This window comes from Gopherus evgoodei, chromosome 10 (assembly GCF_007399415.2).
Source record: "Gopherus evgoodei ecotype Sinaloan lineage chromosome 10, rGopEvg1_v1.p, whole genome shotgun sequence".
Taxonomy (NCBI): Eukaryota; Metazoa; Chordata; order Testudines; family Testudinidae; genus Gopherus; species Gopherus evgoodei.
In genome coordinates this window covers 17,268,196-17,412,374 of record NC_044331.1, presented here as the reverse complement: position 1 = coordinate 17,412,374, position 144,179 = coordinate 17,268,196, and the positions used below count along the sequence as shown (strand labels likewise).

Genomic DNA, 144,179 nt, shown 5'->3' with positions numbered 1-144,179 from the left:
TAGCAGAAAATGAGATCCCATGGTTAGAAGCTGAAGTTAGACTCATTCAGAATAGAACAAGGCATGCATTGTAACAGTGGGGGTAAATTAACCATTGAAACAGCTTATCTAGGGATGTGATGGATTCTCCATCAGTTGAAGTCTTTTGATTTGAAGGGGAAAGAAAACTGGGTATCTTTCTAGAAGATGTTATAACTCTTACAGAAGTTATGGGCATGATGCGGAAATTATTGGATGAGGATCTTTGGCCTGTGTTTTGCAGGAAGTCAGACTAGTTGATCATCATTGTCCCTTCTAACCTTAAAATCTATGAATTTAGAAATAAACATGTTTCATAAACTTGAAGTGGTTTGGTGATTTGCTGTGTCTGATCTATGTTTAAGAATGAATATATGTAGAAGAGAATTTAAAATGCCAAATCAAAACGTTTAAGTGGCCCAAAATTCTGTCATCACCTTTTTTGTAAAGCTGGGAGCTGAGGCTGGAAAAAACCTAACAGTTTCCCGTTCAGCAATTTATTCTAGTGTAACCAAATTTCCCCCACCCCCGCTCTTCTAGTTTATAAAAACCGAACCTACCTCTGTCTTTCTGGTGCCAGTGTTGACCAATTGTAGTCAGCCTTGTCACATACCCCAGAAGGGGAAATAGAAGCTGGTAATGTTGAAGGTGATGCTGGCATGTTTCTGTTTCTTGCAGTAAAGGTTTGGCTCGGGTGCACTGATCCATAGAAATAAAATCTGATAATACGCCTAGGCCTTATACCATGCAAATAGCACCACAGTGTGATTATTTCACCCCTAAATAATGGAAAAGCAATGCTGTTTTTTGTATTGTAGCCTCCTTCCTAAAAGACTCATTTCATGGTCTAAACAAGTACTCAAACTCATTGATTCATGAGATTAAACTGGCTGAGTGAGATGCTGATGACACATTTTATGAAATACCATTTTGATGTGGTTTAAGAGTTTTAAGTATTGGCAGAGTCCATATGTGGTAATTAAGAAGTCTATATCGTGTAACTTACTGAAATAGTAAAACCATCATGTACATCATCACAAACGAATGTGTCTATAATATGGTTACATACTTGATTGTTTTAATCCTAAAACAAATGACCTTTGAGAGGAATGGTTCACCTTCCTCTGCAGCATGTGGGTGCACATTGTTTGCCAGGATTATGCGGGTACATCTCATTTAATCTTTTCCCTGCCATTGCAGGAGCCTCAAGCACTTGTGCACATTGGTCCCTCCTATTCTCTTCCTGTGGCACAAAATAGCCTTAGTTTCTGGTGGGTTCTTGTGCTTGCTTTGGTCTAATTTGGTTATTGGGTTTCGTGTGTGAGTGCTGGGTGATATTTGTGGCCTATGATATATAGGAGGTCAGACTAGATAATCCTGTGATACCTCCTGATTTGAAACTCTGTCTCTATGTAAAGAGGGTGCTGAAAGTTTTCACCACAGTTTCAAAAGATCACTCTCTCATTTGTTATATATTTATTCCACAAATTGAAAAATGAGATTGGCTCGGTCTTTTTGAATATTTTTATAAAAATACTGTGAATTTATCTTCACATCCACTAATTACTAAAACAAATGTAAGTTGCTACCTGAGGCAAGAGTTACTGCTTAAACCTGAACATGCCAAATCTCCCTCAAATAGTATTAGCAAATAGGGAAAGGTTGTTTTAAAGAATTTCTTTTAAATCAAGGTTTCATCCAAAGTCTCTCTGTTCTTTGGAAATGGATTACAACAAACACGTAGCATATTATTGTTGCAATCATTTCAGCTACCACTGAACCGCAGCCATCCAACTAGATGGACCAATAGGTATGACCCACTATGGCCATTCTTATGTTCATCTCTGGGTGGAAAGTAGCAACTCTTATTATTCACAGTAATCAGAACCATTTTAGTATATGAAGTGAAGAATACTTTCTTGTATTGAAACTTTAGAGGGAAATATGACAGAATGTAATTACTTTAAGTGATATTTGACCAGGACACTGAGGTTAGCAACTCTACTCTTGAGGGGGAGAAAAAGTGCTATGAGATCTCTCACTTCAAGTGGCAAAGGACCTTAGTTGTACATCTAATTTCAGACAGCATCTCCAGCAGCAATAGTTCCTTACAATGTGCTCCTGCATTGGTTCAGTACCATCTCAAAGAGAAGAGTGCCACCTACTGAATCACCAGCACCACTTCCTGCAGCACCTAGGTTTTCTATAGCAGTGTCTCTTCCAAATACAGAGTAGTACTCGTATATACCAGAACTGCTTAGTGTATGAGATTTGAAGAGATCAAAACCCTAGGTGCATGGCTGCATGTATTGATGCAAAATAAGCTGAGGTTACTGCACCATGGCGCACAGATGTACATTAAAGGAGGTAGGAATCCTTTATTAGCTTGGGTGTTGGAACTTGTAATTCAAAAATGCTAATTATAATAGACTGCAATAAAAGTAAAATGAATAACTCCCCATGTAGCTTTAGTGTTATCTACCCTGGGTTTGAACCTTTCATTCCTATGCATGTTCAGATACATGGCCACTAATGGTTTCTTCATAGACACACTAATAATTAATGTAATATTTCACTTCTATTATCACAAAAATTAGAAATGTCTTTTAAAAAATTAAGGCAATAAAACTTTTCATGCTTCCAGGTAAACACTCTAGTGTATTTCAACAGAGTCTCTCCTGCAAAATATTTCAATTATCTGCCCATAAATATGGATGAAATTAAAAAAAAACACTTCATTTATATTTGTCCCATAAACTCTTCTATTCATTCCAGCATGACTAAAAATCATGACTTTCTTTATGAGATCCTCTTCTGACAACTTTATTTGACACAGTATGAAAAAAACCCTCCAGCCTTTGCCATGTGCTTGCCCACCGCAAAAGCAACATTGGACACCTTTAATTTTTCAACAAAGTTAGTTAAATCTCATACCATGAACACGCTGGTTGAACCTCCATTAGAACCTCTGAATATATGTTCAAAATATATAGGTTTTATTTTTTCATTGATCACCTGGCTGATACGATGAATGTATTAACTACATAGAATTAAACCAAGAATTTTGAGACTACTTGACCCTGTGCTGTATGAATAGCGTGTGGAAAAAGGATTATTGAAATCATGATTACAGTATGAACATACACATTTACCTACTGACTGAAAAATAAGTTAGCGTATTCTTTGTAGAGAACTACTTAGATTTTTACCACATCCTGACTAATGTCAGAAATGGGGAAGGACTTTGACACAGTCTCCCTGCCTGGCCTAACAACTTGGGTCTTTCTCTCATGCGGAGTAACTAAAAAATGTAAATAAATTGTGTTATCTCTGCAGTGAAGACATACCCTATAGTTCCTAGTGGTTTTAAAACCAGTGGGATTTTTTTAATAAGTTCCCCAGTGTAGACAAAGCTGTTCTCTTGTGCACATTACCGATAAGCAGGACTTTTCCAAACACACGCCTCTAGATTTAACACTGAGCCGGAAAGACTTGAATGAAAAATACCACGCATGTAGTCCAGGTGAGGTCGCCATTGGAGGCTTAATCATTGCATTTCCTCTGTCTTTGTTTAACTCTGTGCAACATTAGCACTGCAGTAACATAGTTTTAGGCAGTTGATAGTTTTAAACACCTTGAGGATACACTAAGGTACATCACCATTTTTATTTTTGAACTATATCAGAATCTGTGTGAGGAGAGAAATGATTATTATTTGCTCGGTTCTCCTCCTTGCTCTCTCCCCCCCACCCTGGTTCTACACTCTCTGACCCTTTAGGCACACGTTCCCCCTGACTTCACACTATGCTCCAGGAGAACCATCTGATTCCAATGAGGTGGTCACCTTTACACCACCTTTCTGCTTAAAATGCACCAACTTTTGGCTTCCCGTTATAGAGATCAAGGCCTCAATTCAGCGAGGTGCTTAAGCACATGAATAATCCCATTACTTCAGTGAGACTACTTACATGATTAAAGGTAGGCATGTGTTTAGAATTTTGCTGAGTTGAGGCCTAAAAGGAAGCTTTTCATTCATGACCAATATTTAGTTAAGAGGCTTGTCCCTAATACTGACTTCTAGTTGACATTTGCTGATGACTCTCTTTTTCCAAAAAGGTCCATGTTTGGAGCTGATCCTATGTGCAAAAGAAATGTAGTGACCCTAGGTGAGCTCTCTCATGCGTATTTTCATCCTTTTCTCACATTGTTTACTCTCAAGATTTATCTCTTCTGTTTATCATAAATAAATATGCAGGTTACTAGAAGTGCTTTTATATGTCAGGCTTGTTATTGTATTCAGGAACAAACTGATGCTTTATTCTATTTCGCAGCAAGTTGTCACTGAGTATAGACTGCACAGAGCATTGAGTTTCATGTGTTTTCTTTGTTTCTTTGCAGAAAAATGAAGTGACAGGTGCTTAGCCTCATTTTTCATGCTAGCTTTGCCATGCCATTTTCACCATTAATGAAGGCAGCTGCCAGAGCTTGAGGAAGTCAGGCGAAAAATTCAGCTGGCAGGTAGACTCAGTCACTTTAAGAAATGTAATCTTATGTTAGCAGATGGTAATTAAAAGGCAGAAGAAATAAAATTTTGTATCAGTTTTCTGCACTGTTACATCAATTAAATCTGCAACTGAAATGCAAGCAAAAATATAATTTATTTTCATGTGGCTACACAACATGATTGTGTTCAAATCTAATTATTTGTTTGCAAAAACTACGGCAAATTTTAACTGAAGCAAAATAATTCATGATTTCAAAAAAAAAGTATAGATATTAAATCTGCAGTCTTTAAGCCTTGCATGTCCTAGACCTACCTAATAGCATTTCCTCCTTATTCTTCATTTACTGGAAATCCAAAGTTTAGGTTCAGAAATCAGCTATTTATTTCCAATTTGCAGTACTATCAATTACAATCTTAGCAGTCTCAGCAATTCTTGGTCTAAGTGGAAAACTACATCAGGCCTCAGGGGGCCCTTCCTGTTAAAAGAAGAGATCCAGAAACTCCAGGGCTGAACCTGTTCACATCTGTCATAATTTGCTGGCAAGAGCAGTCATAACCTTGCAGGAAAATAACTTTTTGACTCAGACAAGAATCCTGAAAACTTAGTAATTCCTAACATGTATTTGTCTATATGAACGCAGCTAGACTCATGAAAAGCATGTGCAAATCTAGAATCTGCAAATCAGCTGAAGTGTGAAATAATTACATAATTAAAGCTCATTATGGTATTGATGAAACTGAAATGGTGCTGAAGTTATGTCACTCTTTCCATTGCAAGCCCTAATTTGCAGGGGTTTATAAATTAGTCATAAAAATTCACACAAGCTCAAAATTTACCATATGAAGCCTGTCTGGAATATTTTTTCTAAAAACCCTTTTGGTCATTTAAAATTTCTGCATGTTTAAAGAAAAAAAGGGACTGTGTGGCTTCAGATGCTTATTTTGTGTTTCTACAACTGGAAGCAGCTTTGTTTTTGGTGCTGACATCTTATGTCCTTTGAACGTGCCTTGTGCAAAGTCTGCTTTAAACCAAAAGAAAAATGACTGAGATAGTTTTCAGTTCCTGTGTTCTATGGACCAATTCCCGCCACAATCAAAGATAACAGAAGTTTAGTCTTTTGTTTTGAATGGGATCAGGATTTAGAAATAGTTTTTCAAACAACATTTTGAAAGTTGTGGGTTTTTTTAGCACAATAGATGGGCTGAAATGCAAGTGATTGAGTAAATAGATTTTAGTTTAACAAGTGATCAGAAGTGTTACACTCCAGTCCATCTGATAAATACCTCTACTAAAATAGATGTATAATAAATTGGATGATCGAGTTCACGTGATGAAGAATGTACATCAGCTTTGAACTAAAGATCACATTCAAACCGTATTTGCCTTCAGTATTGGAATGACTCCAACTGATTAGAATCTTTGAATTTGGGAAATTCTACTTGGAAATGCATTCATCCCTCATGTTGATTGATACACATTTTGTTGAAGAAAACTGAAAGGGACTGAAAAAATTAATTAAGTTAACAGTTAATAAGGAGAGAACATTACCCCCTTTTTTTGGGCAGAAGTCGATAATATTGGTGTGAATCAACAGCATGATCTTTGGTTGTGAGAGAGGAACTGCAACGATGGTCTCTGTTTATGAAAGGTTGCACGGAAGACAAGCATTTGATGGCATTGAATTTCTTTGGAGACAAGTTACCTCTAGTTTGCAAGTTCTAACATAGGATAGGTTAGCTGAGTGAAAGCATAGCCATCTTACAGATGTGATTTATGAGAAATGAGTTTGTGATTTCTTTTCAGCTGGTCTTGTTGGATTCTCCATCACTGACATCTTTTTAAGTTAAGATTGGATGTTTCCCTAAAAGATTTGCTCTAGGAATTATTTTGGAGAAGTTCTCTGGCCTATGTTATATAGAAAGTTGGACTAGATGATCACAGTGGTCCCTTCTGGCCTTAGAATCTACTGTTGAGTATGTGTCGTAGTCACAAAATAAACCTGCCATCACAGTTGCCATTAATCAGCACACTGTTGATGGTCTTAGCCCCGAGGCCAAGCAGGGAGTGGAGACCAAAATACTACTTAGCCCTTGGTGTGCTCCCTTCATGTCAAGGTTAGGGTTCATTAGTAGGGTAGTGTGAGGAAACATAAAGAGATGACCTTGGTTTCCAGAGGTATCAACCTTTCCCAATCACATTATTTGCTGAAATGTCTTGGCGACAGCTAGAAAGTGCTTTGTGCTCAAAACTGAATAGGTATGAAGTGTGGCACATCTCTTGTAACTTTTACCCTGTTCAAGCTTTGTAAGCAGTTCCAATGCTTACAAGTGAGGGCCTAATGGCACCAGCCATTGCTGGGTTTATTGCAGGAAAGTGCTTGTGAAAGGCATTTAGTTTTTTTCTGTCGTCCTTGTAGTCCTGACCTGCAATGCCCTCATTATTCCAGGCTTGGATCGTTCTCCAGATGAGACTACTATTCTTCCCAAACAGTGTGCTTCTGGAAAAAGGACAGATGTTCACTAGAGCTTAGGAGTGAGACCAGTTTGTTTTCCCCAGTGACCTAAGACAAGATTGAACCTAAGACTTTAACGGTGAAAAGCTAAGGCATAACCCATCCTCCCCAACTCTTAACTTTTAACTTCCTAGCTTTTGTCATTACCTTAATGAGATTTAAATGCTTTTGTATTTAATAGATTACAATGGGAATAAAGGAATAAATGAGCCAAAGAAAATGTGAAAAATATCTTCCCTAGCAGCTCTGTTACGTTGGGTTGCCCTTGATAATGTTACTATTTTCCCCTCTTTCAACAGCCATTTTAATTTGGCATCTAGAAAGATATTCTTGCACTGCTAACCCCTTCTCTTTCCTTAGACCCTAAACATCTTGTCTCTAATTTGCTCAGTCAACAATAGCCCCAGGCTTTAGATCTGGAAGCTACGTACTTGGCTTTCCCACACGTACAAGTGTGTAACAATCTACTAACTTGTGGAACAACAGGGGCTGTGTTGTAGTTTGTTGCTGTACACGAAGCCAGGGCTTGCTGCTTTTACACTCAAACCAGTGTCCTCCCGGAGTATGCATCAGCTTATATTCTGAAATGGGCAAAATTGTTCAGAGTAGGGTATTCCAAAAAATTAAAATAGGGTCCCATTTTAAGGATTTCATGCTGAGGAAGGAAACAGAAGAATGATTAGCTTGGTGTCTTCTTTCACCAAAAAGCCAGGGAAGAAGCAAGGGAAGTGAGAGATCTGGAAAATATGAAAAGATAAACAGATGCAGTTCATATTTTAAAGAATATGGCCAAGATTTTCAAAAGTGACTCAGCTTTTGAGTGTTCACACTGAGAATAAAATGGGCCTGATGTTTCAGAAAGTGCTGAGTTCCTGCCCTCTAAAAATCAGGCCTCTTTAAAATGTCTCCTGTAGTTCACCCAAATGCACTAGTCACTTTTGAAAATCTTGGTATCAGTATTTACAAATGGTGGGGACTCTCACTTGGGAATACTGCAAGAAAATCCTTTCTCCACCTGCAGCTTCGGAAAGACAGAAGTGTTAGCAACAGTGAAGGAATGCGGTAAGTAAATCAATTCAAAGGAGTTAAGAAACCAGATAAAGAGGAGGGTAAGGTAGAGAGTAGTTGGAATTCAATTTGACATTTTGTTTTACAACTCTTGCCCTCTGAGTTCAGGCAGGAATAGTAATTTCTCAGCACTGTGTCAGGTACATAAAGTGTGACACCCCTCTTTGCTAACTTGAACTGCCTGCTAGACATTTTTATCATTCATTCATTATTATTATTATTTTAACTAACTATGAGCCTGATCCTGCTCCCATTGAAGTGGAATGGCAAAAATCCCACTTCCTTCAATGGTGCAAGCTCAGGTCGGATGCTCCCAGTCGCTGTTTAAAGAAGTACAAGGGGCAGGCTGTGGCCATATTTATATTGTGCTGGTTGAGATTTATGCTCTGATTTATTAATGAAATGTGTGAGAAGGTAAAATCGTAGCTGCTTTTACGCTGAGAAAATGAGTTTGATGTGTTTTTGGAGTATTGATATTATTCATTACCAAATGTAGCCACTCCATCAGCATAATAGCTTTTCTTGGACAGTATTCTGATCCAGTGGATAAACTTAAATAATTTCTTTGCCACCACACTTAAAAAAAAACAACCCAAATCATCTAGATTCCTTGATTTCTAATTTGTTCAAGTTGATAGGAAACTGATAGGTTGGAGTTTCAGTGCCTCTGACATGCCATCACTCAGCAACATTCAAATGTAGAATATTGTAAAATCAAATCTGCAAGCCTGCACATAACTTTGAAGAAATGTGTCAACAGATGCTGTCAGCTCCTTGCCTCCTGACAGGCTGTGCAGACTTCAAAACATTCTGAGCTGTAGCTTGTCCATCAAATCAGAAAATGAATTGTGTGGGGCAATTGATAGTTATTTTTAAAAAGGCCAGAACTAGACAGTAATTGTAGCTAATGTTTAAGATCTGCTGTCAGTGCAGGGTGCAGAGGTGAGCAAGTGAAACTTGATACAAGGAATGAAAGCAGTAGCATTCTTGCAGTAGAGGGAAACCCTGCAGACAGTCACACTTTATTAATTTGAATTCAGATAGGGATGAAGTGCCCAGAATGGCTAACTGAAAACTGTTTCTGTTCCTCAGCGGGAGAGATAAGGTGGATGAGGTAATATCTTTTACTGGACCAACTTCTGTTGGTGAGGGAGACAAGCTTTTGAGCTTACACTGAGTTCTTCTTCAGATGCTTTGGAGCAGTTGTGCTGTACATCACTGATCTTGATGGTTCTTTCTGCTCTCATTGTAGCGTGTAATTTTCTAGCTTTTCATGAGGCACAGCACTGCAAAGCCACAGATTCTGTTTTATGAGAAAATCCTTTGCTCACAAGGTACTTTTAGTTGCCATTATCTTCGGTTCTTGTGAGCTGGCTTGGCTGGGTAGAGTCAGGTGTTTCTGGTTTGCACTGGAAGGGAAGATAATACATGGAGTTGCTGGATTCAATTGGTTTAATATTTAGCATGCCAGCTTAATAGATTGTTTGACTGAAATATCTTGTTACAGGAGAAAACATGGTTAAAAGTTAAAAGAAATTCTGTCTGTTTGTTCCACAGACTTACATATGGTATCTTGCACATTTCCATGTGCTTTTCTTATCTGGGGCCTTCATGAGTTCATAAATATTCTTCTGTTGGCAATGGCCTAACAACTATATATTTCTCATGTACGCAAACTGAAAGGCTGCTTCCATTAAGGTGACACAAAAATGGAAGTAAGAATTCATTTTTAAATTATTTATCATGAGTTAAAAGATAAGACGATGAAACTGTATGCTTCCAAGAATCCCAATACACATTTAAAATATGCTTTGATTGCTATCCTTTCTTCACAAGTTAAATCTGATTTTCCTGTATTTCATAATAGCCTATTCTTTTATTTTTCCTGGCAACAAAATTCCTTCTGCAATGTCCTTCAGTTAGTGGAAGGCAGAATGCTCTCCCTGAGAGAGAGAGAGAAATTAATTTGTTTCACTGGAATTTCATACTGTCGGATGACAGTCTTCTCTGGCACACATTAAGTTCACCACAGTCAACAGTATACATGAAATCATAATCAAAGACAGATGCCTTTCCCTGTTATAAATAATCATTGCTTCTTGCATAGGCCAGGAAAAATCCTTGTTTAGACTGGTCTGTCTTACTTTCTTGGACCTCACTATTTCCCTTGGCCTTCCCCTTTTTCATCTTTTCTCTGTCTCTAATTCTTGATATTTGCCTAAGGAAATAAAAGGAATGGGAGAAAGTATTTCTTGGCACTCTCCATATTCTCACTGGATTACCCTATAGCGTGAAATTAAATACACATGACATGTAAAAGGGGAATGGCCTTTTAATTTATAGAAGAAAAACACAGTTCAAAATAAATCTGTGCTTTCCTGTTTGTTTGCGTGTTTGATGGGAGCATGTCACATGCTCCTGCAAAACCAGGGTAAAAGTGCTTTGTTCAGAGAAGGATTAATTTTTTGGAACCAATGAAATATTTCATATAATATCAAACAGCGAATGATACTTTTAAATTGGTGATCAAATTTACTTGAACTCCAGCAAAACCAGTATATTACTGTTTAATAAAAATATTTTGTTTGCTTCTTGTACTAGCCATGATCCTCCAAGTTAAAAATACCTTTCAGATACAAATGAGCTTTGAGGGCATTTGACACCAAGCTGGAAGCTCTCATCTTCTTGCTGGACTGGTCTCTAAGTGGTTTGTAAATGAGAACGTTGAGTACTTACTAGAACATAAATGGCAGCACCCAGTTTAATTAAGGTGTCACAACAGTTTTAATGCTAGTCCAAGATTTCAACTTTATGTAATTTTGGCCTTTTGAGTTAAAATTCACCAGCTTTATTTTCTGTCTGAAAATAAATTTTATTTTGAAAGTTTGAGCAAAAGCAGCCCAGCTATTTTTGAGTATAGGAGTGAGGGTGGAAAGGAGAAATACACCAATCTCGTTTAAAAAGAAAAGAAAATAACAGCAAACTATTGTGAACTCATTACAATCAGCTTGATAACTAAAGCAGCAAGAAGTTTGGCCTGGAAATAGCCCTCGTTGTGCAGTTGTGTCTTAGAGTGATCAGTGAAAATTGGTTTTGAGTTGCACTTTGAAAACTGCGTGTTGCACATGTGCAGTACATTTTGCATGGAGTTTTCTGCTAAGCTTGTAACGTTCACAGCTAGGAAAGCTGCACTATGCATGGGTAGTTCAGTAACGCAGTGAAGACTGTACTGAAGGTGTGTGTAGTGAGCCAAAGGTTCTTTGGGGCAAAGTTAAGGTCGCATATTCATTTCTTTGACTTTCAAGTGCTTTATCCAGGCAAACGTAATGTTCTCTTAACACAGGGGTTTTGTACAGAATTTTATTCCTGGGATGAAGCCTGTTGCTTCACTTAAGTTCTACAGTGGGCTATGGAGAGAGTTCTCTGCATCAGTTGTGCACTGTGAAGGGTTTCTCTGTGCCAGCCTCACATAGGCTGGCCAGAGAGTGACAGTGGAAATGGTTAGGGGAAGAATTCACCATAACCTATTACTATATCTTGGGCAATAGCACAAAGCAGTTGTGTGGAGTCTGTGCTGCAGTTCTGCTCCGGGCTTCAGCTTGGGGGGTCCATCCTCATCCCCGTGACCCCACTTACATCTATATAATCTATAAATCTAGATTATTATTTTTTTGCTGTGTCTGAGCAGGTTATTCTGTGTGACTGTTTCACCTCTCCCTATTGCATTCTGGGCTCCCTACCCTTCATTCTCCAGTCTTTCGGTCAGTCCTTGAACTAATAATGATTGGTCTTTGGCTGCTACACAACCAACATTAGGAACCGTAATATTTCTAAACATCTAAACACTATCGCTGACAAGCCCATATCATGTTCTTTCCAGTTGTGGGAGGATTCTGGGCAATGGCCTGTCATTAAAACATAGGTGGTGTCCTATGGCTTTGCAGGGAGGCTTGTCAGGTAGGCCTAGTACACTGTTCAAAGACCATGCTGCAGAAATGTCTGCTTGCACAGTGCACTATGCTCTGACACTGGTAGGACTGAGCTTGGTACTGCAGAAGTAGTAGGTGTGATCATGCTCATGCCATCCATCCATGAGTGCAGCTTGCTGCTGAGAACAGTAATTTAATAATGGCCAGCAAGATGGGGCAGTACAGTAACTCCTCACTTAAAGTCATCCCGGTTAACATTGTTTCATTGTGCAATGCTCGCTTCTAATGTTGTTTACCAGCCACCTGCTTTGTTCACTGCTTGCAGGAAGAGCAGCCTGTTGCAGCTAGCTGGCGGGGGCTTGGAACCAGGGTGGACCAGCAGCCCCCCATCAGTTCCCCGCTCCCCTACGTTCCCTGTGCTGCAGCTGCCCAGCAGGCTAGCAATTGCAGCTATCCCTCCCACCACTGCCATGTGCTGCTTCTGCCCTCTGCCTTGGAGCTGCTCCCTGAGCCTCCTGCTTGCTGTGCAGGGTGGGGAAGGAGGAGGGCTAATGTCAGGGTGTCCCCCTCCCCCCTTCTCCTACACCCAGCTTACCCCTTCTCCATATAGAGCAGGGTCAGGACACAGACAGAGAGAGACAGAGAGACCCTGAGGCAGCAGCTGCTGTCTCAACTTCCTGATCCGCTTAAAAAGACAATGCACTTAAGAGTGGGTTGGCTTACTTAAAGGGGCAGTGTGCATCTCTCTCTCTCCCCCCCCATACACACAAGGTGTGTGTCCATCTCTGTCTGCTATACTGTCTCCCCATCCTCTCCATTCCTGCTGCCTTGTAGAGTGAGAGGCTACATTAACAACAAAGTGTTAACTCTTGAGGGCCCAGCCGAGTGCTAGTTCATCATTTAGCACAGGAGTTCTCAAACTGCGGGTTGGGACCCCTCATGGGGTCAGAAGGTTATTACATGAGGGGTCGCAAGCTGTCAGCCTCCATCCCAAACCCCGCTTTGCCTCCAGTATTTATAATGGTGTTAAATATATATAAAAAAAATAGTAATTTATATGGGGGGAGTCACACTCAGAGGCTTTCTATGTGAAAGGGGTCACCAGTACAAAAGTTTGAGAACCGCTAAATTGGCAGCAAGTCATTCCCTGGGAAATATCCCCCCCTCTTCCACCCTCTAACTTCATCACCTCAACCAAGCTTCACAATCATCATAGCTGTGAACAGTATTAAATTGTTTATTTAAAATGTATACTGTGTGTATATCTATATAATATATAGTGGTTTTTTTTTCTGGTGAAAAAAATTTCCCTGGAACCTAACCCCCCGATTTACATTAATTCTTATGGGGAACTTGGATTTGCTTAACATCATTTTGCTTAAAGTCGCATTTTTCAGGAACATAACTACAATGTTAAGTGAGGAGTTACTGTAGGTTTTTGTTTTTAAATCCCAGCAGGTTAGCTTTTAAAAAATTGTATGATAAACTCTAAATTCAGCTGCTGGTCCCTTTCTAAGAGCATTGGCATTCCCCTCCCACCCCCTCACCCGCTGCCACACACATCTATTAAAGGTGAGCGCTATACATGATAATTTGAGTGCTGACAAGTGCTACTTTTGGGGGGGAAAGGTGGAGAGGGTGGTGTATAAAATTAGCCATTGGGGGCCAGTTACCTGATTAATTACTGGCACTCTTCATTTTTTCCCCAGAGAGAAGGAAAGAAAGAAATTGCTAGAGGCAGATGTCCCTTAGTATTTAGAGTTTCCTCCTTTCTCAGGTCTTTCTCCTATGTAAAGGCACAAAAATATTCTGAGGCAAAGGAAGGCTTGATCAGTTCTGCCCTTAAAACATACACTCAAGCTTGTCAACAACACCTATTCATATTAATGAAACATTTCACTGACTCAGGTTCGTTCCTTCCTCCTTTGATTTAATGTCCAGTTCAGGCGGACAGTTCAGATACCTGATAAACACCCACTTCTGGCATAAGGATGGCTTATCAGAACCCATCTCCTGAGAGATCACTACAAATAGGTGAACTGTAACCAAACTGGCTCTCAAGATTTCAGTGAGTGGATGTCAGGGCAACATCTGCTTTGCCTATTATAATTTTTCATGGCTCTCTGCTGCTCCAGGAATCACTTAAGGATATAATAATAGAATTCTAATGAACTGACATCCCCTTGGCAAGATTTTTTCTTTCTACTGCAGACTGAAGCATCTGCAGGCATTAAGCTTACCTATATTTTTCTCACTATCTAAGATACAGATGATTAGCTGTGCAGAGCACATATAAGCAGAGTACAAATCACAGTATATGTACGCAGTCAGGCACTATCTTTTACAGCATGTTCAGCTTTGACACCATTCTCTGATCATATAAGTCCAGGGACTATAAGAATGAGGACCAAGCCAAACATGAAATTATTGCTGAATTTCCTGCTGTATCTGAAATACACTGGAGACTTTTCAAAGACTTTATATTATTAAAGGGCATATTTCCTGATAGCTGATATTCTGTGTTTTGGGTAAAGTCATGGCAGAGGTGTCAGCCTGAAAAATCGCCTGATGTAGATCTATACCCATTTAATCTTCCATCGGACAAGTGGGCCACATATCATTGATGAAATGAACATAGTTTGTGACTCGCCAGCTTTGCCTGATATAGCTTAATCCTATGTGTAGGCTTACAAAACCAGTATATGAAATAAGTTATCCGGAGGAGTTGTCCGTGTGGGTTGATTTCGGTGGAGCTTTTTATGTTTTTTGTTTTATAGCCTGCTGCTTGAATTTCCTAAATCCTGGTAACAATGGGAAACTGAAAGGCAAACTGGTGCACTGACAGTCTAGGTCCATTTGGCCCCTTGAACCAAGCTACTCTGGGGCTAGAAGAACCGCAAACACTTAGGTCTTGTCTGTATGCAAAAGTTGCACCACTTCAACTAAAATCAGGCTTTAAATCTATTTAATTAAGCCAGTGCACCATAGACATACTTAAACCCATTTACTTTTAGAGTTGCATCTTAAATCTGGTTGATATTGATTTAGTTGAAATCAGTCAGTTACCAAATTAATCTAAATTGATATAAACCAGTTGGATGCTGAAAGAAGCTCCACACACATTTTGAGCTTAAATCATCCCTTGGTTTACTGTTATTTTGGTAACTGAATGACAAAAGCTACATTAATATAAGACAGATGTAAACACATGCAAGGGTTTGCACTGGCTTAGCTTAATTGCTTTTAAAACCTGAATTTAGTTAAAGTTTTGTCTGCAGACAAGGCCTGAACCTTTTACTCCTCAAAGTGATCTGTCCCAATCAGGGCTAGTGTAGGGCACTGCACTGCTGCCAGTTCAGTCTGTTCTGTGTATAATGCAAAGCGCAGCCTCCAGAGCTGTCAATCCCAGCACTGTTCGTGAGGTCTCAGTGGTTGTGCATTCATCTTTGTGCATCTCTACTAAATTTGCCTTCATTTTAACTGATGCCTTCTAGTCACTTGCAACTAAATCCCTCTAATTCCTTCTTCCCATCAGCTAATGGAGGATACCTCTAAATTGCAACCTAAATGAGTTTGTCTTTTCCATCTTAGTACATATTACATCAGTAAGATGCCCAGCTTAATCTTACTGATCAATGGTGAGGTTGTTTGCATGAACACGTGTAAAGAAACCCATTCATAAGTTTGTGCACGATGATGTACTGTTTAGAATTTCAAAGGCCGTGCTGTCAATTGCAAACTCACTATTAAAATAACAATAAATAGAAAAGCCCATAGTGATAGCACTCTAGAAGAATCTCCAATAACTGGTATAGGCATTAGGTTAAATCATTTACAGGACTGAGCAAGGCCCTCATGGCTTGGTTTCTGGGAGGTACACATACTGACCCTAGCAAGGTCTGTCCGCAGGCCTTAGTACCAGGCCAGCCTCTACAAGTTCACCTGGAAATCAGCCTTCCCCAGCACATCTCATTTTACCTAAACCTCTCCTCCTGCTCCTTACCTTTTAGGCTTTGTAGGAGGATTCAACTCCCTGTTATGGCTGTATTGCCTTCTCTATGGCTCTCTTTAGGTACTGACTTTGTGTCTCAGCAGACTTTTAATGAGGCTTTCAGATAGGCTACTGCAACTGTCTTTAAGAGTCTTCAAGGAAGTAAGAGTCTAGAATTATTCTTGCTAATATGCGTTAGCAAGGAAACCCTATTTTCCTACTTACCTGTGATTATTGACACAATTTGCGCTTATTCTGCACTCCTACTGCCCATTTGGGGAAGGGAGGTAGATGTTACCAGATTAAGGTACTCTTGGCTCCCTGAAAGCCCTTTGTGATGATTGGGTGAGCCTTCCTCCTGGCCCTCCCAAGAGTTTACTGAGCCATCCCTGAAGAGCCCAAGTGGGTGGGTGTCATCTGTTCTTAGCAAGGAGTGGGAACAGGGATTCCAGCGTCCCAAAGATATCTATTGATAAGTGTCAGAGTTACCGAGCCTAAGGTTCGGTGGAGTATTTGCCAAGAGAAAGGACTGGTGAATGCAATTCAAACAGAATTCACCATTGTGTGTCTGAGCAGATCCTCACATTCACTAAAAGTCCTGATTCCAGGTGACTTTAGGTTCTATGTGAATGTTTTTCACCATCACAATATCTCTGTAGGTCAGCCACTACGATGAAAGACTATCATACATTTGAACAGGTCTGAATTTCCATTCAGGAGGGAAGGAATTTGTACACAAAGCCCATCCAGCAACACATTAGTGTGTGCCAAAGGTATATGAATGGATTCAGGGTGATCAATGACTTGGTGTTGCCTGGAGTGGCTGATTACTCCAGGTCCATTTATAAATCATTGTTTAAGCAATAGCCATTTTCAGGAAGGTTTGGATCTTAAAACAATTAGGTGAATGTTTCTAGAATAATGCACTGCCACGACAATTTTGCACTGCGCTCTTGAGACTATGATATTCAGTTCTTGCTGGAAGAAGCCTCAGTCTATGCAGGCACTAGAACTGATATTCTGAAAGACATTAAATGAGCAGTAGAAGAGGGTCAGGTTATTCCATTAATTATTCTGTCTCACAGACTAACAGCTAGTCCCTGTTCAGAATGATTCAGACATTTTATATGAGCCACATGGTTGGTATCTAGATATTCAGTTACAAGATTCTGAAATAAAGTTGTTAACCCCAGGTTTCAAACTCTATTGTGTGTTTGGTTTTACAGCATTCCACTCCCTCTTCCATTGCTCAGCTTCTTCCTTTCGGTTTAGTAACTGAGCAACTTTGGAAGGGGCCCTGTGCTTCTGTAACTTAAAAGTGCACGCACACAAAGATGGAGGCAGAATGATTCAACTAGTGGCACTCTTGCCTCTGAGCAATGGCTATCAGTCTCTCACAAGCACCTGGCTCACATCCTATAGCAATACCACAGTGCAGGGCTCTGACTGGCCTGTTAGGGTATGTCTGTACTGCATGCAGTTAGAATCCCGTGGCTGGTCTGTACCAGCTGAGTTGGACTTGCAGAACTTGGACTAAGGGGCTGTTTATGGATGTGCAGGCTCAGGCTGCAGCCTGAGCTCTAGGACCCACCCATGTCACAGGGTTCTAAAATCGGGGCTCCATCTCGACCCTGTGTGTCTACACCACAACTGAACAACTTTTTAGCTGAGCCCTGTGAGTCCAAGTCAGCTGGCACGGGCCAGCCACAGGTTTTTAATTGCAGTGTAGACATATCCTAAGTAGTGCTGTTCTTCGGAGGAGACCTTAGCTGAGGTCCCTTCCTCCCATTTTTGGTGGAGTGTGAAGCTACAGCAATATTTCTCAGAGTGGAGTATAATCCCATTGTTCTAGCTAACATCCCCCCTTTCATCAATAGAAGGTTTTAATGATCAAAGATCTTTGTGAGCCACCCCGAGTGCATAATAGCTGCCACCTTTGCCTGGTTGAACACTGTACTACTAAGCTAGGGCTAAATTCTGCCCTCAGTTGTAGCCTTACAAACTCAGTAATAAAGAAAAACTTTCACATTTTTTTAATTGGAAAACCATTGAAGTCAGTGGGGTTACATGGGTGTGCTGGGGGCAAAATTGCACCCCCAGTGTTTTACACGGTTTGTAAAGTAATGTGAAATGCAATGTAAAAGAACATCTTAAAAGAACAATCTAAACTGTCATCTTCTAAACTACCAGGCTTTGCTGCATCTCTTTCATTTTCAGGATTTGTTGTTGTGACATTTCAAGAGTTCTGTCTAACAAAGAGATGCTTGAGCCTATTACTTTTCAATGAGGCAAGGAGGTGAAAGTGGAAATTAGCCCCATACAATACTTTTCCATACTTCCCCTAAGAGACCAAATGATAGACTATAATGTAGCAGCATTAGCTGAGGGATGGACTGGCAGGCGCTGTTGCTTGACATGACGCGACAGCTGGCAGGCTGTTTGTGTGAAGAGACTGCTGTCTACCATACTGACCAATATTGTCTCATTGTTTACTTGTACAGTAACGCCTCACTTTAAGTCGTCCCAGTTAATGTTGTGTTGTTGTTACGTTGCTGATCAATTAGGGAACATGCTCATTTAAAGTTGTGCAATGCTCCACTCTTACGTTGTTTGGCTGCCTGCATTCTCCACAGCTGGCAGCCTCCCTACACCCCCCACTCCTCACAGAGCCTCCCGCCTACCGGCAAACCCCATGGATCAGCGCCTTCCCCCTCCTACCCCACCTTCTGCCCACAGAAATCAGCTGGTTTGCGGCATTTTGGGGGCAGGAGGGAGGAGCAAGGACTCAGCGCGCAGACTCCCCCTCCCTCCCCTGTCTCCTGAACGCCACAAGCCAGCTGATTGCCCTGGGCAGGAGGCGGAGGGGGGGGGAGGAGGATCCTGTGCGCCGAGTCCTAACTCCTTCCCTCTCCCTCCTGCCCCATAAACACCACAAGCCAGCTGATTGCCCGAGGAAGGGGGAAGGAGCAAGAACTTGGCACGCCTCCCCTCTCCCTCCCCTGCCTCATGCCAGCAGCAATCAGCTGGCTTGTGGTGTTTAGAAGGGGTGGGAAAGTGCGAGGATGCAGCATGGGAAGGGAGAGGAGGTGATGGGGAGAAGAGGCAGGCCAAGGATGGAGGATTGGGGGAAAAGGGGGAGTGGGTGGGCTGAGGGTTGAGCACTCCCCCACCACCCCTGGTGCTTGCAGAGTAGGGGAAGCTGCTGCCGCTGAGCAATGTGCTTCTCCTGCCTACAGCACCTTCAGCCTCCTTACCTGCTTTGTTGGCTCCAGTGCCAGTGGGCTGTGCCTGTGTAGGGTAAGGCAGGGACACCTCCCAACTATAGTGTAGTACTGTATGTTTGTAAACACACAGCACATGCACACTACTCCCCCTCCAGCATAGTATTAAATTGCTTCTTTAAAAATTGTTTTAAAAACTTATACCTGTATTAAATTGCTTGTTTAAAATTGTTTAAAATGTATATAATGCCTTTTGTCTGGCAAAAAAAAAAAATATCCCGCCCCTATTTACATTAATTCTTATGGGGAAATTGGATTTGCTTAACCTCATTTCACTTAAAGTCGCATTTTTCAGGAACATAACTACAGCGCTAAGTGAGGAGTTACTGTACTCACCTGTCTGTCTGTATCCATTCATCTGTTGTCTCTTGTCTTATACTTGGATGGTAAGCAACCTGGGGCAGGGACCATCTTTTTGTTCTGTGTTTGTACAGGGCCTAATACAGTGGGATCAGATCTATGACTAGGGCCCTTAGGCTTTGTGGTAATACAAATAAAAAATTATGATGTTCATTGATAACCATACTTATGCCTCCAGAAAAGCAGTATGGTTTGACACTGAATCAACCAGAACTTCTCTTATTGAAGAAAGAAAAAGGTTGAGGGAGACAGCCACCTAAAATCTAACAGTTTTCTAACTGGAGTTGAAAAATGTCAGTAGTTTGCTTAGGGATTTGTTCCTTTCCTTTTTGCAACTACCATTGAATAAGAAGTGTTCCTGTCTTGTCCCACTCAGTATTTTCTGTTGGATACGATTTGGCATTAATTTTTTAAGACTCAAGTTTGCTTCCTATGTTGTGTGCACAGTTGATGGTACCAACATGTTTTTTGTGTGCATAGCCTGGCTTTGCATATGCATGCGAGGCTTCTGGGCACTACTCCTGAATTGTGGGCACTGCTCCTGCTCCTAAATTAAATTAAAAATTCTGCAACAAAATATTAAGAATTCTGCACTGTGACAAAGTTCCTCCTTTACCTTGGTGGGTCCTGTGCTTATTGGCAGATTTGCTTACCTCAGTGATCTTTCCCTCTGGTGGAACCCACAGTCTGGGTCAACTCCTCCTGTGTCTGATTATGCTTGATTGTCTGATAATTCCTCAGTCCTCCAGTAGCATACCCCCTCAGTCTCAGCTCTTTGCGCCTCTTGCTCCCAGCTCCTCACACATGCTTCCTCTCCTCTGGCTCCTCCCCACCTGACTGGAGTGAGCTCCTTTTTAAACCCAGGTGCCCTGATTAGCCTGCCTTGATTGGCTGCAGGTGTTCTTAGTAATGTAGCTATCTCCACTGCATTCTAGAAAGATCTTAATTGGCCCCAGGTTCCGTGATTAACCTGGAGCAACTGCCATTTGGTTATCTTGGTCCTAGGGATTTGTTTAGCCTGGGGCTAACATATCTGTTCCTCAGTACTTTACTGTAGCCATCTGGCCTTGCCCCATCACAGCACACAATATTTTAAAATTCTGCAAAATTCTGCATATTTTGTCAAAATAACACAATACAATCATACCCATTTCAATTATTTTTGGTTGTTTATTTCAAAATACCTGTCAGCTAGTATGTCTATAACAATACAGACAACAAAAAAGATTCAGAAAATTTTTTTTTGACAAATAGATTCCTTACTAGGCATATTGATACAGAACTCTGAGTAATAATTCATTTAAGCTACAATACAGAACCATATTTCCTGCAAAGCAGTTCAAAGGCTGTGGTGAGTCAGGTAAAGCTGAAGGAGAGGAAAATTAATTGCTAGGAAGGAGCCTGGGTGTGAACTTGGAGGGTTATTGGGTATAGGTGGGAAAAGATGGGACAGTTTTTTGAGGGGAGCGTGGAGGGACTTCTAGGGAGCTTCACCCATGCAGACCTTGGCTGACCCCTAGCCTCTCCCATTCAGTCAGACATGTGTCCCTCCACCCCCACTCAGACATCCACTCCTCCATCCCATGGCCCTGCACCACCTCCCCATCTCCATGTGTCTCTGTGCCCCCACTCAGACACCCTCTGTCCCTTTGTAGCTCTGCACCCTCTCCCGCATCACCATCTGGCCCTGTACCTCCACTCCCATTCAGCTCCTGCCCTAGTCTGTCTTCCCCAGCACTCTACACTGTCTGTCTCCCCACAGCCCCTGTCTCCTGACCTGGCCCGCTGCAAAGAAGGCTCTACAGGCTCTTTCTCTTCCCAAGCTGGCTGGGAGCTGCTGCTGTGTTCTATTGCCACATTGCCATCTTGTGGGCAAAAGTTGGAACTGCAGCAATTTTTCAGCAGAAGCTTTTTTTCTGACCCCCAAATTAAAGATGTGTGGCTCATTAATTATGCATGCACACGGTGGCACAGAATTCCCCCAAGAGTAGTGGGAATTCAGCTGCTTGATCTGAGCAATGAAATTGATGTCTGCATATAGGATGGCTGCATGCAGTTGGTTGCCACAAGTACTCCTCGTTCTTTTTGCTGAGTAAAGTAGGTGTACAAAATCCAAGGTCAGGGCTGATAACTTGACCTTGAGTGTCAAAAATATCATATATTTTTGTATTGTCTTGCAGTAGCATCCGAAGGCCTCAGTGAGGCCCCTGTTTTACTAGACACTACGGACACATACAGTAAAAAAAGACAGCATTTGCCCCAAAGAGCTTGCCATCTACACATGTGACAGAGACAATAGATTGAGAGAAACAGACAAGAAGGACAATAACTTTAATAGAACAAGTTTTTGAAAATAACTATTAAGGACCTCTCTCTGTCTCTTGATCTAGGTTCTTTAAATGGCTTAATTAGCTTTTAAATACCAAAATAATCATAACTTTCTCTCTTTCTTTCCCCCATAGTAGGAATAAATATATTCTTTGGATTATTCAGAGAAGGGTTTGGCTTTCTGTTTTGCTTTAAATTAAGCACATTTTGAGGGAGATACATGTGAAGAAATGAATCTTATGTTTTAGTTCTGAAAGTGAGACGTTCTGGGGTCATTTTTCTCTCCTGTGATATTTAATTCCACAGCTTCCATCCAGCTCCTGAGAAAGCTCTATCTCATATGCTCATAGGTCAACAGATTCATTTTTCATTTATTGGTTAGGAGTTTCATTTTCCCAATGGGATTTAAATGTTGTGGGAAGTCAGAGCCAGGAAGCTTTAAGGCAAAATTTTCAAAAGTGTGCAAGGGACCTTTGAAGCCCATTGAAAACTAATAGGACTAGACATCAAAGTCACTTAGACACTATTGAAAAATTTGCCCTTGGTTTTAAAACAATTATGTCTACTATTCTAAAAGAACTGTGTACAGGCAATATTGTTCTGTAGTAATAGTGCCACCTGCAAGCGTATGTCTAAAAATATTAAGCTGGAATTATGGGCTAGCAGAAGTGATCTGTAACATTGGTGCATGAGCAAGACTCACATCTTTGGGTAGAATTGTGATTCAAAAATTTTTGTTATAGTACAAAAGTAATGGCTGTACATGTACAAGGTGAACTACTACAATCTTATTTTTTTTTTAAATGAGATCATGGGGCATGACAGTGTTTTTTTCCCCCACTCTATATTCTAGTCTGAATTATTTTCCCTTAAATTTCATCAGCTATTGTTCATTTGTTTGTTTTCCCCATACAGATGTAAAGGGTGGTGCAGAATACTGATATTAGACTAACTTTAATATCTACCCTTAAGCTACACTATTGTGAAATCCAGTGGGTGCTGTTTAAGTACATTTTTTACAAGTAGGTGTGTATTTATGGAATGAGAGAGTGTTTTTAATAAAAATATTACCTAATAGCTGGGGTACTTCAGGTTAATACATCTGGAGTTACCCCTTCAGAATCAGCAATCAGCTTTTTGAATCCTATTTTAATTCAAGGTTTTCATTAGCAGGTATAAAATGCTGTCAGGTTTATTGACCTCTTAGCAGAGGGATTTTTTTGTATAATAGTGGGTTATAATCTTTTCTCATATTCTAATTTTGGTTCTTTTTTCTAAATAATAGCAAAATAATAACACACTACACGTTTATAGCACCTCGTCAACTTGGGGCCTGATCCAAACCCCTTTGAAATCCGTGGAAAAACTCCATTTTGCTTCAGTGACCTTTGGATAATGCCATTCTTCGGGGCATAAAAAAATGCAGACTTCTTTTGACCTCTCACTACTACATCCTTAAATCTGGAAAAATAGAAAATTGGTTTATAAATCTTAGCAATGGATCTAAGATTAAAAGAAAACAAAACAAAAACCCAGAAGACCCAAAATACTAGAGGACATAGTCTGGCAGGATGTACTACAGGTAATAGTAAAATGTGAAAAATATGTCAAACCAGATCAACTGCTACTAAAGCTACATCTAGATTAGCAATTGTACATGTGTCCATATCTGTGACTGTGCCATAACCCTCCTATTGTCCACATCTGAACCCACGAGCATGTGCCTGAAGGTGAGTAGAGGACAAGAAAACTAGCATGCCTGCATGGTGTGGATAAGTACCAGTGTGTGGTGTGGCCAGGGATAAGAGGTGTGTACTAGGTCTTGAGTTTCAATAGTCCTCCACCCCTATTCCCACAGTGCATTGACCCTTTTCTTCCTGAGCCTTACCCAATCTATAAAGGTCTCTGTCCACCTGTTTTCACTGGTAGTAGTGTAGAGTTGCCAGGCATCCAGTTCTCTACCAGAATGCCCCATCAAAAAGGGACCCTGGGAGCTCCAGTCAGCACCACCGACCTGGCTATTAAAATTCTGGTCAGTGGCGCAGTGGGGACCCAGGGCTAAGGCAGGCTCCCTACCTGCCCTGGCTCCTCACAGCTCCCAGAAGCAGCCGCCAGGTCTCTGCAGCCCCTAGGTGCTGGGGTGGCCAGAGAATGGGAGGTTCCATGCACTACCCCCACCCTGAGTTCTGACTCTGCAGCTCCTATTGGCTGGGAACCACTACCAATGGGAGTTGTGTGGGGCCATGGCTGCAGGCGCAAAGGTAGTGCGCACTGCCTGGCCGCACCTCTGCCTAGATCTGCAGGGACCTGGCAGCTGCTTTCTCGGAGCCACGGTAAGCACTGCCAGGACCCCTCCACACAGACCCCATACCCCAACCTCTGGCCCAGCCTGGTGTCCCCTCTCACACCCCAAACCCCTCATCCCTGCCCTCACCCCCCCTGCACTCCAACCCCCTGGCCCAGCCCGGAGTTCCCTCCTGCACCCCAAACCTCTCACCCTGGCACCAGCCAGAGCCCTCACTCCCCACAAACACCCCTGCCCCAGCCTGGTGTCCCCTCCCACACCCCAAACCCCTCATCCCCAGCCTCATCCCCCCACACCTCAACCCCCTTCTCAATCCTGGAGTCCTCTCCTGCACCCAAACCCCTCATCCCTGGCCCCAGAGCACATACCCCCTCCTGTACCCCAACCCACTATCCCAGCCCTGTGAAAGCGAGTGAGGGTGGGGAAGAGTGAGCAATGGGGGGCGGGATGGAGCGAGAGGGGCAGGGACTCGGAGAAGGGCAGCTCGGGTGTTCAGTTTTGTGTGATTCGAAAGTTGGCAACTCTACAGTAGTGAGCTATGCTGACCACATCAGAACGGCTTACTCTTGCAGTCTTTTGATCAATACAGGCGAACATAGCTCCTGTTCCAAGAGCTGTCGCCAGGTACCACTGCCACCTGCAGCTGCTGATCAGCGTGCGGTCAGAGTACTCTGTTCTTCATGACTTTGCCTGGAACAGCAGGAACATTCACCTGTGTTGGAAAGTTTCAGAGAGGCTAGTGTAGCTGTCTTTTGACATATCAGAAAGTTCTACCCATATTCCATCTAGCAACACTGCATAACATCTGCCCCATGATCAGGAGCAGAACCACATCATCATCCCATTTCTCCATCTAGTTTGGCAGGGGGAGAATATGATCTGGAACTGCCATCCCTAGATGTTTGAAGGCAGGAGACTGTACCAACCCCCCCCTGCAAAGCGATTCCTAGAAGACCTCCCTGTGAATCACAGAATCCAAGGATACCATCCCTGAAATGGTACAGCTAATATTATGTAACAAGAGCAGCAGTGTGGGTACACGTGTATGGTGGGTACACCCATGTCCAGCACAGCATATGTGGACACTTGGCACAGGTATTTGGAACATGCACAAGCATGTACTGGCCCAGCAACCACATATGCATGCCAATGTAGGAACTAAGGATATCATTTATAATATGGTCAAAAATGCATGACAGAATCCTAAATTCATAGGAGGGATCTGAAATGTATTACAAATCAACTAGGTGAATATACTGTAAATGAAAGATACAAAACTATTAACATTTGGATGAAATTTCTTAGCCAAGTATATTCACACCTTTTACAACACAAGTTATTTATAAAAGAATAAAAATTTCTTTCAGTGTTTGACTGAAATGTTGCATCCTGAATGCTGATTCCACAGCTGCTCTAAAATTCATCTACATTGACTTTTTCATCAGATTTTTTTCTGCATATAAAAACCAAAGACATTTTATCTTTAATTTGAGACCGTATGGAGTAACTGAACAGCTATAAATGGGAATCTTGGCATGGTGATCATGCCCATGACTTAAGGGTCAAAATATCATAGCAGGAAGGCTTGAAACATTCAAATCTTGGCAGCGTAACATCTTGTCACATTTATAAAGATAGTCCCGAGAACGGCAACTTGGGGGTGAGGAAGGAGGCCAATGATAAAAGCAATTCATCCTCTGTCTGGGTCTCCAACTTCAAACAACTCCATGCTTTTATAACCTGTGAAAATTGGGAGTACTACTTACACTCAAACCTTTTCATCTGGCAATGATTATTTTTAATGTACTCTATAGAAATTCTGAGTTTTATTAAAAAGACAGAAGACAGTTATTTCTAAAGAGGAAATAGCAATAAAAAAATGTACATCTCCTGTTTTGTGTAACATAGGCCTATTTTACTACCTTGTGTGTTTTCTTTCTTTTTTGTCTCCATTATAATTACAATTAGTAGTAACTGGAGTTTAACCAAAGCTGAACCTTCTTGCAGTTTCAGACAAACAAGAATTTTCAGTCATATTGCAGAATGGTTTTTCTTAGGCTGGGCAAAATAATATACAAGATCAGCATCAAGACTCTTCATTATAATAAGAAAAAAGAGCCATCACCTTATTCCACAGGTGTCCTGTCACTATAAATTTACTGCAAAGGTCTCTGTTTCCAGACAGTTTTGCCTTTGTATTTACTATCATAAGATTATACAGAACAGCTACTATCACTGCTGTGCTGGTATAAGCTTAGAAAAAGGTTAACGATGCATTCAGCTTGGTTGAATAAAGCATTATGTTCTTATGTTCTTGTCCAAGGTTCATGAAGTTCCAGAAGTTCCCCTGTAGACTGCTCCTTTGTTGTAAACTTTATGCACAGCCCATTGGTTTGTTACAAAGAGGTGGAATAATAATAATAATCAGTAATAAACCTGGCCCACACAATGTTACTGGTTGAGCCATCAAAATCAAAATCATGTAGCCATGGAAACTGCTGAGACACCATGAGCTCACTAGGAACAGGGTCCCTTTCTTGATCTTTCCGATTAGAATGGTGCTGCCCTTGTTCAAGTTAGTGAAAGGAAATGAGAAAATATATTTTCTTGAGTGTGTCTGGAATTCATTGAACAGCAGAATACTGCAAGCAGCATTTGTGTGGTTGGTCTTTTCTTCCAAAAGTGTGTGGAGTATGGAGCGATCCTCAGGCTGAATCTCAGGAAGAGATGGGGGGAGAGGAAAAGTGTTTAGAATCAAACATCTACAGTATGACTTGTTCAGGTTTCCGCAATGCAAAAATATTTTGTTGCTTACATTTTCTTCCCTAACTACTGACTTTTATTACATATTCATGACGTTCCCAGACCTAACTAATTTGGAGAGCATTTTATTTACATGGAAAATAATAAGTTCTCTCAGCTCAACTGAAAATGCCAGTGCTCACAATTATTGTGCTTCTCCAGAGTTTGGTGCAAAATTGTTTTTATAGGGAGAAATCTTCCTCCGTGTCCTTATTTCAGGCAGCACTGTTAAAACAGCTCCGGAGGTTAAGCTTTCAATGGCTGTGACACTATACAAACTCCACACTGGGCAGGAAAGAGCTTCTGAGCTGCTATGAACTCAGTCAGCCTTGGCCTGCTACACCTGCAATAGGTGTCAGGCTTGGAGGGAGGGGTTACCAGGCAAGAGCACAGCTCAGTTAGGGCTGTTTGGGAAGGAAAGCAGATCTCTTGCTGTCACTCTGTGAGATGTATGACTGAGGCCAGGAACTGCTTGAGACACTGCTGCCTGTCAGAGGCTCTCTGAGGTAAGGTAGGTCTGACACTTGACTATCTTTTGATTTGAAACCAGTGACTTGGCTGTGGAGACATGTGGCTAACCGTGGTGCCCTGAGTGAAGGGGGTGATGCCAATCCTCCCCCTTTTTTTATTTCTTTACACCTGAGCAAAGACTCAGTAGTGGTTTGTCTCAAGCCTAAAAGTGACCCAGCTCATGTTGGCCTTTACTTCAAAAAAAAAAAAATCATCTCATGATGATCATAATCCTGCCAATAATCAACCTGCTGGCATGGAGCCGAAAGAGGGGGTGCACCCTGCGCCAGACTAACTCCTGGGAGCTGGAGAATGCTGGCCAATCAGCACCCCTCTTCCCAAGCTGGCCAATAGGTGCCAGAGACTCCCAGGGGGACAAACCATTTATATCCCTTGGCAAGTGTCTCCCTCCCTTGCTGCTGGGACTATCACCCTTTTACCACCTGCCCCATCAATTTCCCCCAGCTGCTGATGTGGTGGTGGTGGTGGCGTATGTAGTTATCTCAATATTTGTATTCACATTATTACTGTTTTTACCTTTTTTAGCATGTCATTAAGAAAAACACTAATAAGTACCATAAAAAATCATCAAAGGCTTTAAAATATATGGTCCTGATCATGAAAACATTTATACACAGTCTTAACTTTAAATATGTAAGGAGTCTGTCTGACTTCAGTTACAATTTTTGGTGATTTTTTTTTCTGATTGACTTCAGAAAAAGTCAAGCATGTACATTAGTATTTGCTGCATTGGGGTCTCTGTTACTTATTTGCTTTCGATCCCCTTTTGTACTCTTAAATCTAGAAAGTTAAATTACCTTTTTTCCCCACCTACAGATTCAGATAGTTAATAAGATATAAAGGCCCCAGCCATCCCAGGCCCCATCCTTGCAAACACAAATGCACATGAGTAACTCCACACATGTGAATAGTCCCACTGGGACAATATTGAAGGAAGTGACTGTGGAATTTGGGCCTGTATGTGGATGTCATAAGTTCTTCTGTTTCACCTCTTCACTCTGTGATGTAGTTTCCTCTTGAAGTCTCATATTCCCCAGCTATGCTAGTTCTTTCAAGGCTGTAAGTACTAAACCAATGACAGCCTCCAAAGGTTTTAGAAGGGAGATGCATGATCAGCTTCCTTATACTATTACAGTATTTATTTGTATCATATAATGTTTTGATAGCAAACTTCACCATAGTTTGTTTTTTAAAATAAAGGTTTTGGGTTTTTTTTCCTTTATCTCTCTTTCTTTTGTATCATAGTTTTCCTTAGCCTCTTTGGGATTTCCTTGGGCATTTTTTATTATGGGATATTTAGGGCTGTCAAGCGATTAAAAAAATTAATTGTGATTAATCTCACGGTTAAACAATAATAGAATACCTTTTATTTAAATATTTTTGGATGTTTTCTACATTTTCAAATATATTGATTTCAACACAGAATACAAAGTGTACAGTGCTCACTTTATATTATTTTTATTTCAAATATTTGCACTGTAAAAAACAAAATAAATCATATTTTTCAATTCACCTAATACAAATACCATAGTGCAATCGCTTTATCATGAAAGTTGAACTTACAATTGTAGAATTATGTACAAAAAAAAACTGCATTCAAAAATAAAACAATGTAAAACTTTAGAATTTACAAGTCCAATCAGTTCTACTTCAGCCAGACAAAACAAGTTTAGTTACAAGAAGCAGCAGATAATGCTGCCCACTTCTTGTTCATAATGTCACCTGAACGTGAGAACAGGCATTCACATGGCACTTTTGTAGCCGGTGTTGCAAGATATTTACAGGCCAGATGTACTAAAAATTCATATGTCCCTTCATGCTTCAATCACCATTCCAGAGGACATGTCCATGCTGCTGATGAGTTCTGCTCGATAATGATCCAAAGCAATGCGAACCAGTGCATGTTCATATCCATCATCTGAGTCAGATCCCACCAGTAGAAGGCTGATTTTCTTTTTTTGGTGGTTCAGGTTCTGTAGTTTCCGCATTGGAGTGTTGCTCTTTTAAAACTTCTGAAAGCATGCTCCACACCTTATCCCTCTCAGATTTTGAACAGCACTTCAGAGTCTTAAACCTTGGGTCGAGTGCTGTAGCTGTTTTTAGAAATTTCACGTTGGTACCTTCTTCGTGCTTTGTCAAATCTGCTGTGAAAGTGTTCTTAAAACTAACATGCTGAGTCATCATCCAAGTCTGCTATAACATGAAATATATGGCAGAATACAGGTGAAATAGAGAAGGGGACATACAATTCTCCCCCAAGAAGTTCAGTCACACATTTAATTAATTAGTTATTTTTTTGATGAGCATCATCTGCATGGAAGCATGTCCTCTGGAATGGTGGCCAAAGCATGAAGGGGCATACTGATGTTTAGCATATCTTGCAATGGCAGCTACGAACATGCCATGCAAATGCCTGTTCTCACTTTCCTGTGACATTATTTAAAAAAAAAAAAGCAGCAGTATCTCATGTAAATGTAAACAAAATTGTCTTAGCAATTGGCTGAACAAGAAGTAGGACCGAGTGGACTTGAAGTCTCTAAAGTTTTACAGTTTTATTTTTGAATGCAGTTATGTAACAAAAAAAATCGACATTTGTAAGTTACATTGTCACAATAAAGAGATTGCACTACAGTACTTGTAAGATAAATTGATAAATACTTTTTTTATCATTTTTACAGTGCAAATATTGGAAATAAAAATAATATAAAGTGACCACTGTACACTTTGTATTCTGGTTTGTAATAGAAATCAATATATTTGAAAATGTAGAAAAACATCCACAAATATTTAATACATTTCAATTGGAATTCTATTGTTTAACAGTGCGATTAATTTTTTTTAATAATGATTAATTTTTTGAGTTAATCGCGAGTTAACTGCAATTAATCGACAGCCCTAATAATATTTAATTAAATTTCTAAGAGATTTTATTAAATCTATAGTTCCATAGGAGCTAACAATAGAATCATACTAAATATTTATAAATAGATCCAAAAGGGAAAATATTTTTGGAGGGAAAAAACAGGATCTAGGTGTGTAGAAGACTTTGACTCACTCAGTTTATTTTAATATTGCATCAGTCAAGCAGTACCAGCTAAGATTTTCAGTTTCATTTAATCCTTTCATTATTTATTTTAAATAGCTGTGGGACTATCCTCTCAAATCATGTGCCAATTGTTTTGCATATCAAGTCATATTTTGCTTTTCATATCCAAACTGTTTAGTGTTTGAATCTTTGTTGTTGTACCTTTCCCCTCTTCAGCACTGATTTAAGTGTTGCATAATGAATATATTCATCTGCTAGAGAGCATTTTATTGCATTTCTACAGCCTAAAAACATCTAAGAATGGGGGGGGGGGTTTGGTTTATTTTTTGGAAATGTGTGAAAAACATTCTCTCAAAAAATTAAATACTTAGAGTTTGTTGTACATGTTTTTACAAAGGATATTTTTACAGTTTGAATATATCACTGAAAATGGAGGGATGTGTGTGGGGGGGAAGGTAATAAAAAAGATAAGTGCTTTATTTTAGTGGCATAATTGGGAGTGACACACCCACTTTTAAAAAATATTAAGGGAAACTGCCCGCAGCTAAAGTGCATAGAAAACTGCCCTTACATCTAGGATGGCTGTTTCCATTCCCCCCGCTGCCCCTGAAGTCACAAAAATATTAGAGACACCGAGTCAGTCTGTCAAGCAAGAAATGGTCTATTTTGATACTACTGTATTAGCTGATTCCTGTTCATTCAACCCAGAGAAGCACTATCACTTGTATTCTGTTGTGTTTGCACATATTCCTCTTTAGGTATTCAAATAAAATCTAAACACATGAAATTTGCATTGCTGTAAATATATTTTTGCATGAAACCACCCAATGATAGAGAAAGTAATTGATCCTGAAATTAGATTTCAAATACAACTTATTAAAATAAGTCTCTTGAAAAATCTTTTAAAAAAATAAATAAAATCCTATCAGTAGGACATCGAAATAACCACACTCAAGTCTGGTCAGCTTAAGAATGCTGCCTCCAGCAACTCTATTGTATGCCACATTTCATCTCTTTTGAATTTTACTTCAATTAAATGCTTCATTTCCTAACACAGATACACTATGTCTATAATCATATAATCTATAACATTAAGCAATTTTTAATTTAAATAAATTCGGATACATTTTCTATACTACCAGGGTTTCAATTTTTCCTTCCTTTTTAAAAATCAGATTTGTGGCTCTTTTGGAGAAAATGGAGCTAATATAATGGAAGTTTTCCAGACTCTTTCTGATTTATTATTTAATTAGTCATTTAGGGCCAGATTGCAAACTTCTTACAACCACTAGCATGATGAGTCCCATTGACTTCCGTTGGTCTGCTCATGTAATTACTTGCTTATCAATGGAAGTAAGGGGTTCACAATATGGCCGATAGGATTATATGGAAATCCACTATGTCTGTTGCTAAATTTTTTTTAAAGGTATGAAACACTTGTAAGCAAGAGCAGTCTGAATAGTTAGACATGGTGTTGACATTCTGTATACTTTGCATGCCATGGAGGCTGGCTTCAAATTGATTCTGTATAAACTAGTTCAGAGACGAACATAGAGGAGGACTCTCCCAGATATACTCTTAAATAGAACCATTGGCTGCACACAAAAGAAACGAAAACAAACCACACACCCATACATAGGTGATGGGGAGAGGCAGCAGCTACAGAAGAGTTGCACGGCTGCTCCACGGTGCGCTTATGCATTGGGATAGGATTCTGTTCTTCCAGTTTATTTTCACACACCTACACTTACATGCTGATTTGATGTACTATTGGTGTATGATAGGTTTAAAAATCAGCTTGCCGGATCATTGTATAATCGCTATTGACACAATGGGGAAGCCCAAGAGGCAAAATATGACCCTTTACTGGGAGCTCCCATCAGTTTCTCCAATATCTGCAGCTCTCCCAGATCAGAATCCACTAGCCTGTGCACATCTTTCACTTTTGTATGATATAGCATGCCCACTCTATTTAACACATGCTTTTCAGTTTACATTTTGCAACATTTTCCCCCAACAAAAACAGTAACAGATCCATTTTTTGACCACCTTCCCTACTCTGCATGTTGTAATTTTCTTGAAACATGAAGCTAGAGATATTTTCCTAACATCGTTTGTCACCATTTCAAAAATCATCCTGGAGAGACAGCAAAGTGGCTTTGTGAGAGTGTTTCTGTAGCCCTAGACTGTGGTGTGAGAACAAATTGAACAGTTAATTTTAAAAAGGACTTATTTAGGTTGAACACATTGTTCCTGTAGATCTTCAGTGCTTGAATTCTGGGGCATTCTGTAGAGACCATTTAATAGAAAAAACATATGACCCAATGAGCAGACAGTCAGAGCAAGCTTTTAGATGGGGTTATCAGTCACCACCCAGGCGCATACTTGCATCTATACTTCAAAGCCAGCAGAACTTTTTTTTTTAAAGTTTCTGTAGGATACATGGCTCCTGTTCTCCTGCAAAAATCGTGTAGAACATTAATCACTTGCTACAAAGGAGATGGCTTTTGCATCAGTGGATGACATTAAGCATCAAGTAGCATTCTGGAAAGCAACAAGTCTATCTTTCCAAGAAACATCTGCTGCATGCGGAAGGCGTGCAATGAGTAAGTGTGGTTATAGTGAAATAACCCTATGGCTCTAGTTTGGTTTTACTTTTCAGTCCCTTTAAAAGTGAGATAATATTCCAAATAATACAATTTGTACAGGTTTTTGAGCTCCTTGGATGAAGTACAAAACGTAATTTTATCAAAAGAAATTTAAGATCCAGCAGAAATATATTATTTCCAAAAAGGGTACTATTTTAGATTAACAAAAGAATAATTTTAATATACATTGAATTTAAAAAAAAATACCCAGAACCCAATTTGTCATGAATGTTAATGTAAAATTAACTTTTGCCATTGCATTCATTCCATCCTCCCACTTAGTCTCTGGAGTTAGTTTTGACAGATATGTAGATTTATTTAAATGCTGTATCAGGAATCAAGTAATCCTTCTGACATAGCTTTTTAAATTAAAAACGTACATGTCCATGACCCACAATTGGGTCAGCCAGTGCTCATCAGGTGATGGAGGACACATTTGCTTTGTTCCCTGTCCACTATTTACAGACAAATGGCCTGATTCTTGTCCCTCTGGAAGCTAACTGGAAGATTTGCCTTTGACTTCAGTGGGAGCAGAATCTGACTCTATAAAAGGCCCATAGTGATATGTATTATTTAAGTTAAGTCTCAGACAGCAAAAGGATCTTGCTTTATTCTTACTATCTAACAGAACCCTTACGGCAGAGTTTCTTCCGTTAACCAAGGCCATCCAAGTCAGTGTTGTTGCACATGAGCAACTGAAGGCAGAATTTGGCTCATGCTGCATGAAGAAAGGTAAGGGACAGATAAGTAGCATTAACCAGAGCTGTTAGGCTCCAAACACATAATGGAAGAGTTGAAAATTCCCCTTTTCCACCCCCTCCCTTTTACTATGACACATGTTTTGACTCATGTTCTTTTTATCTCTCCAGCTTCCAGGGTTTGCCCATCATCTTCCTTCGTTACCTCACCTCGTCAAATTGAGACTGTATAAACAGGAGGGGTATAAATGGGGGTGGCTAGTGGTAGGGAAGGTGAGAGGGTTGGGGAGCTCAGATGAGAGGGGGTGATGAGCACACATGGGATGATTGACAGGTGGACTGCGAGAGAATAAGATAGGGTGCCTATCTGTCAGCCTCATGTTTTCCCCTTCTTTGTGTGCAGGATCTGGGGGGGTCCAAGACCCTCTTCCATTCTGCCCCCTTTAAGCTGGGATGTTGGGGTCCCTGCCTCCCTGGAGTGTCTGTGCCCCTCTCCCTGTTCTTCTATGTGAGCCTGGATCTGGGCCTGAGTGAAGGGTGTACTGAAAGTAATGCAAATTTAATCTGAAATCCAGAAAATAAATAGTGAAGATACACAACACCCCTGTGTCAGGTGGGGGACTGGCCAGAGTGAGGTGCTAGTTTGGAGGAGGGGAGGAGTGAGTGGGCCTGGAGAATGGCTGGGGAAACCTGGCTGAAGCAGGGGCAGGAGTCCCAGCTGAGGGTGGGTAGTAGGAGCAAGGGGCCCAGCTCAGCATGCAGCTTAGGCTACATAACGAAGGTAGTTTGTGGCCCTCCCTAAGATGCTGCCTGTGATATTTATTCACAGAAGCACTGGGCAGGAGACCAAAAGGGACAACTCTTACATGTTAATAGCTTCCACTGTGCCAACTAATGGCTTCGTGAGCTGGAAAAGGTGGGGGGAGGAGGAAGCTACATGTTGTAGGGGAGGGGTGGAGAAAGAGAGAGACTGCAGTCTTCTCTCATATATTTAAAGTTACTGTAACGACCATGTAATAAAACTGTCAAGGTTTTGGGACCTAGGCCATGGATGAGATTTCTCTCATCAGTCCTGTTATCAACTACATATTGCAAATATTTCAAAACATGACCATCATCCCCATTGCACTATAACAAAATGTATGGAGTGGGGATGATTGCTGAGTACATAGCAACCCTGTGGCCAACTGGAAAGACCACTAGACTAGGACTATTCCTAGCTCTGCCATTAGGCTGCTGGGTGACCTTGGACAAGTCACTTCAGAACTCGATGTTCTGAAGGGCACAAGCTGTCACTGGTCAACCTTAACTCTGTGTTAACAAAGGTTTGTTGCCATTTAATGAGTGAGTGATAAAGTTAAATACCCACCTCCCCAAGCTTTCAGACAGTCTGTGTGGGAGGAGTGGGCTGGTGAATCTCCTACATTACTGGCAGAGTTGAGAGACGACAGAGGACAATATTGTGCTAACTTTGTGTCATCTTTTGAAAAATTCACTCTGTTTACTTTCTCTCTGTGCATGTTTCTTGCATGCTCCAAAATTTTTGTTATGTTGCCTTTTTATACAACCTTCTTCCATTTGCCCTCTTAGTTTTGTTGCTTTATGATCTTTCCAGTATCTTCCACTTACTCACTGTATGGATTTGAGTCTGTTAATGCCCCTTTGCTTCAGTTTCCCCATCTGTAAAATAGGGATAATGCTTACATATATCTAGCTGCTCTACAGTTGAGAATTAATCAATGTTTGTAAAGTGCTTAGAACATATAAAGTACTAGATATTATTTTACTTTATTTACTATTGACCCCTAAGGACTTTATTGTAAGCACTTCTTTCTATGCCTGATTCTATCTATATTGAAGTCTGTGGAGTTTGAATGGATCTGAATGTCACAATAACAAAAACCTATCTTGGCATATATCAATATGGGGAAATAACACCTGAAGAAATGGCATGTGTCAGTATTTCATTATAAAAATCAGAAGTAAAAGAAACAGGGAACAACAGCCACTTCAGTTCATAAGGTGATAATTTAAAATATTGTTCATGTTATTCCAAGATTCTTCTCCCACAGGCTCTAGAAAAACGTGCTCATATCCTGATTGCATGCAGGAAACTTTGTTTCTTGGAAAAGAAACAAAACATGTAACAACATCCAAATAAATTTCACAACTTTGTTACTAAATCTAAAGATGTCGTTTTCTTTCATAAATAAACACTGCAACAAATTCATCTGGAAAATTTGCTCTAATTACTATATATAAATGACTGTAATCACATTTATGTGTATCTTTCTTTAGCAACTTTTAATACCATAATTTTGGTGTCATACTTCTAACAAGGGATTTAATTTCTCATCTTAAGTAACTAAAATTAGTACAACTCTGTGAATCTAAGAATACATCTACAAAGGAAAAAAATGGCAGAAAGTCTCAGAGCCCAGGTCTTCAGAGCTAAAAATAGCACTGTAAACATTCAGGCTAAGGATGGAGTCCAGTTTCTGAGACCCTCCTTCTCCATCCTAAGGCTAAATGTCTATACTGCTATTTTAAGCCCTGCGGTGTTAATCCCACAAGCCAAAGTCAGTTGACCCAACTCTGAGACGTGCTGCTGCCAGTCATTTTTTGCTGTGTATATATCCTAAACATGTATCGCCCACTATGGAGGGGGAAAATGTGCAAAGGATATCAAAATTATTGTACATATACATGCAAATCAGCTGCATGTGAAAATTCACCTAATTACTGTTTTGTGTGCAATTGGTACCCAATTTTTTGCACATCATGATAATTTTATATACAAATTTGAATGCATATGGCTACCCAACTTCCAAAAACAAATCTCTCCCATTTTCTTCCCTGGTCTAAAATAAAAAAATTAATTTCCAATTTTTTTCAAAAGGGGAGGATAAATACGTGTAAGATATTGTAAGCAATGTGGGTAACTTAGTAGACATTCAAGATACAAGGATTTTACAGAACTATTTTTTCTGCTGCTTTATAAAAACCCTAACATTTATCTGGGCATTGCACATATGCATACAGAGCACCTCTTTAGAGAAACTTGCACATGTTTTCATAGGCATTACAAGTTTTGAAAAAAAAAATCTTATGGCAGTAAAACTGCTACTATTTTTCCATATATTTAATGGCCAGCTGTTATACTTTTCAACTTGTGCTTTCATTGAAATTAACATGGTCTTTTTTGAGACAAAGGCACAGATAAGAATTCTGTTTTCTAGTTTGTCCTTTTTCTTGCTGCTGCTGGGGGAGAGAGGAAATGCAATGCAATGCTGGCTTCTGAAATGTAATTAAATTAGGAAATAAATTACAGGTGTTTACCGTGTTGTTGTTGGGTTTTGCTCTGTTTTTTGTTTCTTGGGGTAAAATATAGTGCTTCCCCAGTCTGAAGTTGATTCCCATACTTAATTTGTTTAATTGCTTAATTACTTAATCTGCATTTGCTTAAATTCAGTACACTTCTGACATTGGCCATATGAAATAATCAGTCAAGTAGTGGACTACTGTTGGTTGATTGTACAGTAGTGTTTTGTGTTGTCCAGTAACACCTATTCCTTACTTTATCTGAATGACTTAGTCTGTTCTTGGAAAAAATAAAAAATAGCATGTTACAAAAACTAAGGCATTGTGATAACCTTTAAAGCCCCAATCCTGCAAACATTGAGGTACATGAATTTGCATATGAGCAGTTCTATGGAACTCTGAATGTAGGAAAGTTACATACAGGACCGGCGCTAGGGGTTTGAGCACTCTAGGCGCACGGCCATTTCGCCGCCCCACACACTGGTCCCCCGGCTCTGCAGTCCTGCCTGCGGATGACTCATAGACTCATAGACTCATAGGTCAGAAGGGACCAATCTGATCATCTAGTCTGACCTCCTGCACAAGGCAGGCCACAGAACCCCACCCATCCAATTTTATAACAACCCCTATCCCAGGATAGAGTTATTGAAATCTTCAAAATTGGTTTGAAGACCTCAAGCTGCAGAGAAACCACCAGCAAGTGACCCGTGCCCCATGCTGCAGGGGAAGGCGAAAAACCTCCAGGGCCACTGCCAATTTGCCCTGGAGGAAAATTCCTTCCCGACCCCAAATATGGCGATCAGCTAAACCCTGAGCATGTGGGCAAGACTCACCAGCCAGCACCCAAGAAGGAATTCTCTGCAGTAACTCAGTTCCCATGCCATCCAACAACTCCCCGCAGATCATTGAGCAGACCTATCTGGTGGTAATCCAAGATCAATTGCCCAAATTACAATCCTATCATAACATCCCCTCCATATACTTATCAAGCTTTGTCTTAAAGCCAGGAAAGTCTTCTGCCCCCACTACTTCCCTCGGAAGGCTGTTCCAGAACTTCACTCCCCTAATGGTTAGAAACCTTCGTCTAATTTCAAGTCTAAACTTCCTAATATCCAGTTTATACCCATTCGTCCTCGTGCCTACATTAGTACTAAACTTAAATAATTCCTCTCCCTCCCTAACGTTAACCCCCCTGATATATTTATATAGAGTAAGCATATCCCCCCGCAGCCTTCTTTTGGCCAGGCTAAACAAGCCAAGCTCTTTGAGTCTCCTTTCATAAGGCAGTTTTTCCATTCCTCGGATCATCCTCGTAGCCCGTCTCTGAACCTGTTCCAGTTTGAATTCATCCTTCTTGAACATGGGACACCAGAACTGCACACAGTATTCCAGATGGGGTCTCACCAACGCCTTGTATAACGGTACTAACACCTCCTTATCCTTGCAGGAAATACCCCGCCTGATGCATCCCAAAATCGCATTTGCTTTTTTAACAGCCGTATCACATTGGCGACTCATAGTCATCCTGCTATCAACCAGCACCCCAAGGTCCTTCTCCTCCTCCGTCGCTTCCAACTGATGCTCCCCCAACGTATATCCAAAATTCTTATTATTAATTCCTAAATGCATAACCTTGCACTTTTCACTATTGTATTTCATCCTATTTCTATTACTCCAGTTTATAAGGTGGTTCAGATCTTCCTGAATAGTATCCCTGTCCTTCTCCGTATTAGCAATACCTCCCAGCTTCGTGTCATCCGCAAACTTAATTAGCACATTCCCGCTCTTTGTGCCAAGGTCAGTAATAAAAAGGTTAAATAAGATCGGTCCCAAAACCGATCCTTGAGGGACTCCACTAGTGACCTCCTTCCAGCCTGACAGTTCACCCTTCAATACGACCCTCTGGAGTCTCCCCTTTAACCAGTTCCTTATCCAACTTACAACTTTCGTATTCATTCCCATCTTTTCCAATTTGACTAACAGTTCCCCGTGCGGAACCGTGTCGAACGCCTTACTAAAATCTAGGTAAATTATATCTACCGCATTTCCTTTATCTAAGTAATCCGTCACCTTCTCAAAGAAGGAGATCAGATTGGTCGGCTGCTCCCGCGGCTCCGGTGGAGCTGCCGCAGTCGTGTCTGCGGGAGGTCCACTGCAGCCACGCGAGCAGCCGACCGTCCGCAGGCACAACTGCGGCAGCTCCACCGGAGCCGCCTGCTGCCCCCTCTAGCAAAATGCTGCCCCCTAATAATGCTGGCGCCCTAGGCGATTGCCTAAGCCGCCTAAATGCAAGCACTGGCCCTGGTTACATACGTACATGTAAGTGTTTTGTGAGTAAATCGTAAGTGGCCTTCCCCTAGCCCCAACAAATAAATAAATAAACAAAAAGAGAACATGCTGAAAGATTTTATACACAAACATCAAATGTACTTTTTTTTGGCAAAGGAATCCCAAATAAGGACTTAATCTAGATTGAACTAAGCAACTGTTTCAGATTTTTGATGTAACCAGTGATTATTGAAAATGTTTTGAATTTTGCATGTTAGTGTGTTCTTTAATATTGGTAAATATTTTACGTCATTGATAAAGTAATTTTTCTCAAATAGTAGAATGGACTACAGAATACCCATGACTTCCTGGACACTATCAACTGAAGGTGCTCGTTGATTTTGTTTTCATATTTACTGTATTGTTCTGTGGTTCTTTTCTTGAGATAAATATTATTGAATCTTCTACTTTACTTTAGACTGATCTTTGTTCTACATGATTTGAGTCAAAATCTTCTTTTGATCTTCTAGCAATGAGAAAGTTAACCCATTCACCTCATTATGAGGTCTCAGCAGCACATACCTTCTTTATAAATTGTTGACAGATGGGTTCCAGTTGTGGTCACCCGTGCAAACGGGGTTAACTAAGTGTCAGATACATGAATTCATTTTGAATTTTTTAACCATAGCTTAACACTTGTCAGCTTCAAAGTATACACTGTTGGGAAATTAGTGTCCTATAATGCGATATAGCAATTGTAAGTCTGCAAAGAAAACAGATTGTCTAATTTTTCCATAGGTAGGGTTAACTGTCTGGACAGCTGAGAGTCAAGCCTTCAGGACACGCTGCTTTATTTGATTGGTCTCAGTCTTGATCTGGCACATGAAAGGAAATGTGAGGAAGTTTCAAGCACAGATCATTCTGCAAGTCCAAAGATTAGGGTGAGGTCAAGTTCACTTGCATTTTCACAGTGTCTCATTACAAGTATAAAACAAAGTAGCATGTAAGCAACATGAGGTTTATTATAGCAATGCTTTAACTTTCAGGAGATTCACATTGCTGGAATATTCTAATTTTCTGTTTATTAGCATCAAAGAAACCTACAATAGTAAAGAAATAGGGGGAAATAATAATTTTGTATGTTTTCAATGTGATTTTCCCCCTCTACGTTTGAGATGCAACTTATGTATACTTTACCAGTATTGTATGCGACTCTAAAATAGGCTTAACATTTAGTAAGGAGTATGTAATTTATTCATGTTACATTAATTCAGTCCATAACATGATTGTAAATAACCTCTTCTTGTAGTATCTTCTAAACCTAAAATACCAAGGCTATAGCAGGAGTCTGTGGGGTAGGGAATGTTGAATTTTCAGTGGTGTCCACCGTAGTTTTGAAACTTGATGGGTCCAGTGTGCAATGCTTAATGAACCTTTTCTTTTTTGCTTTGCTTTGGGCTCAGGATTCATATGAAGCAGAAACTCAAAGGGCAAGTGTGGGGGTGGAGTAAGATATGGGCTTAGGCATAGTCCCCACAGTGAGTTCAATGAATCTGAAGCCCCAATGGGTATGTCTACACTGCCATTAAAAACCTGCAACTGGCCCATGCCAGCTGACTCAGGCTTGTGGGGCTCAGGCTAAGGGGCTGTTTAACTGTAGTGTAGATGTTCGGGCTTGGGTTGCAGGCCAAGTCCTGTGATCCTCCCACCCTTGCAGCATCCTAGAACCTGGGCTGCAGCCTGAGCCTAAATGTCTACACTGCAATTAAACAGCCCCTTAGCCCAAGTCAGCTGGCAGGGGTCAGCTATGGGTGTCTAATTGCAGTGTAGACATACCCATAGACACCTATTCCCTTATTCTGAAGGGTGCATAGCAAAAAGGATGTGATAAATTAAATGTGTGGGAGATATGGCCTTATGTGCTACCCTCAGTACACCGAGTAGATGGGATATACTCTCCTCTTTGGCCTTAACAACTGTAATTAGGCAAGAGTAATTATTTGGGTACACAATAGCCTGTTTATCTGTATGGAACTGAGTTTCCCCTAAGCGCCCTATAACTTCTTATCTTGTACTTCAAGGCTTTGATCCAGTGCCAACAGAAGCCAATGGGAGCCTTGCCACTGACATGGATGGACATATGCATGACATTCCATACCTGTACTCTGCAGTACCAAGCCCCAGGTATTGCATGATTTCCTCTTTAAGCCATACATCGGGCCAAGGTTTACTTTAAACTCAATCCAGGCTCACCCAAAGGTTCGCAAACCTCAGCAAACCTGTTGGTTAGGGATGGGCTCTTACTTAACAGCCAATCCCCCTCCTCCCCACTCTCTGCACTATGGGAAATCCAGATTCCATTGTGAGGGCCAGATCCTCACTTTGTGTAAATTGCCTTCCTCCCATTGAATTCTTGACCTGAGTTTTGCATTAACCATGTTTTAAAAAAATTAGTTGACATTTTAAATGTGTGCATTGGCGTTCAGCAATGCTCTGTGAATACCTGTTTTTTCCTAAGGGTGAGTTGCTGTTTAACTGAGCTCATCATTAGGCCTCTCTTTAAAATTAGTTGGCTAATTTAACCACAGGCCTGTGTTTAAACATGGTTCTATTTTTTTCCCAGTACAATATTATGAATGAGGAATATATCTGTGTGTTTGTGTATAATAAAACAATGCTTCTTTTCCTTATCATATAAAAACACATCACAGATAAGTTGCTCAATTAAAAAGGGCTTGATTTTTGCAAAAATAGAAATGCAGAACACATGTGGCCAGTTCCCTGCCCTATGTTATACCTATGGAACCCCGCTAAGGACAATGGATTAACTTTTTGAACTCTTCACGTACAAATGTGCATGTGAGTAATTACCATGACCATGCGTGCAATTATAGGAAATGTCATGCAAATACACCTAAGTGATAAAGGTGTACATACACTTACTGCAGTTGTGCATATAACTGCAGTACAAATGATGAAGATGCAAAATTTTACAAATCTTAACCTATTTTGTTTAGTAGTGATGTATAGCCAAGAAAAATGTTTTAAGTTTCCTCAGACATTTTAACCATGGCCAACTTTTTATTTACTATTCCCTGAGACCTTGGAATATAAGTAATGCAATTAGACTGAATGAAACATCATTTTTTGAGATCTTGGAAGGTCATGATTCTAACAGTGGAAGTTGTCCCTAAGGTTTTACATTTCTGACTTTAGCCTGAAATTAACATGATGTCTAGCCTGAGATTTGGGAAATGGAATAATAATTGGCCCTTTATCATTGAGATATTGATCATAAATGCCTCTGAAAATTTAAGAATATAGTTTTGGACTATCCTAATAGCTACCATTCAAATTAATCCACCATTCTAATCACAAAAATAGGATTCAGCATGTTATGTATAAAACCATAATAACAGACATCTTTCTAAATTCTCTTTGGATCTCTGTACGCAGCAGGCAGTTATGATGATGAAAATGCAATGCTTGAAGTGAAATAAGTGTGAATATTATGTTGCGGTGGAATATGTAAACATTAAAGAATAGAACATTGATCTCCTGTTAATAATCATCTGCTCTTATTTTTATTTTAGCAAATTGTTTTATTCCTGACTTTTTTTACATAAACGTTCAGAAGGGAATGTTTAAAAAACAGAAGGGCCCAACCATGTGAGATACTGATCACCCTTTCTGACTGCGGGGGGAGTTGAGGACCTCAAGGGACTAAACCCTAAGTGCAAATCTTTCATGTGGTTTTGGATGATGATTTTATGGGGAGAAATGTAGGGGAACATAGCTCTTTCATTTAACAGCAACAGCTTTTCTATCTATTCATTCTTCTAGGATGGTATTGATCTATGATAGCGATAGTAGGTATTCTGTGCCTTTCTTTTTTATGTTTTTCTCATCATATTAGTCCTATCTTCATACTTGACTTGTCCACACAAAGCTGACCTCTCTACCCAATTTATCTGGGCTGTCTACCGTCTATATCCAGTCAACACTGAACAAGTCCATTCGAATGGGATAAGATCAGTGAGTTTGGGATACTTCTTCAGTCTCCTTCCTGATGGTATATATAATACAAGAAAACATCAGAATTCTAATTTAAACATCAATCTGCAAAATGGCACATGCTATGTAAACCAACTTCCCCAGAGAATAGGGTGACCCCTTATACTGTATGTTAGTTTTCTACAGTGGTTCAGCTTGAAATTATTCTTCTCCATTATTGGTCTCTGGTCAATTCGTATGTTCTCCTTCCTTTCCATTTCACTCATAGAGTAGTGAATATTTTCCTAACCCGTGCCACTCAGATTTCAACTTTGCCTCCTTATGCCAGGGCTGTTAGAACATTGGTGCACAAAATGTATTTTTAAGGAGAGGCAATTTTCCTCTTCATGACAGTGTCTAATCTTCCAAAGCCTCTCCATCAAAACTTTAGTCATGTCTTCAACTCAGCTTTGTGTTTTGGAATAACAAATCAGTCGGACTACACTCTAACTCTTTTTCCATTTGCTGCGGTTGTTTCTTACTCTACATTTGCATTAATCATGATTTTGATCTTTACTGTCTATCTTCTTGAAGCTTCACTGAGAAATTCCTGACTCGTACCTATGTGAACTGCTTGACCACCAAGTTTTCTTGTTAAAAGCTTTTTATTTCAAAGATGGTAAATAATGCAGTTTAGCTACTGTTGTTATACATAAATGTAAATAGTTAGGACCTAATTCATTTCTCAGTTACATCAATGTAAAATCTGGAATAACTCAATTTATACTCCAAATTTACACCAGTGTAACTGAACAGAATTTCAGCTTTTTAGAACACAACATCAGGCTATTATCTGTTTGTGTAGTCTAGGATATCTCCTCTTCTAGTTCTCAGTTATAATACAGTAAAAGATGTTTTATCTGGCACGCTGGGGAAATTGGTGGTGCTGGTAAGTGAAAAATGCCGGTTAACTAAGGGGGAGGGAGTTTTGGTGTGGGAGGGGTGTGGGGCTGGGGCGCGAGAGGAAGTGTGGGGCGCTGGAAGGGAGCTTGGGTGCGGGAAGGGGCTCAGGGCAGGGGGTTGGGACACAGGAGGGGTTTTGGGGTGCCGGATCCAGGAGACACTCACCTCAGGCGGATCCCTCCTAGGTGGAGGCGCAGCAGGCAGCTCTGTGCACTCCCCTCGCCCCAAGCACTAGCTCCACAGCTCCCATTGGCAGGGAACTGCAGCCAATGGGAAGTGCAGAGGTGGCACCCTGTGGGTGGAGGCAGCGCTCGGGGCAGAGTGGGGGCAGCGCGCAGAGCTGCCTGCTACTCTTCCACCTAGGAGCAGCCTGGAGAGGCCGACACTTGGGAGAAGCCAACCCAGGTGAGCGCCTCCCAGATCTGGCACCCTGAGCCTCCTCCCATGCCCCAACTCCTTGCCACAAGCCTGCTCCTGCACCCAAACTCCTTCACTCTTAGTTAACAAGTATTTTTCACTTACTGGCACCCCCCCCCATTCTCCCAACATGCTGGATTAAACAGCTTTTGCTGTAGAATTGGAAAAGGTACAGAGAAGGGCAACAAAAATGATTAGGGGTATGGAACAGCTTCCATATGAGAAGAAATTTTAAAAAATGGGACAGTTCAGCTTGGAGAAGAGATGACTAATGGGGGATATGATAGAGGTCTTTACTGTCATGAATGGTGTGGAGAAAGTAAATAAGTGTTATTTACTCCTTCCTAAAACACAGGAACCACAGGTCACCCAATGGAATTAATGGACAGCAGGTTTAAAACAAACATAAGAGAATATTTCTTCACACAATGCACAGTCAACCTGTGGAACTCATTGCCAGGGGATGTTGTAAAGGCCAAAGGGATAACTGGGTTCGAAAAAGAATTTAGATAAGTTCATGAAGGATATTGGAGAATAAGTTCAATAGCTTGCATTAACAGGTGGGTTGTAAACAAGACACGAGAAGTCATTCTTCCGCTTTACTCTGCGCTGGTTAGGCCTCAACTGGAGTATTGTGTCCAGTTCTGGGAACCGCATTTCAAGAAAGATGTGGAGAAATTGGAGAGGGTCCAGAGAAGAGCAACAAGAATGATTAAAGGTCTTGAGAACATGACCTATGAAGGAAGGCTGAAACAATTGGGTTTGTTTAGTTTGGAAAAGAGAAGACTGAGAAGGGACATGATAGCAGTTTTCAGGTATCTAAAAGGGTGTCATCAGGAGGAGGGAGAAAACTTGTTCACCTTAGCCTCCAATGATAGAACAAGAAGCAATGGGCTTAAACTGCAGCAAGGGAGATTTAGGTTGGACATTAGGCAAAAGTTCCTAACTGTCAGGGTAGTTAAACACTGGAATAGATTGCCTAGGGAAGTTGTGGAATCTCCATCGCTGGAGATATTTAAGAGTAGGTTAGATAAATGTCTATCAGGGATGGTCTAGACAGTATTTGGTCCTGCCATGAGGGCAGGGGACTGGACTCGATGACCTCTCGAGGTCCCTTCCAGTCCTAGAGTCTATGAGTCTATGAGTCTATGAGCTATTAGCCAAGATCTGGGATTCAACCCCAGGCTCTGGGTGTCCCTAATCCCCTGATTGCCATAAGCTGGGACTGGATGACGAGGAATGGATCACTCAGTTAAATTGCCTGGTTCAGTTCATTCCTTCTGGTACTGGTCTCTGTAGGAAGAGAGGATACTAGGCTACATGGACCATTGGTCTTGCCTATCCTGACCATTCTTATGTACATCTCTATGACTTCTACAGATGAGTCTTTTAAAGGAGGTCATGGGTGTCCCACTTGGCCTGTTGAAGATACATGATCCTGGGCCACTGGTTTGGCCCAGTACAGCTGTTCTTATGTTCAATATTTAAAATTTAAAGAATGATAGATGTTACTTAAAATTCTTTCCCATTTTAATGCCATTTAAATATTTTTTTCTCAGCTGGCTTGCAAGGTATTTTGCTCAAGGCATAAGCCAAAGCTATATTTTCTGTAGCGTACAGAAATATATACATTAGTTAAGATCACAGACGCTGACTTTCTGATTTCCCCAGGGGTACTTAACCCCTGCTCCACCCCAGCCCTGCCCTCACTCCACCTCTTCCCCCAAGGCTCCACCCCCATCTCACCTCTTCCCACCCCCATTCTGCCCCCTTCCCCCACCTCTTCCCATCCCATTCCACCCCAGCCCCTCCCTTGAGCACATCCTGCCCTCACTCCACCTCTTCCTGTCCCGCCACACCCCCCACCAGCACCTCCTGCCTGCTGCTGAGCACCTCCAGAGTCGGTGCCTATGATTAAGATGCACTTTATGTATAACAGTGAGACCTATTAAATATACATGTTGAAAACTAATATTCAGAATCTTTATTACCAGCTACGTCAGCCAAACTCCTGTAGTTTGTGGATAGATTTCATATACAAACAGATTCTTGAGCCATTTTTAATGTACAGGGCTAATCAAATGATAACTTTTGCAATTGAGAGAAATATTAAGAGACCCTTCCTTAACAACAGCACCAACCTTTACATTTCACTAGGTCTGATTCTCGTTTACTGACATTATATAGAGAGCTCTGCGGGGATACAAATTTATATACACGGATGCATATATCCGTGGATATAAATCGGTATCTACGGAACTGCAGGGCTATCCCGGGAACCACAGTGGTGAAAGGAGCAGAACATGAGGCTGCTGCTCCCAGGATCAAGCGCCCCGCACCAGCAACTCCTCCGGCATGGCATGGCTGTACTACCCCCAGCCCCACCCCCTGGTGCGTCTGTACACACCCTAGACAGGAGATGCAGACAGGTGCATGGAAGGGATGGGAGTGGGACTAGGGGCAGTACAGCTGCATGGGAGAAGCTGCCGGTGCGGGGCGCTGGCTTCTGGGAGTGGCACCCCACGTTCTGCTCCTTTCACTGCTCCGGTTTCCAGGAGAGCCCTGCAGTTCCACAGATACTGATTTATATCTACGGATATACATTTGTATCCGCGCAGGTCTCTGAGTATATCTCTGTTTTAGCATAGAGTATAATTAATGTTGTGCTGTGGGGTAGTGGTTTAGCTGTGTAAGATATGTAAACTCCATACTGCTTGAAGTCTTTTGTGTATTCCCTCTGGTTTTACAAATACAGTTTTCCAGAATTGTAGCTATTTCTATTTTAAATGCCATTATTTAAAGGTTTATATTGCTGTTTGCATTTAGGTGATCCCATGAGGGTTGCCTCACCTTTGGTTCCTCCTAGGATTCTCCTAGACCACTTAAAAGAGTTTACAGGGGCACTTTGCTCTGGATGAAGACTAGTTAGGCTGAAATGTGGGATTTTAGGAGGTGTGCTCATTTCACTTTGCCATTGCTGCTGGATCATAGGAATGGAACCAACAACATGAGACGAGAGGAGGTATCGTTTGAATGCATGGCCCTGCACTTCTGATCTAATCCTAGTGTTGGTAGCTGATATATTTTTCTATAATAGCGTTAGACAGGGAAGTCTTGTATGGGGCAAAATATAGATTTGTGTTTCAGTGCCATTTTCTGTGAATCTAAAGGAATCTAAATGGGGGTGAGTCACCTTATACAGGCCCCTCAGGATGAGAGTTGGACCATCTTAGACTGTTTTACATTCAGACTTATACATCCACTTACTGTGGTTACTTTCACCTGCCTGAGAGAGTGACACTCACACAAGCTTGTCTCTTCCACCAACAGAAGTTGGTCCAGTAAGAGGTATTATGTCACCTATCTTGTCTCTTTCCTATCCTAGGACCAACATGGCTACAACAACGCTACAAACATCCACTTACCGACACATACTTAACTCTATTTATCCATCACTTCTGAGTGTGGTTTGGATAGTTCTTTTAACACATGGCAGCCAAAACAAGTGAGCAGGCCTCATTAATAAACATATATAAAAGTTGTATTACGTATCAAAACACTATACCGGATGTGAGAACTGTTTTTAGTGCATTCTTGTACTTCATAACTACAAGGAGTATAAATATAGCATACTTAGGATTGCAGGGGTTACACTATTAGGTGAGTTTCACTGCATCTTTCGAGCCCTCTGCCTGAGTCTCTCAAGCCCTCTGGTCATCTCTTGACCCTTCTGACTGCATTTTTAAACTCAATGGACTGTGCATCTAAGCCCAGGTCTACGCCGGGGCGGGGGGAGAGGGCTGACCTAAGATACGCAACTTCAGCTACGTGAATAGCATAGCTGAAATCGGAGTATCTTAGGTCGACTTACCTGGCCATGAGGACAGTGGTGAGTCAATTGCTGCAGCTCCCCCATTGACTCAGCTTCCGCCTCTCACGAGCTGGAGTTCCGGAGTCAACGAGGAGCACAATTGGGGATCAATTTTATCACGTCTACACTAGACACGATAAATTGACCCACAAGAGATCGAACACTACCTGCCAATAGTGAAGATCTGCCCTCAGTCTCTGCTAATACCCATTATTCGGGTGTCGTCCCTCACCCCCTCTGGCACAATGACACTCAGAACTAGCCTAACAGACAAATGATGAGCAAGGAATTGTATATAATGGGCAGGACTGAGGGAGAAATCTGGGGGTGGAGGGAAGGGGGTGTTGGATAGTAGTTCTAAGGCAACAGTGTAAATGTCTAGCCAGACAGTCCAGAACCACTTTGTTACATTACTCTGCTTCATACCCTGCATGTCAGGTTAGAATTGTGTCAGGGATGGGTCCTGAAAGATTAAGAAGGAGACCAGGTATCTCTTATGATAAAAGGACACATCAGAGTATGCTGCCCGCCCTAAGCTCCAGGTCCTGGCAGCTAAGTTCTAACACTTTATACCCATGTATAAGTGAAATAATGGAGAATATCTCTAATATTTTTGCTGCTTTTTTTATTTACTTTGTCTTTAATTATTCTGAATATACTATAGATCCTAGTGCCCTCTCTGATCTTAAAACACGTACCATCTCAGCATGCCTGTCGCTTCAGCCCAAACTCTACACACTCTGATAGCAGATTATTTGAAGATATGCAAAAGCATTTGAGGACAGAGACTTTTTTCTTCTAATCAGCATTAAAGCTTTAAAGTCTTCAGCACCTGCTCTGATCAGAAGACAGTATCTTACATGGAAAGACTGCCTCTTTTTTCATTTAAAAAAAATTCAGCTTTTCCTCCACTGCTGGAACTGAGAGTCTGAACCAATGGGAAAGACTCTCACCAACTTCAAGAGCAGATGCGATGGAACATTTTTTATAGTTGGGGTGCTGAGAGCCATTGAACCAAACTATAAACCCTGGATAGAATGGAAACCACTTCAAGCCAAGGGGTTCAGCAGCACCCCCCACGCCCTTAGTTCCAGCACCAATGTTCAAGAGGCTTTGCATTAACCTTTAAATTAATCCAAATTAAAATGTTCTTTGGCCAGCAGAATTTAGACAGCTTACATTGAAGCAGAGAGAATTCTGCAAGATGCTACCTGGTCTTAAGAGCTATAAGATCTAGATATACCAATTTAAAATGAACTGTTGAGAAAAAGCTACTGACGGGACATATTAAGTATTAAATTATATTTATATAAGGCCTTTCATTTGATAGCATCTCAAATCACCTCAAAAATTTAGTAAATCAAATTTAGTTTGTGCATCTAGTTTATAGAGATCTACAGTAGGTGGGTGTGTAATACATCCTGGATGTTTATTACATGCAAAGAAAGAGCTGCAGAGAATGTGGATAAGTTCACTCATTTAAACGCCGCCCTCCTTGGGATGGAAAGCAACTGTTATTAAACAGCACATACCAGTGCTACACAACAGTTTAAGGCATTGTTGAAGACTTTTGTATCTAAACTGAACTAAAAGGAAGTTGTACATAAGCAGAAATATTTCCCTTTTTAAAAATGTACAGTAATTAAGTTTTCTAAAGTCATCTGAAATAAAAGTAGTATAGTTTAGTTAATAAAAATGATTTTAGTAATAAAATCTTGCACATCTTTGTCCTTGTCTATTGATGTATCCCAAAGCATCCAGAATGAACCTTATTTTTATCACAACAAAAATGTACAACAAAATGGGGATAAAAATTAGTTTTCACTCCGGTACTAACTTTTCTAGTAACTGGCCCAGATTAGTGCTTGCTTAATGAAGTCTTCATGCTTATGTTTTAAACATTGAATACTGTATATCCTGCAGACCAAGAGATGTGCAACTACAAATAAACATTCTATACTGACAGAATTATTTGTTGTTAATTTTAGATGTGTCTCTGCAGCGATGGGATTATCAACATACTGACAAAGGATATTTATAGTGCTTTTGAGGACCACTCTCTTTTCCAGCTCTCTTGTGCCATCTTCAGTTTGTTCTATATTCCAGTAGCAAATTTTCACTAGTTGCAGCATAATGCATACACAAGCAATGGAAAGATAGTCCTCTCTTGCTGGCAAGGTGAAGAGAAACACAATTACTTAGCCTAATCAAGACTATACAAACTACAAAGAACTTTATAAGGTGTTGATTGGACAACAGGATGTTAGATTAAATATGTTGTAGACAAGTACAGTGTAGCGTGTGTGAGCAGGAGCAACTTGAACTCCTGGCACACAATAATGAGTTCTAAATAAAATGTAACAATCGGCAACTCTGTGAACTGATCAGTGAAAATATCTGCTACATTGGCAGTGATGGTCACAAAAGCAAACAAGATTTTAGGATACATGAAAAAAAGGCTAAATGCATTGAAAATACTATAATTCCATTATAAAAATAAATTGATGCCACATAACTGCATAAATATCCTTCATGGAGCTTTTACCCCTTTCTCTGAAGCAACTGGTACCTACCACTGTTGGAGAAAAGCGTAGCTCATTGGACTGATCAGGCATTGCAATTCCTATGCTCCTAATTATTTATTAAATAAAATCCATGCATTTCAAAGACACTTGTGGAATATGACTGCAGAAGCCATGGTGCCTGATGTATTACAACTATGCATTCAATATTTAAGCTGAAGCTTATATGAATATTTTTAAAATAACCACCTCCTCCTCTCCCCAGATTTCCATATTTCTGTTGATAGAATTTTAGCTTAGAATTGTTCTCTCTTCCTTTTCCTTTCTATTGTTTTATTTCATGCTCTCTTACAGAAATGTTCAGTCACTATTCAGTGCTCGATAGATTTTGTGAGTAATCCATTCCCTGGGCAGCAGTAATATGATTATAAGGCCATCATTACCACTAAAATGATCAATGATATCTTCCCCTATCCTTAACTGTCAGAGATATATTACAAAGATCTTACTGATGCTATGCCTCTAATAAAAATTCTCGGTCTGACACCCACTTGATATTATGGCAATCTCCACTAAAGAAGCAAAGTACAATATGGAATGCATGCTTATGCTGTCTTCCCATATTTATGTATAATATAATGGCAACTTCTAGTGGTTCTCTTTTCCCCTCCCCACATCTTTTGGAGTGGTTTGTAGCACTAGCTCTGTGCTGTAAAGGTTCATCTCAGGGCTTATGTTGTCCCCCCACCTCTGCGCATCCAAAGATGGGCTGATCACTTTCTAGCCTGAGATGAGTTTCTCCAAACAAAGATGTTAATTTTGTAATGCACTGGAATCTGTTAGCTCATCTGATTGTTGGTGAGCAATGATCTAGCATAGAAATGCATTAGACGTGCCCATTAAATCCGCATTCAGCATTGGTGCAGATGACCTTCTCAGAAGTGGTCATCTCTGGAAGGGGATATATCGGGGTTTGAGATCACAGCACTGCCTTCTGTGTGTAATTCCAGATAGTATCACATCTGGGTGCAGGGGAATTCTTATGGAAACAACATGGTGCTGCCCTCCAAGTTCACAATAGTAACCTTTCCACATACATACCAATCTCTGAGTATAACGCAGTTTGTCAAACAAGTTCATTTAATCTCATCCTCTGTTCTTGGTGCCAATTTGTGTGCCTGAAGGAATGGTTTTTTGTTTCTTTCCAAAAAACATTCAGTGATTTTTGAAGATTACTTTGGTGTTACAGTTGGGGCCAGTTTGTTTTTACTTGGTTTACATTCCCCAATAACTATTAGCAGAAATTCATATGGATACTATAAATCATTTCCAGATAGTCTGTAGGTTGCTTGTTATTGCAAACTTATGTGTATCAAGGAACCATTGCACTATTTAAACTGTGCAGTGTAGCTAAGCAAATAAAGGAAGAGATGAGGGTTGTCAAACAGGCATCATTGTATTGTCTGGGGCCTTGCCTACACTGGCGCTTTACAGCACTGCAACTTTCTCGCTCAGGGGTGTGAAAAAACACCCACCTGAGCACAGCAAATTACAGCGCTGTAAAGTGCCAGTGTAAACAGTGCCCCAGCGCTGGAAGCGCGGCTCCCAGAGCTGTACGCTAATCCCCTTGGGGAGGTGGAGTACCTGCAGCACTGGGAGAGCTCTCTCCCAGCGCTGGCGCCGCGACCACACTCACACTTCAAAGCGTTGCCGCGGGAGCGCTCCCGCGGCAGTGCTTTGGAGTTTCGAGTGTAGCCAAGCCCTGGGACAACCTAGAAAGAGGGAGTAAAAGGAGAGAGCCACTTTCTGTGCACCATTTCTTGGCCATTCTCCAGTTGGAGTTAATGCTAACTGTGTCATATCCAGCAGGTGGACAGGGCAAAGGTGAGGCAACAGTTAATAGAAGTCAAATTGCCAGGGTTAGAGATGTATAGGGAGTAGGTATAAGGAGATCTGTAGGATTTCCTTGGAATTTCAGGACATTGTGTGGTTGGAAATTCACAATCCCCATCTCTTCCATAGGCCTGCAAACTTGTTTATTTTTGAAAGAATGATGACTCTGTGTAGTTCACCACAAGTTTACCAAATCACTTTCCCCTCTCGTGGTTTTTTTCCTCCATGTGAGGGATCATGGAATCATAAAATATAGAGTGGGGAGGGACCTCGAGAGGTTATGTAGACCACCACCTGCACTGAAGCAGGACCAAGTAAGCCTGCACCATCCCTGATTTGTGTTTGTCTAACCTGTTCTTAAAAACCTCCAATTGTGGAAATACTCCAGCTGAGGCCTCACCAATGCTGAGTAGAATGGACCAATTACTTCCTGTGTCTTACATATGATACTTCTGGTTAACGCCCTAGAAAAATATTTGGCTTTTTTGCAACTGCATCATACTGTTGGCTCATATTCAATTTGTAATCTACTCAGATCCTTTAGCTCGTAGAAATTAGGAATGAGGAAAGACCCATTACATGTTTTAGGCCACTCTTTGCCAGTTCAGGGTTATTCCCTTAAGTATATTCCCTAGGTCAAGTGGGACATACACTACTTCCTTTAAAAGAAGCATCTTTAGAATTCATATAGATGTACATAAGAACGGCTATACTGGGTCAGACCAATGGCCCATCTAGCACTGTATCCTGTCTTCAAACAGTGACCAGTGCCAGATGCTTCAGAGGGAATGAACAGAACAGGCAATTATCAAGTGATCCATCCCTGGTTGTCCACTCCCAGCTTCTGGAAGTTAGAGGCTTAGGACACCCAGAGCATGGGGTTGCATCTTTGACCATCTTGGTTAATAGCCATTGGTGGACCTATCCTCTAATTCTTTTTTGAACTGTTATTCTTTTGGCCTTCACAAAATCCTGTGGCATGAGTTATACAGTTTGAGTGCATGGTGTGAAGTAGGAGCTGTTTACCTCTCTCCATTCTGAAAACTGATCCTTTGTTCCTACCTTTTGTTTCCTGTCTTTTAACCAGCTAACTGATCCTTCTCTCTTAACCCATGACTGCTTACTTTGCTTAAGAGCCTTTGATGAAAGACTGTGTCAAAGATTTTCTGAAAGTCCAAGTACACTGTATCCTCTCGATCACCCTCGTCCACATGTTTGTTGACCCCCATCAAAGAATTCTAATAAATCGGTGAGGCATGATTTTCCTTTACAAAAGCCATGTTGACTCTTCCCCCAACAAATCGTGTTCATCTATGTGTGTGATAATTCTGTTCTTCACTATAGTTTCAACCAATTTGCCTGATAGTGAAGTTAGGCTAACTGGTCTATGATTGCCAGGATCTCCTCTGGAGCCTTTTTAAAACATTGGCATCATATTAGTTATCCTCTAGTCGTCTGGTAGAGAAGCTGATTTGAATGATAGGTTACATACCACAATCAGTAGTGCTACAATTTCATATTTAAATGCCTTCACAACTCTTGGATGAATACCATCTGGTCCTCATGACTTATTACTGTTTAATTTATCAATTTGTTCCAAATTTATCAATTTGTTCAGGTTCTAGTGACACCTGAATCTGGGACAGGGCCTTAGATTTGTCACCTAAAAAGAATGGCTCAAGTGTGGGAATTGCATCCCCTGCGGTGCAAAGAACTCATTTAGTTTCTCCTCAATGGCCTTGTCCTCCTTGAGTGCTCCCTTTAGCATCTCAATCGTCCAGTGACCCTACTGATTTTTTGGCAGGCTTCCTTCTTCTGATGTACTTTAAAAAAAATTGCTGTTAGGTTTTGTGTCTTTTGCTTTTCAAATTTTTTTTTTGGCCTGCCTAATTATACTTTTACATTTCACTTGCCAGAGTTCATGCTCCTTTTTATTTTCCTCACTAGGATTTGACTTCCAATTTTTAAAGGATGCCTTTTTGCCTCTAACCACCTCTTTTATTCTGTTGTTTAGCCATGTTTTCTGGTCCTCTAACTGTACTTTTTTTTTTTTAATTTGGAGTATACATTTAATTTGAGCCTCTACTATGTTCTTTTTTAAAAGTTTCCCTGTGGCTTGCAGGCATTTCACTCTTGTGGCTACCTTTTAATTTCCATTTAAATAACTTCATTTTTGTGTAGTTCCCCTTTCTGAAGTTAAATGCTACTGTGGTGAGCTTCTTTGGCATTTTCCCTCCAACAAGGATGTTAAATTTAGTTACGTTATAGTCACTATTACCAAGCAGTTCAGCTATATTCACCTCTTGCACCAGATCCTGTGCTTCACTTAGGACTAAATCAAGAACTGCCTTTCCTCTTGTGGGTTCCAGGACTAGCCTCTCCAAGAAGCAGTCATTAATGGTGTCTAGAAAATTTATCTCATCCTGAGGTGACATGTACCCAGTCAATATGGGAATAGTTGAAATCTCCCATTTTTATTGAGTTTTCTATTTTTATAGCCTCTCTAATCTCCCAGAGCATTTCACAATCATGATCATGATCTTAGTCAGGTGGTTGGCATAGGTGCTGGAACTAGAGGTGCAGGGGGTGCTGCCACACTCCCTGGCTTGAAGTGGTTTTCATTATGTATTGGGTTTACAGTTTGGTTCAATGGCTCTCAGCACCCCCACAGCACCCCTTGTGAATGGCAGTATATTCCTACTGCCATGGTTCTCCAATGTTTGTACAGGTGACCCCTTTCACACACCAAGTCTCTGAGTGCGACTCCCCCCCCTTTTAAATAAAAAACACTTTTTTTACATTTAACACTATTGTAAATGCTGGAGGTGAAGTGGAGTTTGGGGGTGGAGGCTGACAGCTTGCGACCCCTCCCCCCACCACCTAATAGCCTCCTGACACTCTGAGGTTTTTTACCCACAAAAGCTTGTGTCCAAATAAATCTGTTAGTCTTTAAGGTGCCACTGGACTTGTTTTTGACCCCCTGTTTGAGAACCTACTCTTATTATCCATGTCCTACTCTTATTATCCACACATGGGAAAAATATGGTATAAATTTATTTTTTGACATGGCCAGAGCCCAATTTTAATTGTCTCTCAGAATCAATTTTAAAAATTGCTCCTAGTGTAAGACCTTGTTAGCCAAGTTTTATCCAAGGCAAGTTTTTAAGCAGCCATATTATACTACCCAGAGAATAGGATTTTACAATGGAAACATTGACCGCTCCCCCGGAACTGATGTGAATGGCATTGCTATAATTTAATTACTCTTATTTTCCTTTCTGCCACAAGGTGTGAAATGTTAGGTTTAAACCTTATGAGAGCACAAGCTATCATAGCACAGTACTGTTTTAATCGGTGGTAAATGAATTCATTCATGATCCAATTACATTCTGAGAGTGTTCGCTTTAACAGGCTGACTACTTTGCTAATTTATCAGCTAATCACTACAAACACATTTGGCCTCAGTTCAGAGCCTGTTGGGTCTGAGTCTCATGCTGGGACTAATAGTACTGAAAAACCTGACATAATTCTGCCTAATGAAATTAATGCAATCCTGACACACACAGCTGGGGACAAGTTGGAACAAATGTTTGTCCAAGGTCATGTGTGTCTCACCGCAACACGCAAGAAAAGTTCAATATTCTTATTAATATTTCATAGTGTCCTTGCCTCATAATTGTAACTAAAAACACAAAGTCAATGGCAAAGTCAATTTTCATACAAACAGAGCAGCGTTGCACTGACTCAGAGGGGTTTTTTTGTGGGTTTTTTTTGATTGGGTGAGTAAAGCATATTTTCATTGTGATGAATGCAGGCTAGTAGGCATTGTGCTAGGACTGGTATATTTTCCACAGGCTGAAGAATGGCTTTGTGGTAAGGCACTGAGCTGTGACTTGAGAAATCTGAGCTCAGTTCCTGGCTGTAGCACCGATTCCCTCTGAGATCTTGGGCAAATCACTTCAGTTTCTGACCTGTAAAGTGGAGATAGATAAAGGATGAGGAAAAGCAGCATATCTGTCTCACTTATTTAAATTGTAAGCTCTTCAGGGCAGGGAATTTTTTACTAGGTGTTTGTTCAGTGCCTAACACACTGGGGTCTTTGTCTCATTTGGGGACGTTGGTTGCTACTGCATTATAAATAATGAATAACTGTGCCAGGCTACGAGAGTGCTATTAACTGAATTAATAAGGATAGCCACTGTAACCGTGTTTGATACAGTCCTATTTATGGGGTACATTTTAAAGGGGTAGGGCTATAGCAAGTGTTTTACATGGGAACATGATACGGTCAGTATGAAAACTGGTGTTAAATGTTGGGCTACCCACTCGTCTGCATTCTTTCTGGAGGAACAATAGTGCAAAGCCATATATTTCAAGTTTGATAAGTAGAGCAAAGATGCACACAAAAAAGGAAAGCATGCGTTGGCAAGCCTCAACAATTAAGCCACTAAATGAAACAACTCAACTAACAATATTAGGAATAACAAATTGTTAAAAAGGGAAGTGACAGGATGGATAAGATGTAGCAAACCTGCAGTGTGGTGTTTGAGCAGAGGGCCAAAGAAAGAGTCTTTTAGCCTTCTGTATTGGTGGGAAAAACAGAGCCTGCTCTACAATAGCTGTAGCATATTCATCCTTCTGAGCAGTGTGAGTTCTGACTGCCTGCTGCTCCAGGTTGCTGAATCTACCAGTGGCTTAAGAGCTGATCACATTCTTTCTGACCATTTAATTGTTTAAAAGTTTGTCAGGTTCCAAATACTCCTTAGATCTCTAAAAGATGATGAGATGATCAATCAGGAGACTGTGGCCAGCACTAAAATGTGAGAGATTAGACAAGCGCCATGGTAGCAACAGAAAGAGGTAAGCAGATCTGGAAGGTTCCCATTAACTTCAGTGAGCATTGGTTCTGGCCCCAAGGAGAAGGGAAAGCACACTGACATATTTTCTCACAATGCAGTAGTTATTAAAGGTCCTCTAATATTTGTTTCTTTTCACTGGGGAGTATAAAAGATTGTCAAATTACAAAGATTTATTTTAACAAAAAATGCCTGGAAGCTGCTTTACAAATTTCATGAAAACCAAAGAAATGACCTAGCAGAAATGTATTGATATCACTCTCCATTAATGGAATCTTGCAAGCTACTAATGTGATTACTGGTTTTGTAGCATATTCACTGAAACGGTCACAAATGGGTACACAATAAGATTACAAATGTACATAGCACAATACTGCTAATGCCATCAAGCCTGCTGAGCCACTTAGGAATGTTATTTTGCTTTTCTACACTGTTTAAAACCAGGTAATAACTCAGAATATTAAAAACTAGAGTGGCATAGGGAAATTTCTCTGTTACCACATGGGCCATTTGCTATTCATCTCTTGTAAGGTAACTTTTATTCTTAAAGAGAATCCATTTACTTGTACATTGTATAGGCCTCCATCTTTTCACAATTATTATTTACAGTAGCCCGTGCTGAGTGCTTTCTGAACTTTTGGGGTGCATTTGAGGAAACATGGTCCCTGATCCTGCAAGCTCACAATCTAGGGGGGAGGGATAGCTCAGTGGTTTGAGCATTAGCCTGCAAAATCCAGGGTTGTGAGTTCAGTCTTTGAGGGGGCCCACTTAGGGATCTGGGGCAAAATCAGTAATTGGTCCTGCTAGTGAAGGCAGGGGGCTAGACTCAATGTCTTTTCAACATCCCTTCCAGTTCTAGGATATCTCCATTAATTTAGTTTAAGGAATTCATGAAATAAGTCACTGAACTTTATTTCATTGTACCAATTTATTAGATGACACCTTATTGTATTAATTAATGTGATTATTGGAACTTGTTGGAACATTTTCAGAGGAATCATTTTTTCATCAGAAAATGCAGGGTTTTTTTCAGAATGGAAATGTTCTACAGGACTGTGTAGATTTTGAGAAAAATTTCAAAAGTTTTGAAATCATTTCAACTTTTTGAATTTGTTTTGATGATATGTTTTGTTTTTATAAGGTAAACATTCCATTTTTACCTTATCATTTTGTTTCATTGTGGCATTTATATTACAATATTTATTTTAATATTATTTTATTGTTTTTAATAGTTATAATGTTTTGACATTAAAATGAAACATTTTTGTCTTGTTGTAATGAAATATTTTGACGTCATTGAAACACAACATTTCAATGTTTTCCTAATCAAAAATTTTCAGAATTTTCATTCCATGATAAATTTACAGATTTTGAAATGTTGGCATTTCCTAAAGGTTGGAAATTATTTTCTCTTCAGTTCTAGTAATTTTTCTTTCCACCATGTCTATCTTTTCAAGTTATCATACAAGAAATTATATTTATTGTTTTTAAGAATGGGATTTAATACTATACTGATGCCTTCTGTATTATGTTTGTTTAAACAAAATATAGCGAGAGGCTTGAATCATAAGATCAGGTCCAGATTTGTAGCTTTAAAAAGTTTGGGAGTTTTCAAATTAAGGTTTTAGGTTTTGTAGACTCTTCTCTAAAATATAGGATGGAATTGCTAGTAACTTTTTGGATATAATGTTAAATAAATCTTATTTCAAAACCAGGCTATTTTCAAAAAAAGAACATCATCACAGCTGACAGTGAGCATTTTTTTCTTCCCCAATAGCTAATTCCTACCCATTCAGATAAACAGAACTAGCAAGACTATCTTCAGTAATGTCAATTATATTAAACAATGTATACAATATTTGTCGACAAGAAAAAAAATAAGGAAATAATTAGCATTAATTGCTTAAGCAATATGATTCTTTATGATGGCTACAATATTTAGGAAATTATATATAGACTAAACAGAGTTTTTATAAACCTCTGGGACACCAGAGGAAAATGATCATTGGAACTCGTGTCAGCTAAGATCAAATATAGTATTAGTCCAATATGACTCCTATTGGGTGCATCACATCTTGCCCTTGCAAAGAGATGTACTTGGTACTCTTAGCTCTTTTCCATTTGAGAGACAGCAAGCTTTGTGTCTCTCTTACCTACCCTTTAATCAGGAGGATAGAGGTAGAAGTGGGAGGGATGATTCGGAGAGGGAATAAATGAGAAGAATGTAAAAAATTGGCAGTAGAAGAAATGAATATTCAGAGTAAATAGTTGAATTATATAATGGAGACACAAGAATAATGTATCTATATCTTGTAAATTACTAAAAAAAAAAAGAAAATAAATCCATCCCATATTGATAAATTGCAGTATCCTAAAGTGAACGGAGTCAGCTGAATGTTCTTATAGCCAAACAGTCCTTGGCCCCTTCTGCATTATCTCACATAGGTTTGCAGTCACAATTTTCTAATTAGACATCTGAACTCTAAATAACCCTACACAACCTTCCTTATTCTAAGGAGCCATCTGCATCATGGCCCCAGAAATCAGTGGCATTTAAACACTGAATCAGGGCCTATAAAACCACTATGTTAGGGAACCAAATTACAGTTCATGTTTACATGAGAGCTCAATCTTGTGTTATAGATAGTCTCCTTCCTCCCATCCTATTTTAATTTTGACTCATTAATATAGTGTTGGTGTGACCAAAGCTGCAGAAGTTCTGGAGATATGGTGAGGTCCCATGTATACAATGTGATAGAAATGTGGTTTAATTATTTTGGGGGACAGCTATGTTTGTAACCGTGGGCCACGGGGGGTTAACCTACACAATCTTGTCAGGCAGACTGCAGAGCGCCATCTTCTAATAACTGGTACTATAAAATCTTCCTGTCTTCAGTGATGTTCATCACAGCCCACTTCCAAATGTGTGAAATTGTTGTAATAAAATGCAGACACATGGAAAACGTTTAAAGAGAATGAAGATTAGATGTTTCTCTGATCAGCAGATTCATTGACAATCTTGGTTGTCTTTCATTAGCGCAATTATGTGTGTCAGGGAAGACAATATATCTTCTATAGAAGGGAGCAAAAAGGATGTTGCCAAAATAACCTCCTCATACTGTCTGGTATTTATGGAAATCTGCCAGAAAATAGCTTCTAATGCACATTCTGTAACTATATATGCGCCTAAATTCTTGAGAAGATAATCAGATGTCCCACTATGCCTGGGATAGTCTATGAGATTGCTGACCCTGTCACTTTTTTTCAGTAGGGGAGCGAGAGTGGGTAGTGGGAATATGAGGACTCCCGCTGATTTCTCCTATAATATAAATGCTCTGCTTTTAATGGAAATCTGCCAGAAAACAGCTCATTCTGTGTAGCCCAAGTTCCTTAAAAGAAGAGCTGAAAATACCAGATGCTCCAATTTATCTTGGTTTTTCTCATAGCTGCTAACATTGGCGTTCCACTTGGTGGAGGTTAAGCCAAATAAGGGCTGGACTGTTCCTCCCTAAATCCACATGCAGATACCATCCCTCCCTTACCCCTGATCAAAATGAATAGGCCAGCAGGCAGCACTCTCTGCACTAGATTCCACAGAGAGCCATGCAAGGAAAGAGCGGGGTGTGGTGTCATTAAATGAAGCGCCATCATGGTCCCAGCACATCCCTTCTCACTCCTGACACACCCGCTATTCTGGGAGCTTGGGAGAGGGTGGAGGCAGCCAGTGCAGGGTAGAGCTGACTAGAAAAAGGAATCTGTTTCCATGAAAAAATGTGCAGTTCACAAATGTCCTCCTGAACCAGGATGAAATGTTCCAATGTGAAATATTCCGCAGAGAGGTTTTTAAAGAAAAAAATCTGTTTTGGAAGAACTGAAATGTGATTTTTCTGCTTCTGAGATGCCCACCGGGACAGCTGCTGTCATTTAGGAAAAGAGCAAGAACCTGAGTGCCAGAGAGGCAGAGAGCCTGGACACTCAGCCTCCCCTGCAGCTCTCGGAGCTAGAGAACCCAGGTGCCTGGCCTCCCTTCCTCCCCTCACTGTTCTGGGGCTGGAGCACTCAGCCTTCAAAGCCCTCCACAGAAGCTTTTGTCAGTGTCACTGGCAGAAAAGTTAAATTGATGAGCCTCCCTGGGGGCAGCCAGCGAGCCATTATTTTTCTTTTACCCAAGAGAAAATCAAAATTTTTCAGAAAACCTGAAATTTCTTATTGGAAAATCATTCAGACAAAAATAATTTTTTTTGACCGGTTCTAATACAGGGGCTCGGACCTGGAATACTTGCACCAGATGACAGAATTGGACCATCAGGTAAAACAGACTCCCATGAGGAGTGGCTGGAATCAACACCGATATAGAATCATAGATTATTAGGGTTGGAAGGGACCTCAGGAGATCATCTAGTCCAACTCCCTTCTCAAAGCAAGACAAATCCCCAAATGGCCCCCTCAAGGATTGAACTCGCAGCCTTGGGTTTAGCAGGCCAATGCTCATCAGCACTAGAGACTGCAATGACATTTAAAATATACCTGTCTTTGGCATCAGTCGCTTGCTCACATAAAAAGAACGTCTTAAGCACCTAATCTGTCCTTGATAGCAGATTTCTGAGTCTGGAAAAATGCTGGTAGACAGTTGTTGAGCTGTACCAAAGACATCAAAATTCTTTAGGTTACTTTCAAGGTGTACCGTCAGTATTTTTTGATCTAATATTGTCCTGTGTCTTGTTTTTAAAAAATGCTTCCTGCAGGCAGAGTGATTAAAATGGTGTTCTGTTGAGCTAGGGATTTAACAAACTAGTTTAGGACAATCTGCTGTTTTTTAGCAGCACTTTCTTCAAAATTTGAAAGCTAGCCAAATGTAAATGTGTACAGAAATGTTAAGATGTTGATCATAATATTATTTATTCATTATTTGTATTACAGTATCGCCCAGCCAACATTAGTGGCCTTTTGTGTCCTTTGTACAAACATATATGCCCCGATCCAAAACCCATTGAAATCAATGGAAGAATTTCCATTGATTTCAAATAGCTTTGAATCAACCCATAGTAAAGAGACCAGTCTCTAACCCTTATAATGTAAAGTCTAATTAGGCAAGAGAGGTACATTTTTGCAAATATCTATATATGATGTAATAGTATATTACTTCTATATTTTTCTAAATATGATATAATGAAATATGTCATATATAGTGCCTGTATCAGTTGTCTTTTTCATCAGTTTGATACACATATACGTTTATGTATTTATGTATGTATAATAAATAGCTATCAATACGATTTATATGTTCTCAGTAAATTCTGTAATAATAATTTAACACATAAAAGGGTTCTTCCCACACTGAAAGTGGTAACATTGACTTTAATCAGTCTCCACAACATAAAAAGCTTCCAGTTTTAAGTGAGTTTTTGTTGTGGACAATGTTTGTCGCTTATTTCTTGACATATAGTAAAATATATTCTTCCTCCCAATAGACCTCCTAATGTTCCCAGTGGCTAAAGCAGGACAGGTCCTACCCATCAGGGAGCTGGTACTGGGTGCTGTCCCAGGGGAGTGGGAGGTCCAGGTTGCGGCAGTGAGTTGCAGAGCAAGCCTGCCCTGCACTCATCCTCCAGTGGCAGCTCCTGTCCTATGGGGCTGGCTAATGTCTGCTCCAATGTTCTGAGCTCTTGCTCCTGGGCACGGGGTGGGGGGGGGGAAGAATAGGGGGAGTCCAAAATGAAATGAAATTTTAAGTTGAAACTAAGTGAGTTTTGTTTTCCAATCAACAAATTGATTTAATTTCAAAATGCAAATCAAAAACAATGTGTTTAGATTCTCCCAACTGGAAAATGTTGTCAGCATAGATATTTTCTCATGAAAATGGAAAATTTCAAGTTCAATTTACTTTTTTTTGACATGAAAATTTAGAATTTTTCAATCTAAATGTTTGACCAGCTGTATCCCTAACATGTGAATCACAGTGCTGTTGTACAACCACCCACTATGCCTGAGACCTGGACTTAGCATACACTGAATGTTCTGTGGCTATTTTTGCACCACTAATACAGATTGATATAATTTATACACTTTTAGAAACTCCACTGCAGAATTTGCTGCAATGTCCCTAATGGGTGACAATGAAGCAGGTGGAGGCAGGTGTATCGAATTTCAGTGTCTCAGTTCAGTGAATTCATATCTGAGCATGTCTTTAAAAGACAAATGAGACATGCCTACATTCAGATTCTCATAATAGCTTCAGAGATGATTTCAAAATTAGGTCTTTTTAATGTACTCACATGGTTCCAGGCAATGTTGCCAGCTCTCACAATTTTTACACAAGTGATGTGATTTGGGCTGGGGCTAGAGCCAGTCTTATGATAGCATAGAAGTTTCAGCCCGCTAGCGCATGTGAGCCCTCTGATTGGCTGATCCGATTCCCATCTCCTGGAAGAGCTCTCTTCTCCCCACAGCCCCAGTAGCATCTAATATTTTGATTTTACAAACTGCCTCTTTGGTTGTAATTTTATAGTCTCTGCAGCCACCTAGTGGGCAGTCCAGGCATATTCACTGAGGATAGTACTAAAGAGGAGGAGGAGGGACCTTTCTGTAATAAGCGTGACACACAGCGACAGAAGTATTGGCAGAACCAAACCAAAACACCCAACTTTATTTCCTTGCCACGGTCACCTGACTTTGATCAGATTCGCAAAGGTGAATACTCTCGTCATATGGGTCAGTATTTACTGACTGTTGTAACTACTGTTACCATAAACTTCTAATACCAATTTCTTCCATAGCCACAGATTGATTCTTGAAACTCAGCCATTACTCTTGAGCTGAATCTTTGACAGGCCTTGTAAAGCTTAGCTATTTATTTTAAATTGATCCAAACTAACCTGAGTTACAAATTTTCATTTCTCTCTTCTCCATCCCCTTCTCTGGCACATCCTTCCTTCCTTCCAGTTCAGCCAGATTGCTTTGATTCATATATCCCACTTTCTCTTTCTTCTAACTGCTGCTCCCCTTCCCAACTGCCAGCAAACCATGCTCATACTCTTTCTCCTGACTCTCTGTTACAGGATAGGTTTAAGATAAGGCCTGGATCCAACTTATCCCTTCTCCAAGCGCTGCCTTATAAAAACAGGCATTCTGGAATTTGTAGTCCCCCAGAGGATCATACAACTACAGCCTACAAAAAGGTCAGCAGGGAAAAGGGACCAGCCTGTAAAACAGCTGCTTGTTGCTAAGTGCAGGTAAAGGCTTAGGGAGACTCTGAGACTTTCCACTGGAGACCTGAAGGGAAAGAGCTCTGGCTGTTATGTCTTTCCTAAAAAGGAGGCTTGGAGGTGGGCTGTGACCAGAAGTTGAGAGAAGGCTGGGGAAAAGAGATAAAATGCTTGCAAGCCGGGCACTCCAGAAAGAGGTCCTGGGAAGCAGAGAAGTAGGGCAGCATGGACTATGAGTGTTGACAGCTGCCCAAGTGTAGTGGGTGTGACATTCTGTACCTTGGGGGAGCACTCTGTAACCCCCATATTCCTCATTTATATGTGATTGTGATCTTTCATATAAGGCATGCCATGTGAGGTATCAGGGGACAGGTTATGATCTGCTGAAAGTCATTTCTCTATCCATATGTGTATATAATTAATGCATATGAAGGTATGAGAATTGTGTTGTATGGTGGTCACTAAAACATGCTGTAAACTGGGGAATCGGCCAGATATTAGCTTCCCAGAGGCAACAGCAAGGAAAGTAGCCAACGCCCAGGCAGGGTGTTAAACAACTCATCAACAACCATTGTCCAGCAAGGGAGCTACAATTCAATGACTCACCTACATGAAGCCACACCAGGGGAATTGCTCAACCTTGCCTGGAGACTCAGCAGTGCACCCAGACATGCCTGGACTTGTGTTTTCCAAGCACATGGAGTGAGGGTATAAAACAGATACAGAGGCCACATTCTGGGCCTTTCTCCTTCACCCACCCATGTTGCAAGTATCAAGGACACCCTGAAGACTCCAACTGAGGGGACTGGCCCAGATTTCAAGGGTGATATCTGTGTACTATGAGCTGCAATATCCAGTGGGGTGAGAAAAACTGCTTAATCTAGATGTTACCCAGTCTAAGAGGGCTGAGAGTATAGACTGTGTGCTCATATTTTATTTTACTTTGGTAACTAACTATGACTTTTTGCCTAGCACTTAATATCACTTAAAATCCATCTTTTGTAGTCAATAAATTTGTTTTAGTGCTTATCTTTACCAGTGAGTTTCTATGAAGTGTGTGGCAAATCTGTTCAGGTTTTGCAAAGTCTGGTGTATGTCCATTTTCCATTGATCAAGTGGTGAACCAATTAATAAAATTGCACTGCTCATCTTGAACAGTGCAAAACGGTATATTCCTGAGGTACAGTGCTGGGAGCTGGGGGGGATTTGGCTCTGGTGCCTTTCTCTGTGTAATTCATGAGTGACTCTGGGAGCATTCATGCAATCTAGCTAGGTGTGGAGTTTCCACATGCAGTTGTGCTGCATGATAACAGCACCTGGAGGGGTTTGCTGCTGGTCACTAGCAAGATATTGTGAGAAACATCCCAGGCTAGAGAGAGTGCAGGGGGCACAGTGGTCCCACAGTCCCAGGCTGCATGTCGAGGATCCCTTCACTGTGGGTTTCCGGGCTGGACCATGGTAGGAGAAAAACGCTTATTGGCTAACCCAGTGGTGCATAATCTAGGTATGCAATGAATGCATTGCTTGCTCTATGTGGCTGTACATTGTCCTGCTGGACAGTTCTGTCCAGCCCCCATGGAGAATGCCATCCTCTGCAGCACATGACCTCACATGCACTGTACGTGTCTGCATTTTGTAAAAATGTGACCCATTACCAAGACCGGATGGCTCCTTTCAGCATCTCTTCTGCTTCTCAGTTTTTCACCTCCAGTGCAAATCAGCAAGGCACTCAAATTATCACTATTTAGATAGTTTTTATTCATTTTATAGCCCTATTCATCTTATAGCCCAGTCATACTAGATAGGATCTGTAAAACACTGATGGGGTTTGCATTTTAGGTGCCCCACTGCTTTTTCAGCCATTTTCAAAAAAGTTCTTTATTTCCCTCTGGGGAACTGGCTCCCCTAGAAGCATTGTGTTGGACACCTCTGGTAATAATTTGGTTGGTCAAGAAAAGATTTCACAAATCTTGCTCATTAGGAAACTCTTTAGGGATCTTCTCCCCCTAAGCCACTGCTCAGATGGCGGCTTGTGTGGAAACTGTTCCATGGTGATGTAGGGTCCCTGCACTCTATAAACTTTCCTGGTTTATCAAAGGAATGTTCACAATCGAGAACCCGATTATAGTCTGCACCATCCTGGGAGCTCAAGGCAAACGGCTGTCTCAAGAATCTCATCACAACAACTTCTTGTAGTGGCAAGCAGTTAAATAAAGGATTTTTCTCTCTTCTCCTAAGATTCCCTTTGGATCTGGTCACCAATGAAAGTGACAACAGAATCTTTATGGCATAGTGGTAAAGCCAGAGATGAACAAAAAAGTGCCCCAAAAATCCTAATTGAAGCAAGGATCTCCCAGATCAAGAAATTGTGTTACTTACTTTATTTATTGTGTGTCACTCTCTAAACATTCAACAAGTATGATCCCTGTTCAAAGCATCTGGCAACAAAAAGAATCTAATGACCAAAACCAACTACATTTAGGCAAAAGAGTGAGACTGGTTGACTGACTAAGCAGCTGCTGGTTGGGTGCAGGAGAATGAGATCTAAATCAGTGAGTTATTGAGTAGTTATCAGAAATGTAAAGACCCTGTCACTCATGGTTTGCCAGACTCCTGCAGATGTCAGTTCAGCTCTTTCCTTGAGACCTTCTACACCACGGCCCTCTCAAGCACTCATGCATTGAGCACCTGAAGCTCTGAGGCTGGGACCTGGGGGATGTACCCTTCTTACGTGTAGCTACTACAGAAAGCTCATGGACTGTCTTCTCACGCCTAGGAAACCATCCTCTAATCTGGGCATTTCAAGAGATTCTGAGATCTTGGTCCTTGAAAGGACTAAAACCCTCTGTTTGTTTCAGGACCAGGGATATCCTGGAGTTCCTTCTAGATGGGTTTTGACTGGATATGAGCTCTTGCTTCCTGAACATCCAAGTTTCAGTGTTAGGAGCAATGTGGCCTATTTCTTCTCCTTCTGGTTGGTTGATTGATTGTTGCATCCTCACATTCCTTTGTTCTTTAAAGTTGTGTCCTGTAGACCAGGAGACCACTAAAACAATTTGATGCCACAGTCCACCACCAAAATCTACCTTTTGATTATTGTGGGATAGGCTTCTACGTCCTTCGTCTCCCCCTCCCTTTCCCACCACCACCACTTTTTCTTTGGCTAATAAATGTAGGATAAAGTTTCCTGCCTGCAGATTTGTGAAATATTAACCATGACTATTAATCAGAATTTATAGTGGGTTTTTTTCTGGGCCCTGGTCATTGACCGAGAGCTGGAGATTTAACCAGTATTCTGAACAGAATCCTTGCTGGCATTTCACTGAGAAGCTGGAAAAAGAGGAAGAACCTAGTTGAAATGGATCAGACAGCATCAGGTACCCACTTCAGAGCAGGTACTAATATGGGTCGGAAAGGAAACTTTACCTTTCAAAGTCATTTGATTCATAACTGAGCTATAATTAATCACGTTAATTTTAAATACTTTAGAAAAATATTGCAATTATGGGATGCCATCCCAAATAAGAGAGGCTAAATGCCTTCTAGATTCCAACTGCTTTGTCACTGTGTATGTCTGGATTAAACTAATGCATTTCCTTCTCTGAGAAATGGATGTTGCTAATCTCACTGATATAGTAACTTCATATTAGTTCATGTTATAGATTCTAAATCAGATTACACCAAAATCAGATTAGTCTCTGGTTTTTAAACAAAGGAGCTGAATGTCTCTATTTCTGAATTTGTTGTGTTACAGCTCTTGTCTGATTTCTCTATCAAAGAGAAAAGAGAACAGGAGTACTTGTGGCACCTTAGAGACTAACAAATTTATTTGAGCATAAGATTTCGTGGGCTACAGCTCACTTAATCAGATGCATAGAATGGAGCATATAGTAAGGAGATGTATATACACATACAGAGAACATGAAAAGGTCGGAGTTATCTTACCAACTCTAAGAGGCTAATTAAGAGAAAAAACTTTTGTAGTGATAATCAAGATAGGCCATTACAGACAGTTTGACAAGAAGTATGAGAATACTTAACATGGGGAAATAAATTCAATGTGTGTAATGACTCATACATTTCCCAGTCTCTATTCAAGCTTAAATTGATGGTGTCTAATTTGCATATTAATTCAAGTTCATCGGTTTCTCATTGGAGTCTGTTTTTGAAGCTTTTATTTTGCAAAATTGCCACCTTTAAGTCTATTACTGAGTGGCCAGAGAGGTTGAAGTGTTCTCCTACTGTTTTTTGAATGTTATGATTCCTGATGTCAGATTTGTGTCCATTTATTCTTTTGCATAGAGACTATCTGGTTTGACCAATGTGCATGGCAGAGGGGCATTGCTGGCACATGATGGCATATATCACATTGGTAGATGTGCATGTGAACGAGCCCCTGATGGCATGGCTGATGTGATTAGGGCCTTGTAAGCTGGCGCAGACTCACTGGCGGCGCCTCCTGCTAGTCGTCCTCAGGAATTAGCTCTTGGACCCAGGATCACCCTCTGCAGGCCAGTGATCCACTTGCCGTTGGCTCCCCTGTCCCTCCCAGTATCGCGATGCCCTTATCTCAGGGTTCTGCTTCCTGCAGTACCCCACAGTCTTACTGGGTTTCCCCACCCCAGGGGAACCCTCACCCCCTATCCCCACATTGCCTCAGTCATGGCTACTGCCAATCTCTGTTTAGCCCCTGTGCCTTGGGGCGGACTTCAGTGTATCAGCCGATCATCACAGGCAACAAGGGGTTTGGACTGGCTGTCTTTACCCACCCTCCAGCTGCCTCCCTGCAAGCCCACTACCTAGGAGGCCTCGAACTAGGCCCGGGGAGTTGCTGGCCTAGGGCTTCCCAGCTCCTAAGGCCTTTCCCCAGCGCTGCCTCACTCTAGGTCCCTGGGTGGGTTCCCCCATCAGCCAGGCCTGTCTTCCTCTCAAGTCAGAGAGAGACTGCTCCTCTGTCTTCCCTGGCCTTCTTATAAGGCCCAGTTGCTTAGTTTGGGACGTGGCCCCAGCCCTCTGCAGGGCTTTTCCAACCCTTTCTGGGCTGGACTGGATGTTCACCCTGCTACAGTCCTATGGTGATGTCACTTGAATAGATATGTGGACAGAGTTGGCATCGGGCTTTGTTGTGAGGATAGGTTCCTGGGTTAGCGTTTTTGTTGTGTGGTTGCTGGTGAGTATTCGCTTCAGGTTGGGGGGCTGTTCGTAAGCGAGGACAGGTCTGTCTCCCAAGATCTGTGAGAGATAAGGATCATCTTTCAAGATAGGTTGCAGATCTTTGATGATGTGCTGGAGAGGTTTTAGTCGGGGGCTGAAGGTGACAGCTAGTGGCATTCTGTTATTTTCTTTGTTGGGCCAGTCTTGTCGTAGGTGACTTCTGGGTACTCTTCTGGCTCTGTCAATCTGTTTTTTCACTTCAGCAGGTGGGTATTGAAGTTTTAAGAATGCTTGATAGAAATCTTATAGGTGCTTGTCTCTGTCTGAGGGTTGGAGCAAATGCAGTTGTATCTTAGAGCTTGGTTGGAGACAATGGATCATGTGGTGTGTCCTGGATGGAAGCTGTAGGCATGTAGGTAAGTATAGTGGTCAGTAGGTTTCCGGTATAGGGTGGTATTTATGTGATCATCGCTTATTAGCACAGTTGTGCCCAGGAAATGGATCACTTGTGTGGATTGGTCTACACTGAGGTTGATGGTGGGATGGAAATCATTGAAATCATGGTGGAATTCCTCAAGGGCTTCTTTTCTTTTCCCTGGGTCCAGATGATGAAATGTCATCAATATAGCGCAAGTAGAGTAGGGGTGTTAGGGGACGAGAGCTAAGAAAGTGTTGTTCTAAATCAGTCATAAAAATATTGGCATACTGTGGAGTCATGCAGGTACCCATAGCAGTGCCACTGACTTGAAGGTATATATTGTCCCCAAATGTGAAATAGTTGTGGGTGAGGACAAAGTCATAAAGTTCAGCATTGCATGTATCCCCGTACAAAATTTTAGTAAAGTAGACTTTCCATATTAAGTCGATAGTAGATTAAAGTCACAGTCTGGGAGACAGGTATTCAAAATACTCTGCCACTATAACATCTAAAGTTGCTAAAAGTTTTGTTCACTTTCTGAGCACACTGTCATAAATATTTTGTATAATGTACTCTTTGCACTCCAGGTCTGCTTTATATTCATCGCCACTGGTGACAATCTGCCATCCTAGGCAAAACTTCAGAATGCCCCTCCCCACTCTCTCACCCCTAGAACAGAGGTTTTCAGCCAAGAAGAAATGTTCCCCCAGAAAGTCTGGAGGTGGTGGTACATTAAGCCGTCTGACGATTCAGTGGTTATGATAGAAAAGCAGGGAGGAATCAGGCCCCAGGTTGCAGTGCCATTCACTCAGGTTTGGCCCTGCCTCCTCTACATCACACACTATTTCTGCACTGAGTATATATTATTATTTTATAGATCTGGACGGTCACGTTAATTTTTTTGTGCAATTAATATTTTTATCCTCTTGTCAGCGTTGCAGTGCATTTTGTACTGTAGAATTATGTTGGCTCTGTAAAATCATAGTTGGAGTCAGGCTGCTTGCTGCCAGTAACTTACACAAAATGAGTAACAAGGAGAAATAGCTATATTTTAAAAAACTAAACTCAGTCAAGTTTATTGGTGTTTGAATCAACCATACATCATAGCAGGTACTTTATGTACAAAGAAATAATTTTACCACACGGTGGAGCTTTCTGCTTACTCTACAGGATCAGAGACTGTCAGATAGCAAATCAAGTTGCTCATTTCTCAGAATTGTTTATGTAGCTGACAGACTTGTACTCCAAGGACCTTCCCAAAATCCTCTAGTAAAAAGAGAAAAGTCAGGACCTGATAAAAATGTAGAATTCACTATGGAGACATACGCATCTGTGCCTTAATGAGAAATCTGGATGGCTTTTAGACCAGCAAATATTTACATGGATAAAATGCTCTTTAGAAAATCTATCCATGTATTTATTTATGAATTCCTGCTGTCCATCACAGTAATATCTAAGTGTCAATCCTTCACAATGAATGGAGTAGAATCATAGCCAGAGCTGAATCTCATAGTGAAATGACTAATCAGTCCACACTTGGCTGGGGCAACATTTTTAGCCAAACCTTTTTTTTAATTCCAAAAAATTCAAATTCACCAAACAGTTTAATTGTAAATAAAAAAGCCACAAAAAATTCAGAAACTGTCTTAAATGTTTGTTTTGAATTTTTGATTCAAAATGACTTTTCATTTTGAAATTTCCTTGAAAACATTATTTTTTTAATTTAAAAGGTAAAAACATAATGAAATATTTTGTAAACTGATTTTTTTAATTTAATTTTTAAAATTTAATTTTTTAAAAAATTACAATTTTTTCTTTTGAGTCAAGCCAAAATGATTTTTTGAGTTTTCAAAACTGCAGTATTCACACTGCTCTACCTACTGTACATAGCCCTGACATCAGACCCAAGCACTGACAGCTATGTAGAAAAATTAATAAAAATCTAAAAAAAACAAAAAATCCCAAGTGGAGGTGGTTGATTTCTACCCCTGCAGATCATTGGTGTCTTTACTATGGTAGATTTAACAGAAGATTCTGCAAAAACAGATTGTTTTTTGTTTTTGTTTTTTTAATGTGACCCAATTGTGGCACGTATCATGTCTTAAATAACTAACTCACTTTGTCTGAGTAGAGTGCCGTAACTCTGATCAGGAGAGACCACCTCCAATACTTCCTTAGCTTTTCTGTTGATACTGGTAACAAGGCCGCATTTATGCTATGGACATTTGCATCCTGTGACAAATAATCTGACTGCCAATTTATTTCATAGAAACTAGCATATTTCAATGCCTTTCAAGCAGCTGGATCAAATCTAATACTGTGGCATAGAGAGGGAAGGCTTTGCAGAATTTTACCTGTCCTCTGAGCCATCCAACCCATTCATACATACACATTAATTTTTAAAAATCAAACTTACATAGATCTTTCACCACAGTAGCTCTTTAAAACATAGCACACAAAATCACACCTTAAGAAAAGCCTCCTCTTCTTCACGACTCAGTTTGTACACCACCTCACTCATATCACATTGAGGGGAAAGGCTCAGGTCACTGCAACAGATGCAGATACATTGAAAAATAAATTGTTAATATATCTTCATTAACAAAGAAGTCCTTCCAAAGTGGATACGGAGGCATTTGCACAGATTTAGGGAATATCTGTGTTTGTAATGACTGAAGATTAATTGCATGATAATGGAGCTAAAAGTCCAAAGGAAAATCATTTAATTGGCAAAAATAAGACTAGAGGGCCAACTTTCACTTTTTTTTTTGTAGATTTGCTCATTGACATACGGTAATCTCCTCGCCTCAGTGCAGGGATTCTCAAACTGAGGGTCGTGACCACTTAGGGGGTTGTGAGGTTATTACATGGGGGTCACAAGCTGTCAGCCTCCATCCCCAAACCTCACTTTGCCTCCAGCATTTATAAGAGTGTTATATATAAAAAAAGTATTTTTAATTTGTATGGGGGGTCACCTTCAGGGGCTTGCTGTGTGAAAGGGGTCACCAGTACAAAGGTTTGAGAACCACTGTCTTAGTGCTGTGGGTGGCATTCCTTCAGGGCAATGACTGCTAGTCACAAGAGAACAAATTACATACACACCACTACACGCTTTACAATTGTAGTCGATCTTTTAGCTTCTTTGTTTAAGGGAACAATGTGTTATAGTTTAGAATGCAAATTTCAGGGCTTGTCTACAAACACAAACTGGACTGATTGCATTAAATCAGTTGCTAAATTGATTCATAGTTAAATTATGTGGGCACCTTAAATTGCTTACCAAATTAACCTACATCAATATTAGCTACTCTTAAATCAATTGAAGGTTATTCACACAAGAGAGTTGCACCGATTTAACTAAATGAAGTTAGAATTTGATTTAATTAAATCAGTACAATTTGTGTGTAGATTAGACCTAGGTTTTATTTAAAAAGGAAGCTCCAGAGGGGAAGATGTCTTAGCAGTTTTAACAAGAATAGTGAAGCTGTTTTAAACAATGTACATGGAAGCTAGCATAATGATGGAAGCCAAGAACAACAGAATTGCATGAGGGTAGCAGAAGCAGGAAATGATAACCATAAACCAAAAATGAAACTGTCCGGTCTAGTTTTATAACTCAGTATTAGAGCTGGTCAGAGAAACTTTGAAGGAGCCATATTGCATAAAAATATACAGTTCTGTCAAAATCAAAAAGCTTCAGAAAATCAGGTCAATTTTGCTGGAATTTTGGTTTAATTTTTTTTAACTGTTCTGAGAACATCTACATGTTCACTTTCAATATTTTGGGAATTAAATATTTTGATTTCTTGTTTTGAATTTTTATTTTGCTTTATACTATAATACAAAATAAAATAAAGTCTAAATTGATATAATCAAAATAAAACATTTTGAATCACCCAAAATTATTATTATTTTAAATTTTCCTTTGTGGAGAATTGTAAAGTTTTAGAGTTTTTTTTTTTTTTGTTTTTTTTTTGTTTGTTTAGTTTTTGCTCCAATTTGGAATGAAGCCAAATTTTGACATTTCAAAATCCTTTGAAAAATAGAACTTTTGTCCTCTGCACAGCTCTACTCAACATACGTGAAAAGCAAAATGTTAACTAAAGCAGCTAGAGTGGGGACCATAACAAATGTTTCACTTACTAATATATCATTCTAAAATAGGGAATTATCACAAATACAGTAAATATAATCAACAGTAAAAGAGAAGTTAATAAGTGTGCCCATTATACTTTAGGAGGAAAAGAAGCATGTATTTAATGTGGATAATACATAGGGCTAGACGTATGGAGATACTGAGTCCCATGGTGTTTCTGGCTTAGCCTCTGAGTTGCGTGTGTGACCTTGGGTATATCACTTAACTGCTCTGTGTTTCAATTTGCATGTCTGTGTAATCTGGATAATAACAGTTAAGTTAGGAGTGCATTAAGGCTTTCCTTAGTATTCATAAAATACTTGAGATCCCCAGGTGAAAGGAGCTATTTGAAGCACAAAGTAGTATTATTTTAAAAATTTTAGGTTTTTTAAGTCCTAATTCTCTTTAAGTCCTAACACATTCTTTTTATTCATTCTTTTTTTATAATGGTTGTACCAATGGCATAATTGCATAATAAACACACTTTACAAGAGCTGAATAAGCAGGAAATTCTCATTGACAAAGTGAAACATAAAAAGATTGATCATAAATTATTACACTTTGACAGCCTTCTTCACTGCTGTCTAAATTACAGTACATACAAGTTCAAAGCAAAGTGTAGATCTGATCCTAATCCATTGAAATCAGTGGCAAACCTTGCATTGACTTCAATGAGATCAGAGACAGGCTCTAGAGTTCACATTCTAGTGGAGAAAACGATTGTGAATGGCAAAAATGTATTGAGAACTCCATGAATTTAAATTTACTGCATTCCCAGTTATCTATTCTACCAAGAGGTTGGGTCTTTCATCCTGCAGAGGGGATATGAGATAGCCACATGGATGTCTCAGAATCCAAAGTGAAATCGCATGAATCTCTGAACATTCTTGCAAAGGGCTGGACTCTGCTATTCACCTCCTCCAGTGCTTCCCTCAACTGACTCAATATTTAACTTATTGTAGATATCTGCATATAGTGTGTATAGCACCTCCTCTTTATGCTGAAAAATCAACCAGAAGAACCCTTCAAAGTTAGTGCTGTAAAACTGTAGCTTAAGTTTTTCAGCCAGGTGGCCTTCCACTAGAAAACCCATCGTGCTAAGTATAGGGTGCTGTTTGTGGTCATCCACTTGCATGCCAATCCTTCACTCTCCATGCTGCTTTCTTTACTGTGAGTGGACACGGTTTAAGAAGGCAGAAGGATTTTCCACCTGTGTCCAGGGCTTATTGGTGGTGGCCTCATAATCATTCATATTTTATGAATTCAAGTGTTTCAGAAATGACCATTGCTAAGCAGGGAAGAGTCTAGAATGGTATGGTATGAAGTACAAATATTGTGGCAGCTTAGATACGAGTAGAGACAGCGATGCTGGATTACATGACTAGGCCAGTCTACTGCTACCAGAGGGGAGAAGGAGGCAAAGAGGCAACTCCCTTTTGATCGCTGTTGCTGTTGGAGAAAGGATAAAACTAGAGTCTCTATTTACACTGATTAATTGAGTCTACATTAGGGATTTGTACTGGCGAGCTATATCAGTATAGTATACCGCTGGCTAAAAACCAGCTGTGAAGATAAGGCCTTACATAAGTTTCAGCTCTCCTTAATAGGGGGCTACATGACTTATTCAGGCTTTTACTGATGAAAGAAGTTCTGTGTTAAAATAACAGAGATGCGCAGGATTTTATTTATGAGACTCGCATTGATTTTAATACACTGCTTTGAAAATTTAGACCTGACATAAGAAGGCAATAGTCCTCACAAAATTACAAGTTTATTTTCTCCTGCCCAAATCTGACCTGTACTCTCATTTACCTCATTGCAGGGTTTTATAGCAAATGGAATTCATCCCCATTTCAACCATCTTGGTTTTCTGGCTAAGATCATGTATATTATCAGTTTATTATCTGCTGTATCCTTCATTGGGAGACTTTTGCAAGGAGAATGGAGTGAAGTTAGTGAGCTCTTACATACATGGAAGCCAGGAAAAGAAAACACCTATCTTCAACTCAAGACTAGAAAAAAAATTTGCATTACATATGTATCCCTTTTAAAATGTGTCCTCTGCATTTTAAAGGTCTTGCTCGGTGAATTCCATGATTATTTAATCATAAATGCAGACTTTTATATTGAAGTTGTATCACCACTAATTTTTCCCATGCAAAATCTATTTTGGATAGATGAAACTTACTGCTAACCCTTGTTAATGCTGTTATTTATAGCACAGATCTCCCATAATAACTTCTTTTAAATAAATACGATGTTAAGCGAGGGTTAAATATTGTGCTGTACCTTGAAAGATAAAATGGGAATGAATTAATTTGGAGTTCTTCCAAGGACAAAAATGTTGTTATACATCACTATAATGTGCCTTCTGTTCAGATCAATCAAATCATATCTATTTGGACTACTCCAAAGTGAGATATAATTGTGTCTTTTCCTTTTGAGAATTATAAAAAATATATAAGAAAATCTGTTATGTTGAAAAGTTAAGGGCGTGCTAATGGATTATCAAATGTCTCATTCAACCTTAGTGGAAACGTTTTCATTGGGATAACTCAATTTAATGCAGCATAATATTATTTGATGATACATTTTGAAGTCCATATAATGAGGTTTAAAAGCAAAGAATGGAAGTCCCTTTGGAGCAGTCTGCCAACAGTGATAGTTGGAAATAGCCATAACTTTATAACTTTTTGGCTGCACAATGCGATAATAATATAATTCTGGATCTGGGTGGTATAGTGATATATGCTTCATTTTTATCCATTCTACCAAGTGACATTTATTGAAAACTGACTGTTGAACTGCTTTCCATGTCAGTTGCTATCTGTCTGCCTTGGTGCTGTTGGAGATTGTAATTACATTTTGCTTCATTTCCTGTATAATTTATGTGAAAAATCCTTCAATGGCAGGGAAGTACAAAGCCCAGACAATGAGAACATGACACTGTGTAAGATTTAAGGTGGTTGTTTGGAACTGAAAATAGAAATTGGCCGTGACTCAGGCAATTTCAAGGTCATCCAGTGCAGATGGAGTCCAAGCAATGCAGCAGTTTTGTGACTGAGGAAGCTAAAAATGTTTTGTTACTTCTATAAACATTGATCTTCTGTCATTTGTCTCAGAAATTTAGGTGTGTGTTATGGGGAGAGTAATTAGAGATTATTAATTTTCTTATGTCTAGTTACCAGGACATTTAGAGACTAGGATACATAATGTGTAGAGTGATTAAAATGTTTTTCGTTCCAGAGTTTAACATTTTGTTATCATTTTGTTTAACCTCTCATATTTTTTTTCTTTTGGCTGTTTCTTGATGGTGCTAGCCATTTTTAAAAAATTAACAAGTATTTTAGTACCAAATGATTATTGGGTAGCTTTCTTTTTAGGAATTGATTCTTCCTAAATGTTCATCCTTCCAGCTTCTATCAGCACTACTGAGGGGTAAGTCATTACAGTCTAGTGATAATAAGCTGGGTTCATTTCTCTAGGAAAAAAAACAAACCTCTCTTCGGCAGACGCTTTAAAAATTGTTCAGTGTTTTTCTTCAGAAAATATAAATTCTGTCTACTGATGACATTGCTGTTAATTTCCATAATGGCGTGTGAATAGTAGAGGGAGGCAATCTGCAATATGTATCCATAAACTGTGTTTGGAGACCACCTGGCACCATGGAGTCCTAATCCATAACTGGACTCCTAGGCTTTACCCACAATGCACATAATGAATAATAATAATAGCATTGTATACAATAAATAATGCTTGGCTAGGTTTCCCCTCCTGAATTGCTGGTGGTGGATAACACCTCATTTGTAGAGAAATCATTTAATTGTCTTAATTCGTTGCTGAAGGCCTTCTTAAATGGTGGTGCACTCTGCCTATACTGAATTTTAATGCTGTGAAAATGAACTGACTTGCTGCTAAAAACAAGGAACACTGAATGTGTATACTGTGCAAAGGCCGTTCTGCATGTCTGCTCAAGCCCATGGCTCCTAACCTGAAAGACTCTTCCTTAGCATGTCCAGATCAAAATTTCTCAGTCAAGCCAAAATATTGTATGAGTTTGACTCAATTCCTTGTTAAAACGTTGTGCTACATTAGGTGTGAATAACTTCCAACATGATATAATAGAAGACTGCCCATCATGTTAGAAATTAGAGATATGATTGAATCAGCCCTCTTCTCCCAGGTCTGAATACCCCTCAGATTTGTAGTGTTTGAAATCTGGAACTAGAATTTGCAAAAACCCACTTTATATATAGTAGTTTAATCCAAAAGCATAGGTCTGAACACCTCAGAACCTTGAGATGTATGATGCTTGAACCTAAATTTTGTGGGTTGGGCCTATTTCTATTTAAAAGTTACTAAAGGAGAAAGCTAGTAAAATCTGCAAGAATTATTTTCTTATTCTTTCAATGTATCTATTTTTCTTAGTTTCCTTTTTAAGACACCCAGTGTCTCCTTAAGTAATACTTACCAAGGAAATAGTTTTTCACTTGATTAGCCAGGTATATAGAATATTCGTTTCTAAAACCTTTTCCAAAATATTCACTACAGACTCTTTAAAATTAAGCTCTTATGCCTAGGACACTAGGATTCCAATGAGTCATCTTGGAACTGGAATAATTGGAATGCAAATGATATCATTTCATTTCAGAGCTGAAGTTGATTCTGCACATATTTTTGTTGAACATTATAAAGACACACTCCCCCAACACAGTGTTTCAGATTTATTGCAGAGCAGAGAGCATCCTCTATTGAATTAACCTAGATCATCATCATCATTCGTGGGCCTGCCGGACTTTCTGTTGCAATTTACTACTTTCATTTTGTTGCATTTGATTGTGCTGTCATTATGTCATTTATTACATTGCAGACATGTAACTGTACTTGGTCTCAGTACTGGATGATTTCCATCATCCCCGTTACACATATGGTGGCTTTGCAAAAATATAATATCAGAAAACATTTTGATATCCAAAGCATTGCAGAATAAAATGAAATAGCTCTGACTCCAATACACTAAATATAGGGCCTCTAAGACAAGGATCTCAAAGTGGCTTATAAATATTAATTAATTAAATCCTAAACCTCATAACAGCCCTGTGTGGGATAAAGTATTATGCCCATTTTACAGATGAAGTGAAATGATTTGCCCATAGTTCAACAGTGAAGCAGTGGTACAACATGGGTTAGAAACCAAGTCCCTAATTTAGCATGATGTACCACATGAATAAACCCCCTGGGTCTGTGCAGAGGCCCATTGACGTCAATGGGGCTCCACATCGTGCAGGAGTCCACTCCACTGTATTCTTGAGGAAGCAGACAGCAAATGTTTACATTATGAGCAGTATAGTAGCACAGCTATGGAGCAGTAAGTGTGCTGCTGTAGCACCGTAGTGTAGATGCATCTAACACCAGCAGAGGGGTTTTCCCATCCCTGGTAAGTAACCTACCTCCCTGAGCTGCAGTGGCCAGGTCAACGGAAACATTTTTCCGCTGAGCTAGTCGTGTCTACGTCCAAGGTTAGGCTGGCACAACTACAGCACAGATAGAATAAAAACTGACTTGAACTGAACCAGAACCCAACTTTCTGATGATCAAACAAGTCTGGGTTACCTTCACCCCTCCCACATTGTTCTTCATTTCTGCAGGTCTTTACACTTCCTGGAGCTGGTCAGAAATGGGAAAAGACAACACTGTTAATTTCATGAGAGTCTGTTCTCACAAGATTTCTAGGGCAAATCTGCAAAGTCAAGATAGTCAAAGAGTCAGAAAAGCATCTAAATGTTTGGCTTCTTTTCCCAACTACTGAATTTCTTAAGGTTTTTCCCCCTCACTAATATGCTGATTTTTTTTTTACTGCATCCTATGTTTGCCTTGTAATGATTCATGTTAGCTAGAAAATAATTTGGTTAACATGCTTTCAATGAAGTCCCTAGTGAAATTAATATGTTTGTAATATACTTAACACATTGATGTGCTCTGAAGGACAGCCAGACTGGAATCAGGCAAGGTGGAATCTTATACTAAGTACCGCTTCTCTAATGGCAACAGTAAACTGCCCGAGGCGATGATGAATCAAGCTTTCTTAGTTCATAGTTGCTTCTCTTCCCACCACAGCAGGTGGTGCTGTAAGTCACAGAGCCCAGATTCTAGCCTGTGGGGCCAAAGCTAGGGCGGATTCAGAGAAAGGTACTCACTTCCATTGAAACCCAGGCCAAGTCAAAGCCTTTTCATTGTTAGCACAAGATGCAAGACTCCACTCTTTCTGCATGTCTTCTCCTCACAGCTAGGTTTTGGAATGGGCACAGCTGCACGCCCCAGAGAAATAAATCACCCGCATTACTTCTTTTTAAGTAAGTGGCTTTGTGATTGAGAGGGACTGCTTGAAAACTGCAACCTTCTTAAATGAGGGACTGGATGTCTTTATGGCATAAACTCACATAGGGCTAGACCGTAGCCTAACATCAAAGACCTGCTCCGGTAGTCAGGAAGGCTGTGTCCTCATGACAGATCAGCAGTACACCCGCATGTGTGAGGAGTGGGCAGGGCACCCCTACTTAAACAGAAGAAATAATCTCACCACACTGGTTATTTATGGTACACAGCTGTGCTGATTGCAAAGGGTTGTTTGGTCAGCTAACACACCTCACTCGAGGCACTGCATTACATCATTGGAATTTGGTCCAGCTGTCCCAGGCAGCACAGTTTGTTAGGGATGGTGGCACTGACTACTGCTTGCTGGTGTCACACAATCTGTAGAGAGGGATTATTTGCAATAGCAGCCCATTTGGTGCAGGCCTGTGTCTCCGTTTGTAGTTCTGTCAGTGGGATGGTGCTTACCGTCAGCAGGACTAGATGTACTGCTGCCCAGTTTCTCCAGTATGTGTGACGTGTGCGTATGCTCCCTTACTACTTGTGCACACAGAGCTTAGCCTTCGATTATAGGCTCTAAAATGCTCACATAAGTGGGGACATGACTTAGCCTATGGTGTTTTTCTCAATCTGATACACTTCTAAATTCTCATTATGGTGTGTGACTCCACAGAATTGTGTACAGTGATAGTCATGCAATTCATAAAAATAATCCCCTTCTGATAATGTGTTGGTGATCTTGGAAATGCATTTAACTAATCAGGAGCCTTTTAAACTGAAGTTCAGCTTTTATGCATGATCTGAATGCAATGTGATAAATTAATGGGACTATTTCCAAGACCATATCTGTCATTCATGTCAACAGGAAGTATACGCATATGGCAATGGGAGAATGAAACTGTTATTATTAAAGCTCTATTTAAATAATTTGTATGTGGATAATTCAGTAAGATTTTGGTCCAATAGATCAGTTTACCATCTCGGTGCAAAGTTAGCAGATTTAGAAACCTCATTGTTGTTCTCATTTCCATCCATGAAACTCCACTTTTTTGGGGTTGCACAGATGTAAATGAGAAAAGAATTTGTCCCACAGATGATGCTGCAATCATCATTTTTCATAAGAATCAGAGCATCAGAATATTCCTAGTTTATTTCATTGTAGAACTAATTTGATGAAATACATCAAAAACAACTGAAAGAACTTAAAGAAATTCCACCAAAAGTTGTCATATTATCAGTTCAGAAGATTAATTTTATTTCTATAAATCCTGCATCATATTTTGCTGTCTTGGTGAAACTAACCTTGCCTAAAATAAGAAAACATTGACCACTAAAGTTGATGGATATTGACTAGAGCAATCAAAAACTAGCAGGTAAAATTCATAAGAATTTTTGCAAAAACATTTTCCCATCCTTTTACTGAAATTAAAAATGTCAATACAAAATTTTGTTGACATTTCTCATTCTTTGAAATTTCTACCAGGTGTAAACTGGCCCCATCGTATCAACCCAGACCCATCTCAGATAAGTGGACCAAGTTATAAAGAAGATGGACCAATGACAATTTACACCAGCTGAGAATCTGCTCCCAATTTCATACCAGAATTCCTGTCATATTTATAACACATGAGATCACCCTATAATGTTTGTACCTGAGAGCAAACGTTCTTTCTTTCTTTCTTTCTTTCTTTCTTTCTTTCTTTCTTTCTTTCTTTCTTTCTTTCTTTCTTTCTTTCTTTCACGATCAACTGTATTGTCTCCTAATCTTAGCCTCAACCTGCCCTGAAAGTGAGGGACCTCCAAATTGTGTCTGAGTTTTTCAGTGAGTTCTTATATTGGCCACAGTAAATAAATACATAAATAACATTTTCTTTAAGTATAACCTGGGTGCTGCAGAGCATAAAGTGCTTAGCATGTCTCAGAATGCTGCTCAATAAAAATGCACAAGGTGCTCAGTTTCCAAGCTTTTTAAATAAAAAAGTGTGGACATACCACAGGGACAGAGCCACATAAGAACTTAGAAGGCTACATTGATGCAAACCCTGATTTTATGGAGCTCTTGGGGGACATCTGTAACCTTTGTGAAATTGCAGGTTGAAATAACCAGGAGCTTCAACCCTGTGAACTTCCTAAGTATAGAAACTTCACAGGGAGTTAAGGGCTTAATTTCAGTCCTATGGATCTCCCTAAAACTGAAGCTCCACAGGTCTATGCAAACTCAAGGAACATAACCTTTTGTTAACCTGGAATTTCAGCTAATCAGAGTTCAGAAAATCAAGATTGTGTTGTATGTATTTTTAAATATATGAAAGTTGCTGCATGACAAATAAGTCTTCCGGTCATGCACAGAGAGCAGCAATTATGCGCATGTGTTAAAGGGTTAAAGTGCTCTTTGAACTCTGAGGATTATAAAATAGTAAAACACCAATTAGAATCAAGTATATAATCACTGTAATATTCACAAGAATGAGAATGAGTCAAAATGCATTTTTGGCTGAAATACAGCATGTGGGAATTGGTAGTTGGATTTTCTGGCTGTTAACCTGCTGGGTAAAAATGTTAGAGAAGGATTCTGCACCAAGCTTTGAATTAATAGTTCTGTTTTTAAAAACAGAATCACAAGAATGGTGGACAAAGGTTGAGTGCCACCAATTTGTCCCTTGAGTGCTCTGTGCCTGCTTTCTGGTCTCTCAGAGAGCGCACTTTTCATCCCAGGATATAAGACAATTTCACAATTCATGACTCTTATTGCTCATTTTTGTTTGTGCTTTTAGCATTGAGTAGTAACTTCAAATGGATGTCGGTAATCTAACTCCAGCACTAGCAGCATTAGAGTTATGCTATGCTAAATTGTCTCCGTGTTTTAAGATTAGACTTCAAGGGTCTTTTTTTTCGGTAATGAAAGGGAAGCTAATATCCTTCCTTGACAAGTTAGGAAACATTAGCCAATTAAATCTGTTTATAAAACTCCCCTACATCATTAGTGCTACCATTCTCTCAAGCTCTGTTTTTCATTAGCTCAGCAGCATATTGTTGCTGGCATAAAAAAGGACACAGTTTTCTTCACGGAATGAAAAATACCCTAATGAACTAATATTAAACCTTAATCTATCTTGTGTAATTCCCTAAAGTGTAATCTAGGGCTTCTGGGAGCCCAGCTTAAGGTGAACGTTGGAAGTCTTGCCAGGAACAGCAGCAGAGAATGAGAGTTCGGGCTGTTTCTCTGCTACCTGTTAGTCATCACTCATCTGGGGTAGAAGGATGTGAGGCAGCTAGGTACCATGAATAAAACAGCTGCCCTTTCAGTCAAACATCTCCAGCAACATCTGAAGGTGTGGAGATATAAAGGGCCCCAGGCTTTCAACCAAAATTGCGGTAGGTGAAGTGTAGTAGCAGAATCCTTTTGTGGGGAAGGGTAGTTTCTGGACAGAGGAGAGATCCAGCAAAATTTCACCTCTATTGACTGAACATGCCCTGGTGGGAGTGTTAATGTTTTAGCTTAGCCTTGAGTTTGCAGCCATTAGTCTTTCTTTTCAGCTGCTAATACAGTCACAGCATGTAGCTTCCTGAGATTGCTGAAAACTACATCACTCAGCATCACTACTCTGTCTACTATTGAGAAACAAAGTCAATGTATCACAGTACTCCTCATCCTTCCTTCCCCATCCCCTCCCTACTCCCTGTCAGCCTGATTTAGTGTGTCACTTTGACTAGCTAGACTGATAGCTCATTGAGGTGGAGAACATGTCCTTCTCTGAGGTGCCTACGTTAGGTTCTATTGTAGTATCTTACCAGTGAGTAGGTTGGTTTCAAGATATAAACTCTTTCTTGAGAATGAAAACTACGTACAGCAATAAGGTCACAAAACTTTCTACTACTCCAGAGGTGGGCAAGCTACGGCCTGCGGACCACATCTGGCCCCTGATCTCCCGACCGGGGAAGCTAGCCCCCGGCCCCTCTCCTGCAGTCTCGCCGTGCTGCCAGCTCTGTGGCCTGCTGCTCCTGCTGGGCAGCATGGGCAGCGGAGCTGGCTGCAGTGGGGCTGTGAGCTTCTGCTGCTCTGAGTAGCATGGTAAGGGGGTGGGGGTTGGATAAGGGGCAGGAGGTCCCCGGGGGCAGTCAGGGGACAGGGAGCGGGAGGGTTGAATAGGGAGTGAGGTCCTTGGGGGCAGTTGGGGTGGGGGTCCTAGGAGGGGTCAGTCAGGGGACAAAAAGCAGGGGAGGTTGGATGGGTCAGGAGTTCTGAGGGGGGCAGTCAGGGCAGGAAGTGGGAGGGGACGGATAGGGGGCAGGGGCCAGGCTGTTTGGGGAGACACAGCCTTCCCTACCCGGCCCTCCAGACAGTTTTGCAATGCTGATGTGGCCCTTGGGCCAAAAATTTGTGCACCTCTGTACTGCTCTCTAGCTATAGCCTGCAACTTTGCCGTCCAGGATTTTTGTGTTGGCTCCCCAGCAACAAGTGTGTCTCAGGAAACTCAAAGACCATGTGACATTGTACAAGAAGCGTTGCACCTGCTACTCTATAGCACACTTCCCTGTTTTAGATCCCTTTCTAAATGTCCTGCTTTCTCAGCACATTTGAGTTTAATAGTTGAGTTTATTGCAGTTCATGCATATTAGCTCCTGTGCTGGGCATTTCCTATTCTCATGCAAGTTGCCACATCACTGGCATTGTTTCCTGCTTTCTGTGTTTCTGTCCTTGTCCATTTTATTTTCTGTGAACTTCTCCCTGGCTGCTTTAACTGTTGGACAAAAAGTCATATGCTCTATGCCTTTCTCTAGGCCAGGGATCGGCAACCTTTGGTAAGTGGCCCGTCAGGGTAACCCCTTGGCGAGCTAGGATGGTTTGTTTAACTGCAGCATCCGCAAACTTGGCCAATCGTGGCTCCCACTGGCCGCGGTTCACCGCTCCCGGCCAATGGGGCTGCAGGAAGAGGTGGCCCAGCCCACACCCCGCTTCTCACAGCCCCCATTGGCCTGGAACAGCGAAGTGCAGCCAGTGGGAGCTGCGATTGGCTGAACCTGCAGACGCTGCAGGTAAACAAACCATCCTGGCCCACCGTGGGCTTACACTTATGGGCCACGTGCCAAAGGTTGCCAATCCCTGCTCTGGGCTTTCTGTTTGTACACATATTCACCTTTCTAAAGTCAGATTCACCTCCCTTAGTCGTTCATGGACATTCTTATTGTTACACCTCAGATCAGTCTGGTCTTTAACAAGCGAGTCTGATTTAATATTCTGTATTCAAGGATTGATTTTTTAGTTATAAGCCTGTGAAAAACACCTCTCTAGAGGACACAATGATCCACAAACCTTTCAATTGTTTCTGCAAAGCTTTCCTCTCTTTCCTTACCACCATCTGTATGAGATGCATTGCATACATCTTGCACTTTCGTCCTTGCCACTAGCAGCAGAGCAATATTTTGCTCATCCTCCCGTTTGGTGGCACCCGTGGCTTTCATAAACCTTGAAGCATTTCCAGACACATTCCGCATTTCTGTTGATTCTCAGGCCTGGTAGGGGAGTTACTTGCAGTTATACAGGCTCTGTAGCAGCCACTTCAATATTACCCCTCCCACTGGGGCTTCTAATATTCTGTTGTAACTCCTGCCTGCTTGGTGTGGCGCTCTGTCCAGCTCTAATGGCACTAGCCCAGCTAGAGACTGATGAACATGCCACAGGCTTAAGTAAGGTCCATGTGGCTTTTAGTTCATGCAGTAGAGACTCAGACACTAAGCTTCAGAGGTCCCACTTTCAACCCTGCCTACCGAGGTCTGTCAGCATTACACTGTGCCTTCCACCACTGGTGCCATCTTACGAAAAGCAAGCCAATTTCAAGATATGTCCTTTTTTGAGAACAGAAACCAAGTATGGCATATGCAGTAACAAAACTTCCTGAACTCCTCGGCTGTACTAAACTCCCAGATTTGAGTCAGCTCCTCAAAGCTAGAGCAAGACCCTGGCTAGTCTGAGCTGCTAAACAGTCTTGACACTCAGGGCGGGAGCAGGTTCCTGGTTAAACCAATGTTACCAACTCTCACAATTTTTCACAAGTGATAGGATTTCAAACTGGGCTGGCACCTGTCTCGTGATGATGTGAGAAGCTCCAGCCCTGTTGTGAAGTTCAGCCCTGCCAGAAGCCAACAGAGTATCTCTTCATCACTTGGCATTCTCACGATGGAGGGGGCGGGGGGCTGGCTTAGGGCAGCTCCTCCCATCCTGTGAGCAATGGAGATGGGATGGCATCTCTGCTCCTCCCCCTTGCAGCACCTGGCCTGGGAAGGGGTGGGTGAAGAGCCCCTGGAGCTCTCCCCCTATCCTGGGAAGGAAGAGAGGGGAGCCTGCTGCAGTCCCCCCAGGTCTGGGAAGTCAGGGGAGGAGTTGAAGAATCCCAGGAGGACCAGAAGTGAAACTGGGACAGGTGCTGTGTGGGGACAAAACTGATGGGAGGACTCAGGGACATGATTAATTGTTGAGCAGGGGACAAGCAGATGTGAGGGTGAGAGTTCCTGCAGCAAGGACCAAAATCACATTACCCAGTAGATTAAGTTAGAGAACAGATTACACTAATTTTCTCTCTCACACACACACACTCACACACCTGGGCAGGAGAAGTTCAAAAATCAAAAGACAGATCAAAAATGCTATATAGGTATATGTCTCTTTGATCTCTTGAGGTTGGCAATACCGTTAAACCATGGTTCCAAACAGCAATGAATTTCTCTAGGCTGAAACAATCTTTTCTAATCTTAGTCCTACCCACTAATGGATTCTGGCCCATCAGCCCCTTCCACCTAACCCAAAAAGGAGTCTCCCAAGCTGCTAGCAGCGAAAGTCAACAGTTTTACCCAACTCCAAGAAAATGCCACTAGCACACTACTCCACTGTAAAGGTGTTTAAATTGCTATTATTTCTGAATAAGGGCAATCGGAAAGAGGAAAGGAGATACTCACCCTGCAGCACAAATCCTGTTGTTGGTTTCTATTTTCCTGTTCCTGTTTGGGCCATACTGAAGATTTAAAATGTAAAAACCATCAATTTACCTTTACACAAACCAGCAGTCTGGGCTTCCACTCACCTTGTGAGGACTGTTCTATCACACTGACTTCAAAGTTAAAAAAACATCTTAACTGTATCAATCAGAAAAATCATCTGAGGATATGTTTTTCCGTGGGTTCTGGATCAAGTGTCAAGTAAATGGAAGGACTCCCATTAAGTGGATGGCCTTTAGATTGCACCTGAAAGGAGCTGATTGGCTAAAGCCGTGTACAAATGGCAACATATGCAAATATAAAATAAACCTAATGTCACTATTTCTTGATAGTTGTATGAAGTAAAGTTCCTACAAATGTTTAACAGCATTTGTTCATTTGAAATCTTTGCTTGTGTGGTTTGACATTAACCCTGATAGGTGTTTTTGGACATTTTAGTCATTAATGTAACTGTATGTGGTCATATATTTGAAATTTCTCTCATTTCAGAAGGTAGATTTTATTGTATTATTCAAATTGCACTCTGTCTTTTGCCTACCTTTTTGAAAGCACCTCTACTTTAAGTTAATGTGAAACAACCAGAGCATTTAGGTCATGAATTTCAAAACCCTAATCATGAGTAGTAGTGCGGCAGCAGTTGGCTATAACAGCATACTTCACAGAGAACTGAATCACATGTGTCATGAAATCAAGCATTTTAATTTCTTTTGGATATAGTTATCTAAGGTGATCAGCTTGAAATCTATAATATCCTGCATGGAGTTTTGTGGAGGTTTAATTAAATTATGTTGGTAATGTGCTTTGAGAGAAATATAAATTTAAATATTTTAATTTTCAAAATGAGAGCAATAGATAAATATCAGAGTATAGCGGGAATAAATAACACTAATGGTTTTCAAAGGCTCAGCTTGTGGAGGAAGAGGGGCTATTCAGCATGAATGAAAATGGCAGAATCTGGCTCCTAATAACTAGTCACTGACCAAGATGTGCAGGCAAATGACTAAACATAACATAGGAAATATACTTGAACTGACTTCTTATTGCCCTTAAATCAGAAAATTAGAGGCTTATCTAGCAGCACTACAAACAAATAGTGGCTCAGGCTTATTTGCAATAATGTTTATGAGCATGAAGGAATTCATGGGCTTTTCTGGCATTCAAAACAGTCCTCTTGTTTGTTCATTCCAGCTGGGAGGAGGTGATAATCCTTCTAATGGCAGAAAAAGGAAGTGTGTGTTTCTGTCCTGATAAACCGGTGACTCTTAGCTGCTTGCTTTAACCTGATTTATGTTCTGATACATAGCTATGTAGTCAGGAGATTTTGTTGTGTTGTGAATTAGTAGCCAAACAAGCATGCTGTCCCCATGCTGGTGGATTTATGTGCAGTACACATGGCTTGATGTGTCAGAATTCTAGCCGTCTCTGTTTTATAGATTTCATTATCGAGAATATTAAAATGTAGCATAAAGAAAGTCAATATAGACCTCTTTCTGGGAGTGAAGAAGATTATGGGAGGGAAGATTATGGGAAACTAGCAAGCAAAATCCTAGTCATCCAGAGGACTTAGAGGAGGTATGTATCAAACACACTCAGGGCAGAGCTGGCCCCAATAAATTCACCTATACAAAAAGTAGAAAATTGCTACTCTCCTTTATAGCTTACTCAAAGTGGCTTCTGCACTGCTGATTTTTACTGCACTTTGGTGCACCCAGGTGTTGTGGACACCTAACATGCATCATAAAAGGCAGATTAAAGGGGATGGAGTAGCATGTTGTGGGGTGATTTTACAAGACTTGGCCCTGAATGTGGACATTTAGTTACCCCATGGTGGGGATCCAGGGGTGTGTGTCTCTGTGTGTGTGTGTGTCACTGGTTTTCATGGGAGATCTGCACAAGAAGCAACTGTGGAATTAGGCCTCATTTTGGAAGTTTTTAGAGCACAGGCACTTCTTTATCAAACCTGGTCCTTCCCTGTCTGCTAAAGAGTGTACAGTGAATTCAACCAAATTCATTTAAATTAAACCACAAAACCTGCTGAGTAATCCAGTTACGGACAATACATTATGCAGCCTGTGACAGTTTAGCATTTTGCTTACTTAGCTGTGTGCTGTGTTACGTTTATAAGAATGACAGTCAAAAAGTGACATTTCTCAGCAAGCCTCAACTCTGTAGATTAGTCGAGGGCAGGAACGAAAGCAGGCTCCATGCTGTACTCTGCAGCAAATCTAGTGGAGAGAACTTAATGTTCTATCTTGTCAGAGGATGCAAATAAAACTTAAGTACCATGGAGCTTTTATGGAGAGAAAATATCGAGTTAGGAGCCAGACGTATCTTTTCCTGTGGTTTTTTTTTTTTGCTTGTTTGTTTTTTTAAGTGGAAGGGCCAAACTGTGTCAGTAAAATCTATTGATGTCAGGGCCTGTAGGTTATAGTTTTGTTCTCTTTTTATAATTTGACCCAGATCCTCTGCCAAGCCTCAGCTGAGTGCAATTCAAGGGAAAGACCATCAAGGAGCTATTGACAGCTCTCAGATCCTGTGGCTTGTTTTTTCCCCAGTCCTGGTCCCAGCAGATTTTGGCCTTTTGGGCCTGTTCTACATTCTACCACTGGTAGCAATTTCTAAAGATGCTAAAGGGAAGGCCACAAAGGCATCAGCTATGAAAGCTCTACTCAAGCTGGTGACTCTTCTGTGTCAGGGGAGTTCCCATCAGTGGAAATGCAACCAGCTTCTGCTCCTATTGCACTGCTGAAACTGCATAATGGGATTGGCGCAAAGTGCCAGCATTTGGTCCTCAGATCCCACCAATCTTAGGCTAAACTGTATCAGGCTATAAATAATGGGCCCGTCCTGTTCGTGTTAAAGTGACTTTTAAATCTTTTTAAATAATTTTGTAAAAATTGTAACTCTGTCAGTATAATGAATAGTACTGCTCTTCCAAGTGTATGATTGTCTGTGACAATTAATGAACTGATCATCACTGTTATGAAAACTATGCCAATACAAAAAAATTGTAAATCAGGTAACGCACATCTTTGTACATGAAAAGTGCACTGTAAGAGCTGAGTGCTATATAGATGAGCTGCTTTTTAAATACAATGTAAAATGGGTAAAGGCTGTGGCCATGGATGTTTGGTTTTCAGATCTGCCTTTGCTAAAGCCTGGGGCTTATAAGGTCTTGATGTTCTTAAGGCAACAGCAACATCCCCATTTACCCACCCCCGTCCCCAATTACTTATGCTCTGGGAATATGAATATATTTTAAAACATGGGTAGGTTTTCAAGGCTATTTTAGATTCAGTTTGTCATGCAAGAATATACTACATAAAACATTGTAGCACATAGGGAAGTCCAAAACAAAATCATACATGTGAATGGCCCTGAACATTGAGGAAAATGCAGCCCCAGAGTTAAACTTTGTAACTCAAGCCTGTCTGTGGTATCCTGCCACCACTGGAAAAACGTTCAAAAATGACACAGTGGGGAGAAGGGGAAATTATTTAATTCTTGAAAAAATTGTACTGATTTCTGTCTAAATGTAAATTCTATGTGGTTCTTATATAATGGTAGTTCCTACATTCTGGTAGTATTCAAGCACTTCACACTCTTTAATGGATTTATCCTTGCAACATCCTTGTGAGGCCAGGCAGTGCTGTTTTCCTCATTTTACAGATATGTATGAAGCACAGACAGACTTGCCCAAAGTCATACATGAAGTCTGTGGAGGAGCAAGGACTTGAACCTAGGTCTCACAAGTCCTAGGCTAGTGCCTGAACCATAAGATTGGTTTTTTTAAAGCAGACATATATTCTTTACATATCACATAGACAAAATCAGTATCATGCCTATTAAATGTATTTAAAAACTGGCTCACTGATAGATCTCAACAAGTAATTGTGAATGGAGAATCTTCTTCAAATGGCAGTGTTTTCTGGTTTGGGACTTTCTCAGCCCTGTGATAATCAATATCTTTAGTAATGATTTGGAAGATGTTGCTTGTAAAGTCTGAAGATGACACAAAGATTGATATATCTTGACTTTAGTGAGGTTTTTGATACTGTCTCACATGACCTCATAAACAAACTAGGGAAATGCAACCTAGATAGAGCTACTGTAATGTGGGTGCAAAACAGGTTGGAAAACCATTCCCAGAGAGTAGTTATCAGTGGTTCACAGTCGCACTGGAAGGGCGTAACAAGTGGGGTCCCACAGCTATCATTTCTGGATCTGGTTCTGTTCAGTATCTTCATCAATGATTTAGATAATGTTATAGAGCAGTGGTCAGTAACCTTTCAGAAATGGTGTGCTGAGTCTTCATTTATTAACTCTAATTTAAGGTTTCACGTGCCAGTAATACATTTTAACGTTTTTAGGTCTCTTTCTGTAAGTCTATAATATATAACTAAACTATTGTTGTATGTAAAGTAAATAAGGCTTTTAAAATGTTTAAGAAACTTCATCTAAAATTAAATTAAAATGCAGAGCCCCCCCGCCTCCGGACCGGTGGTCAGGACCAGGGCAGTGAGAGTGCCACTGAAAATCAGCTTGCATGCTGCCTTCGGCACCCGTGCCTACCCCTGGTATAGAGAGTGCACTTATAAAGTTTGCAGATGATACCAAGCTGGGAGGGGTTGCAAGTGCTTTGGAGGAGAGGATTAAAGTTCAAAATAATCTGGACAAACTGGAGAAATGGTCTGAAATAGGATGAAATTCAATAAGGACAAATGCAAAGTACTCCACTTAGGAAGGAACAATCTATTGCACACATACAAAATGGGAAATGACTGCCTAGGAAGGAATATTGCAGAAAGGGATCAGGGGGTCATAGTGGACCATAAGCTAAATATGAATCAATAGTGTGACACTGTTGCAAAAAAACGAACATCATTCTGGGATGTATTAGCAGGAGTGTTTTAAGTAAGGCACAAGAAGTAATTCTTCCTCTCTACTCTGCACTGATTAGGCCTCAGCTGGAGTATTGTGTCCAGTTCTGGGTGCCACATTTCAGGAAAGATGTGGGCAAATTGGAGAAAGTCCAGAGAAGAGCAACAAAAATTATTAAAGGTCTGGAAAACATGACCTATGAGGAAAGATTGAACAAATTGAGTTTATTTAGTCTAGAAAAGAGAAAGCTGACAGGGGACATAACAGTTTTCAGGTACATAAAAGGTTGTTACAAGAAGGAGAGAGAAAAATATTATTCATAACCTCTGAGGATAGGACAAGAAGCAATGGGCTTAAATTGCAGCAAGGGAGCTTTAAGTTGGACATTAGGAAAAACTTCCTAACTGTCAGGGTGGTTAAGCACTGGAATAAATTGCTTAGGGAAGTTGTGGAATCTCCATCCTTGGAGATTTGTAGGAGCAGATTAGACAAACACCTGTCAGGAATGGTGTAGATAATATAGTCCTGCCATGAGTACAGGGGACTGGACTAGATGACCTCTCGAGGTCCCTTCCAGTCCTATGATTCTATAAGATTGGTGGAGCTGTAAATAGTGACAGCTCAGTTACACAGAACAAGCGGAATTACTTGGTAGATTGTGCTCATTCAAATAACACGTGCTTTAATGCATCCAGATGCAAAGTCATACATCTAGGAGCAAAGAATGTAGGTCACCTTTACAGGAATCGGGGGGGGGGCACTGTATCTTGTTCAACAGTGACTCTGAAAAAGACAGAGGTCATAGGGACATCTAGGTCAGCTGAAGATCTGGAGGAGTGCTACGCTGTGGCACTGCAAAGCAGTTGGATCTGAGGCTGAAAATCTAACCCCCATATTCTCAGAGTATCACAGTTATAAGAAATCAGTCTAAATATGCTACATTTGTTGCAATGCATCACTTACAATGCCTTCCATCTCTTTAAGTGCTCCTCTTCACACTCTTGATTTGTGCTGAGAGAAAAAATTATTTCTAAGTCTGCAAAGCAAAGACACTGTAGACAGTCCCTCTATATTTGTTCTCCATGGTGCCTTGACGCAATGGAATTAAGGTAAGGAGGGGCTGAGATTTATCTTCAGTACAATTTTCAAGCACTGAATTCTTCCCAGATACGTGTAGATAGCTTTCACGGATGGTACTTGAGGACTATACCCCTATAATCTCAGGCACTTTTCTAGAGACCTGTGTCCTGTGGCTATTAATGCTGTAACCTTGGGATCTCTTGTTGCCACATGGCAGAGGGCACTAGAGTGCATCAGGGATTCCCCTGTGTCTGATATCCACATAGTAGTTCACCAAAGAGTATCATGAAAGGTGTCTAATGAAAGCCTGTGTCACACTGGTCTTCCTACTCAGGGTAAAATATAGGTATGGATAATATATAAGAAGTTATGTGTGTATACTGAAAATTATGTTCTTCAGGTCTGCGACTTGAGGCTAGTCATCAAAAGGTGAGAAACGAGTTTCTTTCAGGCAAGAAACGTTTATGTATCTGTCTATCAATATATAAATTGAGTATTGTATGGTTCACAACGGGCACCCATTTACAGTCTGAGCAAAATGCTAATCAGGTAATTGCACAGTCTCCAGGGTTGATTCTAGACAGAAAAACACAAATGAGGGTGGGGATCCTGGTTGCAGATGCAGACAGAGGATTTTTGGACTATAACAGGACTGACAGAGCAGAACTCTGGATCTTTCCACCAGGGAGGCAAGAGGACAGTATGTTTGTTCCATGAACGAAAGACCACAGCGAAACCTGGTTGTAATAAACTGGCAGAATTTAGGGTGAACTTTTGTTCTCTATGACATGACAACATCTTATTAGTTAAATTTAGAGTCTAGAATGCATGCTATGATTTTGTTTTATTTGTCACCCTTTGTTGCTAATATTTCTGCTTGCTACCATTTGAATTTCTGTTCTTTGTTTTAAAAAAAACGTATATTTGCTTCCTTTACCAACAAATCTAAATATTGTGTCTTAAGTGGAGTTGTGTTCTGTGGTGAGCTGGTCCTCTTTGGGAACAGAAGATCTAGGAATTCCATGTGTGTCCAGTGGGTCGGGACTGGGCACTCTAGAGGGATGGCTGGAGGACCTGGGGTTGGTGTGTTCCTATTGTTAACCTGTAAAGCAAAAGCAGAGCCAGTGGTGGAGGCCTGGGAGGCAGGGGTTGTGTTGCCACAGACTGGTGGTGTTCTGACATGCAGCAAGCATAGGTAGTAGCGAGGCGCCCTGTAACCACCAGGAAGCATCACAAATGCCGTGTCATGTTTGTATGCTATATTTACATATATGTATTGCACAAGGTACTTGTACTAATGTATGGATTTTGTTAGGCTTGCTGCTGTATCCTAGGCCTGCGCTGATATGAAATTGAATCAATTGGGTCCATGACTGATGTGATATGTGATTCAAATATCAAAGCTTACTTTGAACAAATGGGCTAAATAAAAGGTGTGATCCTAGATTCCTGAGTAAAGCCCTAGTCATGACTCTGTAAGGGGAGGGTGAGACAGAATCTCCCTCCTTCCCTAGTTGGGAATTTCAGGGTATCCTTCTGCAGCCATTGCTACAGCACACAGGCCATTGCAACCACCATGCCCACTGCACATCCACCGACCCATGTGGACCATGTTTTGGCCAATGGATCCACATACCTGTCTAGGTCTATCCCACAACTGCCACTACTGTAATGACATTAACCGTGGGCCATGTTTGGTAGTTTTCTCCCAAACTTTTTCTGAAATCGTCTAAGGGGGCGGGAAGAGTACCTGCTGTTTACAGGGGCCTTGATCGGCTGGGATCCCTGCTTTAGAAGTCAGTTTAGTCTTTGCCTAAGGCTTGTCAGGCTGGTGAACCAGGTAATGCTCTCTCAGCTGTTTCTAACAAATGCCCTACAGACTTTTGTGCTTTGGCAGCTCTGCTCCACAACTCCCACACCCAATGGCTGTGTTAGCATGATGGATTTTTGCAGCTTGGAGCCCAGAAGAGAGGGAGGATTTGTCAGTAGACCAGAGTCTATTTCCGTTTTGCCCAAGTCTGCCCCAATGGGGAAAATTCAAGATCCATAAGTTATGTGGGAAAACGAGATCATATTTTCAGCTGTTAGTAAAAACAAAGAAAAAATGTTAACAGCTCTACTTTGCCCCAGATCTTCTTGCAAGATGGTGAGGCAGAGACTCTGGCAGCCTGGCTAGTGCATTTTATTGTATTACTCAGATGTTAGTACGAACTTGTGCTTTCATCTCAATGCAGTGATGTGGGTTCTGGCCCTTTAAGGGTACGCCTACATTGCAATGTAAGCCCAGGGTTAGTAGAAGCCATTTGGTTAATGAAAACCAGGGCTTCAGGCGAGACTTGAAGTCACAACTTCAGCATGTCTCTACTCAGCACTGCTCTGTAAGTACTAGGGGTAGCCAGTTGAGCCACTGGAGCACCCTCAAGTTAGCAGATCCTGGATTTGTTAACCTAGGACTTGCGCATCTACACTCATTTGTAACCCCAAGTTAGGAATTGTTGAATACTGGGTCCCAAACTGAGGCTTCAGCATCTGCACTGCATTCCAGATACTACCTGTATCCCAGACTTCCTGGTGGCCTCCCAAAATGTGGCTTCTTTAGCCCTTTGTTCATGATGCGAAGTGGAAAAACTTGACTATCCTCCAAACTTGACTGTCCAGAGGGCACAGAAAGTCAGTCCATGGGATTGTAGAATACTTTTAGTGGACCCCCAGAGCATGAATCCAGTGGAGCTGCATCTACACTGCAAAGCAACAGGGCTTGAACCCTGGTCCCGGCTTGACTCAAGCTCGGACCCTCCACCACTGGGGGGGCTCCTGGGACCCTGGGGTCTGAGCTGAAGGTTAGCACAATTTTCTGTGTCAACAAATGGGGTGGAAGTGGTTAGATGAGCCTGAGTTTGAATCCTGGGCTTATTGCAGTGCAGACATACCCTAGAGATTAGTTACTATCATACTTGGCAATGGCATCTGTGCTCTGGATTTTGGACTGCGGGATGCCCAGAGACACTCTGGGAAGCTAGGTAGACTGCCCCAAGGATACCAGACTGAGCATCTTGTGTACTGCCACTTTAAGACTATCTATGTGTTGCCAGGTTTCAGGTTTTTCCCACTCTTAGGAGCACCAGCTGCAGGCGAGTAGTGTTCTGCTTCAGCAGGGCTCGGGAGTCATTCTGTGCTCTCTCGTTCCAGATAATAACGTTTGCTGTTTAAGGTACTTCACCTGAGAGCCTAAGTCTTCCTTCTAGCCTTCCAGAATGCCATCTGCTCCAGCTGGGTCTAACACAGCTTCAGGTATTGCCAGAATGACAACAGTAAGTGGGTCTGCTGCAGTGAAAACTACAAAGTCCTGCAAAAGGCACAAAAGTGTGAGGCAGCATGCCAGCATGTATGCATACAAGGAGCCACCCCGCAGGTGAGAGATTTTCTTCTGTTCTACTTGTAATGCAAATTAGATAAAACTATTATTGATCTGGGTGAAAAGAGGCATCACCCCTCTACATTTTCTGTTACAATCTATCCAAATGATGAATAAGAACATGAAGAGATAGAGGAAACTTTCCGTTATATTTTTCCTTAAATCCTTTTTTTTTTTTTAATGTTCCTTACAGGACCAAAATCATCTCCAGAGGGGATTTATTTGAGTAATTCCAAAGGTGTCCCATTTTTCAGCAAAGCTGCAGGGAAGTTATAGTGGGTGGCATTCCCAGCAAATGTGGGAAGCTGATATTAAATTGCTGGTTTTGTTTCATGTAGCATTGCAATTCTGTTTATATTGTTTCTAAAGGAAAATCTTAATGGCTGGAGCTTTTAGACACGCTCCCCTGTAAGTGTGAGCACTGCTTGTTCTTCACTTACGGTACACAGTATGCGTTACAGACGGGGATGAGATCCTTAGCTCTACTGCTTAATTTGTAATGAAAGAGGTGTGGGGCTCAAATAATTTTTTTACATTCTCAACGAATGCAGCAAGCCCAGAGGTGCCAGGGCTATGAACTGTCAAGCCTAGAGGTGCCGAGGCTCAGTCCTGGCAAGCCCTAGCCCAAATTAAGCACCTCTTAGCTCAACACATACACTAACAACATCAGAAAAAGATAATTGCAGAAACCAGTATCTGGGTACATGTCTCATTTTCAGGGATGCGCTATTCTTAATGCCCCTGTAATGGGGTCCCACAGTTAATCCCCAGTACTCGCAGTGTGGAGGATTGAAGGGCTAGAGCATTCTAGGCATTTATTGTCCCCGTTTTAACAAAGAGACACTGTATCCTAATCACAATCAAAGTAAAAGATAGTGCTGCATATGGCAAATACATTTGTATTAAGTGCACTTGCTGGAAATGTTTACATAGCACTTAGTTCCTGAAAAATATACTGAGTGTATGGACGGGACAGCATGGTGATTGATCTGTATGATTTGAAATGTGGGGAGCTGGAGGGTTTGAATTCCTGCTGAGGGATACAGGGTACCCCAAAATGCCTGACACAGAGTGCAAGCTGGTGCATTCCAAAGGCAAAAAAAATTGGTCTTCAGAAGTATTTTTCTGAGCTACAGAGATAAATGTCATCTCTGGCAGTGATAATCTAGGAGTAGCCAAGGAAAGCAGTGACTCCACCTACAGCAGAGAAATCAGCCCAATCCTCCCTCCGGTTTATTGGTCTCCTATTGTTATGCTGTCGTTATAGACCAGATTGCATGTGTGTCTATTCTTTGCTATAGTTCTGAATGGGAATAACTTGTTTTATGTTTGTCCCCCATGGGTGTGGGACTCTCCAGTAACTCAGGTGATGATAATGGTGATTTAAATGCGGACAGCAACGACCCAGAGCAGATCTTCCAGAATATACAATTTCAAAAAGAGATCATGGCAAACATCCGTTGCAGACCATGGCCCATGAGACAGAAGCTGAGGGCACTCAGGTAATAAGAGTTTTCATGGACATTTTCAATCCCCCCATTTATTACTGCTTTTCCAAGTCTCACAGATTTGTTAACCTAAATTAGGTGTGAGCATAGGAATGGTTTACAATTGCTAGAAAACCATGCAGCAGCTATCTTCCTACTACTCCATCATAGAGTAGTACAAGGTTGGGAATCATAAGATTTTGAAAATTAAAAAGCTTCTAAAAGTTGATTACAGCGCGTTTTTGTACGTGTTCATTGAACTTGGGATCAGGCCAGAATAGCTTTGTCTTTCTCTTTGCCAAGCATCTAAGGGTGCTGTAGGTATCATACAGCTCTTCATTCTTTAGACTTCAGCCTTGTTTTGGGCTCCAAATTCGGAAGCTTTGTATTGGTGGTTAGTGGTGATCAGAGCTTTTCCTGAGCCATTTGGAATATAAAAAATATTAAATGATTCTGCATTAGAATGCTCGGGAAAGACCACTGTGATGTCACCATACGTATTGTACATTCTGTCAAAGATACTCAGCAATATGTGATCAGCTAAATTCTGTCCTTGTGCTCTGTGAAACACTGTCAAAAACAGCACAACTTCGCACAATTCAGGAAGGGTATGTTTGAAAGTAATGAGGCTTTATTGAATAAGGAGACAGAATTTGGCACTTCAGCTTTTAAATTATGTTTCAAATACCAAAGACTAGTACCCATGTTTGCAGATTAATGAGGTACATGTAGACTGTTGACAGCATGCAATGTAGTATCATCGTGACCATAGAGTCTAAAGCCATAAGCATTAATGGTTCCAAATTTGAAACATAGTCGAAAAGTTCATAACTTTCTCCAATATCTTATCTAAACTGCATCAGTCTTTTCACTGTGCATTCGATTTTACTTTTTTTCCCCTTTATATGAAATCTCTCCCTTGTCTCCTCACTGTGTGCTGGAATGGCACTTTACTAACAAGGAAGGTTCATCGCTCAGGCCACCTTTGCCTTGTCTTGAGAAGCAAAGGGAGACTTTTCTCATATCCCTGGAGTGGGAACCCACAATTTGCAGCTAAACCCAAGCTGCCTTCGTGGATGTGCAAATGCCCTGTTCCTGTCCTGTCTGACTGCCTATGGCCCCTATTCAGCTCCCACAAAAGTAAAAAAAATCCCATAACTTTAGTGTAAGTATAGAATCATAGAATATTAGGATTGGAAGAGACCTCAGGAGGTCATCTAGTCCAATCCTCTGCTCAAAGCAGGACCAACACCAATTAAATCATCCCAGACAGGGCTTTGTCAAGCTGGGCCTTAAAAACCTCTAAGAATGGAGATTCCACCACCTCCCTAGGTAACCTGTTCCAGTGCTTCTCCGCCCTCCTAGTGAAATAGTGTTTCCTAATATCCTAAACCTCCCCCACTGCAGCTTGAGACCATTACTCCTTGTTCTGTCATCTGCTGCCACTGAGAACAGCCTAGCTTCATCCTCTTTGGAACCTCACTTGAGGTAGTTGAAGGCGGCTATCAAATCCCCCTTCATTCTTCTCTTCTGCAGACTAAATAAGCCAAGTTCCCTCAGCCTCTCCTCATAAGTCATGTGCCCCAGCCCCCTAATCAGGCCTGGCTCTAAGCACCAGCGCAGCAAGTAGGTGCTTGGGGCAGCCAACAGAAAGGGGCATCACGTCTGGCTCTTTGGTGGCAATTTGGTGGCAGGTCCCTCAGTCCCTGCCACTGAATTGCCACTGAAGAATGAAGTGGCAGCAGTAGAGTTGCTGCCGATCATGGCTTTTTTTTTCTTTTTTTGTTTTTTTGCTGCTTGGGGCGGCAAAAACACTGGAGCTGGCCCTGCCCCTAATCATTTTCACTGCCTACTGCTGGACTCTCTCCAATTTGTCCACATCCCTTCTATAGTGTGGGGACCAAAACTGGGCACAATATTCGAGGTGTGGTCTGGAGCAGGATTAGGCCTGTATGCATATCTTGTCCAATACCTCTGATTAAAATGGAACCAGTAATTTAATATTAATCAATTGCTATATTGATCAACCCCGTACTTTAGACTATACTTTCAAAAGAAGTGTTGGTATCCACATAAACTGAACTAAATGAGGTATTATGTTGTTTTTACTTTGAGAAAATTTAGGTTACATTATTACAAAAAAAATTTTAGAAACCAGGGAGCAGGCCACAGGAAAAAATGTTACTGAAGCTCTCCCTAAAGTGAAAATCTTACATTCATTTTGCAAACTGTTGGGATCTGATCCTGTGGTTCTTTCTCAGACAAAACTCCCATTAATTTAAATTGTTAGCAATACTCTTATTTTAAATAAATGAAGTTTTGCCTGAGTAAGGACTTCAGGATTGGGCAGGTAGTCTGTTGTGACAATATTTCCCATTACTTGGCAACTTTCATCTATGTGTGGTATGGCCCAAGTTCAGAGAGTAGTAAGATTTTTGGTTACATGAAATAAAGATTTTGTCTTCCTCTGCAGACAAGCTAAGGAGATTGTTTTGAAATATGAAGGCAGGCTCACTAGAACAAGAGGTTACCAAGCAGCTGGTGCAGAGGTACGTCTGCTTTTCATTAAAACTACAGCTCTCTCCTCTAACAATTATCTGGAATTCTCATTTTCAGAAGTACCTTTTTTCTGTGAAACACTGCTCCCCAGTTCAAGAATTGTGTGGAAGAAAAATCCAGTTATAAGCTTCTTTTTTCTATTAAGAATTTAGTAATTACATTTTTGCAAACTAATTTGATGTATGACGGATGGGCATTGTTCCGGTAACATGAGTATTTTTTCTTTGCAAATACACCAGCAAATAATGAGTGTCTGCCAGAAGGTTGGTGATGGGAACAGGAGCCAAACAATGTGTATTCTATAAAGAGTGGTTTTGCTGAAGTAGGGGCCCAAGTACACTCATTTAGTATGAGAAGTGTTTCTGACTTTTTGTTTTCAAGGTAATGTTATGAACACTTATGGTAGAGAGCCTGTGGGAAAATAGTATGTGATCAAAGGTTGCCATTTTTCTAATGGCTGGTAACCAGATCCCCGGGGCCCAGCCTTTGCCCTGCCTCTTTCCCTGGGCCCCATCCCTGCTCCGCCTCTTCCCCCAAAGTCCCACCCCTATCACTCACAGGGTCTTCACCAGCACGGCCGAGGCCACCTTGCCTGCCACCTTGTGGGCTGCAGGCTGGCTCTGGAGCTGGCGGCAGCTGCTGCTGCTGCTGCATTGCCTCCTTTCTTCCACTTAGGGTTGCTACCTTTTCCACAGATTAAAAAAAACAGACATCAGGGCTTGTCAGATGACATCCAGGGACACAAGCAGAAACCCAGACTGTCCGGCTGAAAACCAGACAGGTGCCAGGCAACCCTAATGTGATCATGTAATTAAAGACTGTATCATAATGCATACACGGAAGGGGACTGAATTAAGGTTGCACGGGCAACCTCAATTCTGATATTTCCTAACTTTTGAGGGCTTGCATTTACATACTTAATGATGTGCTTGTACTGTAGTGTGTGTGTGTGGGGGGGTGTAATAGAATATAAAATTCAGGATAACCAAACTAAAAAATGTAAGGCTAAATATTTATCTGTTGTTCTATTGACACATAAACAACAGTACTTTTGCTTTGTTCTTATGTCATCAGAAAGAGCTGATAAAAAATACAACCTTCCTGGATAGTGGTAAGTTGTGTTTTATTGGCCTGTCTGTGGGGGCGAGCCCATGCACACACATACATTAGGCATTATGAGTGAAGTTTTGCCATTGACTTCAATGGGGCCAAGATTTCACCCGGTTTGAAAGATTTGAGTGCCTAAGGACTCTGAGCACACAAACACCTGCTAAATTGCACAGTTTGGACTTGTTTTTAGTTAATACTTGCTATATTGTAACAAAATTTTGGCTTTCACTTTATACTTCACAATGTCCTCAAAGTCTCTGGGTATCTCATTTAATTATCCATCTTGTGTGTTTTTACTTGTCTCTGTTCTGAATACATCTATATATTTCAGAAGTTCGTTACCAGTAATTATTGTGTTTGGCATAATAGCATTAGCTTGCTGGCTATGAATTAGGGAAACTAGGAAGTCCTATTTTTTGGTAAAGGGTTTGTCATAACATTTTTTCCCAGATCTGGACCTTAGCGTCCAAAATATGGGTGTTAGCATGAAAACCTCCAAGCTTAGTTACCAGCTTGGACCTGGTAATGCTGCCACCAGCCAGGAATTATACAGTGCCTAGCTCACTGTGGTCTCCCCAAAACCTTCCCTGGGGGACCCCAGACTCAGATTCCTTGAGTCTCACAACAAAGGGGAATAAACCATTAAACTTCCCCCTCCTCCCCTCCAGGTGTTCCCTCCCTGGGTTCCTCGAGAGATATACAGAAGCAAGCTCCGTGAATCTAAACAAAGGGATTTTCCCCTCCCTGTTTCCAGTCCTAGAAACACAAGTACCTAGAGAAATCTAATCTCTCGCCCCCTCACCCAGAGGGTATGCAAAGTCAGGCGTAGTAAATCTAACACAAAGAGATTTTCCCCCTGACTTCTTCCTCCCACCAATTCCCTGGTGAGCTGCAGACTCAATTCCCTGGAGTCCCCACTAAAGAAAAACTCCAACAGGTCTTAAAAAGAAAGCTTTATAAAAAGAAAGAAAAGTACAGTAAAAATAGTCTCTGTATAAGGTGACAATCTACAGGGTCAATTGCTTAAGAAAAAAAGTGAATAAATGCCTTATTCCAAAAGAATACAATTTAACACATTCCAGCAACTACACACATGTAAATACAAAAAAATATATAAACTTATTGTCTCACTGTCCTTGTACTTACAACTTGGAAACAGAAGATTAGAAAGCCAGGAGACAGAAAGATCACTCTCAGAGCCGAGAGGGCACAGACCCAAGACAAAGAACTCACACCCCAAAACTTCCTTCCACCCAGATTTGAAAAAGTCTTGTTTCCTGATTGGTCCTCTGGTCAGGTGTTTCAGGTTACTCCTTTCCAGGTGAAAGAGACATTAACCCTTAGCTATCTGTTTATGACAGGATTAAATTCAACAGCAGAAGTGTGAGAGATGAATTGTTCTTTAAACTAGGGAGACAGGTTTAGACAGTTTTTTCCAGAACAATATTGACTGATAACCCATTTGGCAAATCATGAAATACACAATAGGAGCATTAAACCACCAGAATAAGCATTCACTGGTTGAATATCCTGAGAGCAGGATACTTAATTAGCAACTTGTAAGGGTTTACTAACCCTTCCATAGGTTTTGCACCCATCACCGTAGCCATGTTTAAAAAAAAAAAAGCTGGCAAATGGTATGTAATATTATTTTCTAGCAATTAGATTAAATCACTTCTGAAGTATTGTTCATTATGATTAAAACTAATAAATCAATGTTTGTTCATATAAAAATTATTCAGATTCTTGACTATGAAGATGAAAATTATTATTCCTTTTTATTCAGGTGATCAGTTTGCAGGACTAGAAGTTATTTTTTTATCAATGCTACTTGAAGCTTTTTCAGATTGACATACATATATATATATAATTTATATACCTGCTGTGCAACCTGTACAAGTTGCTTGATCCCTTTTCCAGCCTTATGAACGCTACCTTCCAATTAAAGTAGCGACTTAGGTGCAGTTCATAGCATCTGTTAATTCTTGCAATAACACCTTAATGGCATCATAAAAATTAATTAACTTTGACCATGTAGATTGATGCATTTATTAATTAAAATGTAAGTCTGCTTCTGCTTTGGCTTTAGCAGATTAGACTATTTGTAATATGTTGATATTGCCATTTGCTTATATATTCAAAATAACTAGATCTACTGTGAATTTGTGTTTAAAAATGACTAATGTACATAAATGTTGTTGCCATCCTGAAATTCAGCAATGAACAGAATATACAATATTTCTCTACTTTTGATGAAACAGAAGCAAATAGCATAAGACAATGTCTATGATATTATCTTGAATTACCTGATAAAATACTGTATTTGCATATAGTCAATTTACAATAGCTAGTAAAGTTACTATTCATGAATTAAATAAGAAAAGTTACTATAATGTTTTGTGAGTAGAGGTTACTGGCATGAAATAATCTGAGTGCATATTTAAGGTAATATTTTTATTTCAAGGACTTTCAAAATTTGTCCTCAGTTGTGCACACAGTCACTTGTGCATTCTCATTTGCACATGCAAATGCCATTCTGTGTGAAAAATCTCTCTATGAAAATAATTAGGCACACAAAAATTAGAGGCTAAGTTGAGGTCCCTTTGAAAATGTGTCCAAAGCGCTTACAGTAAATCCTCAAGCATAGAGTTGAGGCCACATGATTATGCTGCAGTTAAATATTAATGATCACTGTCTCTAAGAAGAATTAGGACTTGGCTCAGAGTTACTTATTCTTATACATTTGAAATTAGGTGTTATGTATTAATTCAATAAGAAATCTGGTTTCTTATTCAGTAGGATTCCTTAATAAAATATATGAACACTGTGATAAATGCTGGCTTAGTCTTGTAACAATTTCTGAATCTGTTTAAAATTCTTTGTGCTCATAAATTCATTTTCTCATGCATTCTCTCTCTGATGCATTCTTTACTTCATTCATTTTCCTTGTCACAGGTTTAGTTTATTCTTATCTTTTTTTCTTGTCTAAGGATCATAGGGTGCCCTCAATCACTTTTGTGCAACTGTCCTTGAGTTTATCCCTGAGATTGTTCTGTAGATGGAACTTGAGCTTGAGAGAGAGAGCAATGTTTGCATCTCCCCAAAAGGAGGGTCTCCACAGAGTAAGCAGAGGGGGAAAATAAGGCATGATCCCCTACATCAAAGCAAAATAAATCTTTCTTGTCAAGGCCAGCTCCAGCTTTTTTGCTGCCCCAAGTGGCGAAGCCAAAAAAAAAAAAAAGATAAAGCCGTGATCGGCGGCACTTCGGCGGCAGCTGTACTGTGCTGCTTCATTCTTCGGCGGCAATTCAGTGGCAGGTCCTTTCCTCTGAGAGGGAGTGAGAGGCCCGCCAGTGAATTGCCACCAAAGACCTGGACATGCCACCTCTTTCCATTGGCCACCCCAAGCACCTGCTTCCTTTGCTGGTGCCTGGAGCCAGCCTTGTTTCTTGTTCTGTTGACATACATGTTCCACAGCAAAGCTCTTACGGTGTAGGAGATGTAAGTGTAACAATTCTTACCAGCAGTGAACTTGGAATCTTGAGCACTGAAGCCCAAACCTCTACCATTTGCACTAAAGGATTAACTGCATTAGCTGAAAACAGAGGTAGGGGGTTATCCTCAGTGTGGGCAAAGACTTTAGAGGTATGTTACATGAGGAATTCCTTTCAGCTAAGAATGTAACTCTTATGCAAAGCATTAAAGGTTCTGTGCTGCTGTTAATATATACAGCTTCAGGCAAATAATGTGCTGATATATTAAAATATATCTCAGATATATTTCAAATGGGTCTAAATTTAAAATATATTGTGTTTTTGTGTGGGTACCCTCAGTGGTTGTTCCAGATATAAAAAGAGAGGAGGAAAATGCTCTTTGTATGTATTCTCTTAAGATCTTTAAAACTTCTCTCTTATATATGCATGTGTGGTTTAGTGGTTAGAGTGTTCACTTGGGTGTTGGGATTCCTGGGTTCTATACCTGGCTCTCTGACTTCTGGAAAGTTTCATGACTGTCTGTGCCCCTACCTTGACTCTGTTTATGCATCTTACGTACCTCACAGGAGTGCTGTGAAACTTCTTAGTTGTTTTTTATAACATGCTTTCTGATACTAGATGAAAGATGCTTTACATGGACAAAATACTTTGACAATTATTGCTTTATGTGTAAAAGTTACAAATCTCTTATTTCTGTGCCCTTGTCTTAGCTCTGGAAGAAGTTTGTTCGGCTTGCATATAACTTTATGGTAATCTTCATTCCTTGGGAAATGAGAATAAAGAAAATAGAAAGTAAGTATGAAGATATAGTGGGATTGTGCAATGCAAACCATGCCAAAATACTAGGCTTAAGGGTTATATTTGAACTCACTGAATTAGTGAAATATATAATAATATTATAAAAACATTCAAAGTTTCATCCAAGTAGTGTGGTTGTCATTAAAAGTCAACACATTTATTACTTTTGGTGTGTTAAATATCACATTTGTTTGTCAATGATAGTCTTTAGTGATACTAGTATAATGTTACTACAGTGTGGCAACTGTAGTTTGAAAGGCCCTGTAGCGCTATAAACTGCTGAAGTATTTTTGCAATACAGACATAGGCCCAGCTGTTTGTATTGGGTCTGGCCCGAGATGTGCTCAGCACAGGACATGGAGTGGGAAAGCTGGATCAAGGCCATCTATCCAGCCATTTGGCCTCTGATATAATACTCTGAAACCTGATATAATTTAGACAGTGGCAGTTCAGGCCATATTTCCTTTTGACTCTTGTCCATCCCTGACCTGCCTCTTACATCAGCAAGCTGGGAGCAGATGTCACAGAGCCAGCTATGTAAGGGAAATTCTCCTAAAGCAGAGAATCTCCACTTACCCTGTTAGAAGCAAAGGGAATGGAGCCGAGAGCCAAGACCTCACATATAGTCTGTATTTAAAAACTAAACTTTCCCTCCAGTGTAAAGTGCTTTGAGATCTGTGGATGAAAAGCACCATTAAGAGCTAAGTATTTTGATTGACTACCTTTAATAGCTATATTAAAAGTGGTCAAAATTGGAAAATATATTTTCCTGACAATGTTCACATCTAGCTCTAATCTTGTCTTAAGTGGAAGGGATTTTTCTGTATTGCAGATATTTTCACGTGGATAAAACTGCTTCATAATTTTGGTAATTTATTGGCAACTACTGTATTTATTTAGCTGTAAAATGAATGTTCGGATCAGACCATTCAGACTTTTTACACTGCTCCTTGTTTGTATCAACTAAGGAAGCCAGCAGTGTTTGTATCAGTGGGCTCTTCCTGCTCCTCCCAGATGACAGGCAAACATTCTCCCTGTCTACATGGTGTAGTATTCCTTCCCGACATGCAATGAGGGCCTAATACAATCTGCCTCCACCCCACACACCTAGTTGTTAAAACCCTTCTGACCTTCTTGAAATTACAAGCACCCAGACTGCCCATTTATCCGCTTCTGCATCACCTTAATGACCAACATTTCTGACCCAACCAGTCGTGTGCCGGTGTCCATACTCCCACTTATATAATAGAGATTGTGGATGTCAGTCTGAGGCCCCATGTGACTTGCTTTGCACAAACTCTGCAATACTTAGGACCAACTGTGATCATGTGGACAGTGATGGAAATCAGAATTTTTGTGTAATAAAATTGTAAACAAAGAGGGCCTGATTCTCTGCTCTTTAATGGTGTTATGAATTATGAGTAGTTCTGCTGTAGCCAATGAAGATGCACTGTGAAAATCAGAATTGGAACTATTTTCAGTCCAGACAAAATCAGGAGATACTGGAAATATCACATTTAAAAAAGGACTGATCTTATTAAATTTCCAGCCGGGTTCTTAGATGCCAAACTAAACAGGTGAGATTAATTACTACTAATAGCTACACATGCATTTTGATGTAAGTTTCTGCATAAACAGCAAATAAGAAGCTATGTATAACCTGAACCAAGAAGATTCCTGAGATCATAACTATTTCACTTGTAAATATTGTTGTGATTTTTAAACCTATGAATAGCAGTTTATATTACAGTTCTGTATTATTGATGTTATAGCATTTTCTCTGTCTTGATCTGTGCATTGCAGAGAAGGAAAAGTGTTGTGTTTTTTTTAATGATCAAATAATACTTCATTAATAAGTGATACAGTTTCTGACAGGCTTCACAGCTGATATAAGTATTTCCTGTGGTTTCAGGTCATTTTGGATCCGGAGTTGCCTCTTATTTCATCTTTTTGAGATGGCTATTTGGAATCAATATTGTGCTTACCATAATGACAGGAGCATTTGTGGTCTTACCGGAGGTTAGGACATATCTCCAATATCTATGGAAAAACGTTGACTGTAGCATTTCCCTTCCTGAATTAAATAAATGTTCTGCTCAAAGGCATACATGATTTTTTTCGAGTGTACAATTTAAATGATTTAAAATACTTTCCTCCATTGAGCACTATTTCTGCCAGAGGAGGAGAGAAACTTGCCATTAATATCTCAGGTGACATTTTACCAACATATCAATGTAATGTAGATGTTTCTGATTGCTGATATTAGGGACCCAATCCTGCAAGGTGCAGAGCATGTGTTGAGCACCTGAAGCTTCTCTTCACTTTATCTGGAGAAATCGGTGCTCAGCATCTCTCAGTTTTTGGCCCTTATGTCTTGTCTTATGTATAAAAAGAAAAAGTCTAGCACACCAATCTAATATAGTAGGAAGCAGGTTTTAATGTACATCGGTGTGATACATGATCTAAAAATTTATCTTCCCCATACATTATACTGTGCTTTAATAGCTCTTATGTCTATACAGTAATAACTTATCTAAAAATTAGACTTCAGGGGCTAAATTCTGCTATCAGATATACATGGCCAACGCCCATTGACCTCAGCAGGAGTTGAATGCAGAATTTATCACTACGCTTCGACTTTAGAATGAATGACAATAATAGTACTTCTGATACTTCCCCTCAGGTAGGCAGTTTGTTGCGGCTTGTTTCAGGCTGTGCTCAACAGACCATGTGGTAGCACTGCCTGCCTTACACAATTTTTAAGACCTTTTCTCTCTTATCAGCTCCTGGCAGGAGCGCCATTTGGAAGCACCATCAGCAAGACCATCCCAAAGGAGCAGTTTGCATCCGCACAGGACCTGGACACCATCTGGTCACTGGGGGCAAGGCTTAAAAACACACTTCATTGCTTTGTTGCATGAATTCTTCAGGTGTTAATGTAGTCAGGTGTGGGTGCTGATGTTGACTGTATGTTGTCTTTGCAGGGTTATCTCCAGTACTCTGTTTTGTTCTACGGCTACTATGGCCGAGATCGGAAGATTGGTAAAGCTGGGTATCGGCTGCCTCTGGCTTACTTCCTTGTTGGAATGGCAGTGTTTGCTTATAGCTTCATCATCCTCTTAAAAAAGTAATGTTTCCCTTCTATTGGTGTTTGCCCAGAGATATAGAGTCAAGCCGTCTGTGTTATATTCTTTCCCCTTCCCTCAAAGAGCTCCTCCTGGATTTAATTCTGTAATTTCTGCATCATATTCAAGCCTGTTAATATCAGAGAGGCACCTTTACTGGTAGATTAAGGACAGGACCGAGATCCAGGAACTGCTGAGCTCTAATCATAGCTTGTTCTTTTGCTGTCACTTACCCTCTCTCCTTCAGCTTCCCTGTCTATAAAATGAGAGTAATGTTTAGCAGCCTCTAGGGGTGTTGTGAGCGTCTGTATAGAGCACTGAAGATGTAGGGCCTGATTTTCACTGAGGACTTTATCAGGCTCCATTCTTCCAGAACAAGTATTATGACAAGAAACTTAAATTGCTACCTGTACATTTGCCATACTACGATTCCTATCCAGTTAAATACTAATATAAGAATGCTGTCATCAAACTATTTGTATTGCTTGAACTGGTACAGTGCACAGTACTCCTATGTAAGCCTATTTATTTCCTTTGCTATTTAGGTAGAAGGACTGGAAGTAACATAGGCAAGAGAGCCTGCCAGTGCTGACCATAAATCTAGAAACGTGCAGTACTTAGTGGGGCAAGGTCACTTTATCCTCTCTCCATATAGTTTCCCTTCCTCTCAGGGTAACTAATTGTCTGATAAGTTGCAGTCCAGGAGGATTTTTAATATGAGCTGTAATAGCTGTGTCAGCCACAAAAACTATCACTCCTTTTTCATTAGATCTGTTATTTTAGGTCAGGGTGGTCATTGTTTTGGATGCTGGTTCACACACTGATTACAATTTCAGGTTCTGGATGAGGTTTGCTTTTCTCTATCTACAAAGGATGCCGCCTTAGGTCATTGACTCTCTGTTTGCCCATCTATTGTGACCCTTCTACTATTTCCTATCTGAGGTGAAACAGTTCTTATTAGCCTCTGGTAAGCCACACCAGTTGCACATTGTATTGTGTTATGTGAAACATGTGTGGAATAATATATAGTCATATGGCAATGGCACACGCTGGTAGGCCCATATGGCTACTACATACACAGATGGGCCAAATGTCCAGAGAAAAGGAGGAGATGGCTGAATTTCTGACTGCGACGCTGATCCAATGAAGATAATTGAACCAACTATTTGCTGTACAGTAAAATTCTACCTATTTAATTATTTTCTAAGATACTTAGAGAGAAACATGGTCTCATTTAATGTATTGTAGAGCACAAACTCATATTTAATATTCTGAAAAAAACAGAGCACAAATATCTTTGATTAAAACAAGATAATTTATTTTCATATTGTCGAGGTAGTTTTTTTGTAATGATCACTTAGCTCCTTTAAAGACCTGAAATGGATTTATTACATCCTTACGAAGGTCTACTCACCAGAGACGGGAGGGCTATTTTTTAAAAAATAGCTGAGTAAAGTATCATTAGATTTTTCATGTGACTATCAGTTGTCTTTTTACTGTGCCATGGTTATTGTTATCTGCATTCATAATAAAGGATAGCCATCAAGCCTGTGTAAGATCATCACATTTTTGCCAAGCTATCTCTTGATCATAGTGACAATGTTCTTACCTTGCCATGACACCTTTTCTCCAATCAGATCCTACACAGAGGTTTTAAAAGTGAATTTAGTCTGGTGAAAGGTATACGATGGACAGCCCTTGAGACTGAAGTCTTCTATCAGAAACAGGCAGCAGTGGACATTTTCCCATACTATCCAACCAATGTGCTTCAACTCTGAATTGGAGTATGCGTTCCTAGGGACAAGGAGTAGTTCAGTCTCTGTATCTTTCTCTGTTCTTGGGTTCTCTATGGAGATTGCCAACAAAGATACCAGCTAATTCCAATATTGATTGTGTTTTGTGGTATAGACACCTGTGAGCCAATTCACATCCCATAAACCGTCACACATTTACAACAATTAACATTTATTATTATTATTCTTTTCCAGAATGGCAAAGAACTCAAGAATGAGTCTAGTGAGTGCCTCTGATGAAAATTATACTTTCTGCTGGAGAGTGTTCTGTGCTTGGGACTATTTAATAGGAAATCCAGAGGCTGCAGAAAGCAAAGCTGCTGCAATAGTTAATAGTATCAGGGTAAGCAACGAGACTCTGAGCAAAAGCGTGGTTTAGGTCAGAGGAGGGCAAACTACAACCCACGGGCCACATCTGGCCCACAGGACTGTCCTGCCCAGCCCTTGAGCTCCCAGCCAGGGAGGCTAGTCCCCAGCCCCTCCCCTGCTGTTCCCCCTCCCCTGCAGCCTCAGCTCGCTGTACCACCAGCGCTCTGGGCAGCAGGGCAGCGTGGCAGCCAGTCCTATTGCTCTGAGCAGCATGGTAAGGGGGTGGGGAGCAGGGGGGTTTGATTAGGGGCAGGAGATCCTGGGGGGTGGGGAGCAGGGGGCATTTGAATGGGTGTGGGAGTCTCGGGGGGCCTGTTGGGGCGGGGGTTGGGGCAGTCAGGGGACAGGTAGCAGGGGTAGTTGGATAGGGGGTGAGGTCCCAGGGGGGTCTTGGGATGAGGGGGTCAGGGGACAAGGAGCAGGGGGGGATGGATGGGGCGGGGGTGCATAGGGGGCGGGGGCGAGGCTGTTTGGGGAGACACAGCCTTCCCTACCCAGCCCTCCATACAGTTTTGCAACCTCGATGTGGTCCTCAGGCCAAAACATTTGCCCACCCCTGGTTTAGGTCTGTTGCTTTGTAAATAGAGTGATTTTTCATCCATTCCATTCCATACTGTTTCTTTCCTGTTGTGCATTGTGTTTGTTTCTGACTCTAATTACCTAGCTGAGGGTTAGTATCAAATATCTTACTGCTGCTTCATGCACTTGATCCTTGCATCCACCTTTCACTGATGACAGGAGTTATGGTTAACAGGCATGATATATAAATCAGAGATGGTCTCATCACTTTGTCACATGACACTTTTTTCAACAGTGTCATTCCATTTCATTTATTGTGCGATGTTCCAACAGCAGCATCTTAATCCCCATTATTACATGTGTTGTTTGGAGTTTAAAACCTTGAGACAAATGCATCCTTGGTGCAACTCTATCGAATCTTTGAATCAGGAGCCTTTTAATAACCTGATAATATGCATTTATATTGTACTTTCACCAAAATAGTTCAGGGGCATTTTATAACTAGATCAACATTAAAAGCTGCATTAAACATGAATCTTTTCCATTTAGATTTTTAAAAATAGACACAGCTTTCCTAATATCCAGAAGTAATTCATTCCATAACCTTGGTACTTCGTCACTAAAAGCCCTTTGTCCAAATGACTCCAAATTGTCTAGGACAAACCAATAAACAGTTTGATTTGTATCTCAAATGCTGGGATGACCTGTGCTGATAGTATTTTGTAACATCTACATGTGGGTGTTACATGCCTCAGGGGAAACAGGCAAGTGATATATGCAATGTTGTTGTAGCTGTGTTGATCCCAGAATATTAGAGACCAGGGTGGGTAAGGTAGTGTCTTTTAATGGGCCAATTTCTGTTGGTGTGAGAGACAAGTTTTTGAATTACACTGAGCTGTTCTGAAATGCAACCTCAAAAGCTTGTCACTCTCACCAACAAAAGTTGGTCCAATAAAAGATATTACCTCAGCCACCTTGTCTCACACAGGTGATGTGTCCTTTCTCTGAACAACTCATAACCTAAAGGTACTATCCTGCATTAATAACTGCTAGTGGGGACCTCAGGTGCAGTCCTATTCAAGCAAATGAGACAACACAACCCACAGGTCCACATTAATGAATCCTAGAACAGGACTGGGATCTAAACAATGAACGTGTTAGAAAGGAGTGAATATAGCATACACCGGGAAAGAGAGGGTGATAAAGTTCTTAATGTCTTTGCTCCCCCCAAATCCCCTTCACTGCTTAAACCCACAGCATGCAGTTTCCTTATTAAGTAAAGAAGCACAAAGCCGTATCTCAGCTGTTCCCCAGTGCAGTGCAGGATTTGATCATTTTAACTTTTATGGTTTGTAACAGGTAGAGGAAATGTTTATTGGTTTTACTGAATGCTACTAAAATGGTAATTCTGTGTTTCTTTCAAGGAAGCTATTTTGGAAGAGCAGGAAAAGAAGAAAAGCAAAAACTTGTAGGTATACATGGCTGAGGCTATTTTCAAAACTACTGTTTAAATGCAGATAACACAATGTTGACTTGTTTGTTTTATGACCTAAAAAAATATACAGGAAACATCTACTTGTCCAAGATGGCCCATCTATAGCATTTGCTGTGTGACTTTTTTCCAGGGCTGTGACAATATGCTTAAGGATTATTGCAAACATCCTTGTGCTTCTCTCACTTGCCGGAAGTATTTACATCATTTACTTTGTTGTGGATCGATCCCAAAAATTAGAGCATACCAAAAAGGAACTGACGCTTTGGGAGAAAAATGAGGTACAGTATGTTAGCTGTATTTGACCTCTTTGTTAGTCTGTAATTGTGCATTCTGGTTAGAGTTCTGTGTTCTGCAAAGTCTTCACAAGCCTCTTGGCTGGTTATAAATTACTGTTGATTTTGCTGATATCTGTCCATAGTATGGGGCCAAACTCTGCCCAGCAGCCCCCCGATGGGTTTAGAGAAGCCATGGGATTACTCCTGGTAGTAAAGTTAAACACATGCATAATTGTTTTCAAAGTCAGGGCCTTAGAGGAGACCCACAAAGGAAGAGTGTGCTTCCTATGTGTCACTGAGCACAATTCTGCAAGCATCAATTGCACTGGAGTTTTAGGGCTGCGGGAGTAAATAAGGGGAAACATGGGGATGGAGCTTCAGCTACATGGTTGCCGTACACAATTACCACTTCCACTGCATAGCGAGGGGTTCTTAGTGGCCACTTAGTGGGAGTGCAGCAGTTCCTCAGGGCACAGGGCCTGCAATTCTCCTTGGGCCTTATGTGGGCTGTAGAAGGAGGCAGCTTTCTGTGCACCCATATAAGAGCCAAGCAATAACATAAGAGTCCATGGGCAATAACAACTATTTGAAAAGCATTAGCTTGAGGATAGCAAGTGACAAGTGAGATCAGAGAAGAACACTATCTTCAGATGTCTTGTTGTTAATATAAAAGTAATACTTCTATAATAACATAAACTATAACGTAGTTACTAAGGTGGGAGGATTCTTAGCAATATTCCAGATCAAGAATTCTGGGTCACAAATGTCCTTACTTTTGTCAATGATGCATTTAAAAGTAGAATTTGCTGAGTTATCACAATCACCACTAAGTATTTCTAGTGCATCGTCAAGAGTTCAATCAGCAAGCAAAGAATTCTTCAAGTCCCAAAAAAGGCTACGAAAAAGCATCATAAAGACTGTCTTTCTATTCTGTAGGTGAGTGTTGTTGTTTCACTAATTACTATGATTGCACCCTCTGCATTTGAACTTGTGGCAGCACTAGAGATGTATCACCCTAGAACCACTCTTCGCTTTCAGCTTGCCAGGTACAGGGCATATTCAGTATCAAAGCAGTTTTTGGTTTGTTTGTTTGGTGGGAGGAAAGAAATGTATTGATGACATATTTTACTTCAGCCAATGTAGAACATGAATAGAAGTCTTCAGAATAACCCTGCTGGATGACTGTGTCCCATAGACTATGCTTGTTGTTTTCAGGGTTCTGGTTTTATATCTGGGAAACCTCTACAGTTTAATTATTGCTCTGTTGGATAAAGTGGACAGCATGAGTATCGCTGTAAGTATTGCTGGTATTATTATGAGTCTTAAAATAGCTACTTTTACACACAGAACTCTTATTGTAGCATATTTAAAGTCCAAAATAAATTTGTTTTGAAACCAAAATATACCTATTAAGATATAGTGGAACTCTGATTAGAAGATCAGTTGTGGTATTCATTTATAAATCTTTTCAGTCAGCTAGAAATTCAGATCTATAGGGATGCTGACAAATAACACAAACAGCCATTCTGTGCATCGTTTAACTACTTCGGTAAAATAGGTCACCATTTTAGGCCAAATATTTCAACCTGGTCTAAAACCAACTTCCTGTTTTTTGCCTACAAAACTAGTAGATCGTTTGCACATACAAATCAGAAAATTGGGTGCCTAGCCACCTAACTCATCCATGAAGTTATATGGCTGAGCACATAAATGGGTGCCTTTGCAATTTTGGATGCATGGACATCTGCACGGTTTTGCAGGCAGATGGAGACCACAGCTGAAAATGTAACACTTAGACATTTAGATTAAACTTCTGTTCCATTCTTTCAGGAAGCTGAAGCTAACAGCAGTACAAGTAACTGGATAGATTCCACCACCTTTTTAGCCACCAGAACCCTTCCTGAAGAAGACAACTTATCTACAACTGTCCCTGATATAAGAATTAAGGGAAACAGCACGTTGACTCTGGAAAAGAGTCATGCTCAGAACTATACAATACCTGTTGTGCTCGTTAACAAGACAACTTCCTATCCCTACAACATGCAAAGTCAGAAGGATCAGTGCTGGGAAACGTACGTTGGTCAGGTAAGTCCCTTTTTTCCTATTAAGAAAAATAGACCAAATACGCTGCTTTGCTTTACTAACAAATTAAAAATCACATGGTAGTGTTATATTCCTTTCCAGAGACCTTATCAAGGCCAGAACTAAGAATATACAGAATGACATGGATCTAAAATAAGCAGTACCTCTTGTCTCTCTCTGACCAACTCTCCCATTCAGTTCACCTGGTAGAACTTCTGCCCTTATACAGTGACAGCCCACCTGATTTACTATTTATATGACAGATTCAAAAACAGCAAATTCAGCTGTTTTATCAGACTTGACTTAGCCAGTTAGTGTGCACAAGTGAGGAGGCACAGAATAGGGGTTCTCTCATCCAAGCAGGGCATCTCTGAGAATGCAGAGGAGCATGAATCCCCCTGCACTCAGAGTCACCACCACAGCAGTGCCAGGGTGGCTGGTGGAGTCCCTGCAGGGAATTCCCCTCTGGTACTTGCAGCCCTGCTGGATGCCTGACAGAGAGACATTAGTGGGAGCTGGAATGAGTAAGAAAATCTCATAGAAAACCCTGGGTAACCATTGCCACTTACTTTTTTTAATTTAAAATCTTGGAAGTAAGACGAATGTCAGACTCCACCGGTCCTTGTTCAGTCCTCATAGTTCATAAGTGCCTACCCTACTTGGGCAACTGACATTCCCCTGGGGCAAAAGGAATCCTTGGGTGGCATAGAGGGCATTTTTGGACAGTCCAGGACTGGGAAGAGGCAGAGGACAGCACAGCACACTTATCTGGTGATGGCCATCCAGAGGAACAGTCCCTAGGGAACCTCTGCAGCTGTTTCAGACATTAGGAGACTCTAAATTTGACAGGGGTTGATCTGTAGTCAGATTGAGGGTCAAATCAATGGAAAGATGGCTTGGAGCCCTTCTTCCTGCTCCAGTCCCAGATCCTGCATTGAACCTAGCTCAGCTAGACCTGGTGCATCAAGCTCATAGGGGTATACTACTGTTCACATCTTGACTCTTAGGGATTGTCTACACTTACCAGGGGATCAACGAGAGGTGATCGATGCATTGGCAGTCGATTTAGAAGGTCTAGTGAAGACCCGCTAAATCTACCGCAGATTGCTCTCCCGTCTACTCCTGTACTTCACCAGATTGAGAAGAGTAGGGGGAGGTGAGGGGAGAGCATCTCCTGTTGACATCACGTAGTGCGGACCCTGTGGTAAGTAGATCTTAGCTACGTCAATTTGAGTTATGCTAGTAACGTAACTCAAATTGGTAGCTTAGATTGAATTTTCCTTGTAGTGTAGACAAGGCCTTAGACTGAGCAACCATCCAGCACACGCTCAGGATACTGAGAGCACATTGCAACTAGAACTGTGTGAAAATTTTGCAATAAATTGCCCTATGGGCAAAATTTGCATATTTTCAAATTTGGGAGGGTGTGGGGGGTGGGAGTTCCACATATCAGTGGCAGTGCTGTGAAAGTCCGTCCCTGGTTGGTTAGAGGATCTCTCCTGGGCTAATGGTTGTTGGTAGATTGCCCCTATGAGAGGTTGGGATTTGAGCATTGTTTGTAGCCCTTATTTTGGATTGTTGATGATGGAACAAAAATACTAAGGGGAAATTTGAACTACGCTCCACCCACCCATCGACCCCAAGAAAGGTAATATAACTCTATTATGTCTCAATGTGTTTTGGTCTTAAAGGGCTTCATTTATCAGTGCCACACTTCCAGTCTAGTGGCCTGAACCTCATTGGGTTAATGGGCCTCTGCGTTGTTTAGCCCCTTGTTCAAAAACAACATAAGAAAGGCCATACTGGGTCAGAGCAATGGTTCATCTAGCCCAGTATCCTGTCTTCTGGCAGTGACCAGTGCCAGATGCTTCAAAGGGAATGAACAGAACAGGGCAATTATCAAGTGATCCATCCCCTGTTCTCCAGTCCCAGCTTCTGGCAGTTGGAGGCTTAGGGACACCCAGAGCACCAGGTTGCATCCCTGACCATCTTGGCTAATAGCCATTGATGGACCTATCCTCTATGAACTTATCAAATTATTTTTTGAACCCAGGTACAGTTTTGTCCTTTACAACATCCCCTGGCAACGAGTTTCACAGGTTGACTGTGTGTTGTGTGAAGAAGTACTGCCTTATGTTTGTTTTAAACCTGCTGCTATTAATTTCATTGAGTGACCCCTGGCTCTTGTGTTATCTGAGGGGGTAAATAACACCTCCCTATTCACTTTCTCCACACCAGTCATGATTTTATAGACCTCTATCATATCTCCCTTACCCATCTCTTTTCTAAATTGACCAATCCCAGTCTTTTTAATTTCTCTGCATATGAAAGCTGTTCCATACCCTTAATCATTTTTGTTGTCCTTCCCTGTACTTTTTCCTATTCTAATGTATCTTTTTTTGAGATGGGGTGACCAGAACTGCATAGAGTATTCCGGATGTGAGCATACTATGGATTTATATGGTGACATTATGATATTTTCTGTCTTATTATCTCTCGCTTTCCTAATGGTTCTTAACATTCTGTTAGTTTTTTGACTGCTGCTGCACATTGAGCAGACGTTTTCAGAGAATTATCCACAATAACTCCAAGATCTCTTTCTTGAGTGGTAACAGCTAATTAGACCCCCATCATTTTGTATTTATAGTTGGGATTATGTTTTCCAGTGTGCATTAATTTGCATTTAACAATACTGAATTTCATCTGCCATTTTCTTGTCCAGTCACCCAGTTTTGTGAGATCCCTTTGTTACTCTTCACAGTCTGCTTGAACTTAATTAACTTGAGTAAATTTGCAATCTTTGCTATCTCACTGTTCAACCCTTTTTTCCAGATCATTTATGAATATGTTGAATAGCAGTGGTCCCAGTACAGTTCCCCTGGGGTATGCGGCTATTTCCCTCTCTCCGTTCTGAAAACTGACCATTTCTTCCTACCCTTTGTTTCCTATTCTTTAACCAGTTACTGATCCATGTGAGGACCTTCCCTCTTATGCAAACAAAGCAGTCATGGGATAAGGGCCTTTTGGTGAGGAATCTTGTCAAAGGCTTTCTGAAAGTCCAAGTACACTATATTCACTGGATCACCCTTGTCCACATGTTTGTTGACCCCCTCAAAGGATTCTAATATATCAGTGAGGCATGATTTCCCTTTACAAAAGCCATGTTGATTCTTCCCCAACAAATCGTGTTCATCAAGCAAGAACACTTTATTTAAAAAACAACAACAAAAATTATTGGGTTCTTTAGCCTGGTTTAATTCTCTGGGACAAAATTCTCCCTCTGGATTTGTCTGGCAGATCTCTATTCTGATATTCTCCTTGCCCTGTATGTATGCAGCTCCCATTGAAATCATTAGGACCTGCACTCTTGTAGGGTAAGGAGAATATTCATGTCATAGTGCATCACCTAGCCAGTTTAGTGTAACTATATCCTACAGGTTCTATTTATTATCTTGTTTTTGGGGGCAGTTGAAAGATTTGGATGATTGGAGTTCTTAAAGGAATGAGGTAGTTATTTATAATTGGTTGACTTTTTAAAAAATATATGGGCTAGAACTGTTTGGGGCTGGAGTTTTCTTGTTTAATTATGCATTTGAATTGTGTATTTTTTAAGACTCTGTTAAAGTCCTATGAACCATGGATAGCCACTCGCAAATACAAGTTATCATAATAAATAGATCCAGTGTGTCTCTTTCAGAGCACTGTGATCTTATCCTTAAGTGGTTATGCTCTTAGTGTTAAGAGGCAGTATTTCTCAGCACTAATCAAAAATGCATTAAAAACAACCACGTACAGTAAATCCAGAAGCATGACTGCCATAGCAGAAGTGAAAAACTTTGTTAGTTAATAAAGATAACTTTTCAAAACAAACAGACTGAGTTGTTAAAAAGAACACTAATTCACTATGACCGGTACTTTATCTGATGCGAGCAATAAGCAGCATAATGAACACTGGCACCAGACGATTGCCCTTCCTGGAACAGAAACATGCAAAGAAACATTAAAGTAGGAAAAACTAATTGAAGGGTACATTATACATTCAGGGTATGGTACATCAGGATTGTAAGCATGAGTCAAGTGCAAATACGTCTAGAACTTTATGCAAGTTCTTTGCTTTGAACATGACTCAATAGCTTGGTACAAACTGTGTTTCAGGAAATGTTGAAGCTGTCAATTATCGACATGATTTTCACAGTGGCAAGCATTCTGCTAATAGACTTTTTCCGTGGACTATTTGTCCGATACTTAAGTGATTGCTGGTGCTGGGATCTGGAAAGCAAGTTTGTAAGTATAGACTTTTATTTTAGTAAAATCATTCTAATGAAAATTGGACAGACTTAAGCCCTTGTGTTGATCAGTAGCTTCTTTGGCAACAATTAGGTTATCCATATGGGCACAGCAAGCCTATGGATATATTTACACTTCAAGCTGGGGTGTGATACTTGCACTAGCACTGCTCAAGCTAGTGCACTAAAAATAGAACATTGCTGTGGCAGCACGAGCAGTGGGAGGAGCTAGCCACCCTGAGTTTGTGCCTATCAGAGATGGGTTAGGTACTCAAAGAGGCTAGCCACTTACGCTGCCATGGCTACAACCTGAGCTAGCTCGAGTATGTCTCTTGAGCTGGGAATCACACCTTGAGCTTAAAGTGTAGACCTACCCTAAGGGCGTAAGGGAGGCTGAATTTAAATTGGAGGGCACAGAGCAAACAGTGAGGCACAGACTCCCAGATCTTTCTCATAATGAGATCATGGATCAGTCCCATAGTCAAAGATGACTAATCAATGGACTTTTTGAAAACGGAGAGTGGGTGGCTTCTAACTTCCTCTCCAGCTCTGACAATGCCCCATGAGATATCAAGTGATGCAAGACACAATAATTATAAGCACACAATCCTGAAAAATAAAGATCACAGTAAGTAATACTTGACTAGGGAGCAGCTGTTGCTATGAAATCCTGATATGCAGTCTCATCTTTAGCAGCTAATTTAAAGAGTGGAGTGCAATTAGCTTGAGTGTCCCCACCCGCAGGTGCAGGTCTGACTATGTTCTTACTGCATGTTGAAGAGCGATACTTGCCCTGGAGATTTCAGAGTGCCATTTATTCCATGAATTTATACAGGCTCATATTTTAGATAGTAGATATTAAAAATATTGAAACAAGTTGTTCACCATTCATTGTATTTCTTGTAGCCAGAATATGGAGAATTCAAAATTGCAGAGAATGTGCTACATTTGGTCTACAACCAAGGAATGATTTGGTATGTAATATATATAAGCATTTTCCTTGTCCTTGGTTGGTTACCAAGATAATTTATTACTTAAACCTCAAACTCACTGTATATCCAAATAGGAGTTTAGTAAAGAAGCATTGCATGATTATTAACATTATCACACTGATACAACATGACAGGTTATTTAGAATACTCATATACCTTATTGTAACATAACTAAAATTAATCAGAGGCGTGTTCACGACTTTGAAGTTACATATTTCTTTCTAGGATGGGAGCCTTCTTTTCACCCTGCCTCCCAGCCTTCAATGTTCTGAAGTTGATTGGGCTTATGTACCTGAGGAGCTGGGCTGTGTTAACATGTAACGTACCACATCAGCAGGTTTTCAGAGCTTCAAGGTTAGTTAAAATAAAGACAATATTCAATGTAAGGAGAAGAAATGTATTATCCGACTGTAAATGAAATGAGTAGCCTTGAATGCTGGAAATAAAAAATAAAACTAGATTTACTATATTAACTTTGAGGCCTTCAGCAAAAATCTGTAAAGGAAAATATAGTTAGTGAAGAGAGGGAGGTAGAAAGCAGCGTTGTACTGGAGAGAATTAGCATATGAAAGTGCATCACAAGGGCATAAAGGGAGCTGTGTGGCTTGGGATTTGGGATTCCACACAGAACCTTTCACTTCTGTGTCACAGGGTCAAAATCTGTAGTGACCATAAGTTATTACTGGACGCCTGTTGGGGTTTGAATCAGGCCCTGTAAGAGTAAATCATATGAAGTATCCAGTTTATAGAATAGAGTAGATTCAGCTTATACTATCAGCAATAATGCTTTTGCTGAATAGCCTATACTGGTTTCCAGAGTAAAATAAGCTATACGAACAAAAGCATTTTTACACCCATATAACTCCGTCTACACACTAGAGTTTTTATGAGTTGTGATACAGCCTGGCCAGAGGGCAGCAGGAGAGGGTTAGAAGGGAGCCTCGTTCCCTGTAGAGGGAAGAAAGTTTGCTATAGATTAATTAAAGCACCTGAAGCCAGTCTCCTGATAAAACCCCCCTGCTTCAATCAGACAGGGGAAGGAGTTGAAGCAGAGTAGATTGGTGTTGGAGCAGATTGGAGGAGGTAAAGCAGAGAGGATTGGTGTTGGAGCAGAGAGCAGTTTGGAGGGAAGCAGAGGAAAGTTTGGAGAAGTGTTGTGGTGGGCTAAGAAGACCAAGACCCTAGGTAAAGGGACACCTGGCTTGTGCAGAGGGAGGGCAGGAAACCCCAGAAGCTGAAGGGCAGGAGAGGGAAGTAGCCCAGGGGAAGGAACTGCTAGTTCAAGTAGTTTACCGCTATCCCTAGGGCCCTGGGCTGGGACCCAGAGTAGAGGGCAGGCCCGGGTCTCTCCCTCTCCACTCCCCTCCTCTAGGACACTAGTGGGGCAATTAATATCCCAGTTCAGGGGCAAGATACAGCACCCTGAACACCCCCCCCCACCCAAAAAAAGAGAGAAAGCAAGAGACCCATCATATTAGTGCCAGCAATTTGCCACAGGGAATAGAAACATGGCAAAAAAAAAAAATCACACTCCAAACTGTCATTGAATTCAATCATCCAAGTAAGTGTTTGCAAGATTGGTGCCTTGGTGTTTCTTTACGTACAGGGCCCTACCAAATTCAGGGGTTCATTTTGGTCAATTTCATGGTCATAGGATTTTAAAAATAATAAATTTCATGATTTCAGCTATTTAAATCTGAAATTTCACAGTGTTGTAATTGTAGGGGTCTTGACCCAAAAAGGAGTTTAGGGGGGGAGGGGGAAGATCACAAGGTTATTGTCAGGGGAGTTGTGCCTTCAGAGCTGGGCAGCTGGAGAGCGACTGAAAGCAGAGCTGCCACTAGCAGCAGTGCAGAAGTAAGGATGGCATGGTATGGTACTGCCACCCTTACTTCTGTGCTGCTGCTGGCAAGGCACTGCCTTTAGAGCTGCCGCTCTCCGGCCACCGAGCTCTGAAGGCAGTGCAGAAGTAAGGGGGGAAATACAGCGACACCATTCCAACTCCCTTTTGGGTCAGGACCACAATGTGAGAAATGCTGGTCTCCCCAGTGAAATCTGGTCTTTTGTGTGCTTTTACCCTATACTATACAGATTTCATGGTCCGTGGCACAATTTTTCATGGCTATGAATTTGTTAGGGCCCTATTTATATACTATGAAGTATCAACTACTGTAATTTGTTATACAACAGTGTTACACTGTTACATTTTTTTCTGAAGAATACCTCAATTTCTTGCCGAAAGGTAAATAAGGATTTTTTTCAAATCTTTAAAACATGTCAAAAATAACATGTTCTTAAGATTGAAAAATAAATGAATACCCAAACCTTCATAATTCTTTTTTAAGCAGAACTTTGAAGCAACCTGTTTTTGCAGTGTGGATACTATAAATAGTTATCTGGAGAGCAGAGCAAATAGAATTTTGATCATGAACAATCTGCACAAGGCCAGTGTGTACAGACTGCCCAGATTTATTTCCTGATCATAACAGAAAACAATATTGATGATTCAGAAGTGTAGCTCTTGCACTTGTCAGGATGATGTGGATTTGTATCTTGCACATTGGCTCTGGTTGTTTGTATTAATACAACATGAAAAATGTTGCTTTCTTGCAGATCTAATAACTTCTACTTGGCTATGTTGCTGTTTATGTTGTTCTTGTGCATGTTACCAACAATTTTTGCTATTGCCCGATATAAACCATCTTTAAGCTGTGGTCCATTTAGGTAAGTTGTACTGAAATAATAACTGTGGAGAGTTGTTAGTTCCCTTGTCTCAATAAATTAAACAGTTTTCAATGGAAATATTGCTGGATTACTGATAAATAAAAGTTAATTTGGGACTATGGTATATATGGTCTACTTATGCCAAAAATGTCTAGTTCAGATTAAAATGGTATTAAACTACCTGAATATATACAGTAGTATCTGATCCAAGTCTTTTCATCTGTTTTATCAACTGTAGACATTTTGTCATTATCTGCATTGTTCAGTTGTCATGTTTGCATGATATAATGCAATATACTACAAGTCACAGCATTTCTGAACATCAAGAACAAAGTATCTCAAGTCAGACACGCTCAAATTGAGGCATTCAAAATTGGTGAACACATGAAAATTCTGGCCATATTTTAAAAATAGATTGATCCCGTTCAATTTTTCCATTGATTTCAATGGGAGCTGGATTAGTCATAATGGTCTTGCACAAAAATATGCTTATTCAATCAAATATTAAGAAAATTGTCTGCATTTATCATTTGAAAGTAGAGTTCAATTTAACTTTTTCCCCCTTAGTGGACAAGAGAAAATATATGATATTGTGTCTGAAACAATTAAAGCAGATTTTCCTGTATGGTTCAACACGGTGATTAATTATATCAGCAGCCCTGTAGTTGTCCTCCCTGCATTATTACTTCTATTGTAAGTATTTTACATTTCATAGTGATATTACTCTGTATCAGTACTGTATTTTTCTGTAAATAATTAAATCTTAATAGTGGGAGAAAAATATTGAGTGACGGTAATTTTATAAAACCAGTTGGAGAAGCCTTGTTGAATTTATGGATTAGGGATCAGTCGGGAGTGGCAACACACTTAAAGATTAACATCAAGTGTTTAAGATAAACACTTCCTCCTTCATTAGTTTCACTGGAGTGAGTCCTGTTAAATATCTGATGGCATGATATGGCCATTTGATTTTCAGATTTATATGAGCCACTCTATGGTAGTCTTTAATTTAAGCAACAAGACCTGGCACAACAGCCCTTTATGGGTCCAGCAAAGGCCACTAGGTCAATTAAGTGTTGAGATGCAGCTGACAACCCTTGCCAGCCACCTGGAATATTGGGTTTGCTCTCCCAGTGTTCAGTAAGGTTATTGCTTGCTGTCAAGTCTTGGCCTAATAGTAGTTCTACGAGCTTTCCAGCCCTTTTTCTCTTTCAGGAGTGTCTCAGAAACCAATCTTCTGTTTATTATTGGTCAGTAGTTCAGTATATGACTGCACACAGGGCTCAATCTGTCATCTATAGAAGCTACTCAATCATCCTGATTACTGACAGGATAAATTAATTATCAAGGCCTGCTCTCAAATGTTAATTTAATATAGCTTTCTGCAGTCTCTCCAGTCCTTTCCACCCCACTCCTTAAATAATCACATCTGGGAGTTGATATTTATTTTGAGCTGTTTGAAAGATATATCACTTTCACAAAATATCATTCAGTCCATATTTTCTCCTTAATATTCATTGGATATGTTCATTTCCTATGATCAGGCCTGGAAAAAATTAACCTGTTCACTTCATTTGAGCCAGGCAGATGGGCATTTCCTAATTAACTCCTCCACTGTTCCCTTAATGATCCTTTGTATCTTATCTGTTATTTTGTTTTTTATTAGTTTCCACCTAACATCCTTGTTTGATTTAACTCTGTGCAGTCAGGCAGGATAACAACAAGTAGGTAAACTGAGGTGTATATGATATTCATTAAAAAAAAGCCCTCTAACACACATTCTCCACAGAGGGTGAGATAGATGTTAAGAGAAATGGCCATTGCATAGCAAATACTTCACAATGTGCAGAATTATTATATTATACTTAGTTGCATTGTGGATCGAATATGTAAACCTCCTATGTTTTGTATGTTGTCCTCAAAGCTGCTGCTTTAGTCTGCCCATCTCCACAAAAAGAACTTAGTTTTGAAAGCTAAAAGAGAAGGGGGGGAGGGAGTGAATGCCACAATGTGTGTATTATTTTGTTTCTGTGTGCAGTACTCAGAATGAAGGTCCAGATTCTCAGCTGGTGTGAATAAGAGCAGATCCATCTGGCCCTAAAAATGTTAAACAAGAGAGTGGGATTTTTGCACATGCAAATAACGCATGCACAATTGGGAATGTCTGTTGAAAATTTAGTTTTTAATGTCACCTATCTCCCAAAGAATTAACTGTTCGGCCTTCAAAAAGCTTGTTTGTCTTTTGCATCCCTGTCCCAATGCAAAGGAAAAAGCTGGAGAGGAACTGAAATCATATTCCATTTCTGTGACATGTGAGCCTTTCTGAAAGAAAATTGCTAGGAACTTTTCAGATGTGATTCACAGATAGCCCTGTGTTCCTCTCTTCCAGCATGCTAATTTATTACCTGCAGAGTATTGCAAGGTCATTAAAATTCACCAACAGGCAACTGAGAATGCAGATCCAAACAGTAAGTACTGATTGAAAGCATTTATTGCACACTTCTTGGTGGCTTTTCACAAAGCATTAACCTTAATTAAAATTCTAAAGTTGATTTAAGTGTTTTGCAAAATAAAACTAATCCTGTATTCATACCTCTTATTTGCTTTCTAACATACAAACGACTAGTTAATCATCCCTATATCTATATATATTTTAGGAAAGAACTGAAGACAAGAAAAAGGTGGTTCACATAGCAGTAGGTAAGTTGGGAGCTTTTGTAAATACATCTATAAATAAAGCATTTGGCCATTTTGATTTCTCATATATATAGTAGGTACAAATAAAAAAAGATATTGTGTGCTGTATAAATCTACTACTTCTAGTGTCAGTTTTAGCATTAGCCTAGCATTCACTGTAATTGTTTTTATTGTATAAGGTGATTATGCTATGAGGAAACTATTATACATTTTACAACTGATAATAATTGAAATGTGGATCTCTCTAATGACCTTCTAAAGGCTTTAGGTTGCCTAATCAAATTAAAATCATGGGGCCAGATTCTGCTCTCATTTACAATAGTGTCAATCTGTAGTAACTCATTGATTTAAATGGGATTTCTGTGAATTGATATTGATGTAATGAGAGCAGAATCTGGATCTAGATGGAATGTTCAGTTTCCCCTTTATCTACTAATTACTGTGTAACAGTGCTGATAGTGTTCAAACCTATACATTCATGAAATTCCTCATTAAAAATAATAATTTTTACTGGGCCAAATCCAACAGCAACATAAATGGTGGTATATGCTATTTGTTGGGTCAGAAGTAGGAATGTAATATGCAGCAATAGTATACTATTTGTAATAGAGAATGTATACTCTACAGTAATAGTTTACAATTGGTAGTATACAGTAAATTACACCAATATGGTGAGGGGACAAATTCAGCTCCTGGCACTGGTGGGTGCAACTGCCACTGAAGTCCATGGAAGCTTTGGCCACTTCCATTAGAGCTGAATTTGGCCCAGCTGCTGTTAGTAATGGTGCAATATAAGCGCAACTGATGCTCTTGGGAAGAGACTGCCTTATCTTACATCCTCCAGTTGGTTTCTTTTCCTGTAATCCTCATTTCATGGATTTGGTGTGTACATTACACTAATTTTACATATCTACTAAATGACAAATCAGTGCAATTTACAATACATTTGCGACGATCGACAAGCATCTGACATGCATTAGGTACCATCTATCCACGCAGGTTCTTATACTGACTCTGATCACCATACCATTTCAGTGCTCAGTGCTTGTCTCCACTGAATTGGCCCAGAGGATTCCATGGGAGTGCCATCCATTTACTGCAGGCTGAAGCTGAGTCAATGTCTTTTCCTTCTTAAAGGTCTGGCAGCTCAAGTTACAATCACTCTCTGCTTTTTCTAGCCAGTATCCAGAATCTAGAGGGAAATGACAAAAGACCAGAGCAGGAGAATGACCTCACCAATCAGGAATCCTCAGCTCGGTCATCGACACCCCGAAAGAATGGCAGTGTCTTGAATTTTGAATCTCCAGTGACTAAAGGCAGCAGAATACTAACAATCTCACAATCTGTACCCCAAGCTGATGTTGCTAGGCCAGCAAATATAACTCCAATGACTCCAACCCCTTTAACACCAACTCCGTCTGTTCCTAGCATACAGAAGCGTAGAACTGAGCAGGTTGCACACAGGTGAGGCTGTCTCACATTTCATTTCAGAACTAGATTTCAATATTTCCATGAAATACTTGTTTTTATTTACAAAATTTGTGTATCCACATTAACTCTGTCATGAACAGAACATTGGCAGAATAGTTTTTAAAAGCAGCTTTGCTCACAGGCATTTGGCTACTATGGAATGGTAGCAATCACCTTTGATTGCTAGAGTGGATTATAGTATTTTTGTGCAGATATAGTTTATAAAGTTCCTACACTTGTTTAAAGTAAAGATTTTCCAAATTACACTACATTAAAAAGCAATTCAAACAGGATTGTCTTTTCACGAAATTGACAAATATAGTAAAGGTGAAGCAACATGTCAGAGGATTTTTGAAGCCTTAACGAACATTCATTGAGTTATATATTTTGGATGGCTTTGTGGTGAAGGCACTCGCTTGTTGCTTAGGATATCTGAGCTGGATTTCTTGCTCTGCCACAAACTTCTTCGGTGATCTTGGACAAGTCAGTTAGGGCCAGATTATGAATGAAACTCACATTGTAGATCACTTGCTGACATGAATAGCCTCTTTGATTCTTTGTGTAAGTAAGGGATTCACAATCTGTCCCTAAACCTCTATGCCTCAGTTTGCTCCGCTGTTTAAACAAATGGGTTGACTATTTACCTTCATTGCAGGATTATTTGGGGGATATATATGTTACTTCCTTTTTTTTTTTTTAAAGGTACTCAAGTGTTGTACATGGAAGTACAAGTGAGCTCTGTAAAACAAAGCCCTACACTCCTCTGACTTTCAAAAAGCATGTGGAAGATGTTCATTCTGAACCTCTCTTTAGGAGAGGTATCCAACAAGTAAATCCAGACACTTTTGGGGCAGGAGCTCCAGCTTTTGTGGGACGCAAAGTGCCCACCACAAGGTATTTTATTGTTAATGAACATGAATCCCGCAAAAAGCTTCTCCGTTCCACTTCCCGGCTCCCAAGGCATTTCAGAATGGAGGAGTCAGGAAACATAGTTGAATTATATCCAAGGAGTGTCAGAAGATATGTGGTTCGAACACCACACAGGACATACTCCCCTCACTTCAGTGAAGAGGAAGAGGAGGAGGAGGAATTAAGGAAAGACTTGATAAACAGATCCTACCGACCACGCTCACTCTCAGATCTTCGCCCAGGTCCCCGATTTTACATTGGTGAACGTGTGGACAGTCAAATCCTTAGGGGCAAGGATCTAGTCAAAATGCACTACAAATCCTGGGATGATGGCTTTGAGCTAGAACAAGATAGACCTCCACATTCCCACAAAAAGTCACACATGAAACATGTGGCTCTTGATCAGCCCTATCCAGAGCATCATGTGAAACCTAAATCCAAGCGTAACCTCGAACAATCTCTAACAGAGTCCGATTCCATTTCCATTGGATCTAGCAGCGATCAGCAAACCAGCAGCAATGATCAATACATCCAAGTCATTCATAGTAAGGAAAAATATCTGAAATCTGGGGCAAAGTTTACCAGAAAGAAACCAAAGACTACTGTTGACCGAAACATGTCTGAATCTAATGAACTGATATGTTCAAATGTCTAGGAAAATGCTCCATTTGTTTTGTGTTATGAACATATGTATTTGTAGAGACCTTTCAGCTGTCATTTGAACCACAGAGGACCATTGAAATATAGTCTTCTGAACTACAGTACATGGCAACAGTTTTTGAAGTGGATAAAGCATTCTTTAGCTTTGTGTTTAATTTTAGTTGTACCCAAGTTTAGTATCACATCACAGATGCATTACAAAAATCTGAAGAGAAGTATTTTTGCATTATTGCTCATTACTATACAGTAAAAATATATTGTAAAAATAAAATATGTGTACAGAGCACCAGGAATAATTAAACCCAGGCAAAAGTACCTTCTTCTAGCTTTTAAATATGTGCATAATCTTCCCATCCTAACTGAAGATGCCATAGTTTGAAGAGGTCTATGTTATCCTAGAAAAAGGCTATCCAGCCCATCTCCCTGAAAATAAAAGGTTCTTGCTACTGTACATTTTATAGTTGTGTGCAGTCTAGCAGAAGAAAGCTATACTGTACTGGAACAGAAGTTAGGAGCTTGATTCAGAACCTGAGTGAGGTTCCATGGCCTGTTTTATGCTCACTCTCACACCCCCACACTCCTCCCTCTCTCACACACCACTCACACACACAACGCGCCCACACACACGCCTCCCTCTCTCTCACACACACACAACCCCCCCCACACACACTTACCCCTCCCTCTCTCACACACCTCTCACACACACAACCCGCCCACACACACTCCTCCCTCTCTCTCACACACACACAACCCCCCCCACACACACTTACCCCTCCCTCTCTCACACACCTCACACACACAACCCGCCCACACACACTCCTCCCTCTCTCTCTCTCACACACACACATCGCCCCACACATTTACCCCTCCCTCTCTCACACACACACACACTTAGCCTCCCCCCCACACACTTACCCCTCCTTTCCTCTCACACCCCCCTCCCTGTCTCTCTCACACACCCTCTCTTCCCCCCCCCCCGGCCAGCTCGAGAAGTGGGGGCAGGACGCTGTGCTGGGGGCGGGCAGAGCAGCCGGGGCCGCGCGGTAGGCGGATAGAGCAGCCCGCAGGCACCGCACCGCGCCGCGCCGCCCAGCTGGGGCGCTGCTAACCCCCCGCCGCCGGGAGCGGAGCCTGGCGCTGGCGGCCTGGGAAGCGCCGCGGGCTCAGCAGGCAGCACAGCCAGTGCGCTGGCGAGGCCCAGCCCCACCAGGAGCCCTGCGTCCCTCCCGAGGCCCGGGCAGCTCTATCAGGTGAGTGGGAGGCGCCGGGCTCGGCCCAGGCTGGGAGCTCCTATCGGCGCCAGCCCGGCCCCCTGTGGGCGGTGGCTCCTCCTCCTCCAGCCGGTCCGGGGCCCGTTGCCCGCCATGGCTTACGAGGAGCGGGTCCGCTCGCTGGCGGACACCGTGCAGCTCTACCGGAAGGACCCGAGCGGCTGGCGGAGCTGCAAGCGCACGGTGAGCAGGCTGGGCCCGGGCTCCGCAGCGAGGCCGGGGGGACATGGTAGCTGCTGCCCCGGTTCCTGTTCCTCCCTCGGGGGAGGGCAAAACCGGCCACTGGTGCATCTGGGCGCTGCAGCAGGAGGGTGTTGGTTGGATCCCCTGCCAGCCCCGGGTCCCCGTTCAACCCATGGCCGGTCCTGCGGGATGCTCGGTCTACGGTCTTCCTGGAGTGCCCATCACCCTCGTGTCTAGGCGCCAGTGATAAACAGGGGTCGATGGGGAGTTACTAGGAGACGCTCAGCCCCCTGCAGAGTAAGGCCCGGAGTTATGTTTCCAGATTTCTGACTCTACTGGCAAAATATTAGCAGCTAACAGTGATCACAGCTTTGTCATGACAGCTCAGGCCTTTATACAGTTCTGCTGTTAACTGTTAGCTCTCTGGTTAGAGACACTGAGGTAGGATTTGTAATTAAAATCTTTGGAAGTTATTGTATTTGCCAGTCCTTTGGCTGACTCAGTAACCGCTGACAAAACTAGCTAGCACAGTTGCCAACTTTCACGTGATAAATAAGCACCCAACTTTCACAATAAGCCAAAAATCAAGCTAGTCCCATTTCAAAGCAAGGCCAAAACAAGTTCTCAGTGGTACCCGATGACAGGACAAGAAGAAATGGTCTCAAGTTGCAGTGGGGGAGGTTTAGGTTGGATATTAGGAAAAACTTTTTCACTCAGAAGGTATGTCTACAGTACGGGATTATTCCGATTTTACATAAGCCGGTTTTGTAAAACAGATTATATGAAGTCGAGTGCACGCGGCCACACTAAGCACATTAATTCAGTGGTGTGCATCCATGTACTGCGGCTAGCGTCAGTCTCCAGAGCGTTGCACTGTGGGTAGCTATCCCATAGTTCCCGCAGTCTCCCCTGCCCATTGGAATTCTGGCTTGAGATCCCAATGCATGATGGTGCAAAAACAGTGTCGCGGGTGATTCTGGGTAAATGTTGTCACTCAATCATTCCTCCGTGAAAGCAACGGCAGACAATCATTTCACGCCCCTTTTCCCTGGATTGCCCTGGCAGACGCCATAGCATGGCAACCATGGAGCCCGTTTTGCCTTTTGTCACTGTATGTGTACTGGATGCTGCTGACAGACGTGGTACTGCAGTGCTACACAGCAGCATTCATTTGCCTTTGCAAGGTAGCAGACGGTTACCATCCCTACTGCACCGTCTGCCATGCCGTTGTAAATTGGCGATGAGATGATGGTTATCAGTCATTCTGTACCGTTTGCTGCTGTCATGAGTGCTCCTGGCTGGCCTCACTGAGGTCGGCCGGGGGCGCATGGACAAAAATGGGAATGACTCCCCGGGTCATTCTCTTCTTTATGTTTTGTCTAAAAATGGAGTCAGTCCTGCCTAGAATATGGGGCAAGTGTACTAGAGAGCCAGAGAGCACAGCCGCTCCATGTCAGAGCCCCAGAGATCCTTCAGAAATGATGAGCTGCATGCCATTCTAGGGGGTACTCCTGCAACAACCCCACCCGTTGCTTCCTTCCTCCCCCAACCCTCTTGGGCTACCATGGCAGTGTCCCCTCATTTGTGTGATGAAGTAATAAAGAATGCAAGAATAAGAAACACTGACGTTTTAGTGAGATAAAATGAGGAGGAGGTAGCCTCCAGCAGCTGTGATAGTCCAGACAGTACAGAATCTTTTCTTTAGACATGAAAGTGGGGGGCTGATAGAGCTCAGCCTCCAGTTGCTATGATGAGGATGGTTACCAGCCGTTCTGTACCATCTGCCAGGAATGACCGGGAGTCATTCCAATTTTCACCCAGGCGCCCCTGGCCGACCTCACCGAGGCCAGCCAGGAGCACTCACGGGCTGATGATTTCAATGGCAGATGGTACAATATGACTGCTATCTACCAGGAAGGGGATGCTGGTGTTCAGCTGCAGCACCCGGTCTACCAGCAGCATGCAGTAGACATAGAGTGATATTGAAAAAAAGCGAGAAACTTTTTTTCCCCTTTTCTTTTGGGGGTGTGGGGGGGAAGGGTGTAAATTGACGACATATACCCTGAACCACCCGGGACAATGTTTTTGACCCTTCAGGCATTGGGAGCTTAGCCAAGAATGCAAATGCTTTTCGGGGACTGTGGGATAGCTGGGGTCCTCAGTACCCCCTCCCTCTGTCCATGAGCGTCCATTTGATTCTTTGGCTTTTCATTACACTTGTCACACGGCACTGTGCTGTGGCCTCTGTCTATCATAGCGTGGAGATTTTTTCAAATGCTTTGCCATTTAGTCTTCTGTAACGGAGCTCTGATAGAACAGATTTGTCTCCCCATATAGCAATCAGATCCAGTATCTCCCGGATGGTCCATGCTAGAGCTCTTTTTGGATTTGGGACTGCATCGCCACCGGTGCTGATCAGTGCTCCACGCTGGGCAAACAGGAAATGAAATTCAAACGTTCACGGGGCTTTTCCTATCTACCTGGCCAGTGCATCCGAGTTCAGATTGCTTTCCAGAGCGGTCACAATGGTGCACTGTGGGATACCGCCCGGAGGCCAATCCTGTCGATTTGCGGCCACACTAACCCTAATCCGACATGGCAATACCGATTTCAGCACTGTCGGAGAGGAGTACAGAAACCGGTTTAAAGAGCCCTTTATATCAATATAAAGGGCCTCATTGTGTGGACGGGTGCAGGGTTAAATCGGTTTAACGCTGCTAAATTCGGTTTAAACGCGTAGTGTAGACCAGGCAAGAGCGTTGTGAAGCACTGGAATGCGTTACCTAGGGAGGTGGTGGAATCTCCTTCCTTAGAGGTTTTTAAGGTCAGGCTTGACAAAGCCCTGGCTGGGATGATTTAGTTGGGAATTGCCCCTGCTTTGAGCAGGGGGTTGGACTAGATGACTTCCTGAGGTCCCTTCCAACCCTGATATTCTATGATTCTAAGCCAATCCCTAAGAACCCCAACACTCTAGGTGACTAGATTCTCCCGGCGTGCAGTCTGGGATAGTGGTAGGGGTCCACTGTGCACCACTACTTCCCATCCCCCCCTTGCCCCTGCTTGCCAGGAACCGATCAAAAAAGAGAAGGAATAAGCTACAAGCCAAACAAGCTATAAGCCAAAAACTAGCCAACAAACAACTCACAAGCCAATTAAGCCAAAAACAAGCCCAATTTCTGCACTTTTTTCGTGGGTTTGGAATGTCTGCTAGCTAGCTGTGGCAAAGAGATTAGCCTGTTAATTGCTACATCAGGTCTAAAGGCTGTCTTCACTTATTTCACTTTTGATAGAATGAAGTTTCAATTTATTGGAGACCATCAACTGAGTTTTCTGGCAACATGTAAGTAAGGTATTCCAAAATTACGAGGGGGAGAGGGGATGACTGTGTGTGAGTGAATAACTCTTGTCTGTTGTTCAGGAGAAAAATTCAAAGGTAATTTTAGTTTCATGTTTGTTTTCCTACAGATACAAAGGAGATGGAATAGTCTCTGCGAGTCCTGAGGCTGTCTGGGAGTGCTTAAAACCAGAAGCTGGTGGACTAAGAACAAAGTGGGACCAGAATGTGAAGGACTTTGAGCTGATTGAAACTATTAGTGATGTAAGTTCCATGAAAATGATAGGGAGCATTGTGGTAAAATTCTCATCACATTACAGATCTGTTACAAAAATCTGAAGAGAAAATTATTTCTGCATTATTGCTCATTACTATAAAATATATTGTAAAAATAAAATATGTACTTGGGGCACCAGGAATAATTAAACCCATGCAAAAATATATCAGATGAGGTTTCAGTGAGAGCGGAAATGGACCCTTTTATTTTCAGTCACTTTTTTAGTGCCTTATACTGTATCTTACAGTGTATACATAAACAGATATTTACAAGATCCTAAAGAAGATATTGCAGCCTGATATGTGTATCTCAAGCACAGTTTAAAATCATTGTTAGAAATTGGTCACCAGGAATTCTTTTGTTCTGAACAAGCTGTACAAAACTGTTTTATTTTGACAATGTAAATCTCATGTTCTAAAATGTTTGCATGTATTTACACAATACACTGTAACCCCTTTGAACGAGTAGCTATAGCCTGTTGGCTAAACAATACACATTTTATAACCATTCTAATTTCAGAACTGACTCCAAAGTTATATTGTTTTATCATGCTAACTCTGATAAGCGTTCATAATATTTTAAACAATTCTTATTGGTAAAAGAAGGTAATCTTAAAAAAAAAATAGTACACAAATCTGTGTTTAACTAATGAAGAGGTTTATCATGACCCAACAAATGTAAAGCCATTTATATATTTAACTCTCAGCCTTTAGTTCAGGAATTTTGCCATCACAGCACATACTGCATTGAACTCATCCCGACTTTCTTCAGTACCTGAAGCACACCAGCATGAGTGCAGGGAGCATTCAGTTGGATTTCAGAGCCCTTTATTTTTATCAGCTTGTGAGAATCTGCAAGTTATTTAGAATTAAATACAAAAAGATACATTTGTAAATCACATACGATAGAGTCTTCCATTCTGCGTTTACATATTTGTCCGGCTTATATAACATTCACCAATGTGGTGGGGCAGATGTTTAGATACAAGAGAACTGTGTTAAATTTCCTGTGGGATAACAAGTTATGCGCCAAGTTTCATGTAACAAAGTTATTACCTGAAACTGGAGCTTGTAAATAACGACATCTGTGGGTGACTTTCTTCTTAAAGAGCATTGTGTTGCTTATTCTTATGGCATTGGATCCACCTCTCATCACTGTATTTTCCCCATCAAAAATGTTGTTGAGTCAAGACTCCAGCTGGTACATTTACTCACCCTGAATAGCAAGTTATTCCACAGATTTGTGTAACTGAAATAAATGGCACTGCTTGCCAAGTAAGCATGATAAAAGATATCACAATCTCTCGCTTACTATGTTAGAAGCACATCACTGCATCTATATGTACATATACAGTGATTTAATGCTGTTTTGTGTTTTGTAGACTATCTCTATATGCAGAACCATTACCCCATCAGCCTTCATGAAGATTATTTCTCCAAGAGATTTTGTAGATGTGGTGCTAATTAAGCAGTATGAAGACGGGACTATAGCATCTGCTGGTAAAATATTTAAATTTCCAATCCATTTATATTATATTGTATTATATTTTGTATTAACAGTAAGTTAGTGAATATAACTGAAAATCTTTCAGGATATATTCTTTTTGTTTTTCAAAATATATATACGTTGGATATACAGTAAAAATCTTGGTCAGAAGATGCTTAATAGTTATTAGCAAGTATTAGTGCTTCATTACATCATTATCATCATATAGGATATCATCAATATTTACACTCTTCAGTGAATGATTATACTGTTTGCCTATCATTCCTTTTCATAATGTTCTTCTGAGAAGGAACAGATATTTCAGTTAATATTCAGCTGGGTACATTTTTTTTAGAACTTGTAGAAGTGTCTTAAGAAAGTCCCTTCGGAAGCATTGCCTCTGGACACTTCATAGGATGTACTGAAAGCTGTTAAATTTTGCTTAACTAAAGACAGTGAAGAGATGTGCCCATAGAGCACCCCAACAGTGATTCGTTTTCCTGCAGAGAGCAACTATTTCATTATGCATATATTCATCTTTCTTTCTTCACGTTCATTACATCTTTCATTAAGTCTTAAGTCAAGAGTTTCAATGCCCCACAATGCCCTCTTTGGATCACCAGGCAGGAATCACTCTCTCTATATATAGATATGTGCAGTGAGCCTATGCCTTCTCAAAAGACCAAGAGAGGAACATCTTTGTGAAATGCATTTATCTTACTTTTAGATTAGAGTGCAAGCAACTTAAGTTACTATTAAAACACTGTGGTGCCATAATACTGTACAAGCCCAATACATGTCTTTTGAAGTGCCTTGGTGTACAGTCCATACCAGCAGAAATCATTCCTATAATGCATGCAGTACTTTGATTCATAGATTTGATGGCCAGAAGGGAATATTATGATCACCATGCATAACACAGGCCAAAGAACATCAACCTCAAGAATCTTTGACTAGCTTTCATTCTTCTCAGCTAGTTGTGTTTACTGTGGTAGAAAATGTTTACTTTTAAAGTGATTTTTTTCTTGTAGCAACCAATGTGGAACATGCACTCTGTCCTCCCCAACCCACATACGTAAGAGGGTTTAATTATCCCTGTGGCTGTTTCTGTATACCTATTCCAGGGTAAGAAGTCTATTTGAATATTACATATGCTGTACTTGAAAGTCCTATCCATAGCTATCGTGTGTATGTATTAATGTGCACCATTCAACAGAGAACCCTCTGGCAGTTACTGGTTTATATCTGGTTGTGGCTGGTAGACATTGTCGTTAAAACTGAGTGATGTTCAGTGCCCTAGGTGAAATGAGTTAGTCTCTTTTTTTCCATTTCCTAGCGGACATGTGTTAACATTACAGAAACTATCATCACAGTGAGTCTCCTCGTTGGCATTCTTAGCTGAAAAGCCGAGGATTAAGAATCTGATTCAGTAGAGCACATAAACATGTGCTTAACTTTAAGTATATGAGTAGTCCCACTGACTTCAGAGGCAATTCACATACTTAAAGTTCAGCACATGCTTAAGTGCTCTGCTGAATCAGGGCCTAAATTAATTGAGAAATTTACTATCCTTTCCTTGTAGGGATAGGTAAAGGCACATTGATGGGAGAGTAATCGGGAAATTTGCTTTGTGCCCATTCTATGGAAAAGGCATAGAAATATTTATCCATAGATAACACATCCCAAATATAAGAAATCTTATAAAGTCCTTAATATTTTACACTTCTGGTTGTAAGATAACTTGCACTGATGTGTTGTTTTCTCAGGGAACCAGGCAAGACCCAAGTCCTCACTTTCTTTCAGACTGATCTTGGTGGCTATCTTCCCCAGACTGTAGTGGACTCATTCTTTCCAAGCAGCATGGCTGGCTTTTACAGCAATCTGACCAAAGCGGTAAAGACAATGAAAACTTGAGAGGCATTTTCTCAAAGGAAATCCAAGTCTCATTGCTGAGACTTAAAAGGGAGGGTAAGAAAAGCTATTATTGGTGCCATAACAGATTAGATGAAGATAAAAATGGAATAAATGATGGGATCAGCGACTGACCTCCAATGCCTTTCTAACAATCTAGATATGTAGGAAAGTTGAAGTGGGAACAAAGTCTCAAAGTCCATTTTTAATATAAGATTTATTATTTTTGTATCTGCCTTTTTGTTTAAAAATGCACTACCTGGTGATACTGTATTTTTGTAACTATTAAAATAAGTGGCATTATTTCAGCAACTAGTAGGATTCTAGAGGAAGTTCTGCTGCCCCCTCCTGGAGGAGAAGCCATACTTCAGGCCTGTTTATGATCATGCTTTATCAGTGTAAACCAGGTCACTCCTGAGGGAATTCTGCGCCCCAAAATTAAAAATTCTAAAAATTTCTGCACACAATATTTTAAAATTCTGCAAAATTCTTCAAGTTTTATTTGTTAAACAAATGTGGAGGCTCCAGCATGGCAGTGGGGAGCGCAGACCATTGGCTGCACAGCCTCCCTCCCCCCCCCTCAGGACACTGACTCGGTGATGAGGTTGCACCCAACCCTGGCACAGCACCAGGGCTGGGCCTGCCTTAGAAATACCTCAGGGCTCTGATCCTCTGTGTCAGATGCATCAGGTGTGGGGCAGGCAAGCTCAACCAGGCAGGATCCAAGTGTGGAGGGGCTTGGTGTGGGGTCAGAGGGTTCTGTCTTGAGCAATCTGGGTGCAGACTGATCAGTGAGAGGTCTGAGGGATGGAATCTGGATGCACAGAGGCTGTTGGGTGGGCGGGGGGCAGGGGTTCCAGGTGCAGGAGCAATGGGACTCTGCAGGGGGTTCCAGATGAAGGTGGTTGGGACTCAGTGGGGGGTCTGGGTGTGGGGGGGCTCAGTGGGGGAGTCTGAGTGCTGGGGTATTGGGGATCCAGGTACAGCTCACTCGGGTTCAGTGGGGTTGGGGGCTTGTCAGGGTGATTCAGTTGCAGGTCTGGATACAGGGGGGCTCTAGATTAGGGGTTTAGGTTCAGCAGGGTGAGGTTCAGGTATGGAGGGCTGGGGGGGGGTCTGGGTGTAAGGGGTCAGGGTTGGCGGGGGGGGTCTGACTATGCGGGGTCCGATGCAGGGGGTTGGGCGAACGGGGGAGCAGTTCCCCATACAGCAAGCCCTCCCCCACGGCTAAGGAGCAATGGGGGCAGGAAGCCGGGGAGGATGCTGAGCTTTCTACAGCCAGAGGAGGTGTCTGGGGTGGGTCTAGCAGCTTATTTCGGTGCAGGGTAGGAGCCACCATGGTTCTTTACCTCTCCACCGGCTGCTCCGGATACCTGAAACAATGTGCCTGCGCTGCTAGGGAAGAGTGCGTGACTGCTCTTGCAGTTTCCCTTTGTTTCCCTATCAGAAAATCATTTTCTGCTGGGAAGCAAAGAAATTTGCGGGAAACATGAATTATGCATGTGCAATGGCACAGAATTCCCCCAGGAGTAAAACTCCCCAGGAGCAGCTCTGCTGAAGTCAATGTAGTTCCACCAGTATAAGTCAGATTCAAGGGAGCCCTGTTATATCTCAGATTCTGCCTAATGACCCATATGAAACAGTGTTTCTTTCTTGAAGGGGGAGCTCTTTTGCTGCTGACATCAGTATAATTTGAGATATTACATTGGGACCAACCCCAAAAATGGGGTAGACTGCAATGAACTGGGTCTGTGAGAACATATGGCCCCACTCATTCTAGACTATAAAGGCCTGATTCAGCATGTGCTGACGTCAGACTGACTTCAGTGCTAATGTTAAGCATATACTTAAGTGTTTTGCTGAATCAGAGCCTAATATCCTCAACCAATTCACAGATCGTTGGGCCTTGTCCTCTCCCATCATCCCCTGTCTACCAAAAAATTCTGATTTACAAATTGTCATAAACGGAACTGCCCTGACATAATGGCAATAAATAAAAACATGTATTGACGCACTTTACTTGTCATTTTTCTAACTGCATTTGAAATGATCATGCATTTGAACAATTTTCCAATATGTTGTTGAAAGTGTTGTGAACTTGTGAATAGTCCTTTCTGTAAAATGTTGTGGACTAATCTTGACTTGCTTGTTCATAAAAGTAGGATGTTCTTGTTTATGTCTCCAAGACTGACACACCTCATGGCATATTTTAGGAAATCAGTTATTGATGTAATATGCAGTGATGTATGCAGCCAGCGAAAATATTTATGTAGCTGGTTACTTAGGTAATGTGAGAAGTTATTATAAACAGCATACTATTCATTTATCCTTTTACAAAAGAAAAAAATGATAATTTATGATTGTTGAGTTGCAAACATGTAAATCAGGTTGTAATTTTCATGCTTTTACTTTATTAAGTATTTATTTGTGTTAATACGTTGAAATTTCTGTTCTTGTATTTGTTGCATATGTGGTGTGATTTGTGGGACATTTATGTACGAATATTTCCACTGTAGTTTTTAATGTATATGATAGAATTTATGGGAAGAGGGGTTAAATTTATTCTCTTTTGTGGCTGGGGTTTTTAATACTTGCCAGTGTGTGTTGCAAATTAAATAAAATATTTTCTGTTTCGCATTTTTGTTCTTCTGAATTATCCTTTAACTCTTTCATAGTGTCCCCTCAACTCCCATTGCCCATGAGACTTAAAGGAGCTCTGCACCTTTCAAGATTGCTCCGCGCTCTCTTGGGGCTTAAGGCCAATCCTGGGAGGTTGGGAGTGCCCTTAGCTGCTCAGACACTATGGAGATGGCTGCAGGATGAGTACTTAGGTAGATATTTTAGTGAGGGGGCAGGGTAATCAGCATCTTGCAGGATTGAACCCTTCAGCTTTTGTCTAGTCCTAGTTTTTTGGATTTTTTTGTTTTTAACTTAGACTGCTGCATACTGCAACTGTGAAGAATGGCAAGTGATTTTGTAAGAGAGTGGTTTGGGCGCCTGTCCTGCAAAGGCTTAGGTTCATGCTTAACTTTATGCACAGTGAGTGGTCAGTAGGACAACTCAAGGTGTATAAAGTTAAGCACCTTTGTAAAGTCTTTGCCTGATGAGGGCCTTGTGTTGTTTAAGCACTCAAAAGATCAAGGGTTTATCTAAACCTTAGGCATGATCCAACCACCTTCACTCATGCCTGTAGTCCTTTTGAGGTCAACGGCATTACTCGTAAGTAAATATTACTCAGGGGGGTCAGAGGTGTAGAACCAGAATCTGAATAAAGGATCAGTCCTGTGAGGTGCTCAGTTCAACAGGATCAGAGGGTGTTCAGCCCATCACAGAACTGCTCCATGAGCCCTCTACTCTGCCAAAGTAGGCTGGAGATTTGTAAGTACAAGCTATCTTGTAAGATTTCTGGGACTTCCTGCTTTGGGGGAGACTGGAATACCGGGGGAGACTTCTGTTTTACATGGTACATTGACATTTCTGCTTTTGGTCTCAGCCAGAACCAGAAAATGCAGAGGTTCAGAAATCTAAAAGACTGGTAGCCAGGAGAGGGAAGAGCAGATCGGTGATCTGAAATTATTACAACCTTTGAAAAGCTTGGTTCAAATTTTTGGATGATTTTTTTTTGTTAATGACTAAAGCTGATGCTAGTGCAGCCCTGTACAAGGACTGTTATCTAATACAATCTCTCAGTCTTTCTCAGCAGGGCTGTGAAAACCCACAAAAAGAGTTTGACTTGGCTTTTGCAGACCTGAGCCACAACAGAACTAAAGAGCTCATGGCCTGCTTCACTGTGCAGCTGCTAAAGTGAGCATGGATTGAGATTTTTCATGTTAGCTGTATCAGTGGCTCTCCACCTTTCTAGACTCCTGTATAGTAGTCTGGTTTGTCTTGCATACCCCATTTCACCTCACTTAAAAACTACTTGTTTACAAAACAAACATAAAAATACAGAAGTGTCACAGCTCACTAGTACTGAAAAACGGCTTACTTTTTCATTTTTACCACAGAATTGTAAAATAATTAGAATATAAATATTGTACCTACATTTCAGTGTATAGTATATAGAGCAGTATAAACAAGTCATTGTATGAAATTTTAGTCTGTGCTGACTTTGCTAGTGCTTTTTATGTAACCTGGTGTAAAATTAGGCAAATATCTAGATAAGTTGATGTACCCCACAGAAGACCTGCATATCCCTAGGAATACACATACTCGTTGAGAACCACTGATCTGTATGGACAGCTGCTTTAAAAATTTTGATCTTCCTGTCTACACACTGCGGAAATGATATTTACTTAGAAGTGGCTAACCAGATGAGATTTCACATGGAGAGAGAGAGAGAGGGTGCTAAACAGGAAATAGTAAAATATATACTGTGCAAAAAAAGGTAGTCATGGCTTGACTCTAGACTCTTGTATTGCTTGTCCTCACATTGCCTATTGCTACAATATTTCTTTTGATTGTTAATTAAAGAATAACAATTGCTTTTGTGCTTTGCAGGAACCTGCCCTTTAGGATTAACACTGTGGTATGTAATAATCAGTTATCTTAATATGTCATGCCCCTATATTAACAAAGCAGGTCTGAGGAGACCAAAAGGACCACAGGGCAAAGTGGTATTGTCTTAACCAAACTAAGCAGCAACTTTCATCTGTCATAAGATAGCTCTTTGGAGCAGGGACTGTCTTTTTGTTCTGTTTGTATAGCATCTTGTATGATAAGACTCTGGTCCATGACTGAGGCTCCTGGGTGAATCTGATAATACAAATCATAATGATAATGCAATGCTAGGTGCATGTACACAATAAGAGACTTATTTTGAAAATGTGGGGCTAATAAAAATGTGCAAAAACTTGTCTCGGTGTTTAAGACTATTGTATATTTTAAAAATAACAAAATCTTTAAATTCTAATAGTGATAACAATGGAACAATCCATGATTGGTGCTGCCTTCAGAACATCTCTTTAATTATTTCCCTCCCCCCCACTTTGTTTAGACTTTTGAACTATGGATTCTGGTGCTCTTAGGGCTCTTTTTTTTGTCATTCATATTGATGATACATTCATTTACTGTATCTGAACTAGCAAGAATCATA

General features: G+C 40.8%; 2 protein-coding genes and 1 long non-coding RNA gene across 3 annotated transcripts; 2 read left to right on the top strand and 1 right to left on the bottom strand.

The window, feature by feature from the left end:
- Positions 1 to 16,087: 16,087 nt before the first annotated feature.
- On the bottom strand, positions 16,088 to 29,813 carry LOC115659241. The gene is made up of 3 exons (XR_004002491.1): positions 29,685 to 29,813; positions 19,604 to 19,607; positions 16,088 to 16,098 (listed from the first exon to the last, which is right to left on the bottom strand). It is a non-coding gene; the product is annotated as an uncharacterized LOC115659241 (long non-coding RNA).
- Positions 29,814 to 58,111: 28,298 nt separating this feature from the next.
- TMC3 (transmembrane channel like 3) lies at positions 58,112 to 130,921 on the top strand. The gene is made up of 24 exons (XM_030578224.1): positions 58,112 to 58,130; positions 94,765 to 94,913; positions 97,610 to 97,776; positions 99,138 to 99,281; positions 101,740 to 101,815; positions 107,140 to 107,221; positions 109,140 to 109,246; positions 110,011 to 110,109; positions 110,212 to 110,354; positions 112,341 to 112,488; positions 114,458 to 114,501; positions 114,659 to 114,806; positions 115,740 to 115,849; positions 116,019 to 116,097; positions 116,634 to 116,888; positions 121,041 to 121,169; positions 122,078 to 122,145; positions 122,389 to 122,517; positions 124,777 to 124,887; positions 125,455 to 125,580; positions 127,277 to 127,355; positions 127,545 to 127,587; positions 128,763 to 129,048; positions 129,757 to 130,921. The coding sequence occupies exons 1-24, from the start codon at positions 58,112 to 58,114 to the stop codon at positions 130,616 to 130,618; spliced, it is 3,603 nt and encodes a 1,200-aa protein (XP_030434084.1). The 3' UTR covers positions 130,619 to 130,921.
- Positions 130,922 to 131,940: 1,019 nt separating this feature from the next.
- Positions 131,941 to 139,566, top strand: STARD5 (StAR related lipid transfer domain containing 5). The gene is made up of 6 exons (XM_030578908.1): positions 131,941 to 132,077; positions 135,368 to 135,417; positions 135,543 to 135,675; positions 137,070 to 137,187; positions 138,205 to 138,298; positions 138,940 to 139,566. Exons 1-6 carry the CDS (start codon positions 131,988 to 131,990, stop codon positions 139,085 to 139,087), a joined length of 633 nt encoding a protein of 210 aa, XP_030434768.1. The 5' UTR covers positions 131,941 to 131,987; the 3' UTR covers positions 139,088 to 139,566.
- Positions 139,567 to 144,179: the final 4,613 nt, after the last annotated feature.

What these genes read in the sequence shown, in the direction of transcription:
- TMC3 (XM_030578224.1), top strand. An exon ending in GAGAATAAAGAAAATAGAAA is followed by an intron (nt 107,222 to 109,139) that starts GTAAGTATGAAG and finishes CTGTGGTTTCAG; the next exon opens with GTCATTTTGGATCCGGAGTT. An exon ending in CCTGCATTATTACTTCTATT is followed by an intron (nt 125,581 to 127,276) that starts GTAAGTATTTTA and finishes CCTCTCTTCCAG; the next exon opens with CATGCTAATTTATTACCTGC.
- STARD5 (XM_030578908.1), top strand. Translation starts at nt 131,988, where the DNA reads ATGGCTTACGAGGAGCGGGTCCGCTCGCTGGCGGACACCGTGCAGCTC. An exon ending in TGATTGAAACTATTAGTGAT is followed by an intron (nt 135,676 to 137,069) that starts GTAAGTTCCATG and finishes TGTGTTTTGTAG; the next exon opens with ACTATCTCTATATGCAGAAC. An exon ending in CGGGACTATAGCATCTGCTG is followed by an intron (nt 137,188 to 138,204) that starts GTAAAATATTTA and finishes TTTTTCTTGTAG; the next exon opens with CAACCAATGTGGAACATGCA.